Consider the following 139,064-nt stretch of genomic DNA (forward strand, 5'->3'; position numbering starts at 1 on the left):
TTTATAGTCAGCAATGACCAATCACCTCATGCCAATTGTGAATAATTATTGACTGCCAACTACATTTTTACACCAGTGACCTAGATACATATTCAAGTGACCTAGATACATTATTCATCTGGCTGCCCTCAGTGGGTTCAAAAGGTCAACCTTGTGATTGGCACTTGCAATACTTATTATTGCAGACAACAAGCTTCTAAGTGTGGAGAACAACTTTTAACAAACTCCAATTGTAATACTACCTTCAGTAAAGAAATAAATGCCACTAATACTGAGGGATCTTTATGGTCTGCAACTCTACCAGATTATAATGGTCTTTTGGTTTGCACTCTAACTTGACAGATGAAATTCAGACATGACACAAGTTAAACCAAAAAATGACACTATTATACTGGTGTAAGAGTGTGAAGACGACAATTCATGTGGCTATAACAACCAAAGGTTTAAATGCACATCGTAGCTTCCATTGGTATGACTGTCCTAGGTAGATTTGACCTGAGTTCTCCCCCACTCATAAAGGAAAAGGGACAGGAAAGTGATTGTCACATTTATCCATTTTGTATGTGCTATGTATGATAAGGCTGAGCCTGCTTAAAAAAGGGGACTTGAACATGTGATACTTATTAACACTGGGAAAATACTGCAAACAAATTTTAGGAATTATTTTCTGAAAGTTTTAAATCAAATCTTTTTGCCCATTTTTTTTTGCTCCTTATCTATGTGCTGAAATGAACAACTAAGTTTTCCTGAATGAAAGTTCAGAAAATGTTAAGTTCACAGTGCACCCAGACATGACTTCCTGAATATTTTTTTCTTGCCCACTAAAGATGTGATTTTGAAAGTAGAATAAAGTATAACTTTTTGTGTTTATTTTTTTCTTGTTAAACAATTATGGCACAAAAGTAGATTTATTATTAGAGAGAAAGATTTAGTTAGCTGAATACATTAAATATTTTTCCTGGGCCTACCTAATAAGTGAATCCCTTTACATTTTTTATGAATGCTAGAGCTGGATACATCTAATTGAATGCTCTTGTTAATTTTACTAGTAAAATTCTGTTATTTGAGATTATTCCTAAGAGCTCTGAAACACTAGAGGGCAGCAGACTCAACAGACTAGCTCAAATACAATTCAAACTTTGAGACTACTGCTTCAAGTTTTTCTTTTTTGTCTTTCACCTTGATATTATGTACTATTTCTGCTGTTTGTAGTTTGTATAAAAAATACTTCAAATCTTTTAGTCATAGAAGCAGTCCAGTAAGTTTTCAGTGTCCGAAGACATTTAACTCGCCTTGCCAGTTAAAGAATAGTAATGACTTACACTGCCATTTCAGATCTGGAGCCGCATTTCAGCATTGTGTTATTCCAGTTTCATGCTGTGGAATTAGATCTTAATGAATCGGGTTCCTGGACTGTCTGCTTAGAAAACTCTAAAGTCTTACCCATTAGTGCTGGCTATATTGCTTTCCCTGTCTGATGTCTCCTCTGGTTCCTGTGATGATGTTATCTTTTTAAATTTAATTTCCTTTCCCTTGTTCACATATTGATACATTTTTTGAGGTGATCGTGCTATTACCTTAATCTTATTGGACTTGATTAGGTATGATTTTGATCTAACTAGAACTGCTGTGGTTCAGGAGATACTCCATTGAATTATGGTGGGTAAAATCAATAAGTAGAAGGAGAATCAACCTAATTTCTGGTGTATATCTATAGTTTCTGAGTCCCCACTTTAAAGGATGCATGCTAATTATTTAAAAATCACCAGCATGTGTACAAAAGCAGCTGCAGACTTCATACTTTAGATTGTGTACCTAGAAAATATTTTCAAGCATTGCAGCTAAGCAGGAGCTGTTATTTTTTTTTAAGTCTGTTATATGACAAAGTAAAATGAAAACTTTTTAACGCAAAGCCCTGTGGGGTATGTCTGTTTGTAATCACAGTAATTTCCAAGACTTTTTTTAAATCTCTAAATGCTGGTATTGCTTTCCAGCAGAGACTGTGACTTATGCTTATCATAGTGACTATGTTATACAGTGCACTCCATTTAAGCGCTTAGCTTTTGCACTGAAAAAATGCCCATACACTTACCCAGATTCAATGGAAGTAATGCTTGTTAACTGTAGGAATGGCCTGTGTGAAGGTTTTTCCTACCTTATTATGGGTCTTACTTTATTCTGGAGAGCTTTTTGCCTCTAATGTCAGCCTTAAAATTGATGGGACCTAGTCAGTTCAGGATTACTTGAGAAGTCTTGAAACAAATGACTTCTAATTGAGTTAAATAGAGTACTGTTGGACTCCAAAGTAGGCAGTGAAGCTGAAAGGTGCTGTGCACTTAAGCAATTTAAGCACCTAACTGTGTATGCAGATAATTGATGTTTGTTACTATGTAAACACCAGGTAACAAGTATGAAGCAGCTAGACAGAAGTGGGAGAAAGCATGACTAGGGAACTACACCAGCAAGGCCAGCCATACCTTGTCATGCATCCAAAGATGCATCTCAAGCTGGTCCAGAGAGGTGATGCTCCCCCTCTATGTGACATTGGTCAGGCTGCAATTGGAGTACTGCATCCAGTACTGGGCGTCACACTTTAAAAAGGATTATAGCCAGCCTGGAGAGGGTTCAGAGGAGGGCCACCTGCTTGGTGAGAGGGCAGCAGGACAGGCCCTATGAGGAGAGACTGAGGGACCTGAACCTGTTCAGCCTCAGCAAGAGGAGGCTGAGCGGGGTCCTGAGGACCTGGTGGCTGCCTACACACTCATTAGGGGAGATCAACAGCAAATAGGAAGAGCCCTTTTCTCCCCAGCACCACCTGGGGTGACGAGGAACAATGGTAATAAGATGATGGAGAATAGGTTTAGGTTAGAGATCAGAAGGTAATTTTTTACAGTTAGGGTGGCCAAAATCTGGAACCAGTTTCCCAGGGAAGTGGTCCTTACCCCTACCTTGGGTAAATTCAAGAGGAGGTTGGATGAGCACCTGTCTGGGGTCTTGTGAACCCAGCATTCATTCCTGCCTGTGGCAGGGGGTCAAGCTGGATGATCTGTTCAGGTCCCTCCTGGCCCTAGCTACTACTACTATGAAACTTAATTTGAGATTTTGTAGTTTTTGTAGAAATTGCAAAATCAGGCATTATCTGCAAATTCTACACAAAAAATTATTAAAAATAAAATTCTGGCTCCCTAGTGGGAGTCAGCAGTCCTCATGGGCACTGCAGCCCAGTCTTGTAGCCCATGTGGGGGGAAGGGGGAGAGACATGGGCTCCAGGGGGAGCAGCCAAGATGGCAGTCACTCCCTCCCCATCCCACATTGCTAATTGGCTAAGAGGGGTGCTGCTGCATGGTCCTGCCCCTGTCCAATCAGTGGCAGGGGTGGGGCCACATGGTAAACAGCCCTCCTGGCTAATCAGAGGTGAGGGACAGGGTCATGTGATGGACAGCTTTCAGCCAATCAGCAGTGAGGGGTGGATTCAGCATGAAAAAGCCACAAAATCAGCTCTATGCACTTAGAGTGGCCCATGAAAATCCCTTTTGCTTGCTGTGGCTTAGCTAGAGCTCTACATAAAATGAAATTGCAACACAATGATATGAAGTCACTCACGGGGCAGTTTTGAAAGCTTTAAGCTTTCCACTCATCAGGAAGACTTGAGCTTGAACTTCTACTCATTCTGGTTGTTGGCTAGTGAAAAAAGAGAAAGTGAGTGTGTGCCCACATCTTGAATACTGTATACACATTTGGTTTCCTCAGGTCCCTCAGAAGATGTACAATTAGTCAAGGTACAGAATAGGGCAGCCACGATGTTGAGAGGTACTGAGCAGGAGAGGGCCTTGTACACATTAATTTTAGGTGGCTCATGGAGCTCTTAACCCCTGGATTATCCGCAAATTAACACCTCAAAGTAAGCTGCCTAAAGTGTGCTTAAAACTAAAGTTATGTCACTCTGGGGCAGGTTTATCAATGATTTATGTTGCCCAACTCATGTTCCATGTATTTGTGGCCACTCCCCACAGACAAACTGTGCAAGTTCCAGTCCTCCAGAATCCCAGGATGCAGTGTCCTGTCCCTCCTCACCCTCTTGTTCTGTGTGGACAAACTTTCCATCCCCTGAACTCCTGCCCAGGGGGGAGTTCTGGCACCAAGCCAACTCCCCCTCTTTCCCCTGGGGGTGTGACCTTCCCACCCTGAGGGATGCAACCCCATGCAAACAGCCTGCAGATCACATACCAGCTAGCCAAGTTGCAGGGCATGGATTGGGTTCCCATGAGCTGGGGCTTCCTTCCTTCCTGGGACAGGAAGTGCCCTCCCTCACTGCTCCAACCTCCTAGCCACTCCTGGAAGCAAAACCAGCACCCTCCCAATCCCAAATTCCAATTTATTAAAACATAAAACCTTATTTAATTTACTTCCTCTTTATTTCTTTTTAAATTAAAAAAATCTTTTCATTTTATCCATCAGTGGCTGACTTCTTTTATTTCACCATGCTTCCTCCCACCCCCACTTGCCTCCCACCTCCCATTTCATTACCCAACCCCATCCCATTAACCCTCTGCCTCCCAGCTTCATGTTCCTCTCCCCCTCCCACCCCAATCCATCTCTCATACATCCCCACCAAGGCCAGGGATAGAAGCCTGTCCTGGCTCACCAGCCCTGTAGTGGCAGCTCACAGCTGTAGCTCCTAGTTAGGCCCCTGCTCACCAGTCCTCTAGTTGCAAGTCATAAGGAGTGACTGCTCCAAACTCATGGTAGCACTAACACTGATTAACATTTGAGTAGCTCAAAGTGCAATGTATATACAAGGCCCTGAGACTCAAAAGTTTGGAAAAGAGAAAGCTAAAGCAGGGGGGAGGGGGGTGTATGATAGAAGTCTGTAAAAGTCATGAAAGGAGTGGTTAAAATGAATAGGCAACTGTTTTTCACCAAGTCTCAGAATACTAGAAGTACAGGATACCCACTGAAGCTAGGAAGAGACATGTTTAAATCTAACAAGATCATAGGTGGATCCAGGATTTTAAAAGGGAGATGCAGGGACTGGTGCTGCAGGGTGGCTGTATTCCATTACCAGCTTATACCCCCACCCCACAGGGGCAGGCAGACCATGCCATAGGGAGTTTTTTTAAGTTCTCAAATCAGGTAAGAAGCTTCCCCTTGCCCTGCTCACCCCCTCCCTCTCCCTCCATACTCAGCAGCACCTCCCCTTCTCTCCCATTCCTTCCCTCCTCCCCTTTTCTACTTATGCCTCTGGGCTCTGAAAGGGGAGACCCACTTGCCAGTGTCCTAGCTTCTCCTGCCCGACTGCAGCTGGGACTTCAGGGAGCAGCTATGTAGGTAGCCAGGCTTGGCTGAGGACAATGGCAGTAGTGGGCACTGCCCACCTTGTCTTTGCCAGCTCCTGGGCTGGCGGGGAACACATAGGGAACCAGTAAGGGAGACAGGACCTGTCTGTCACTGCTGCTCCCTGTGCAGCCCAGCTAGAACAGGGCAAGAGCATCTCTGGAGTGTCCTCTGCCCTGGAGGCTGTCAGAGGCAGCAGCAGCAGTGGGTGTCAGGGTGGGAAATGGGGGGTGTGGAGAGGTGCCACTGAGCATGGAGGGGAAGGTAAGGAATGCTGTGGTGCTGCTCCTACACCATAGTCCAAAAGAGTGGTATAACTGTGCCACTGCACCCTGTCTGGATCTGCCCCTGAACAAGAGAGAGTCCTTTTTTATGCAGTGCATAGTTAGCTTATGGAACTCATTGCCACAGGAGGTTGTAGAGGCAGATAGCATAGCCAGGTTCAAAAAGAGACTAGACAAATTCACAGATGATAAATCTATTAATAGCTATTAAATGGAACAGTCAGAAATGTATCTGCTGGCATCTCTAAACCATTATTTGTGGATGCCAGTGACAGTAATGAACAGGGGATAGATCACTCGAGATCAGTGATTCTCAGGTTCCCGGATGAGAACCACTGCTATAGATATACCTTGGTCATATGCCTTCCCTCTAAAGCAGGGGTAGGAAAGGTTTTTGGCCTGAGTGCTGAAAAAAACACAATGTTTACTTCCTAAGGTGCTGGAGTGCTAGCATGCCACAAAAACAAAACTGGGGCAGGGGGTACATGGCAAAATGCACTTCATATTAATACAGTTATTAATCATAAATGTTGCTTTTTATGGCACATACCAGGTTTTCTAAAAATTCTAAACATGGTGACAATAAATAGAACTTCATATACTACCTTTGTTCTTGGGTATCTCTTTTTTGTTAACTATGTTATGATGAGAGAGAAAAAAGAGAGAGAGAGCAGAGAAAGAGAGAGAAGAGAGAGAGAGAAAAAGGAGAGAAGAGAGAAAAAAGAGAGAAAGAGGCAAAGAAGAAAGAAAAGAGGAGAAAAAATAGAGAAAAAGAAGAGAAAGAAAAGAGAAAAAACAAAGAAATAGAAAAGAGAAGAGTGAGAAAGAGAAAAAGAGAAGGCAAACAAGAGGGGAGAGAAAAAAATAGGAGAGAGAGAAAGAAGAAAAGGGAGGGAGGCAGTTACACCCCAGCAGCAGCCACCAGGGCTGGGATGCTCAGGCCTCCCCAGTGATCCTGGAGCAGGGGAAGCCCAGGCCCAGGGCTGGGAGGGAGGGCCTGGCCAGGGCTCAGGCAAACAGATGCCCCATCCCTCCTGCACGGGGGCAGAACCAGGACACTGAGGACCAGGGCCAGGCGCTCAGGGTAATCTGGGCCAGCTTGCCGCAGGGCCTCTCCCTGCACTTGTTTCTCCCTGTGCTGCCTGGACCCTACCCCATGTGTCCAGGCCCCAGCGCTCAGTGCCCCATTTCTGCCCAGGTGGGACGGGGTGTCTATGTGCGTAAGCCCCGGGTTCACCCACCTGCTGGAAGCCTCCAGCACAGCAGCTTTGCACAGCACCTGCCCAGACCCCAGCTCAGCCCACTCGCAACTCCCCTCCAGGGGCCGGGCTGGGCTGGGGGGCGCAGCCTGGGGACAGGAGCTGGGGTCAGCAGAATGCAGACGGCGTCCCTGCCCCTGTTCTCCTGATTCCACCCCTGGTGCCTACCTACCATGGCGCTAGGACCTGTGCCTACTCTGGGGAGCCTGGAGCAGCAACTTAATTTTTTTTTTTTTTGCTTTAAACAATTTCCTCAGATGCCTCCTCTTGTGTCATGGAAAATATCTCTGCATACAATTAACTGGCACGCGTGCCGGGGGTTGCCTATCCCTGCTCTAAAGCATCTACTCCTGTCACTCAGAGACAGGATATTGGGCTCAGATGGACCATTGGGGCAGTATATCATTTTTTCTGTTTGTGGGAGGTGCTCATGCTTATACGTTACTTGGTCTCATTGCTCCATCCATTGTGCTGCATTGACACTGGGTGCATCATCAAACAATTGACTTGATGAAACAAGGAGGACTTAAAAAGGTAGCTGAGAAACTCCCCTTCATACTGTTTTGGGTTTCCTTCTGCTATACATACAAACATTAAATGAATTTCTGATTCATAAGACTGTTTGCATTTGTATTCCTAGTAGATGTCAACTGATATGTCATATGTATGAGTGTTGGAGCTTTTGATTAAATTGATCTTCTGAAAACAGTCATGGGGGTAAAATGCATTTGTATTTTTAGGGGCCAGACATTATTTTCCTCAAACACCCTCAGATTCAAGATATTCTCAGAGATACTGTCAGGAATTAAAAATATGGAGTTAAAATTGCATATACATATTTTTAACAAACAAGCATGGAAAATCTGCTTATGTATATTTTACTTCAGTCACATTTATCGGCTTCTCTAGTGGGAATGATAAAGAGAAATATTAGAGACCATAGGAATACCTTTGACATGATTGCTCAAAGGCACAGGTGGTTGTTAATAAAAGTATAACCCCCCGCAGAAGTAAGTGTCAAAATGATTAAAATGTACTCGCTCTGTAATTACCATGTAGGAATTATTTAAGACAAAACCAGTTGGATGATTGTTAAATGTAAAGTTGTGACACAGCTGACTTGAAAGTCCGTACTACCAGAACTGTCGCTTTTGACACAGGCAACCAGACTTACCTGGTTCTCTGATAAGGCATCTGATCATGCTGGGAGATGTAAAGAACTATGAGAAAAGAATGGGTGTTAGGTTGAAAAAATTATGAAGGCAAATAAGATATATTAATTTTTGGACTCCATTATAGTTCATTGGTACTGTATTCCTGGATCTTCAAGTTCATGAAAGATAGAAGTGAGCTACTAGAAACATGCATATTTCTCATATTGTTAATTTTTACAAATGGCTTTTAAAATCTGCACTGAGCATAGTGTAAATCATCCATACTTTTTTAATCATCAGAAAGCCTTTGGATACTTATAATGTCCTTTTTCCTCTAGGTTTATATTTCTTTGCTCATTTCTTGTTAACATGCCTGCAACTTGCTCAATGTAATTTTGTGTTGATTAGTTCAAATTCTCTTTGAATTTGGATAGTTGAGTGAAGTCACTGTAGATTAATTGAACTCATACAGATTTATCTTCCTTTGTGATCCATACAGTGCTTATGAGATAAGCAGCAGATAGATATAGATGGTTTCTCTTTAAGTTTTCAGGAGTTTTGTATTCCTGCTTTGTGTTCAGGGTGCTCTACAGAAGCATGAGATCAAGATTCTGGTTTTTCTTTTTAGTTCTGATTTAGTTCTTTTTAGTTCTGTTCTTGCTTCAAAAATGGTCTGTTAACTCGGAGCGCATGTGCATGTGTGCCTGTGTGCTGTGTCTAGGGTTTATTGTTCTGGATTCTAAGAAAATAAAGTACTATTCTTTTGCTGGTGCTTCAGAAAAAACACTTAAAAAAACTCTCTGTCTTCATGTCTACACAAGACACTACTGTGCAGTAGCGTTGGTGGGCATTAACCATGATGTGACACTACTGTGCAGTAGTATCAAGCTACTGTGCAGTAGCTCATTGCTACTCTACAGTAGCAACTAAAAAAAAACTGTGCAGCAATGGTTTACAATGACAAGCACATAGAAAAAATTGGAAATGAATTTAGAATTTAGGTTGTTAAGAGGGAAGTGAGCAAAGTTAAAGTGGCTACATGAGTTGATATGGGTAATTTCTAACTTAATGAAAAAAAGATTTTGCAACATATCCTCAGAAACTGGAACAGTGTTTTAATTCAAATGCTATAGAACATATGCCAGCATGGCCCATTTTCCTAATGTTGGTGGGGAAAACCATATTTACAGTGCTTAATTTTTCCCCACTAGACCTTCATGAAACAGAACATAAAGACATAATAGAACTTCTCAAAAATCATTTCCGTATCTACCATGGTTTTTGTAATTGAATAAACATAGGTTGCCTCTCAGAACCAACTACTGAATTTTTTGCAAGTCTGAAAAAATTATTTTTGCTACTTGTTTTTGTTATTGTTTTTGAAAGAGGCTTTTGGGGATCTATTTATTTTTAGACTAGAACTCCTTGAAATAAGACAGTCTGTTAAAAGTTGCATACAAGGAACTGTTGCTGGAGATGCCAGCTCTGTTATTTGAAACAAAAAAGAAAAAATGTAACAATATTTGAAAATGAGCTGGCTTTATCATGCCAGATATGGGAAGTCCTTAGTGTGCTGTGTAGGAGATGATGACGGCACAATCCCAAAACATCTTGCATGATCCAACAGAATGAATGGAGCTATGTTTCTGTTGGAAAGGCAGGGGGAGCATTGTTTCTGGAAGATACAATCCAGCTTAAGCAGTAAGAGGTTACACGACGTCCAAAGTTGCCAGAATGCATCACAACACACAAAAGGATATACTGAAGGGAAGTCTTTAGTGGCTGGCAGTATGAGCCATTGCACTTATGTGATTGTGGAGAACCTGAGCTTGGGAATAGAGTGTTCCTGGAAGAACAGATGCGAAATTTGTGGTGCTTCATAGAAGTGTGTGGTGAAAAATGAACAGATCTATCATGGTGCTTATTATGGTTACGTAAATATAAATGAAGTGATACTGAAAATGGTTTATGCTACAGGAACAGTGATGTCCATGATTTCGGAGAGGGCATGGCGTTCACCACATTAGTCTCATCCCAAGCCTACCAGCACGTGTCACTGGAGCTAGAGTCAAAATAATTTCTAACCGTGAATATGCAGAAGGGGCTATTTAGATATGAAAGGTGACCCATTCTGGGGTGTCAGGGAAGAGGGAGCACTGCATCTGCTGTTTCAAAGAATAATTGTTCAGGTACTGCAGGAGGTCAGTAGTGTTGTCTAATATTTGGATGGTATATGAATAACAGAGAAGAATTCAGAGGAGCATTTACAAAGGCCAGAGCAGGTTCTAACCACGTTTTAAAGATGACAAAGACAAGACGACTGCAGAGCCCATGTGACACTTTCACTTGAGAAAGGCTTTTTAAAACTCATATTTTATACAGCATCAATAACATTATGTAATCTTTTTTTTAGTTGAAAGCCCTATATTTGGGGCCTAATGTAAGGCCTCACTTAGTCTTATATGCTTTTATTATGTCCATAGGTAAAAATCAGGTTTAAAGCTCCTCAGCATTAAGATCGCTAGGTGTAATAGTAATTAGTTCATGGAAAACATCCCTGATAGGAAACTGAGGTCAAATGTAAAGAATTTGTACATTTAGTTCCAGAGCATGGCAGACCATTTCCAAGTTAAAATAATTTTTAAGGTTAAAATAACTGAGAAAATAAATTTAAGTGAAAACATAGGATACATATATCTTTATGCCTTCCAGCTACTCTTGACATTGCTGCCTAACTGAAGGTTATCATGTCTCCCAGCTTAGTGTTGAACACTAGGGCAAAAGTAATAGCTATAAGGTCACAATAACTATTGACACAAGAACAAATGGTTATAAACTGGGCATAAATAACTTTAGGCTGGAAATTAGGTGATTTTTAATCATCAGAGGAGTGAGGCTCTGGAACAGCCTTTCAATACAAGTAAAAATCCAAACTAGTTCTAGTCAGATCTTGATAAGTCTGGGAATGGGAACACATGATGTAGTTCCCCAAGCAGGAGCCTGAACTCAGGGACTCAGGTCCTTTACTGTCTTATGCTCGTCCTGTGAGACCCTGATACAACACAGCACTTTCATACGCATGGAGTCTAAATGGCTTAGAAAGTACTTCAGGGAGCCTTGCTAAAAGGCAAATTACTGATGACTCATTTCCCTATAGGACTCAGAATTGTATGATGCAGAAATTCCAGTAGCTGCTCTATGAATTTCAGAAAGGGATGTAAGTGTGTTGCATAGGTTGTTTACTTTTCATTAAATGATGTGTATTGTATATACATGAAAAGAATTGACTGTATGAATTACGCTGTACCTAATAATATACTTTAAAGGAGGTGTGTCTACATGTGCATATTAATGTGACACAGTAAACTCTGGTGCTCGTCACGATCAAGTTTATTGCTCCCAGTTGCCATGTTTACATATGAGTCTGGGATCACAGCACACTAAGCCAGGTTGAAGCAGCTCGGGGCTGCTTGCCAGACCCTGGACAGTCCTTGGCTGGGTGTTGCAGCCACCAGCCAAGCACCTTCTCTCTTTGTCCGACCTCCTGGCTTCCCCTGCCTGGGAGCCTTTTCACTTCCTGGGGCTGCTAATTATCTCCCTCAGCTGGCTCAGTCCCCCTGAGCAGCCTGTACATATTGTTACTAACTGTAGCTGGGCTGTAGTTTGTGGCTCCAGCAGCCTGCTACAGGAAACAAATTCATTCCATGCTCTTTTCCCATATCATTAACATATTTAATAACTTTTATGCTACCCTGGATGTGTGTTCTGCATTCTTCAGACACCCAGAATTTGTGTGGGAAGCTGTATGAGTGTATGGTGTAATGAAATTGCAGGTGCAATATCTGGTTTCATGCATCTAGTCAAAAATATCTTTAAAAAATATTTGAAGCACAGTTTAACATTATCTCCTCTGACCTATCCCCCACACTCTCCCTACTGTCATTTGTCTCTGTGCCATTGAACAAATGGGTATTGATTCAGCTGGTGAAAACATTTTGCAGAAAGCAGCATTGAGCTCTACTCAGCACCTTTTCCCCTCTTCTGGGCACAAACATTGCTCATGAGGCATGTTCATGAGAGCCAACTGGGGAAAAATGTTTCTCTTGCTTTTTCCTGAAAGTGGCAAAAAAATCAAAATTTAAGCTTTTTTTTCTCTTGCATGCTCTTCATACCTGGGTCCTCAAAACTGGAGCAATTCTTCTGAACTAGACAATAGCTGAGCAGAAAAACTTCAAAGAAAAAAATCCACTCAAAACTTAATGCAGCCTGGGATTATTTTAACCTTTCCACACCTTCTTCCATAATAGGGAACTTGAACTCTGGGAAGAGAAAAGGGGGGTTGGGAAACTTCACTAGTGGAGGATGTCTGGGAAAGCAGGTGAACAGTGGTGAACGGAAATGAGTAACCTTCAGAATATATTGCTCTGCACCTCTTGATGCATCCCAAGTTTCTCAGTTATTCTTTTGCTCTACAAATAACATTAGAAACTGGGACATGATTTAATGTTGACAAAAGGTACACAAGTGTGTGTGATTTCTGTTTCCCACTTTGATCCTCATTACAGAAAAATGGGTCACCAGTGTGTCAATAGTAGTTTAGGTCTGGTGTCATTTAGGCAGCTAAAGGAAATAAAAAGGACCATCGATTGTTTTAGTGCTAGCCTGGGGCATCCGCATATTAATTATTTGATTTCTATGTCCTAAATTCATGTCTAGTGAAATATCACTGACTTGATGAAACTACAGTGTGGAGGAATCCAGCCACATGGATTTTGCCCTCTGTATTATGAATGGATCTTTCAGTGTTAGTGGGTGCATCTGCACAAGACATTTTAAGGCACATTAGCTTACATATAAGGTGCATTAGGGTGTGTGTCTACATATGTGCACCTTTAATACACTTTAAAAATGTTGAATTTAGGCTATTTGTGCCTAAATCTGATACCTGAAAATGCAGGTATTGAATTTAGGTGCAAATAGTTAAAGCACATTAATGCTGTGTGTGGACTGACTTGGGGCTAATTTTAATGTGCTTTAATGCCTGCACATGTAGACACCTGCCTAAACCCACTTAATGCACATTAAGCTAATACATATTAAATTTAGGCATGCTTAAATGCATGCTTAGTGCACTTAAATGCACACGCTCACTAAGAAATAATCTTGCTCCCATAAGTGAGTGAAGAAGTCAGCAGGCTGAACCTAATCCAGTTTGATGGTAAAAAAGGCCACTGCAGCAAAAGGAACCATTTTGAAATGCAGAAAAGGCCAAGTAATCAAAACCCATTGAAGTTAAAAGATGGTATCATTGACAGAATTTTTCTAATTTTTACAAGCATATTCACCCTATGGTATATGAGTGCCTTCCACAGAAATTAAACACCAAAACAGCTCTCTGTCCCTGATGGCAGGAATAAGCTTCAAGCAAGTGCTAGAATGTAATGTTCCAGTACAGATTACCTCTGTCCAATATGTTTCCTGTTGTGTTTTATTCTGTAATCATAGGGTAAATTGGTTGTTGCTTTGGGATGATATTATGCTTGAATTTCTAACTGACAATTTAAGAGACATTTGTCCAGAGATATTGTTTATATTTGTCCTCTATGCAGGTATTAGAATTTGGGTGGACTGGGGTCAGGAATCAGGTATGTCCAACAGGAGCCAGGTGGTGGGTATGGATTTGGAGGGCACTGCTACATCAAAGTCTGGAGTTGTAGGTCCAGTTGGATTAGCTAAACTCCATTTAGGCAATGACATCTGAGGTCATGAGGCCAAGTATGATCTGTCTCTAACCTGCCCCTCTCCCCTGTACACACACACTTCTAAGTATTTGTGAAGCTTTTCTGCAAGGAAGTGCTAAGCACTTTGTGTCTAAGTGTAAGAGTTTGTGTTGGCACCTTGTACGGGAGAGAAACCTGGAGTTATTCCAGAGCTTTCTGGCTGGATCACAAAGAGGTGGGGCTGGGGGTGGGAAGATCACTTTTGGGCTGAGCAGTTCCTCCTGCATTCACAGCTTCATCCTACTGGGTGTATGAGCCAGCAGTAGTTCCCAACCACTCAGGCACAGAGGAGCAGCAGCAGCAGCAACCGCCAGGAGCTGGGCAGCAGCCAGCAACTAACTTTCTCAGGCAGACGGCTGCAGGCAAATGGAGAGGCAGAACCTGGAAGCAGGTTGGCTGCTGGGATCCTTTTGGTCCTTACTCCTTGGTGCTCTTGTGGTCAGCACATTCAAGGGCCCCCAGCAGCTACTGGCTTTGGATATGGGCTCTGAGAATGCCAGCTGGGAACCTGAGGAAGTCCCTGGTACTGAATCTTCAGAGCACACCTTCTTCTCCCTGGATTATCAGCACGTCCAGGTCCCCTTTGAAATAACGCTCTGGATCATGCTAGCTTCTCTGGCCAAAATAGGTAAGGAGTCAACTTTCCTGCGGGCAGCAGCAGCAGGAAGAGGGGAGAGGCAAGAGTCAGGCTTTGGAGGGGGCTTAGCACACTTCCTTGCCGGTACTTCCGAGTACTTGTTGTCCACAGTCCCAGATGGGGTGGTGAAAGTTTCCCTCCAGCTCAAGCCCTTTATCCTGTTAATTCCTAAAATTCAGAGGCTCCCAGATTGTCCCATCTTGCTCAGTGCCTGAATGAGAAGCAGCTCTGTTGGGAATCCCAGTGACAGACAAGCTCAATTGCAGACTGTCCTCTCAGACAGTGAGAGGAGGGGATTCTTAATTATAGATTTTAAATATTGGAGTAGACAGAAAAGAACAGTTTCTTTCCTGCTCCAACTGCCTGCCTTTACCTCATTATAACCTCAGGTTCCAGCCACTTGTAGACAAAAAACCAGGCTAGCTGTCTCCGAGGTTTCTCTGCACATATAAGACATCAAAAACATGTTTGCATATAAGAAAGGCCCCTCCCAATTGTTTGTTACCTTGCAGTACTGCAGCTGCAAATGACAGAGTATGTTTTTAAGCTCTGTGTACATTTAACATTATCAGGATTTGCAAATGTAATAGGGGAGAGGGGAGACTCCATGATAGGTAATGGAATTGCAAATTGACGTATTTATCCTGAATTATTTGCAGCTGCTCTAGAGATAGGACTCCTGAGATGTCAGTGGGCATTTAGAATGAAGAGCAAATTCTGGAACTGGCCAATTATGATGAATTATTTAGGTCTTAATCCTACAAAAATTTACACATTTACTTGTGAATGATCTCAGTGCCTGCAGAAGCAGATTTTCATTTGGTCTAAATTTCCACAGACCTACTGTTCTTATGTTCTTATCAAGTCAAGTGCAGTGTGTGAAGCACATTCATGCATCTTTGTGCAGCTGGCAGCAGAAAGGGAATATGTTCAGGTTATGTATTGCATTCACTTTCTTGCCATTTGTGCTGCAGACATTTTTTAAGCCTGAATTTATTTCTTTAAAAATATGAAATATCTGAGTTCCTGGTAGGCCTGTGCGAAGCAGCTAGTATTTGTTTCGGATTTGGCCGATTCAGGGGACAGTGATTTGATTTGGTGATTTGAATCACTGCCCCAATTCGATTCATCTGAATCTGATTTGGAGATTTGGCTGCTGTAAAAGTACCAGGAGCTGGGGCGGGTGGGGCATCCATGGGGGGGCTGGGGCAGTGGGCGGGCATGGGAGGGCCTGGGGGAGTGGGGACCCGGTGGGCCTTGTCCACCCATGGTCCTCTCCCTCCTCCCACAGCCCCCCTGCCCCCACCCGCTACTTACCATCTTGGAGTCCAGCTGCAGCTCCCTGCTGCAGCCACCAGGGACTGCCCAAATCATGGAAGCTCTCCAAATCTTTTCTGAAGATTCGAGAGCTTTAAATCAATTTGGACCTTTAAATTGGTTCCCTGCTTCGATTCGGATATGGAGATTCGGCCACTGAATCAGGCTGAATCTCCTCCAAATTGAATCACCACCTGAAGCTTTGCACAGACCTAGTTCTTGGTGCAGAGAGAGGATTTTAAAGCCTATGCAGGTTCTAGTACAATGAGGCCCTGATAGCTGGTAATATAACTGGACAAATAAGAACAATCACACAAGATATGTCTTATTCTTTCTCTTTTCAGTTTGGTTTATTTCAATTTACTTCCTTTAATAACTTGAAAATTTGTAAGAGGTACACAAAGTAGCTGGACACTGGCTCATTTGCCTGAATGTACTGGAATGTCACAGTACCGTTGTGAATGTATTTCACAATATTGTTTTCTAATTGTTTGGAGTACTGCTGAATAGTGCATATTAAAATGGAAATGTATTAATATATCATTATGCTATGATAATACTATTAATAGTAAGTAGGCTTTCTCTTGTTGGAAATGTGTAGCGGATTTTTTTTTAGTTAGTGTTGCTATCCACTTCTGTAGTGCTGAAGACAGTATACTAATTGACTAAATCATGTTACCTGATTTATCACCAAAGATCCTGTTTTTTCCTGTTTAAAAGTCACAAATTCTCTGATAAAAAATTGCAACTTCTCTGGTTAAAAAAACCCCAAACCTGCAATTAAAATGAAACACAACTATATAGATATAGGTATCAATTGAACATGATGTTTTATTGATATATTTACAATTTGAAAGCAATTTGGGAGTCTACCTCATTGCTCACCCACAGCCTGTCCTGGTGGGAGGTGGCAGCTGCTGTGGCAGAGTGGAGTGCAGAGCCCAGCTCCCTCTTCCCCATGGGCAGCACGTTCGGAGCAGACCCCATGGGGGGAGGGGGTGGGTGCAAGCTGCCTGCTGCAGCCTTGGGCTCCTCGCCCTGCTCCCCTTCCCCTGGGGCTTCCATGGCCCAGCAAGCAGGACCCAGTGAAGCAGGGCAGAGCGGGGCCAGGTGAGGAAGCTCGCTGCCACTGCTGCAAGCCCCATGCCACCATGGTGAGGCGATCTTTGCCCACCCAGCAACAGCAAGGGGCACAACTTCTTGCTACCTCCCCCACTGCTGCCGGGTGGGCAGGGGGCACCTCACCATGGCAGTGCAGGGCTTACAGCGGCAAGAAGCTTCCCTGCCTGGCCCTACTCTGCCCTGCTTCACTGGGTCCCACCCACTGGGCCATGGAGGCCTCGGGGCGGGGGCAGCAGGATGGGGAGTCTGAGCCTGCAGTGAGCAGCCCATCCCCACCCCACACACAAATCTGGGGGCTATATGCCCCCCATGCCCCCCTAGGAGTGTGCATAGTGGGGAGGGAGCCAGCCCCACCTCCCCTCACCCTCCAGATGAGTTGCTCATGGCTCCATCTCACTCCCCACTGGGGCCCTGTGGCTGTGCCCCAGGCCCCAAGCCCCATGCACCGCCCTAGCTGGGCAGCAGCTGCAGCCCCAGCCCCAGCCCTGCCCAGCTCCCTCCTTCCCTACAGGCATTATCTTCCTGGGTGAAAGGCTCAATATAAATGATTGAAATTTATTTATTAACATTTTATTTTTATCAATATTTAAAGCAATTTTTAAATTCAGTGCATGTTTGCCTGAAGAGTCCAACTGGTATTGTTTTTAAATCTGGTCATTTAGAAGATTAGTTATGATAAACATCATTCATTCTTACCTCCGAATACTGTCCTCTAAAACCTACAATGTGTGATGTTTTCTTTCTCAATTTATAAATAAATATATGCTGAGATGATGTGGATGTGTTATGCTGATTCTGCTTGGTGATATAGAAATGATGCTATTTCTTTACCTCTCACCAGGATTTCATCTATATAACAAGCTGCCTTCAGTTGTGCCTGAGAGCTGTTTATTGATATTTGTGGGACTCATCATGGGAGGAATCATCTATGGTTTAAATGATAAATCCCCACCAGTCATGGACAGTGATGTCTTTTTCCTTTATTTACTGCCACCGATTGTTCTTGATGCAGGATATTTCATGCCCAGCCGTCCCTTTTTTGAGAACATTGGGACTATCCTTTTGTATGCTGTAGTGGGAACAATAGTGAATGTGTTTGGAATTGGTTTCTCGCTGTATGGGATATGCCAAGTGAAAGCCTTTCGCTTGCAGGATATATCCTTGCTCCATAATCTTTTGTTTGGCAGTCTAATTGCCGCAGTGGACCCTGTAGCAGTATTGTCTGTATTTGAAGAGATACATGTCAATGAAAAGCTTCACATTTTGGTTTTTGGAGAATCTCTCCTAAATGATGCTGTTACAGTTGTAAGTATTATCTTTTATTTTGGGCAGAGAGTATGAGGAGGTCCGATGGATTGCATGCGAGTCTGGAATGTGGGAGGCTTAAGTCAATTCCCTTTTCTGTTAAGGATTTCCTGGGTAATTTTGGGCAAGTCAATTTGGCTCAGCTTCCCAAAAGTGTTTAGACATCCAACTCCCATTAATTTCAATAGCATGTGATGATCTGAGCCTTACGACTGGATTCACAAGAACTAAGGTGTTTCAGTGCCTACCTTTTAGGTGTCTGGCCCTAGAGGGGACTCAGGAACCCTGACCTTAGCACCTAGACTTCCTATACAGTGCACAGGGAGAGTGAGGCATCTGGGAACAGGGTCGAAAACAAGTAGCTCACTCGTCATGGAGTTCCATTAAAACACTAAAGACTTCAACCTGAAGTCTCGGTGAGGGGGTTGTGTCTTCAAGTGCCACTGTCTCCAGGGCTTTTTACTCAGACCTCCAGCGAGGTGCCTTCTCTTGTTCTGGATCCACAGCTCAGAACCCTCTCCAGAAAATGTAGGTGCCTACAAGCTTTCCATACAGACTGGAGCAGGGCGTACTCTTTCAAAGCACAACCGGAGAAGGTGTGCTACTACCTTTTGATGCAATGGCTTAGCACTTAGATCTGTTGCTGAGGCTTCGGGAGACATAAGGTCATTTCCCTGTTCTGCTGAGGGGATAACCCCTCAGAAAAATATCTGAATAATCACTCCATAAGCTAGCCTGGGTGGGGACATTCTCTGCTGTTTTTGTTGAGGCATTTTCTACTGCAGTGTTTCTCAACCTTTTAAGTAGCAAGTACCCCCTAACTTCTGAAAATGTTAATAAGTACCCCAACACTCAATTTTCCAGGAGATTTTATATTTACAGACTAACGTGTGCCATATGTTGGAAGAAGGGCTGTGTATATGAGGCTGTGATATGACAGACGTCTGATCTGGTGTGGGTAGGCTTGCCACCTTTTACACCAGGGGTGCACAACTCAAGTATGTACCTCGGCTAGAGGTGATGTTGGCCAAAGCTAGGAGGGCTGAACCAAATTATTACTGGGGAATTTAAAGCACTGTGCAATGCATGGTGCACCAAATTTTTTTCCATAGTTTTGAGAGAAAAAGAGGGTGAGAGAAAGAAAAAGAGGGCAAGAGAGAGAGAGTGTTGGGGTACTCGTGTATCACCTGCCTGTGTCTCACGTACCCCCAGGGGTATGCATACCACAGGTTGAGAAACTATGTTCAACTACACAGAAAATAGTTTAAGGCCCACTGGGCCAGAAAGTGGTGTGATTCTGTAGCCTAGTGGCTGGAATAATCAGCCAGGAGAGAAGTACCCAGGGCTCTAATCACAACTCTGGGGATTGTATGACTTTGAGAAATAATACAAAGTTAACTACTTTGTTTAGAAATATGCAGTAGAAATATATTTATCACTCATGAAGCAGCAGTACAGACTGAACGCATGACTTGGCCACTTCCTTCACATCAGAGATATTTGCCTTCATTGTGTGTTTGGAATCAATTAAATACAGGCATTACACAGTACCGGCAAATTCTTACTGCCTGTTTTCTTTCATCTTCTAAGAAGTTTCTGGGGAGATAGAAAATCTCTAAGGAGATCCCTTTAAGAGCATCCCATTGCATCATTCCATGAAGAATGTGGGGTTTATGTCATGGCCCTAGACCCTAGAAAAACCTTGTGGATCCTGAAGATTTTGCTGGGGGGAAGAGCAACCCATAACCAAAACTGTGTCTTTCCAGCTCCTCGGACACCTACCTGGTAGGGCCTCCCACATCCACTGGAGCTGTGGAATTAGGGATGTCCCTTGGAGTTGAGGATTGGGGGCAGGCAGGGAGTATTTGGTGTTCATCTTTTATTGGAAATCTCTGCAGAGCCAGAGGGGAAATGATGCATCTATGAGGCAAAACCCACTGGTAAAATGAACACTGTTTTGGTATAGCATTCTGGTAGATCAGCAGAAGTATCAAAAAATCTGATGTGACTGCAGCACTTGATTATGCACAGTTAATGCATTTTTTTCTCTTTCCATTTATTTTCTTCTAGGTGCTGTACAAGCTGCTTAGATCCTTCTGTGAAATGTCAACAATCAAAACTGTTGATGTTTTTGCGGGAATTGGGAAATTTTTTGTGGTTGCCATAGGAGGGGTATTGGTAGGCCTTATATTTGGGATGACTGCTGCTTTTACCACACGCTTTACCAAGAACATCCGTGTCATTGAGCCCCTCTTTGTCTTCCTGTACAGTTACCTATCTTATCTCACCGCAGAAATGTTTCATCTCTCTGGTATTGTGGCGTAAGTATGACTTTCAGTCATGCAGTTAATCCTCCTGGTTACATATGCAGAAAAGACTCAGTTATGATAAGAAGGGTTTCTATCAAGTATGCTTAGCCTGAGCTGTATGATGAGCATCTGTGTACTAAGGGAAACAAAAAATATAAAAGCCTTTGAAATAGTTCAGGGCTATAATCACATTCCATGCATTATACAATTGCACATCAATGGTGATATGTGTTCTTCAAATATGCTGAGATTGTGTCAGGATTTAAAAGACTGACAAGAGGTCTTAGCAGTGTACCATAGAACAGATGGCATCTGACTTTGACTTATTTGAAATCCTAAAGGATTTAAGTTGAAACAATGCGTTCCAGGGTGGAAAGAATGGGGTTAGCTTGTACGTTTTATAACTGGAAATCATACACAGTCCTGATTACTAGTGCTGGGCAGACTTCAAATGGCTCAATCAGGCGTCCAAATACTTGGGTGGTTATTTGAGCCTGGCTCCATGTCCTTAGTTTGGAAACCTCGTGAGATCAAACTTTCTGAGATTTCCAGTGCTTTGGAACATTGGCAGAACCAGAGCAGCCTTTCTAGCGCTGTTTTGTTACTTCCACTTCCACTCTGAGTCCCAGTCAAAACAGGGAGATGAAGAGGTACGCAAAATAGTTCATCTGCTTTGAACCCTAGAAAAGTTTGGGTGTGCTTTGAGATGAGGGCAAGATGTTCATCTGGGTTGATTTTATTCACAACGTTTTGCCCATCCTCACCAGTTTCTTTACTTAGGGCTATACTCTGCTGTTACTCTAGAAGGTTGGTGTAGGCAGACAGGGGAGAGAGATGAGCATGCAGTGAGCTGCATGTTGCTTCCTCTTTTCAAAAGACTAAACTTTCCTATTTTCTGTGTGCACTCCAGCATACGTGGTATGTGGCTGAGACCCAGCTCCCTCCCTGGCTAACAGCCCACTGAGGCTGTGTAGCACTTGACTACACAGTAAGCAGTCTCAGAGTACCCAGAGCACAGGGTATTAGGTATCCTGCTTAACTGCTGCTTAGATGATGTGGGTAAGGAAGCTCCCTATTTTGTCCTTCCTTAGCATGTTCTGACCAAGATTTGGCTGCTTAGTGTTTTAGCGTATGTTATCTTGATCATAGAGATCAATTCATCTATTTATATTTGCGAACAGTAATTGTCCTAAAAACAGCATTCCCCAACAGTCATCCCACAAATGGCTCTGAGATTAACCATTTCCCCTCTACACTTAAATTAAGAGTTAACCATAACTCATCAGTGTGACGATGACTCTTTAATAGCTTTGACTCTAGGTAGACAGACGGGCACGTGCACACGCATGGATCTTGATTCTTTTTTGCATCATCAGGACAGATGCTTCTCATTCATACTGATGCCTCTGCCACTGAGCTTAGAGGAATGACTGTAACTGTTACTCTATTGTTTGCTACTGTATGTGCTTCCTGTTGGACCATACATTGCTGCAATGGTGAAAGAGGGAAGGAAGGGAAAGCAAGGGCAATATTGGTAAATGATTTAGCAGTATGAGATGGTGAACCATTCATTTCCCCAAGGGTTCATTTCTTGTTTGTTCTGCCTTTCCCATGCCAGTAGGCAATGAACTACATCCATCTAGCTTTGCTGCCTTTGTTTTTCAGAGGCACTTTCTTTTCTTTTGGTGTGCTTTGCCTGTATAAATTATGTGCCTTAACTTCAGACTATGCATGAACTATTGGTGCTTTTGTTGCTTTTCCTTGATTCCCATTTGGTGTCGAATTCCTGAGCGCCTAATGGCCATCAATGAGCTCCTAATGGATAGCCTTGCTATGCATATGTGAGGAGGTATTGAAGTCAGTGGGCATGACTACATGAGACATTTACTGTGCTGTTGACTAATTAGCTGTACAGTAAATTTCTTGGCATATATGTATTTACAAGTACGACCCTGCTGCAGGGTTTTTTTGTGCATGGCAGCACATGTTTAGGCACTGACCTTGCTGGCTGGGACATGAGGGTGCTTCAGTGTGGGGGCTGCCTGCTGGCTAGCACCCCTTTGTGCCCCAGCCAGCCTCTTTGCAACACATTGAGCCCAGTTGAGCAGCTCTGGGCTGTCAGGCTGACCCCCCGGGCCCGCTGCCAGCTGGAGCTGTTCCAACCTGGCTCAGTGTGCTGCGGTCTGGGTGCACATGTAAATACTGTACCTGGGAGGTTGCTGGGATCAATAAACTGTGGAGCAATAAACTGATTTTTATTTCCTAGAATGGCTGATACATAGCACTATTTCAGCATTATTGAAAACAACAATAAACTCCACAGTTTTTATTGCTGTGCACTAATGGCATATGTAGATACTCAGTGAGACTCCATGCACCTGTGATCAGTATGTGTAGTGCTCATTGTAGGATTAGGGCCCATGTTTGGAGGTCCCAGAAATCAGAACTGTGACTGACACTTGTGAATTTATCACAAGTTTCCTAATATATAAATCCTAGCTATCTGCTGCCTCTGCTTCTCTTAAGGAAATGGAGTCAGTTAACCCTGAGGAACACAGACATAAAGATAGTAAATATTTCCCTAATGACTATAAATTGATCCTAAATTACAGTGATTTCATAACTAACTGCAGTAATGATAATACTAGTGATCAGAAGAAAATTAAAAATTAAATACCCACATTACAGCTTAATACAGCAGTATCAAAATAGTTGATTTATTGTTAAACTAAGGCTATTCCATTGTATATGAATAGGCAACTCCTATACCCTGCTGATTTTTATTTCCTAGAATGGCAATATTTCAGCATTATTGAAAACAGCTATAGTCATGAGAATAGGTAAATTAAAACTCTATTTATAGTAGCATGAGGCTGAACAGTGAAATAAATACGCTGCATAAATCATTATGGAAGTTGAAGGCATTCAGTCTTAATGCTTCATCCTTCTAACAGTACCCATTATGGAATCCATTTCCTTTTCTTTTTAATAATGGATTGCTTCAGAAACAATACAGTTGCTTAGGCAGCTAATCCCTGGATCAGCAGTCCTGTACTGAATCAATCTGTTTTATTTATAAACAGTAGATACCATAAGAACCAGAGCCAGGCAATCTTTTTCTCTTTTTTAACTAATTTATTCACTGCAAAGCCCATTTTAGGTTGTTCCAACCTTATGTGGAATTCAATTTGAGTTGAATTCACCAAGCAGTACCGATTACAAACAATGTTTTGGGTTTGTGCTCATGTTGATTTCCTGGTGGTGCCCTTTTATCTAATAGTCCAGCAAACAGAACGTTTACTCACGATGCAGGGGAGACAGGTTGGACTCCTTCCTCTACTCGAAGGGATGTGAACACACGTCTTGCTTTCCAGAAGAGTGTCCTAGCCACCAGATGACAGTGCTATCTAGTTCCTCTCAGTCTCTCTTGTTAGAAGTGTAACATTTTATGTAAAATATTTAACTATTCTTAGAAGCAAGCAGTGCAACACAGGTGAGTGCTTTAGCAACCAAACTATGGAGTAATTTTCACCTCTCTCTCTCTGCCTCAGTAAATATTTAAGTATTTTTTATAAAGTGGAACATCAGCAGGAGAGAGAGAAGAAAACCAGCTTCAAATAGTAGAAGTGGTTAGGCCTGTGATTCTCAACGACGGTGCTATAGCTGGAGTGCTGTGACAGCAGGAGAAGGAGAAAAGTGAGATAAGCACAGGCTCCAGTAAGGAGGTAAGTGCAGGCTCTTCCCTTCTAGCTGCTCTTCTTCTCCCAACTCAGAAGCACAGGCTTTTTTTTCCCTGCTTCCCTGCCAGTTGCCCCTCCTCCTTCCTGGCTTCTCTTCATGCAGGTAAGCACTATAATAAATCAATTAGTTTTCGAAATGGTGTGCTGTTCAACTTTCAGAAGTTATGGAGGAGTGCCTCAAATCTAAAAAACCCCTGAAAACACCGGGTTAGTCTTTTGGCAGGTGAAATAAGTTTTTTATCTGAGTCTTCTTTATATTGACTGAGTGCTTTGACCACTGGGATGTTGAGTGAGAGGGAGAGACTATCACATCCCACATCATGGATTAGATTTTGGTGATTCTAACCTATTTTTCCTTTTGTAGCAAGCAACAGAAACTAAAACATTTCAAGGGGCAGTGACATATGTTTAGGCCCCCATTCTAACTCATGCCACTTTGCATAAAGCATCATGACTTAGGGCGCCCCCATCCTTCCCCTCCCCGCCAACCCAACAGCCATCTACCTGTTGGGTCGGGGTGGGGAATAAACCTGCCTTCAGGCATACAGTAAGATGAGAAGCCACCTCTGTCCCCAGCCCTGACTCCCCGACCCGCTCTCCCCCACTCAGCTCCAGGGCTGTCAGCAGGGAGGGAGGAGGAGGAAGGAGGGGGAAGCCAGCAGCAGCAAGCTACTGGCTGGGGTACTGGGGGGAGCTGGGCTCAGCCCATGTGGTGAGGGGAGTCCGATCCACCCACCCCTTCAGCTCTGGCTGGGCAAAGCGGAAAGTGGAAAAGGAGCACAGCAGCATGAATTGGTGGCTTGCTTGGCCTGAGTTGGAGGGGGTGGGGGTGGATTGGAGCCCCCCTGTCTCATGGGTGTCAACCCAGCTCTGAACTCATGAAAAATTAGCCCTAGAGAACACAAGTTCCTTAAGGCGCTCTAAAGCAGAGCATCTTCATCTGATACCTCATTTGAGGAGGGTTAATTTTTTGTGCCATGAGCCACTTTAAAAGCACTCTGCAGCTGTGCGTGTTTGTCACAGCATGGTTGTAGAGCATGTTCAGGGGCCCAATAATGTGAAAAATGTAACTTTTTCTGTGCTTCTTGTGTGTAACTAGAGATTTATTTTGAGTCTTGGAATCTTTTTTCATATTTTTCTTTGTAAAGAAAAGAAAAAAAAACAAGAAAACTTTCAGGATGAAAGAAATAGAAATAAAATGTGTTCCTTTTTTATTTTTTTCAGTTTAGATAGCAAATAATCAGTTCTCACATTCATAAGAAAAATGTGAGACTTCAGAGTTAAATATACAATTTGCCAAGACTGCTTACAGTTCACTTGGGTTTTCTAAACCTTTTAAAACTTAATTTCAAAGTGATCATGTTTTCTGTCATTCTGTTATTTGTGATACTTCATTTCCTGATTTTTTTTTCTCAATACTAATAATATTTTACCTAATTTCAGCTGTATCCAAAGCATCTATATGGCTATTTTGTTTAACTTCATTGTTTTGCATAGTTCTGGCAATAAGGATTTGTGAATTAGTCCCTGCTGAGCCAGGACAGGAGGAAGAGATCAGCAGAAACTGGGACTTATTCTGTTCTCACTAGTAGTAAGGCAAAAAGAGTAAATGCACTGAAGTCAGTAGGTTTCTTTTTTTTCCTGAGATAAGACAGGAGGCTGGTGAGAAGGGAATTGGGTTCATTGGTTTTATAGGGGTTACATAAAAATGGTCAGATTAGAACTCTTAGTAGCAAACCTTGACTATTTCTGCTAGTGGAGGTTTTCATTTTGGTTATTAGAATCCTCTATTTGCTGTCTTTTCAGAGAGTGCTGTTTTGTTATGCATAGCATACATAGATCTTTGCATATAATCCCTATACTGGTAAATAGAAAAACCGACATTTTCCAAAAGAAGGGAAAGCCCATCTATTCCACGAACTTCTTTGCTCCCACTGAGCACTCAAAATTTGTGTCTTCAGAGACTTGTCCCTTGTCTACATGCAGAGTAGGCTAGGATATGAATTAACAGCATACCAGCTACCTGTGCATACTAAGTGCAAGGGAATTACTCCAGTTGCAGTATTGAGTAGACTATCTTATAGCATAACTAAGGTGGGGCAACTGGAGCAGTAGCCCCAGGTGCTGACTTGGAGGAAGATAAGAAATAGCAGCGGCCCCCACAGGTGTGCTATTGTACTGGCAGCATATTAGTAGCTAGAAGTTGCCACTGCCTCTGTGCCACTGCCTCGCAGCTGTCCCACGTGCCCAGCTGAGTTGTGGTGCTTCTGACATTACTTCTCACATACTGTGCACTGAGTGCCTCACCTACTTTCAGACCTAGCTTTCTTTGTCCATGCTGAGAAGTTGATGCAAACCCTTAGTCATCTTCTGCCTTTCTACTTTAATCCCATTTTAACACCAATGCCCTCAGATGACTTAAGCTTGATTTACACTGATGTAATCTAGAAGAAAATTGGGTCTTCTGCTTAAGAAGGTGGTACCAAAGTAGCAGTGGAGACCAGAACTTGGAAACTTATGTTTGTCTTGCTTTCAGTAATTCAGCCTCTAATATAAAATGTTTCTGTTTAAGTAACATAAAAAATGCAGAGCTTTGACTCCTGGATTCTTGAATTGCTTTGACCTTCTGAGATTGCTAGGCTCAAATTATACTGATTTGAAAAACTGATGAATTAGGCTAACCACATGTATCCTGTAGCTTAAAGAACCAATTATCCATGAACAATTAAAGGGCAAAAGTTTTAATTGGAGCATCACACTTCTAAAGTGACCTTGAATATGCGATAGACGAGGAAGTAAAATGTTACAGCTGTAGTGACTCTCTAATTTCCTCCAAAGTGCAGCAGCACTGTTGAAGGCCATTTCTGCATTAGTTGTATAGCCTTATGCACGCTCATTAACATTTATTTGATTTCAGTTGATCTTTTTAAAGCCTTTCAGTTTATTTCAGGGGCTGGATTATTAGTGGAGCCCAGAAAATCCAGCTCAGGATGGGGATAGTATTGTAAAATGTGGTATATTTAATCACACATGTGTTTCCCCACTCTTGGGCTGGCTTTGCACTTGGTCAGTCTCTGACAGTTGGAAGGTGGTTTTACTGCTGGGTACCAGTGTTGCCTGAAGCCTGAGATAGTGGCCAGGGATCAATTAGATTTAAAGGAGCCCTACTGCTGTCTGATGGCATGATGAGTGTAAGATGGGAATGGTGTAGGAGCTGCTGCTTCAGCCGTATGCCTTCTGAGGATTCTTGCACACTGCGGTGGCCTCCTTGTGGCCACATATGATGGCATTAGTACCAGGAGGCAGAACATGGACTTCCCAGAGCATTATAGCATGGTGCAAATCTGCCCACATCTTCTCCTGAGTTTTCCTCCTGACAAGCTGTTTCTCAGCCCAAGTCCTGCTCTGAATGAGTGAAAACAGTTGAAGGGAAGTAAAAAGACATCATAGAATGACAAACATTTGAAATATTAAAAACAACCAAGAAAAAGAAAATAAAGATGCCAAGTTCAATGCAAAAAGTTGCGTTAAAAGAATGTTACCAAGATGTGAAGCCAAGCACTCAAAGGGTAGTAATGGCTGCATGTGCATATGGTGCTAGATTTTTCTCAATTACATAGCTGTAAGAATTTTGTAACATGGAAAAACAGCAGATATTTTCCTTACCTCATTCTGAGCAGCTGTTGAAACCTTTTTTTCTGACATTCACTAAACAATTTCAGCTGGAGGTAGATATGCACAACAGAAACTTTCAGTCAAATAGTTTAAATTTGGCAGTTTTGAAGAACCTGTTTTCATTTCTTTAAATTAAAAGTGTTGGTCAACCTTAATTACAGATATTACTACTGGTGGAATAAGCACCCTCCAGAGGTGGTGCAATCACCTACCCTGGAAATCTTCAAGAGGAGACTGGACAGTCACCTTGCTGCGGTCACCTGACCCAAGTTATCTTTCCTGCTTGGTGCAGGGGACTGGACCCAATGACCTTCCGAGTTCCCTTCTGGCCTTACAATTTATTAATCTACTTGGCTATAATAATGGATTATCCTGTCATGTGTTTATTTATTGAGGTCTAGATTCAGATATTCAGAACAGCACTTTACTGTAGAAATAATCATAAACATGATTTTAATGGTGTAACTTGGAATAATTGATTTCTTCATGAAACTAAATCTATCAGATATAACCCTAAAAGAATCCCTTAATTTTGCCTAGTCATCATATTTCTTGAAACAACCTGTGTACTTTAGATAGAAAACAGCCACATCTTCTTGCATACAACATGCACCTGACTCTTCCCTCCTGCCCCCTTCCCCCACAAAAAAAAATCAATCAGCTGCTGGAACTGGAGCATGCATTATATACAAGGGTTGTTGGTTGTAGCCATGTTGGTCTCAGGACATAGGCAGATAAGGTTCTTTAGGTAGCTGTGATACTTTTTATTAGACCAATTAAATAGTTGGAAAAGCTGGTCTTTGCAAGCTTTCGGGTAAAAAACACCCTTCTTCAGGCACAGGGAGGGTTTGTTGTTTCTTTGTGTTCTCTCCTGGGTAGAATGGAAGTCAGTATGCAAAATGTTGTTCTTTGAAAAAGCAAAGGCCTTATGAGACAGTAAGTGAGGGGTGAGGGGTGGGGAAAGCGGGGAATGTGGCTGTTAAAATGCAGACAGGTTACCTGGGGTTATCAGATTGCCATATAGCCAATGTCTATATTTAGTCTATGATTTTTTGTATCCAAAAAAATAAAGTGAAGTTGTAGGGTCGTCTATGAAAGGTGTTTTGTAACTTCCCTTTTAGGATTAGAGCTGAGAGCTTGGAGAGAGAGTGGTTGTCTTGTGAGAAGTATGCACCCACAGGTAATTGGCTCTGGAGAAACCAAACAATAACTGCATACCAGAATGAACACACACTGAAAATCTATCAAAGATGAAAATACCCAATTACCTGTAGTACACACTTCTCACAAGACAACTACTCTCTCTCCAATCTCTCAGTTCTAATCCTCAAAGGGAATTTACAAAACACCTTTCGTAGATGATCCTATGAACTTCACATCATAAATCTATTTAATACAAAAAATCAGGGATTAAATATAGACATTGGCTTTATGGCACATTATAACCTGCCTGTCATCTGATAACCCCAGGTAACCTGTCTGCATTTTACCAGCTACATTTCTCCAGCTTCCCCACCCCCTACCTTTCTCTCGTCTGTTGTTTCATAGGGCCTCTGATCCCCCCGCCATGTATTTGCATTTTCACAGACCAGCATTTTGCATATTGACTTCCATTCTATCTAGGACAGGACACAAAGAAACAACAAACTCTCCCTGTGCCTAAAGAAGGGTGTTTGTATCCCAAAGCCACATTATATACAAGGAAATACAATAGGACCATTTCTGCTACTTATGAAACAAAAGGAAAATTAAAGTCTGTACAGGATCTATAGGGACCAGAACAAGGACTGAACTCAACTCCCTAAATCACTGGTTATCGCTTTTTTGGACTTAGGATACCTCTCATTAGACTCAAGGCACCCCTCAGAAAATGGCAGATCTTAGTTTTCACTCTTTTTTTTTAATAGAGAAAAATGAGAGAACAATTTTTCTGTTGCAAAGAACTCAGAAAGACCACAGATCAGACTGTTTTTAACATTATGAATTCTTATTTGAAATCTCTGGGCTTATCTTGTAAATCATGTTTGCCCACCTAACAGTGCTAACATGGAGTGGCAGCCTGTGGCACTCTTGAAAGGATCTTAAGGTACCCTAGTTGAGAATCACTGTTTGCGAATAGTAGATACTGCTACTCAGGTACTTACTACAAGGAAAGTTCTTTTTTTCTTTATTCTGCCTTTCAAAAACAAGGTGTGTGTGTTATTCCAGGGCATATTGTATGCAAGAAAATATGGTTATTTGTTCCATTTTGTTTTCTCAGAATTATTGCCTGTGCCATGGGCATGAAACGTTATGTGGAAGCCAACATCTCTCTGAAGTCTCACACTACAGTCAAATACTTCATGAAGATGTGGAGCAGTGTTAGTGATACCCTTATCTTCATCTTTCTTGGGGTCTCTACCATTGGAGACAACCATGAGTGGAACTGGACATATATTTGCTTCACTGTTGTTTTCTGCCTGCTTTGGCGAGCACTAGGTATGGTGAAAAAACAGGTTTTTAGTTTTTTTTGAAAGTTAACTTTATGACCCCAGACTTTATTATGTATCTCATCTAAGGGCAGGCTTGGAAGTGACACCAACATTGAAATACCAATTGTCTGACATTCAGAACTTAACCTTTATTTCTAACTGCTGGTTATTTTAACAATTCCCTCTGCATTCCTATCTTATTTCCAGCTTGCCTTATTACTTTCTTGTGTTTCTGGTACTTGATCTTAAGCTTATGTTTTTTGGGGGACTGAGCATCTTGAGTTTGAATTCTATTAACTTTTCTTAATGTTTTTGCATGTTTCTAAGTATAGATTGTTATAGATAAGTGCTTTATGAGTGGCTTGCATTTCTGAGCATCCAAATACTCTACAGCCATAGTTTTCAACCTTTTTTTCATTTTCAGGCCCCTAAAAATTTCAAATGGAGGTTCAGACCTCTTTGGAAATTTTGAATGGAGGTGTGAACTCCTTTGAATTGTAAGTGTGGGTATTCACATAATTTTGATTGATCATAGTCAACTTTTGCAGACCCCTTAGGCATAGTCTGTGGATCCCCTGGGGTCTGTAGACCACAGGTTGAAAACTGCTGCTGTAGAATACATTCAGTACCAAATTCTGTCCTAACTGAAGCAAATAAGAAGGTTAGTTGCACATGTATTGTTGCCCTCAACTAGGAAGTTGTGGACTAAATATTTTGTATAAATGATTCCTTCTGCTTGTTTGAGCTAGTGGAGCTGGAAAAGTAGAGGCTTTTTATGTTGTAGTGGAATTCCTCATGTTCAGTCGCGCAATCAGCCCAGTGCCTCTATATACAGCAGTTGATGTGAGATTGAAGTATTTGATTACAGCAATATAGATGCCTTCTGCTCTGCATGGGTGCAACAGGAAGAGATGGAATAAGAAGCTACCACTAGGTAAAGGGAGATGGGGTTCCAGTAGCACAGGGACTGTTCCCTTCAGACTCTCATGAAGTCTCCAAAGATGGTTGGAAGATGTGGCATAGGGTTCCATCCATCTCTACACCTTCCAGCAGAGTTGGTCTGATGTCCTGCAGGAGTAAGTGCACCTCATAAAAAGGTGTCAGAATTATTGGGTAGGATTTGCCTGCCATTCTGCTTCCCTGACATGGGCAAGTACTACTGAGCTGTGTCTGCAGGTGAGCTCAAAGGTAGGAAATCAATCTGATGTGCTTTCCTGACCTGATCTGAATGTCTACATAGAATATTAGTGAGTAAATAGGTGCTGGCTAGCAGCATTGATATAAAAATGGCCAGACATCAGTGCAAAAGCAAGGGGCCTGCCAATGGATACCCTGAATTAATCATCTCTTTGCCTCTTTGGAAAGAAACACCCCCCACATGGAAAAGTTAGAATGATCTTGTGAGCTGGTGTCTGTGGTGGTGTTTTTGTGCTGGGTACACTGGTACCCAAAAGCAGAGGCACGAGGAAAAATTGTGAGAAGCCAGTCACATCATAATGCTTTTGGTTATCATGTTGAAGAGCATAAGTAACTAATTTTGAGCTACTGTTACATCAACACTCTTTTCAGAGGATCTTTTGAAAGAACTAATATACACAGCCTGCAGCTTAGGGGGACAAAGTCCTGGATCAAGACCTCAGCAACTGTAAACTCTCCTGTAGGCACAGCTGTGAAATGTTAATGGGAAAGTGATATCCTAAAAACAAAGCAGAACTGGAAATGTGACTCACTTGGGAGCTGGGGATCAAAATGGTCAAGTTGGTGACCACTGAATAACTACCAGCTGCTGAATGAGTCTCGTGATGCTGATCTGGAAGCCCAACAAATGTTCCCCTCCCCATATCTTATATTTTTAAAGTAGTGGGCTAGAACTCTCCTTTTCTCAACAACAATTGAATAATCCCGCCCATACTTTCTAAAGCTTTCTTCCCTGCCATAAAGGTATGCCACCTTTACTGCAGCCCCAGAGGGCTTGTCCCCATGAGTGGGAACATGCATTTCACCAGGGACCAACAGCAGCAGCTCTATATGGGCTGCTGCTACTTGTTCCTGGTGAATGCCTGTGCATGCGTGCCAGCACCTGGGCAGTCTTGCATGAGATCCTGGGGGCCTCCAAGAGCTGTAGCCATGGTGATCCAGCAGCAGGGAGCCTGGCCAGTACCTGGAACATGGCTCCAGCTGGCCAGGCTCTGGTTTTGGGCAGTGCATGCTGCTGCCATTTGTGCTGCCCTGCTTTTTTTAGGTGTGAGCTTTTTTTTTAACAGCGGGATCTCCTAGTGTCAAACCCCTCCCAGTGCTGCAAATTAGCAATGTGGGGAATGCCTACATGTGTGGCATGTGCAGTATGCGGCACCTCATACTGCATGTACGTGCTTGCCTGGACACACCCAGGGATTGGAAATAGCCTTAAATGTGTTGTGGAATTATATCAATTGAAACAAACCATCCTTGTGCTCTGCCTTAGAGTTCCATTGGACAGAATGCTTTTTATTGCAGAGATTTTTGCTTCCTGATGTGGCCATATTGGTTAATACTGATCTGATTGCAGATATGTGGCCGGGCAGCTTGGAGAGGAGCATCTCACTGGTAAATCTGTTATGAGGGAAGGAGCAGGGGGAGGGAAAGGGTGTGGGGAGGGCAGATCGAGGCCCCTGCAGTGATGGAGGAATTGAGTTGGCACTGAGGCAGGGGTAGGTGCTGCCCCGCTGGTGTTGGGCACAGGCCACAGCTGTGAGTAGCTCCTCTGGGGGCCATGGGGAGTGGGGGGCAGTTCCTGCTGCTACGTGCACCCTGGGAAGGTATGGGGTTGTGTGCCCCCTGGATTTGCACATGGGGTGAGGGCAGGCTGCCACTGTGGGCTGGGGCTGGAGCTGCACTGGGCTTTTCCCAGTGTGGGGATGAACCTGGCTGTGCTTGGGGTAGGTGGCGGCAGCACTGAGAGGGAGACATGGGGGGGGCCGCAGCCACCCCAGAATTTGCTGTAGCCCAACTCCCAGCATCACCATTGCCTGCCCTGTGGTCAGCCTGGCCCAACCTCTCCACCCCCCACCAGGAAGAGCCAGCCCACAGCTGCAGCCTGCCCTTGCCCCATGTGCAGATCCAGGGGCACATGGCCCCCATGCCTCCTGGGGTGTGCATAGCAGTGTGATACACCCCCTCCTCCCTGCATCCCCTGAACAAGCTGCTCGTGGCTCCATCCCACACCCTGCCCTGCCTCAGCTGTGCAGCACCTGCCTGTGCCCCAGCCTTAGCCTCAGTCATATTCACTCCCTCACTGCAGGGGCCTCAATCTGCCCCCCTTCCCAACAGACTTACCAAATGGATGCTGCTCTCTACACTGCCAGGCTGCGCTCCTGGCTGCCTGCATGCTGTGCTGTGGCTGTGTGCATGCACATGGCATTTACTGGCAACATTATTGGCCACATCAACCAAAAAAAGCCGATTGCTGATACTGTCAATTTTCCTTATATAGGTTCTGATCCAATGTGGGACCGATGTATTGACACATCTCTACAAGATACATGCACAGTATAACCATCTACAGTAACTCTGGGTTGCTGTAACTGAGCATAGTTCTTTAAGATGCTTCACTTTTACTGGGACCCCTGGTACTTACTCATTTACTGGTGTGATGGGATTTGGTCCCTGATTCCAACAACTGCACCTCCTGCCATGCCACGTGTATGGCAGGATGCACAATTTTGGGATTGGGGATCAGATCCCAGTCATGCCATTGCTACTTGCCAGTGCTACTGACAAGCTGAAGGCTGGGTGCCTGCATTCTGGTATGAATTGGTGTGGTCCCAGGGCTGAAAGTGTTAATCAGCTGGGTCCACACTGGAGCCAATCTGAAACTCAGGAAAACATGATCAGAGCAGGAAAGTAACGTTTTACATCCATACTGCACACTTACATTGCACAGATTGACAATGACCATTGGTCTCAGCCTAGGAACTAAACCAGATCTGGTGCAGTCCTAGGGCTGGGGCCTGTAATCAGCTGATTGTGGGTCCCAGCAGTGAGGCCAGTCCCAGAGTCCTGTGTGCCAAGAAAACAGAAAACTTCATGTGCAGCTGAGCTGCATGCATGGTTTTTTAATATCTGGTGTGCTGAGGCCCTAGGATATCTGGGAGATATTCCCTGATACCGGGGTGTGCTGCTGGGAGCTGTGGGGCAAGACAGTGTGGGGTTGCAGGGAGTCCCACAGTTCCCCATGACCTGGTACAGCTGATGAGCTCCCCTTGATTGGGCACCCTGAAAGCAGCAGTGTGGAGCTCTAGGCAGGGCTGTCCCATATGGCTGTCATCCTGCTGGCATATGGCATCCTAAGCGACATTAGGTTGAACAGTGGGGACCCTGCCACACATCCAATTTAAGGCGCGATGGAGACTAGCCACAAAAATATTATACATTTGTGGAATAATTTTGTGGCTCATTTTCTATTTTTTCATGCCATTAATTGCCTGAATATGTGGATGGGCTACTATTTAAAACATGAGTAACAGGTTTAATTGTGTGTTAAGTGTAGTGCCTGCCAGTGTTATTAAGCAGTCTCCCCAGCCTGAAGCTCCAAAAGTGGAAAGGTAAATTTAAAGCCATTGTATGGAAGCTTACACTGTTGCTCCTTATATGTTGCTTTTTTTCTAGATTCTGAGAGGACTTTTGCTTCTGTGTTTGTCAGTCAGGCATTTTTCACAACTACTTCTTGTTGTGCAAAGAGCCCACCCAGACAGCAGCAGTAGTGGCTGATGATCAGACAGGTTAATCTTTCCTGCCTGTTCCCTGGGACAGACAGCACAGGGTGCCACAAGTAAGGGTCGGGGGGTGGAGCAGTGAATGAGATCTGGGTGTTGGGGAGGGTGGGGGTGCAGTGGACCTGATCTGAGCTATGGGGGGAGGGAAGGAGGCGAGGGAGTGGAGGGGTGGATGGAGTGTTTAAGCTAGTGTAACATGAGCCAGGTAACACAGATAAGAGATGTGCCTGTCCTGGAGTATGGTGTAACTTTGAACTATCTAATGAGTGCTTAAAACCAGTTTCCAATGTTAATGTGTGAACAATCCAGGGGTTAAGAGCTCCAGAAGCCACCCAAAATTACCGTGTAACAAAGCCCTTAGAGAAACAATCCAGCCTTTCCATATAGATATGTGACAGCTACAAATCAGCTGTGTTAGGGCAAGGTTAGCTATTTTAACAAGCAGAATCCCAGTATGGCAGAATCATTTGGGGGGGGAGGGCATGAAGCCCCTGGTAGCTGTGTGATTCCTGCCTGCCTTAGCCTGTATTACAGCCCTCCCTTCATTGCTTGTTCTTACTTGAGGTTGAATAAGGGAGGCTGCCCACAGGGCTTAGAGTGAGCCTTCGTCCACTTCCAGTACCACTGGGCCTCTCCTGGATTCCCAAATGCTTTGATTTGACCCTTAAGCTCAATTGACTTTCTCAGCTGTCCTGTGCCCCTGCAGGGTCCCTGTAGCTTTGAGGGCTACATACGTATCTGTGCCCGTCCAGGGCACCTTCAGGGCTCAATGTGCAGCTCCATTTCCTCTCCTACACCACGTCCCGAGCCTTGGGGGTGTTCTCTCTCTTTGATGTTAACTATTTGTACACTTGGCCTCTTTGGGCCCTCAGATCCCCTGGTCTCTCATGCAGTCTCCCTCTGGGCTCTCAGAGCCCTGGTCCCACATGCAGCCCCTCCTCCGGGCTCTTGGACCCTCTCGTCTGGTTTAGCCAGACTGTGGACCCTCTGGCTTAGCTCAGCCCTTCCCTGGGCACATATGGACTCGCTGGTCCAGGTCTCAGCCTTTTCCTGGGGCCCAGTCCCAGTCTTGAGGGCTCCTGGGTTACTAGTTCTCTAAACAGGTCTTGAGCCTGTCATTGCAGGGCTCAAGGTTAAATTACCCAGATAACTTAAATAAACATGAAGCATCTCAGGCCTCCAGCAGGCACCTCAAACCCTCTAGGTGCATTTTTATATATGTAAGTGCTGCAGGCTGGGCGCTTTGAAAAGTGCTCAGTGCTGCAGTTGTATAAGTAGTGAGATGTGTGTCAGCGTGCAGAAAATAGTGGTGGTCCGCTTTTGATCTAAAACACTTAGAAGGTGTTTTAGTTCAAAAGCGTGCAGCTACCATTTTCTCTGTGCTGATGTGCATTTCGCCACTTACACAGCTGCAAGCGATGCAAGCTCTGCTACACAAGGACTAGATTGCCTTTCCCCTTGCTAGTCAAATTTGAGGAGACCAGCATCAAGATCTTAAAGAGAATGGACAGATATGCATGGAGACCCTTTACCAAAATACTTGGGGTTGAAAATAGTCATTAGTCCTGAAAAAAATCTCTGCCTTAGACCTTGGCTGGCTTTTACACATCACAAGGCAAAAAACAGACATCAAGAAAGAAGGTTCAACTGCCAAGTAAGTCTCAGCCATATTTTTGGTGTCATAAATATTTGGGAAAATGAGTAACTTGCACCAATTCGCTATTCACAGAGCCTAAGTTCTCTACTGATATGCATAGTTGTCTAGTCATTGGCAGGCTGTGCAAAGTGAGTGCAGGGTGGGTGTAAAATGTTACTTTCCTGGTCTGATCTTGTTTTACATGAGTGCACAAGTGCAAAAGACTCCACAAGGTACATGGCGGTGGTGAACTGCACCCTGGGACACCTGCAAATAACATTATAATCCACCGGTGTCAGAATAGTGTATTTTCTTTTGTAGGGATTTTTAAAAATAAATAATTCTTAAATGAATACTGACAAACAGTGCATTTTTTACCAAGAAATTTGATACCTAGTATTTGGCAAAGTTACTTCATAACATTTCTGTTTACAAATGAATATGTCAGTCAGTTTGACTCAGCTCAGCTTTGAGAAGCACTTCAAGGAAATTGTTTAAATAGTTTGTACCAGGATGAACAAGACATAGTACTATGTGCTTTATTGGCTATTAGCACTGTCTAGATTTGCTTTTAATGACTGAGTTCCATAAATGCACTGGGAAGCACACTTATTGGTCAACGATCTATACCCTCAAGTGTTTTATTATGATTACACTGGTTTCCTTCATCTAAAATATATAAGTGAAGTGAAGAAAAGGGTTTTCAATTATTTTTGACTGCTAGTTTGAAAGTAGCTCAGTGCAGAGGAGGAAGAGGCAGGCAATGGGAGGAAAAATTATAAAAATACCTAACAAAATCCTTTGAAGCTCTAGAAACAGACATTAATGTTCAGATTCTCTTTTTATATATCATGCACTATAAAGGGCTTATTATTATCGATAAAAGAGCAAGGAAGAAATGACATCAAAATCAGTCTTGTCAGAAGAATGTGAAATTCTCATTGCCTTTAATAGGAGCTCTGCCCCCATCCAGCCAGGGCTGAAATCATTCAACATTTTTTTGGTTCCCAATGAGACCTCACTTGTCTCCAGTACTAATTATATTAAGTAAGTAATCTTTGATGCAGACATTATGGAGTGATGTAGGAGTTGTCAGTGATTTGTACAGCTGAAGCTTAAGGGATATTACCCCTGGCTCTTAAGCACCTCTTGGGAGCAAATATAGATGAGCAGGAAGGCTGAACTCTTATATCTGTTCCAATTATGATGGGGACATATCTAGAAATAATATTTGCAGATGCCTTTTCTGCTCTGCTACTGTGGCATTTTGCTCTGAGGCATAACTGAGCAGTTCTGGGTTGGGGGCAGTGGCTGCACTAGGACAGCAGCTGCTGCCAGGCTATGAGGAGTGGCAGTGGCTGGGTGACCAGTACAGTAGATGCTATTTCCGTGGAAAAATAAGTGCCTGGATCTAGTGCTTTTGTTGCCCCCCACCCTCCCTGCCCCCGGTCTCCCTCTAAAGGCATGCTGATTTTTGCTTTTATATTTGAAGGGCCTGTGACGAGCACAGGCCCCACTTTAGCACCAGCAGACCAGTGTAGCCTACCTACAGGTAAAGTCATAACTGAAGCAGGGCTGGTGACTGAGAGTCCATTGAAGAGCCCAGAGTTACTTTAGGGAATTCTGTGCAGCAAATTAGAGACAGAGGGTTAGATTCAATAAATGGCTTGAGTGCCTAAAAGATGCCTCATCTATGGCTTGGAATCCAGAATGTAGATTCCTGCATTCACCATCAGAGGACTTTAATGCACAGTAACCTATTTTATTGAGCATTAAAGCATGTACTTACAGTAATGAGAAGTAAAATAGGCTACTGCACATTAAGCATCACTTTAAGAGTGTGTGCTTTTGGTACCGTGCATTAGAGTAGCCTAATGAGCATTTATTTAGTACCTCACATCGGAGGTACTAAATTTAATGTGCATTAGGAAAAGCACATTAATGTACATGTAGACCTGCCTGTAGAATCATAGAAAATCATAGAAAGTAGGGCTGTGCAAAGCTTCAGGTGCTGATTCAACTCGGAGATTTGGCCCGATTTGGTAGCCAAATCTCCAAATCCGAATTGAATCGGGACCAATAAAAAGGTCTGAATTGATTTGAAGCTCTCCTCAAAAGTCATGTGCCCTAGCCTTCTTACCATTTTTGTTGGCCTCTGCTGCACTCTCTCCAACTTGTCCACATCCTTTCTGTAGTTGGGGGCCCAAACCTGGACATAGTACTCCAGATATGGCCTCACCAGTGCAGAATAGAGGGGAATAATTACTAGGACTGTGCGAAATTTCTCCAGGTGTTTTGTTTTGAAGTTGTTTCAATGTGTTTTGAGCTCAAAACAATGAAATAGATATGAAACAAAAGGCTTCGAAACGGTTTCAAAGCAAAACAAGGACACTTGAAACGTTTTGAAAATTTCAAAACGTTTTGAGTTTCAAAGCAGGGCTTACTTGTCTTCAGCACTGGTTCCAGGTGGAAGAGGCAGGCTCCTCTCATCTGACACACAGATCTGGGGGTTCACTCCCCCGGGAGGAATCTGGCACAGCCCAGCAGCCCTCCTGGGGGTGCGAGCCCCCGGATCTGCAACCCAGATGAGAGGAGGCTGCCTCTGCTACCTGGGACAGATGGCAGCAGCAATCTTCTCCAGTGCTGGGCTCAGCCTGCACCCAGGACTGGTCCCAAGTGGCAGACATCCTCCTTTCATCCAGGGTGCAGATCTGGGGGTTCGCACCCCCAGGAGAGCTGCCAGGCTGTGCTGGACTCCTCCTGGGGGTGCAAGCCCCAGATTTGTGCACTGGATGAGAGGAGGCTGCCGCTGTCACCTGGGATAGCAGCAATTTTCTCCGGTGTTGGGTGTGGGCTGCACCCAGTATTGGTTCCAGGCAGCAGTGGCAGCCTCCTGTTATCCAGCACACAGTTCTGGGGACCCCCATCCCCAGGAGGAGTCCATCACAGCCCCGCAGCCCTCCTGGGGGTGCGGTCTCCTGGATCTGTGCGACGGATGAAAGGAGGCTGCCACTGTCAGCAAGTGGCAGGAGTTATGTTTTGAACAGTTTGAGGTGCAGTTTCTGAGAAACCTCTGCATCTATCTCCTTGAAACTTGACAGGCTTCATGCCATCTCTGCAATTTTCACTGAAATCAGGCAAGAAATTATAAAGTTTTAGGCATTTTCACGATTCCACATTATAGCCTATGGGTGAAACATCAAAATGTGTTGAAACAGAGAAATAATTTTGATGAAACAAAGTGGGACAATGCATCAAAATGAAATGAAACAAAACACTGTCCCTTCAAAATGGGGAAATGGATGTTGAAATGAAAGGACGGTGTTTCACACAGCCCTAATAATTACTTCCCTTGATCTGTTGGCAGTGCTCCTATTAATGCAGCCCAGTATGCTGTCAGCCTTCTTGGCAAAAGGGCAGACTGTTGGCTCATATCTAACTTATTGTCCACTGTAACCCCCAGGTCCTTTTCTGCAGAGCTACTGCTTAACCAGTTGATCCCAAACCTCTAGTGGTGCATAGGATTCTTCCATCCTAAGTGAATGACTTTGCACTTGTCCTTGTTGAACCTCATGAGATTTCGTTTTGACCAGTACTCCAATTTGTTTAGGTCACTCTGAATCCTAACCCTACCCTCCAGCCTACTTGGTTAATGATCTGGAAGATGGAATGGGCTGCACCCTCAGCAAGTTCACAGATGACACCAAGATATTGGACAAATCCAGCCTCAGGACCAAACACTGGGGAACTCCATTTGATATTGGCTACCAACTAGACACTGACCCATTGATTACTGCTCTTTGAGCCCCATGATCCAGCCAGTTTTCTGTCTGTCTTACAGTCCATTGCTCCAACCAATACTTCCTCAACTTGTTTGCAAGAATGCTGTGGTAGACCGTATGAAAAGCCTTGCTAAAATCAAGGTATACCACATCCTCTGGTCTTCCTGCATCCACAGAGCCAGTCATCTCATCATAGTGAGCAATCAGGTTGGTCAGGCTTGACTTACCTTTGGTGACTCTATGCTGCCAGTTCCTGATCACTTTCTTCTCTTTCAATGGATTCCTTGAGGACCTGCTCCCTGATTTTTTCTGAGGGCTGAGATGAGGCTGACTGGTCTGTAGTTTCCTGGATTGCTCTTCTTCCCTTTCTTAAAGAAGGGCACTACTTTTTTCCTCTCCCAATGTCCAGGATGTCCCCTCATCTCCATGAGCTTTCAAAGATGATGGCCAGTGGCTCTGCAATCATATCAACCAACTCCCTCAGCACCCTTGGATGCATTGCATTCAGCCCCATGATTTGTAGCTATCTAGGTTTTCTAAATAGTGTCTAACCTGTTCTTTCATCACCGAGGGCTACTCACCTTCTCTCAAAACTGTGCTGCCTGGTGCAGTATTCTAGGACCTGGCCTTGCCTGTGAAGACTAAAGTAAAACAGGCATTGAGTACTTCAGTTTTTTCCTCATCATCTGTCACTAAGTTGCCTCCCCCATTCAGTAATGGACCCACATTTTCCCTGACCTTCCTTTTGCTGCTAACATACTTGTAGAAACCCTTCTTGTTACCCTTCACATCTCTTGATAGCTGCAACGCCAATATCATTTTGGCCTTCCTGATTTCATCCCTGCATGCCCAAACGATATTCTTATACTCCTCCCTAGTCACGTGTCCAAGCTTCCACTTCTTGTAAGCTTCCTTTTGTGTTTAAGCTCACTGAATAGTTCTCTGCTAAGCCAAACTGGTCACCTACCATATTTGCTAGTCTTCCTGTGCATCAGGATGGTTTGTTCCTGAGCCCTCATTAAGGTTTCTTTAAAATACACCCAGCTCTTCTGGACTCCTTTCCCCCTTAGACTGGCTTCCCAGGGGATCCTGCCCAACAGTTCCCTGAAGGAGTCAAAATCTGCTTTTCTGAAGTCCGGGGTCCATACTTTGCTGCTCTCCTTTCTTCATTTTTTTAGGATCCTGAACTACATCATCTGATGGTCACTGCTGCCCAAGTTACCATCCGCTTCTGCATCCCCCGCCAATTCTTCCCTGTTTGTGAGCAGCAGGTCAAGATCATGGCCCCTAGTTGGTCTCTCCAACATTTGCACTAGGAAGTTGTCTTTAACTCTCTCCAAAAACTTCTTGTGTTGCCTGCGCACCGTGGTATTGCTGTCTCAGCAGATGTCAGGGTGATTGAAGATCCCCCATGAGAACCAGGGACTATTTTCTGGAAACTTCCACTAGTTGTCTGAAGAAAGCCTTATCTACTGCATCTTCCTAGTTTGGTGGTCTACAGCAAACTCCCACTGCAGCATCACCCTTGTTGCTCTCCTCTCTGACCCTAATCTGTGGTTATGATCTTTCTAAATTCTTTGTGACAAAAAATTGGTCTCTTTTTTTTCTGTAGTAAAAAAACAAATGAAAACTTAGAGTGAGAAACAACTCACTGTAGGAAAAGAACCCGAACAAGTCAAAACAAGTGAAAGCTATTTTTTTCCGTAGTGAAAACTCAGAGCTGACTTTTTCTAAGGGATGCCTCAAGTCTAACACAGTGGAGAACTACTTTAATAGATCTGTGTGAGAGCACTTCTGAGAATGGGCCCCAGAGGGAGCTTAGACAAAGGAACACCTGGTCTCTGGATCCCAAGCAGCGCTCAGATTGGGTCGGTGCTGGGCCTGTGCAGAGGCAGGACTCTAGGTACCAAAGGAACTTTGAAGTGAAAAAGTTAGTTGTCCACAGACTTTAAGTGTCTTCAGGTGTAGGTGGCAGCTGAGTGCCGAGGGAAGGCGTTAGGACTGCATGCACTGGTGATGAGTAGGGGGTGCACACGGGTGCATGTGCACCCCCTGAGCCTGATGGTGCACCCCCTATGAAAAACCGCTGGTTGGCACTCCCCTACCCTGACAGCGCCGGAGATGTCTGTGGGAACTCCCCACTTACCACCGCTGTGCTGCTGTCGTTCTGCTGCTGCCAGTGTTGCTGTGCCCCCCCCCCCCCCCAGCTGCTGGGGGCATGCATCTTCATGATTGCATGTCTGGAGTGAGGTGCTTAAATTCTACCTAAATCTCACTTTTCCTATATCCCTTATTAAAAGATGAAGGGCTTGGGTATCTTGTAGCCTGCACTGACCCCTTTCACTTATAGTTTCAGAACAGGTACTGGTGTTTTTTATTGCAGCTCAAAGGCCCTAAACTGAGACTAAAGCTTTATGATGGAAAAATGTTTACTGTTATTGGAACAGGTGGTCTTCCTGCATCAGGTGCCAGGACATAGCAATACATCCTGAATCTATCCTTGCTTACACTGGGTTAAATCAGAACCAAACCCTTTGAAGCCAGCAGCGTGAGAGAAACATCAGTCCCAGGAGGTCTATAGAGCAGTGTCACACCACCAGGATTCAAGCATCATCTAAAGAATAAAGAACCTCTGTCTTCTTTTTGCCACAGTGCGTCTCCCAGAGAAAAAATATTTTGGCCAAAATGATTGATCATGTCACTGCTACAAACCAACACATCTTGAGGTAGCTTAAAAAACATAAAGGAGTTGAGTGAGGATGGAAGGAGTAAAGGAACACAAAGCTGAGATGTGCAGCTTTTATAAACATAATTCCTTTAAAATTAATAAAGCTGCACCCATTAAACCAAATACAGATCTGGTGCAAGGTCTACAGTTTGCATGACCTAAGAAATAGATCTGTTACCAACCACTCCTACTTAATGGTAGCACTTGAAGTTAATTTGATTGTAAATGACTAGCTTTATTTGGCTTATCTCTATCTGTGAAATGCGGCATTAGTTTGAACTAAAAATGTTATTGTCACCTAGATGGAACACTCCATTTGGAAACTGGAGTTCTCATCATCACCTGCTTTTCTTGGCATTAATACCCTAGTGCTCCTAGAGCTGGGAATGCACCACTGCCAGAGTGTTAAGTTAATTGAGTTCACTATTCCTGAAGACCCCAAGATTTCTTTTTTAAGCTGTTTTTCTATGTGATGGGAATTCATTATTCTTAGTTGTAAAAAGGGTGTAGGTGTCTGGATAGGTATTGCATATGCATAGTTTCTAAAGCTTATTATATAACAAATAAGTTGGTTTAGGGGTTTAAAACACCATTTAAAAAAGCATTAAAAAGTAATAATATTGGTCTAGTTAAATTACCAGCAGAAGTCAATGACATTCTTATGTCATCAGTTCTCAAAGAAGCCATTAATCTTTGAGAAAGGAAATGCCTATGTTCTGAATTGTTATTAATTAATTAGAGTCACCATTTCAAACTTTAAGAGCCTGTTTTTGATCCCGTTTATAGAAGTTTGGTTGGCTTCACTTGAGTAATGCCTGACTTAATGATATCAGGCATTTCAAACCTTAGAAATTAAGATACACATACACATTTCTTGCACAGTATTTGTGAAGGGGATATTGTAATATTAATGGCTCCATGATTTGATCTACTTCACTTTTTAGCTTGTTTCTTTGCAAATAATTATAAATAGCATTGATTTCTGTGACATCTTCCACAGCCTAAAGTTCATACTATATAAATCTTTATGAATTAAGGACTTTAGAATATACAACAAAGTTAACGCAGTTAGAAAACATATGGAACATTTAGAGTGCCTTAACTATAGCTTAAAGCTAAAGCAATTCAGGGGAACTTGTAATGAACATAAACCACATAGTCAGCTTGCCTTTGTAGTTTAACTTTGTTCTACAAAACCCCAGTTTCTAGAATAGGTCAGAACAATATACAAGATTTAGAGTGGCCAACAGAGAAATTACTATAGTGTTATCTTATTGTTATGTCATGCCCATTAAATGGTGGCCAATTGCTTCTACTTCCTGTCTCTTCCAAATTGGGAGTAATTGAGTCCAGCTTTTTAGTTATACTGGGACCCATACAAGACACAATGAATATCAGTTCAGTGACTCGGAGCAGTGAAGGAATCCCTTTGCAGTGATGGATGGGGTATATATAATATTTTGATGAATTCTTCTCTGCACAGTTTGGACTGATTTATAAGTTGTTCCCATTGGAATAACTATTTGTCCAAAAATACTTCCTACCATGATGATTGTGGTTGTTTCTTTCTGTTTACTAATTTCCCTTTTTGTTTCCTGCTTTTTAGGGGTTCTTGTGTTGACTTCTTTTGTGAACAGATTACATGTGAACACCATTACTAGCAAGGACCAATTTATTATAGCGTACGGAGGTCTCAGAGGTGCAATATGTTTCTCTCTGGTTTTCTTGCTCCCTGACTTTCCTAGAAAAAAGCTCTTCATTGCAGCAACAACTGTCATCATTCTCTTCACTGTGTTTGTACAGGTAAAACTACTATCAATATGTTAGAATACCTATGTCAGTGTAATTATTACCTGGTTCGTGACAGTGTTTTATTTCAGATAAATAACTGACAGTTTTTAGATTGGGTGTGAAGTTGAATGGGAACAAGAATTTAATATAGGAATAAAGGACCAGAAAGGGCTTCACAGGTGATCAAGTCCAGTCCCCTGCATTTACTGCAGCCAGCAAAGCGAACAAAACTCTGGCTTGCATCTACTGATGCATCTCAAGCAAGACCCAGGATGTCATCCTCCCACTGTACATGGCCTTGGTGAGGCCGCAGTTGGAGTACTACATCCAATCCTGGGCTCCACAATTCAGAAAGGACGTGGAGAAGCTTGAAAGAGTCCAGAGGAGATCCATGCGCATGATCTGAGAGCAAAAGAGCAAAATCTTATGACGAGAGGCTGCAAGCCATGAGACTCTTTAGCCTGCAGAAGTGCAGGCTCAGGGGTGACTTGGTGGCAGCCTATAAGTACATAAGGGGTGTACATCAGGATGTAGGGGAATGCCTGTTCACCAGAGTGCCCCAAGGGATGACAAAGTCCAACAGCCACAAACTCCTGGAAGACTATTTTAGGCTAGACATAAGGAAAAATTTCTTTACTGTCTGAGCCCTCAAGTCCTGGAATATATTCAAGAATAAAACTAGGGAGCCTACACTTGTGTCTCCCTGCTAATGTGCCCCATCTTGCATTAGTGCAGTTCTGTTTATAGGAGCAGTGGCTAAAATGTGATGGGTGAGCAGGTAGAGTAGCTTCCCCTTTTAAAGTGAGGCCTCTACATATTTTACATAAAACAGAATAAAAACCAAAGCAAAAAAACAGATCTTGACTTTGCTATCAGACCAAGAAGTTTGAAGACATCTGGAGTGCCTGTAGACATGCTGGAAGGCTTCTCTGATGCACTGTAATTACTCAATCAGTTGAATCTGCTGGAGTATGCTAATTAGCATGCTCCAGTCAGCCTCTGCGTCTCATGTAGTAGTGTCTCCATGCTTCAAAATGGTGGTGGAAGTGCTTTAAATAAAGCTTGTTTGAATAGCTTTAGTTAAAGCACCTCTGTTGCCATTTTGAAATGCAGGGATACTGTTACATGAGATACTGCAGGCACTTTAATTAGAGCAGCTCTGAGAGACACTCTAATTAAAGTGCTCCCCTCCCACCCTTGGACCACGTGTAAAAACACGCACTGAAAATGCCCCTGGTGTCCTACTGTGTGCATATTTACAGTGTAAAATAGAACTCAAGTTAAACCCTCCTCCAAAATGAATCCATTCAGTATTTCAGAGGGGATAAAAGAGTAATTGACATTCCTAAGTCCCTTTCTGATACGTTCCCTCTTCATTTTAGTTCAGGCTGAGATTTCCAAAACCTATTTTGCTTGTGGAAAGTACATGCCCCAAAAAGAATGTGCAGGAAGAGCATGGCTTGGCATTACGGTGCCATCTAGTGGATAATATTCCTTGAAGCTTCTAGGTTGCTAAAAGATTTTGGACCTGATTCTCTCAGCCTTCTGCTAGCACTATGCTGCACCTATAGCAAGTTAATAATTGCAACTGGATTACTGTTTAAATCTGTTTTCAGCCTTCTCTGAAATGTGTACACTTATTTAGCTTCTCTTGAAACTAGGTATGTCAGATCACAGCCTGAAGTAGAGTTAGTGGTACAAATTAGGGGTTGTCTGCTTAAGGAATTACCAAGACTTAAGCCTCCTAAACCTGACCTGTTTTTATAAAGGTTTTTATAAAGGTTCGGGGTTAGGGGCAGGCCTTTTCTATATAGACAAATGCTTGTGTGAAATAAAGGCTGATATTCTTGTTTACTATAAGAATATAGAATTGTCCAAATGTGCCTGACTTCTCCCAGGTCTATGAGCAGAGATGTCTGAGCCAATTAACTTCGTAGATGTGGTCCACTTCTATAATGTGGATGTAGACTGGGCAAGATTCAAAGCCTGTATAAAGGATGGCTCTAATTAGAGCAGCTTCCAGAGATTTTTTTGCATCCAAATGCATGAGATCCATTCAGTGATCCAGTATCTGTCCTTCTCCCCTTCACCACCTCCCATTTGTGTGTGCTACAGCTGCTGGGGCCTGTGAAGTTTTGAGGCTACAGCCACAGGGCCTCATGCCTGGTCCACATTCTGGGGGAGAGAATTGCTTTCACTTCACTTATTTCCTACAGGACTCTGCAGCCCACTGCCTTCAAATTAGTCTGTGCACAGGCATAATGATTCACACTCACATGCTTTATTTTTACAATTAGCCCCACACAAAAGAACTTCTTTACTTCCTCATGTTATGAACTACAAGCTGAGCAAATACAGTTATGAGTAGGATATGCCATTGGGCCTGGCCCTAGGAATGAGTCTTACAGGCAGTTGGATTTGTACTTCTGCTGAAAAGCATCATTTTCAGTTCTCTGTGGCAGGCTGATTGGCATGAGCATAGCTAGTGGTGGGGAAAGGGTAGTTACATGCAGGTTGACAAGTTTTAAGATGCAAATGTGGGTCAGAAATTGAAAAGATCCGGTCACTCGGCAGGTCCGCTCATGCAGAGCCCTCTGAGTCTCAGACAAAGGTTGTTCTAAGGCAGCGCTTCCATTGCATGGGTGCTCCGTAAAATAATTCTCAGGACTGCGAAAGGGCTTTTGTGTAACCTCGGGGCTCAAACAGTGATGTCATCTCCATGCGAAAGGGTAAGAGTTAAACAGAATTCCTTGTGGATGTGTGTCAGAAGAATGACCCTGTGACCTTGAGTTATTCAGTGGAAACTTAATGTTTTTAAAGACTAGCTTGATTCACATTCTGGATACCTATTGCATCATGTAGCCAGGGCAGCCTCCAGAGCCAGAAATATTTAAACTTGCTTAAAAAGAATTGCATGACATGCTTTGACACAGAAAAGGCATATCAAAATAATAGATACAAATATTGAAGGAAGGCTTTAAAAATCAGCCATTGGAAAGCCAAAGGGAATATTTCTAATTACTTCAGTATCCACGCATTTTTCATGGTACATTTTTACCTATGAAGTAAATGAGAAGAAACAAAGGATTTGCCCCATATTAGTGTCCAGCTCTTATTGTTGCTGCTTTTTTATATGTTGTGTGGAACAATGATTTTTTGCTAAGAATAGAACAGATTTTGACCTGAGGAGAGCTTGTCTGAGTGAAAACAAGCTAACTGTAGGGCAGACTGTCCTTGACCCTTATGCAGGTACTTAGGGGTGTAGGAATATGCAAACAGCTGCAAGAGCACAGACCTACTTTGTTCTCTTGGAAGTCCCAGCATCTATCTGGCAGTGCTTGTACTGGGCACAAAAATGACCAAGTATGTAAGCAATTAGGCTTATCCCTACATGTTTATATCTATGCATTATATAACCCAGTTTATTTTGGTCATTGTTGACGTATTACATAAGTATTCTCACCAGTCCTACATGACAGAGCTAGATCAATCAATAGTTTTGTGAAAGTTTATTAAGCAATTGACACATTCTAACAGCATCCAGACTGGCCTGGATGTATGGCATTTCACCCATAAGTCCTCAAAAGACTTTGGTTTGTCTTGAATGCCTCCAAAGAGTTTCATTGTTCTCTTTTTCAATGTAATTTAAAAACTAAATGCCATGTTCTCCATTTATAGTTCAATCTCTTTGCCTATTCAGACCGTGACCTCCCCGGTGAAACTGCTAACAAAGATAACAATTGTAAAGGTTTTTTTGTGTGGGTGTTTGTGTGTGTGAACTGTAGATACTTGTTCACTAGCTACTGGATCAACACCAGTAATGCATTATACACATGGGTCAAATTACAGCCTCAATTAAAGCGTCAAGCTGGAAAGTTGTGGCCAGAGGGTGCAGGAGTTTTTCCACCCCTGTATAAATCCAAAGGAACCCCTTACCTAAAACAAGGCTCAGGATGAAAGCCAATGAAATCTCTCTCTCTCTCTCTCTCTCTTCCTCTGTGTGTGTGTGTGTGTGTGTATGTGTGTGCACATGCGCGTGCGTGCGAAGTTAAGAGTCCTGGTCACAAAACTCCAGACTGTCACTTTAAAATGAAAACAAGCCCATCTGATTATCTAGGGAAGGACAAGAGTCCAAATTACATAGGCGCCACCTAATTTGCAACATGTGTCATTTCTAAATTTGTAAAATTGATATTATTTACATTGAATGTTGATGAATTCTGTACTGATATTAGTAATTAAAATGAAACATTAATTGTCTCACAATTAAAAAGATTGTTCAGTTGTCCTCTGTGCCAACTCCTGTGACACTTAAGAGCCATGAACACCAGCTATTGTAGCATTTCTGCTGTGAACTTCTCTTAGAAAAGTCATTTAATAAAGTGTCAGGTTTAAAAAAATAGAATATATTACCATCAGAGCATCACCTTCAAACTTATCTTAGTCAGGAGGCAGACAAAAAACTTTTCCCACCTTTTACCAGTTGGTTACATTGATTAATCAGCTTACTGTACTGGCAGAAAAATCAGACTCTCTGGGTAATGAGCTCTAATGTATGGTATTCTAAACTAGAAATTAAGAAACAGAGGATCTGCTTCACTTTAGGAAAATCTTGAACTGTACTCAGCAGGGTACCAAGTACCTTCTGCAGGGTGCTGCATATCATCATCAATTAATATCTTTAAATATAAGCTCCTTCTATAAAACAAAAGTTATAGGCTTAATGCAGAAACTGTCAGTTGAGTATCTGTCACCTCTGCTATGCAGGTGGTCAGGCTGAGTGATTATAATGGTCCCTTTGGGCTTAAGATCCACAAATATTTGACCTCCCATTTGACTCAGTTATTAACATGACTTGTCTGTTACCAAATAGAGAATGTGGATGATAAGTGGGAAACAGAGTTGTTAAATTGTCATTGTCTTTTCATAGCTTCCTTTTCTGATGAAAGAATGCTTAGCAGAGACTGGCTGAAAGAGGGACTTCTCGCCCTGGAAACAAGTCCATACTCAGTGCAGCAAAAACTGGGTCGTTCCACTCTTTCAGCATTGACACCCATGATTCTGCGCGGAGAAAGATGTAGAACTACAAAACCTACTGATTTGACATGAAGAGATTCTGATTTCTCTGTTGTGTGTTATTATGCTGCAGGGAATGACCATCCGTCCCCTTGTGGAATTATTAGATGTCAAGAGGAAAAGAGAAAGTGCCCCCACTGTTGGAGAACAGATTCACATGCGGGTAAGTAGCTCAACTCTGGAAACATAGCCCAAGCATCCTGATTCTCTGTGCCAGGAGGCCTGCTCATCTAGCAATGCAATTTGACTACGCTTATCCATGGCCAAGACACAAAGTACATTGAAGTCAATGAAAAATCTCCCACTTTATGCAAGCTCCACAAGTAAAAACAATCAAACCTAGTCCTGGGGATAAGGATAAACTGACACAAAGAAGGCCTGCTCTGCAGTGGTCTTCTATGTCCTGCCCCTGTGTTAAGTGGGGCTGAGGCCACAAACATATGCATCTGGAGGAAGACAGGTCTATAAATACTTAGTTAAAGTTAATTGGATGTTAATTTTTGTTGTGTTGAATTGCAAGGATTATCAGACATGAAAAGCAAGGTTTGGTTTCCCTAACACACTGGTGCAGGGCTCTAAACTAAATTAATGTAGTTACTTTGGCTCACTTCCTCTCCAAGTCAAAATATCATTCATTTCTATGGTGACCTATATAGCCTTGATGTAATTGGAAAACTTTTTAGTGTCTATCAGCTTTAGCAGATCAGATGTGATGTCAAATGCAGTAGCTGAAAGCCTTAGAACTACAGATAGAAATCACTTTTAAACAGTCACTTGAACAGGACAGGAAGGCAAAGTGATTTGCTCAAGGTCATGGAGTAGGTCAATGCCAAATTCAGTAATAGAACTCCTGACTTCACGTTTGCAGGACTGTGACTTCATGTGCTGCACCACACTGCCTGCGGGACATGCTGGGTTAGATCCTCAGTTGGACCACTTTTCGACTGAATACAGCTGTGGGTAACTGTGGGAGGTTAAGGTGGTGTTTACATGGACACAGCCTTTAGACTGCTCTCATTTCCCAAGGCTTATAACCACCTCCAGTTTGCTATTATGACAGGTAGAGATAAGTGGAATTCAGGGTGGCATGGGGAAACTCCTTTGCACCTCTGATATGCTGTTATGCCCTGAGTACCAGGCAGAAGGGACAGAGCTGGTTACCTTCACTGTGCCAAGTGGGGATACCAGCTTGCCAAGGGTAAGCTTCAAGACAGATTTATACCAGTGCAGTGCAGAGGGACCAGTGCTTGGGTCACTGTCTAGCCTACTGCACTTTACATATCAAGACAAATAGGACTTCAAAACATTTAATTGGACATTGATAGTAATGCTAGTTTCTGATTCCCATTGCCAATTTTTAGGGCTTACAAGCACACATTAAACAAAAGGGAAACTGATTGTGCAGAGGAAACAGCTAAGGTGATTGTACAGTACGCTCAAGGGCCACCAAACACAAGAAGGAAGCAAACTGGAAAGGTTTAGTTTTGTCTTTCATCACTTCCGGTTCTTGTAGCAATAGTTGGTATTGTGGCAGTGCAGTTTTAAAACAGATGGAGTCCTTTGAAACATTTTGTTAAGGGTAAAATATGGGTTATAAATAGAATGTTTTTAATGGTAAAACATTTTTCAACTAAGTGCTAATTTCTAGGGAATATTTCTGTTCTCTTTTTAACTAACAAAAATAAAGGTGTTAGGTCTGAGAGCGCTGGTAGGATGAGCAAATGCTTGACGTCCTCACAATTAGTATGTATTACGGGGCTTTGTCTAAGGTTAATGAAATAGTTGAATAGGCTGAAGAGGTTTTTTCCTATAGCAAACAGGAAATACTTTTCTTCTTTTGTTAGTGTGTGAATAGTAAATCATTACTGAAGATGTGTTTATTGGGTAATGTTAGCTGAAAACTGCTGTGGACCAATTAAGTTAAGCAGACAAGGTAACAATGCAGGTAGTTAGAGAGCAAACACTCAGGAATCCAGAGGCAGTTTTCTTCCTTTAATTTATTTCTTTAGTGGGGATAATTGTAATGTGCAGTCTGAGATCCCTTGTTCCCATTCTAACTGAAAAATATGGCCTAGGATTTTTAAACTAAATATTTGCATTCATAGTATCACAAATAATGGGCTAATTTTGCAGCGCTCACGTAACCAGAACTTTAGAATGGAATGGAAGGATAGAATGGAAATGCGCCCACTGTAGATACCCATCAACATAAGTAGCTATGCGAGTCTGCTACTGTGATGGACTGGTGATCTCTGTGCACTGAACATTTTTTAAATACCCTTAGAAGCGCTAGCACAGTGTTTCCCAACCTTTTCCATCCCAAGGCTCGCGTACATTAGTAAACATTTTCCGTGGCATACCTGTTAACAGATTCCCCATCCCCATAGTTATGAGCTCATTGTAACTCATTGCTGCAACAAAATTCTGTGGCACAGCTGTTCAAAGGCTCATGAACTGCTCATCCCCCGCAGCCAACACATGCGCAGTAGATGAACTTTCTTCTGCTCGTTGGGTTCTCTCTCTCCTCTACAGCCAACACATGTGCAAGTCTTCTGTGAATATCACATCAGCGTGGCTTATTCATTAGTGCTAGATGGCTGGAGAACTTTCTTCTCATTATTCCAAAATTCTTGGGCCATAGGGAGCTCTTCACAGCTCACTGGTGTGCCATGGCACACTGGTTGAAAAGCACTGACCAGCCACACTCCCGCATTTAGCTGTAGCTAGTGTCCAAGGCTTTTGGAGGACAATGAAAAAAAACTTAATCCCAGAATAATGCATTACTTTCTCCCCCCTACAGGCAATGAGATATAGTTGCCTTTTTTAGCCTAATCCTGGAGATACCAGACACTTGAATTCACATATAATTTGTGCTGATTATCAGGATAGTATAACTAGGGGTGAGTGAGAGGGACATTAGCCAACTGGGAGAGCATCAAAATTGTCCCCCATCCCTGTGGAGTCTGTGCACCTTCAGCAAGAACAACTCTACAGTAGGGGTGTGCGAAATGGGTCCTATTCAATTCAGATTCGGCCTGAATCAGGGACAGTGATTTGATTTGTTGATTTGGATCACTGTCCCTGATTTGATTTGGCTGAATCCAAATCTGAGGATTTGATGCTAATTTGGAGAATCAGTGATTCAGACACACACATAGCTTTAAATGTTTTTTCTACATACCTCAAGGTACCAGCGTGGCTTGAGAGCACTGCGATGCTGGGGCGCATAGAGCATCCCACAGGAGTGCAAGGGGCCCTCTATGTGCTTGGTGGCAAACCTGGAAGTGGACCGGAAGTACTTCCAGTCCACTTCTGGGTTTGCCAGGGAGCACGCGGGGTGATGCCCACATCCCCTTGGCTCAGTGATCAGCCACAGGGGGACCCTGGGTGCTCCCTGAACCCAGGAGGTACTGGTCGCTGAGATAGGTGGATGCGTGGCGGCCCCCCAGCATGCTCCCTGGGGGGGCCAGAAGTGGACTGAAAGTACTTCTGGTCCCCAGTGCACTGGGGAGCCCCCCATGCTCCTGTGGGACACTCCATGCACCCCAATATTGCAGCATTCACAAGCCCTTGTTACCTCAAGATCTGTAGAAAAAACATTTAAACCTGTGTCTATGTCCGAATCTCCAAATCTTTCCAAATCTCTCTGATTCTCTCTGAGGGTTCTGATTTGGAGAGATTAAAGGGTTCTCTGATTCGATTTGGATTCAGAGATTCAGGCAATGAATCAGGTCGAATCTCCACTGAATCGAATCAGGGACTGCAGCTTCACACAGCCCTACTCTACAGCATTTCTCTTGAAGCAACAGCTGGTGCACAGACATTACAGTGCTACTGCTTTAAGAGCAAGAACCAGAGTGGGCAGAGCACGCAGTGATAGCAGAGGCCAGGGACTGTTTTAGGTAAGATTTTTGCATGACACTTCCTCCCCAAGCCAAGCTCTTCAAACCCACGTTCACCTCCCTCCCTGGCTCTTAGACCCATTCTGCCCCACTGCCCTGACTCCCCACTCTCCTGCATGGTATGCCCAGGGCGCAAACCCTGTTTGTTATGCCACTGCTGATTACTAGTTTAAGAACAACTCTATTTGACCATGTAATCCCCTTCATAAACTTGTCAGGCTCCACCTTGAAGCAATTCATGTTCCTTGCTGCCAATGCAAGCACCATTCCAAGCTTCACTCCTCTTTTAATTTCCAGTATGCTTTTGTTTGTGATATGTTTGAATCGGTTTGATCTTGTGCCAATATTGTTAATATAAATAACTCTTCCTCCTCCCTGATATTTACCCTACGAACGTGTTTACAAAGAGGAATTAATCATATTTCCTCTCACCCTTCATATTGCTAAGCTCTTTTAATTGACACTCATAAAATAGATTGTCCATTCCTGAGACATTAGCATGGCGTTCTCTCTGGATTAGCAGTGTAGACATTTCCTGGGCCTATCATAAACACACTGCTGGTACAGTACAAATATAACAATAAGAAAGAGTGTCGTGTCAATGATTTGTGGTTCTGATCCATCCTGATTTAAATATATAAGATGTAAAGATGGGCCAGAAATGGACATCTGCTGAGACTCAATGGGTAAATAATTCACCTATTTCATTTATTCCTACATGGCAGGGCAGGTGTCTGTCAAACATTTATTACTCAAACAAACTTCTGCCTAAAAGACTAAGTACAATTAATCTTCTTAGCATTTCCTACTGCTGAAAAGATGGAAAACAGAATCTTAGGAGAGAGACGAGAAAGCAAATTTCTGTAGCATTACATTTCGTGAACATCCCTCTTTCAAGCCGCCTCTGGAGGACCTGTTTTGACGGGCAAAAAGAGTGTGTTTTTTCTTCAGTCACATTAGCTCAAAGGAGTTAATTTGACAGAAAAGCCCCACCAAGTCTTAGGATAGCATTTCTAAAATCATGGTAGCTGAATGGGTGGTGGTATTCAGGAGAGTCAAAATATGAGGAAAGCTGGATTTAGAGAGTATGCTCACATTCTCAACTCCATACACATTGGAAACTTAGAATATCTGTAATTGCAAAAGTAGATTTCTCTTCTGAGAGCTTAGGTCCAGGTGACTGATGAAGTAATGCACAGTAGCATAGCAGAATCAGCTAGGGAGGCAATCTGGAAAGTTCCAAAGACTTTGAATGTGTGTTAAGCTTTGTAAATAAACCTGTTCAGGATCTTTCACACAGAAATGTGGACTGGCTCTGGGACAGGGGAGAATTTATTATTCAAGAGAAACCCCAGCTACCAGCTGTGAATTAAAGGCATCTTTCTCCTGAAATAAGTTGCCTTCAAACCATGGTGGTAGGAGCTTTCAGTGTTTATCAAGCCCCAATATGCAGAACATAGAAGCCATTGGCCATCCTGCATGTATCATAAGGAACAGATCCATGTCCCTCAGTGATTATTCTTTGTTTTCACAGAACTGAAAGAAAGAAGCAAATCACTCATTGTACTCTAGAACCAAAGAATATGCATGTATAATTGAATGGGGAATTACACAGATGGCTCCTGTCCTTGTTCACTGGATCTGTTACCTAGCTAAAAATGTCTCACATTTTGTCTGCTGGTTTTTGATGTAATCTAACAGAGTTCATCATGTATGCAATAATACACCAGTGTATAGCAAAATCCTCTCTTCTGTTTAGTTCTTGGATCATTTGCTGGCTGGCATAGAAGATATATGTGGACACTGGGGACAGTATTACTGGAAAGACAAGTAAGGATTTGCCAAAAATACAACTGTGTACATGTGTAGAAAAAAATGAGCCTGGTTTCTGTTTCCATAAGTTTCCACTGGGGATTGCTGAGCTTCATCCATCCATGTGTCATAAAGCAGATGACAGTTGCAAACAAAGACAGGGCAGCTTCCCCTTTCTTTTTTCAAGCAGGGAAGATGTAACCAGCTTGTCTGGGCACCAAGTCAGAACAGACCATCCCCCTTCCTCCATGACGATTCTCTCCTCCCTCCTCTGAATGTCACACATGCTACAGCACTGGAGAGGATTCCTTTGTTCTCTTCCCAAAACCCTTATCCCAAAACCCTTAGCTCCCCCTCCCCATCAAAGCAGACTCTGAAATGCTTTAAATGAAAGGCTTACAAGAGTTGTCATGCCAGCACCATGCACAGCACTTGTTGCTTCAGTGATCATTTCAGCAGCTTGTTCCTTTGTGGTGCTGATTGTGGCCCTAGCTCTGCAAATGTGTACATGCTTACCTGGACAGATTTAAGTTAAAGTTGCTCCTACATATAACAGGAAGCACATTAGTACAGCTTGAAAGAGGTGAACCTCACATTTTCCAGACACCATGTTTTTTCCAGGGTGTGCTGATTCTCTTACTGCTGGTTAGGTATAGCAGGAACACTAGAAAAGTGCTAGTACCATCTGGGCCTTTGATATCCTGCTGGGGCAAAATTGGAGTGATGCACCAAAATAGCAGAGTGAATTCATTCTGATTTTAAATAGCAAAAGTGTCAAAGAGGAACTTGTGCGCACCCCAATTTAAAGACGAAGATGCCAACATGACTTCTTCTCATACAGACATGGCTAAGCTTGGAAATGTTGGGATCATTCTGGCATTATCTCTTTCAGTTTGGTTATTTCCATTAGTCTTTCATTTTTATAAAATTGAATGTGCCCCAGTCCTTTACATGCTATTTTGTGGATTTTTGGGAGTTTGGGGGACTACCAGTAATTTGTTTCTCATTCCTTTATAAGTCTCCCTCTCTCTTTTTTGATGCTGTTCTAATTGGTTTGTAGAGGAGCATGAAGCCGTTTGACAATGACAGCTGAAGGTAAAGGCAGAAGATATGGGATGTCCAGCCCAGCATTCAGAAATAAGCAAACTCAACTCTAAAAAAAGGGACAAGGGCAGACAAGGACATTTTCATTACTTAAACAATGCTAGTGATACAACAATTAATGTATCTGTACCGTAAGGAAAAACCTGTCTCCTTTAAAGAGCAGGAACAGGAACAGTACATAATCTATTTTTTGTTACCTTTTATCATTTATTTTTCTTCATGTTACAGGTATTTGCTGTTATATTATTGAATATACATATATTCTTTACTTTTCTGGTTTAATTCAGTTTACTCCTCCTTCCCTTTCATTGTCCACCTCTCTTCTTCCCTGTCAATGCTACTGCTGTTAGTCATTCTTGTGTTTAGATCAGTGAAGAAGCATGAATCTGAAAACAGTGCTTTTCCATGTCCATCTTGTAAATAGCAGGGAAAGGTAAGTTGTTTGGAACAGCCTTTGGAAACTGCTGTCAATGGACAAATCACAAACTGGTAGATGTGTGCACATTTGGGAAGTTGGATTTTATACAGGAAAACAAAGACCCTGATGTGCACGGCTAACAATCTACCAAATTTAATTATTTAATTGTACAAACACTGATATACCTTCCTTTCTGGTAAGGATTCTGGGTAACAGTCTGATACTTTTTTTTTTCCTGTGGAGATTTACTGTATTTGGAATAGCCACTAGAGGGTATTGAAAGTGTTGCCTACTTACAAATTCAGGATTGGATCCTCCTGAGTGTAGCGCATGTTCCTGTTGGCTAGAAAGATGTACATGGGGCCAAACAATAGCCAAGCCTAAGTGCCAGTAACTGATGTGAACTAGATGTGCTCCAACTACTGTGATGAGAGCTGTCTAAGCAGACAAAAGAGGGAGCTGAGTTGAGAGAGGCTTCTGGAAGCTGTTTAGGCTGCTGGCTTGATCTCTTTCAAGTCTGTTTGATCTGATGAATCAGATGGACTTTAAGAGAGATTTGGCTCTTTGAAGGCATTTTATGACATGACAAATTGCATTCAGAGGAGCAAAATTACTTAATCTAGGGGTGGCCCTGAATGCTACGTCAGGTGCTCAGGGCAGCACAGGACCTGATCCTGGCATGCAGGGCAGGGTGGGGAAGTCCAGGCCCCACAGACTGATTTCTGTATGGGGGTCTGACCTGGACATGCAGGGCTTGGCTGAGGCAATACAGGTAAGATCCTGGCTTGTGGGTCCAGTCTGACCTGCAGCTTGCCTTGTGCCACTCAGAGTTGATCACCACTGACTTAATCTATGTGCTACACTATTGAATTAATATGGTGTCCAGTGTTATACTTGTGATGTGCCTCAGGAGAAAACTGGGCAGGACAGGCATCCTGAACCATTAGTTCAGGCTTTTGAATGCTGGAAAACAGGTAGCTGAAGGAGTACAAGTTCATCTGTTAAAACCAGGTCTGAGTCTTGGAGTAAAGATATAAGGGAATTTCTGTAACTCTGTTCAAACCAAAGAGCATGATGGTGTAAGCACAACAGTGTTTTCTCTTGGGCTCATGGAAGCTTATGATGTATATCTTTGATTTAGTCTATAATGTGTGAATCAACCCTATGCTTTGTCTTATTTGTTCTTGGACAGATTTGAGTACTTCAACAGCAAGTATTTGCAGAAGTTCCTACTCCGAGAGTACAGCCAGCCCAAATCAAGTATTGTGCTTCTCTATGAAAAGCTGGAGAAGAAACATGCCATTGAGCTTGTGGAAGCAGGCCAGTTAATTCATACCCCATCTCATGCATCTTTGCTGTAAGTATGTTCCTAACCCTCTCTAATGACACACATAGTAATTCAGAAAAGCTAATGTGAGGTGGATTCCCTGCTGGGGAATTCTGTGGGGCTCATTTCCTGGTAACACAAATGTGCCCTCAGGGAACATGGAAATGACAATAACTTTTCTCAAATGGAAAATGTGGTTAAAAAAACTCCTGACAAAACTCATTCCCTACATGTTTGGATTGTCCACACTACATGAATGGGCTCTCAAAAGATGAAAGTGCTAGCCAGTTCCCTGACACAAAATGGTTATACAATCAACTTTATAATAAAACCCTTTCCCCAATTAAAATTCAGTTTGTCATTTGATTCCAAGTAGCTGAGGCACCAGCCTGGCTTTGCCATCTGCCTGGGCTGCTGCCTACTAGGGATGGTGAAGGAATAAAGTTCGCTGTAGCATGGAGAGGGGAAGGGACCCAAATGTAACCTCACATACATGAAATCTGAAAGCACTGCTGCCTGCATCTGGGGTGACCAAGAAGCTTAGTTGTGCTCAGCGACAAAGGCTGTGACAGACATGGAGCCCCCCCAGCAGTTAACTGGAAGAGGAAACATGTCACTTTGACCCAGTTCCCCAGCTTCTGTATAGATCAGGTGCTTCAGTGGGGCTTTTTGGTGATTCAATCAGCTATTAGATAACATTGCTGAAAAGCCCTGCTGAAGCATATGATCTATACAGACATTTGGCAAGCCAGGTCAAACCAATGCGATGTCTCTTCTGGGCATGCACTGTGCTTAGCATGGGGGCATGCTGAGCTGAAAGTAAAGCACTTTTTTTCTTCTTCATGTCTGTAAGCAGCCAAAGGGACCAGATACCAGTATAGACTGACCAATATCCACTGGGAAAAAAACATACTAGTGGTTCTTCTGGGTCCATAGACTTGGAAGTCTGCATCCCAAAGCCCATCTCACTTCAGGGAAGAGTTAAATGGAGACCTTGCAAAGTTTCCTCTCCTCTGCTTCTTGCTTCCTGTCTCCGCAGGAAGGGTTGATGTCACCCAGAAAGATAATAAATGAAAATGCAGTTGGTGCCCAGTATCACTTAGTTGCCCAGCAATAGACCTCCTGTCAGTGCTGTGTGGGTGCATATCACTGCCTAAGATTGTACCTGAACAATGAACATTTACCCTGTTTGTGTGGTACAGGCTGGTTTTGCACCTGTACAATTACTTAGTCATTATGGAGAAAACAATGGCAAGTCTGGATAGTTAGGTAAAACATTAAAATGACAGGCTTTCATCCCATCTCCCCCAGACATTTTTGTTCTTCCACTGGTTCTTGCTGTTCTCTTATCCAAAGTCCCCATATTGTTCTTTGTCCTTGGCAAACAAGCTGCTGATGGTAACCTCCACTTTATTAAGGGACTTTGCAGCTTATCTCCTGTGATAAGCATTAATGAAGAACCTATGTGTTTTCTTTGCAGTGACAGCCAAAAGTCTGCTGGAATGGTCAAAATAGTGGATGGCCTGAATTCAGATGTACTGGAAAATATACAGAAAATATTGGCAAGGAACCTGTACAAAATCAGAAGAACGGTAAGGTTTTGTTCACTCAAGATATATGGTATTCAGACAGTACAATACAATTACTGCCTTTCTCAGCAGCATGTGCAGATGTTAGTATTATTTAGATATGCTATTAATGAGCTGTCTATAAGGAGAACTGGCTGTGAAAAATGAAATGTAACACTCAACTCAATGGCACTTCTCTGCTGCTCTGTTTACAACATGGCTTTTGAATGCTGCATCCAAACAGTTCCATAATTTCAGGAAATGTTCTAGCATCAATATATGGCACAGAAAGGGGGAAACTGGGAATATATGGGCATCCAGGCATCTGTTTACCACAGCCAGCAGCTTCAAGCATCTCTCCAATTGCCTGTAGGTACAAGAACTGCTTAGGAGTTGCAATTAGCACATTCTGTCATAAATTCTCGCATCCTAGCTCTGCTCATGATCCTGATTCAACTGAAAGTGTTGGCAACCTGAAAGATGCAGAGGAAAAAAATATAAAAATGGGGGTGTGGGGAAGAAGAGGGATGAATGAGGGATGAAGGGAATGATAGCACACACAACCCCAGCTTGGAGGTCATTGGGGGAGACCATGTTTGGGGATGTAGAGTGAAAGAAGAATGGAAGAACATTGGGGAAAATGGGAAACAAAGGTGGCACAGAGGGCCCTTGGCATAGGGGAGAATGGAGGACCCTGGTATATAGAGAATGGACAATTGGGGCCACAGAGAACCCTTGGTATCCCAGGAGGTGTGTAGAGTTTACAAGCAGTCTCTTTGGTGTGCAATGTTCTTGGCCTACAGAAAGCTGTGACCCACTAGTAGGAATTAATTGAAAAATGTTTTAAAGCCGCTCAGCAGTTTTGCTATGAAGCTTATACACTTGGGATGTATAAAACATGCCTGCTGCTTGCAGAATAACTCATGAATAATCTCTGGCTTTCTGTCTTAGGTTTTTTTACAGCGTGCATGACTGTGCTATATTAGCTGCTCATATGGTGAGATGTGGAGACTTATCCTTAAAGTCTAACTAAGCCTTTGTATTTTGGATTAGGCATGAAATGCCAGATCACTGGGGATGTGGGTTATGTGGGTATCTCAGCACAGAGGGATCAAATACCACCTTTAGTCTTTCTGTTGAGCTGAGAGGCAACAGGATAAGACTTTTGGGGAATGGGAAAAGCACATGGGGAAAAATCAAGGTCTGGTTTCTGTTTTTACTAACTCCAGTCTAAATCCAAACTAGACAGTGAAAAGACTCCACATTTACACTGGGACTAGTGAGAGCAGAATTTGGCCATAAAAACTGATACTTGTACTACATATGGTGCTGAACCCAACCCCATTAAAGCTGATAGAAAGATTCTCATTGACTCCAGTTAGAGCTGGAACAAGCCTTTTCTCATTTAATGGATATGGAAGATGCTTTTTTAATTCCTCATGGAGATTTCTTTGAGTCATCTTATGTTGAATATAGCAGACGTTTTATACATTCAGTTTAACATCTATGTTTTGGTGGAATGTGAGCAGGTGCCAGCATACAACAGGCACACGCTTCCTGGAGAGACTGGGACAGAGGAACAGGCAAAAGAGATCCTAATCCTCAGACACAGGAGTCTTCGGTTGCAAAAGAACAAAAGTGACTTGGCTCACTCTGGAAAGGAGGTAATGAAGGGTTAGAAAACCTTTTAATTGTAGTGTGGTGCACATTTCATGTTCGTTCTCTTGCATATTCACTGATGAGGAGTCTCTTATCAAGTACCGATGATATAAAAGTTAGCACTGAGCTCTAGAAACAAAATGGTTTAAAGAAAAAAGTCATAGCCTAATGCCTATACAAAAGCGTCCTTCGACCTTGATTTGAATGTTAGTGACTAGGAGACTTTCTGAGTTATCCGAAAAATTCAGACCACTAACTTGTAAGTGAACTGTAGTTCCCTGTACAGCACAATTCAGCTTCCAGTTATCATATAATCTATCAGTGTGAGGACAGTTATTTATTTAATAATCTGTTATTACCTGAGACCTGGTTCCTACAGTATGTGGTCTATTTTTCATGTTTTCTTTTCAGGGAGGATTTCATAAAAGGCTGAACCTTTGGTATACAAGTTGTTACAAACACAGATGGATTGTAAACATCCCCCACCCTTCAGTTCCTTCAAAAGGACAGAACCATTTTTGTGAACTTGTTATTTCTGTCAGAATTTTGTTATTTCTTAAGCTAGCTATAGTTTTGGAAAGCCTTGAAGAATTGAAAAGATAAGAAATGTCACATATCTAATTTGTAAGATGTCCACTTAAGGGCCAAATCTACCACTGGCATAAACCCAAGACCCTTCATGTTGTGTATCAGAAAAGAAATAGTCAAAATATTTTACTGTAACTATTCATTACTGAGCATGAAAGGTAACTACAATTCAAGATTAAATGCAAGCACATATTTACAAAGAGTGGAGCACAGTCCATTACGTCCATGGAAGCCAATTAAATGATTTAGACAAATAGCTATCTGAGATGGTCCAGGTATATTTAATCCTATCTTGATACAGGGAATGAACTACTAGATGATCTCTTGAGGTTTCTTTTAGCCTACATTTAAATGATTCTAATGGCAGTAGGTATGACCCATCTTATTTAGCTTCCAAAACCTATTTATGGTAGTTCACAAAAACTGAGTGAGGCAATTAAGCATGTTTTTAAACCTCATTGACTTCAGTAGGAATTAAGCACATGCTTAAATATTTTGCTGAGTTGCAGCAAAGACTCCAAGGGCAAATCATAGCCTTTAATGCACGTAATAAAAGCAGGAGGAACATAGCGTAACATTTTAAAATAAATGATTAATGTTTCTTTATTTAGATAGAGATTTTTCCCTGCTAGGAAAAGAACCTCTAGACAGCCAGAGGCTTTTATTTCACTCTGACTTCTTTTCTGAAATTCCAGTCATTGATGAGCCTACCGAGATCTGAAGTAATATACCAAATGCTTCTACTTCTAGTCCTTCATTCGCAGGAAGGTGTTTTAGCAAACAACTGCAATGATATAATTTGATCATTTACATGCTGATTGATACTTATAATTCAAAATAGATAGAAGAGAACCTGGCATGTTCTTGTAGAACATTTGGTATAATTAAATTTTAAAAGAAATACATTGAGCTAATGCTAATTTTGTGAGCAAGATTATATACAATAAATAAGGGCATTCAACTGTTAATCCTTCACTTCATCATTGACATCCTCTGTTTTTTTCTGTTAGGTATTGCAGGGCATATGGTATAAACTTCAAATGTTTAGGCTCAGACTTTTTTTCCTGATTAATGGTAATGGACTTTTAAGGTGACTGGATACTGCCAGGGTATTTAGTGGGAGAAGCAAAAGCCAGAACAGTTGTATAGTATTTACCATGGCTTGTAAAAAAAATGATGTGTACTACTTGCATTCATCTTTCAGACTTGTGACACAAGTAGTCACCCGCAGACACAATCACATGATCCTGATTCTGCCACAGGATCTTTGCAAATGGATCTCCAATCAGTAGCGCACATCATTATAGCCCATGCACTGCAGAATGGATCTTTGTATTGTGTTGTTGGCATTACAAAGCTGAACACAATGTTAATTTTATGCTTACAGTGACTGTCATGTTACCATGTGTTGGTACTAATTGCTTTTTTTTTACTCTAGCTGGAGCAAATGGAAGTATTTAGATCCTGATCCTGGAAACATTGGGCATGTCTACATGTGTATTAAGGCACTTTTTCTAATGCACATTAAATTTAATATCTCTAATGTGAGGTACTAAAGAAATGCACATTAGACTGTCTTAATGCACAGTAATGAATGTGCATAGTATTTAAGTAACGCTTAATGCGCAGGAGCCCATTTTACTGTGCATTAGCATAACTGCACAATTTTTTACATAACACTTTAATGCGCAGTAAAATAGGCTACTGCAGATTAAAGCACACATGTAGATATGCCCATTGAATCACAGAAATGTACATATGAGTAATGTAATACATGCAAGAAATCTTTTTGCAGCCAATAGAAGCACTTACCTGTGGGCAACTCTTGCTTTATTTATGTCATATTTTACTACAGATAGGAAAACCATTGCTTTTTATGTGTTCTAACAAAGTCTCAATGCAATTACTTGAAAGTACAAAATTAAGGCTTAGAAGGTTGTTGTCTGATAATAGGAACCAACAAATTAGAACATTTGAAATAGTAAAGATGATTTTGTTGTTTCAATGAAAGAGAAAAACACCCTTAAAACTAGTGAGCTAGTTTTACATTTTATATCCAACATTTTAAAATATGCCATTTAGACTTAGTTTTATGCCAACTTGGTACCCATGTTCCATAATCATACAAAAAAGGCTTTAGAATTTAAAAAAATTCAAGAACTCTAGCTAGAAACTGTTGAGAGCTAAATGCAGCCAAAGTTCACATATGCCACTTTAAATGTCCCCAAGGGAAAAATGTGACTCTAAAGGATTTAGCTGAGGCATATCACAGATCATGAAACTAGAGAAATGTCCTTGCAGTATTCTATTCTGCATTTCACCACAAGATGGAACCATTACAATTATATTCACAAACCAAAACTGAAATAAAAGAACCATGAAACAAACTTTTGTGTTTCATAAACTCTGTAACTGTTAAGAAGAATCTTAAGAATTAAGAAGGAGATAGGGGTTAGATGTAAGAGGATACTGTTAACACAGTGGTTCTCAACTGTTTTAGACCCAAGGCACCCTTTGTTAGACCCAAAGCACCCCTTGATAGGCTCAAGATCCCCCTCACAGAATGCCTGTTCTTAGCTTTATTCATTTCTTGACTATGGAAAAATAGCAGGGCAATTTTTCTGTAGCAAAGTACTCAGAAAGATCACAACACACCAGAATGTTTTGATGCTATGGAATCCTATTTGAAATCTTTGGCCGTATCCCAATGATCATGGCCATGCTGTTCTCCACACTGCAAGGGAGCAATGCAGGGTTTTTTCTGATCCCTGGATATCTAAGGGTGAAGAAAAACCATGCAAAAAAAAAAGAAAAAGGGAGAGGAGTGCACGCTGGGGCAGCACATGTGGCTCAGAACTAGAGTCTGGCTGTCTAGAGCCACACTACAGCTGCTGGCCAAGACGGCTGCTGCTGTAGCCCCAGGAGGACCCCATGAGCCCAGCTAAGGCTGCTGGGGCCAGCCTAGTTCTCCCCTACCTCACCTGGGGTAACCTGCTGTGCTTCAGAGGGCATGTAGCACAGGCATTCCCCGGGGACAACTAGCAGTGGCACATGGTGTCCTGCTGCTAGTTGTCCTTGGAGAAACAAACGTCCACACCCGTGAGGATGCAGCCTTTGGGTTTTTCTTTGAAGTCACATGCAGGTGTTTGCACATATAGTATTGCAAGTCACCCCTACAAGGATCCTGCTGTGGCACCTGGTTGAGAATCACTGCTCTAACACTTTCAACACCAGTGAAATGTGGATGTCATCTTCCATTTTCAGTTTGCTAGAGAAAAGCTATTCCAGTACCCTCAATAAGTTTTATGTTTAGAGTTAAATGAATAATTCAAAAAGAAAAATATATTTGATCCATTCAGTTCACATCTTTTTCTGCTCGTGGATTGTAAGTGTGTATAGCATTTTTCTTGCATTTTTCATTTATTCTAAGTTACGTGATGTTTCTTTGGGGATTTGGATGATTCTGTACTATCTGAATTTCATGCTGTGCTGCTTAGATCAGGTCAGTTGCAGAGTCCCATGGTGGTGTTGCTTCTCCATAGTATCAGGTGAGAAGCAGGGATAAAGTTTGGGACTCTTGGGGTATGTGGATCCGCCAGCTATTGCCTGCTAGGGCCCAAGTGTTGAGCGTCCTGCTACAGCCATGAAACAGAAGTGCTATTGTTTATTAGTATAAAATCCTTTTTCGTAATATGGTTTGTTTAAGGTAAGAGGTCAAAACAGGCTGTCATTATTGTTCTAGAGCCATGACCCTGAGACCATCTGTTTTCTCTAAAGAGTTCAGTTTGGGGTCTTGTTTTTCTCCACCATGGAGTGAGAAATGTATTGACAATTCAGAGATTTAGGTTTCTACTTTTGATTACTGTTGATAGGTATCACGATGCCTAGTACTGGGCATATGCTGGGTGTCCTTGCCGTGTAAGCTGACTATCCAGCCTAACACACAAACTTAGACCTGGTCCTGTCAGAGCTTCAGTGCAAGAAACAATTACTATTCAGCACCCAGAAATTCTTGCCCATGCAGCCAAGGAACGTAGCACTCAGCCTTCTGCTCCTGCCAACACACATGCATGCCCCTCCCCATCTTAAGTGGCTCCTTTGGAGCTGTCTGTAAGCCATGGGGATAAATGACATGCTGCCTGTAGTAATTATGTCAGAGTACTCCATGGAGCATGCTCTGAGAGTCGCTGAATGCTTTGGGGATGCCTTTCCAGGGAGCTAGGCCATTGCTGTTCAACCCGGAAACCATTGTTATTAAAATTGTCAATTGCACGGCAAGCAGTGGATTGAGGGCATCGGGTCCCTGGTTAAGGGGAAAAAAGGAACAAAACAAAACAGAAAACTGGGCTGGGAGGTGTCCAAAGTGATTTGGCAGCCTCGGCTTCTGGGCCTAGATGCCAAATCGCAGCTACATAAGGGACTTATTCCCTGTTTAAAAAAATACCAAACAATTCAGGCTGCATTGTGCTACCAGAAATGCATGAAGAATGAAGATTAGTTGTAAAGCAAAAAGGACCAAACACTCATTAGCATGAGCTCTCTCCCTTACAAGCCTTCCACTGGCTATCTGGCATAAAGCCAGGGAATAAATGTACCTGGCCTGTCACTGTTTCTGTTCAGTCATAGCTGAGTCCTTCTCATTCCTGTCCTGAATCCCTTCTTGATAGTTTATTCCTTATGAAACAATTGTCAATAAATATTCACCAAAAACTACCCTTGCTTTTATGAAACTTTAGAAGCATTTCATTTTGTTTTTCTTGTATATTCCCAGCAAAATTAAAACAAATGGGTACCGAGTCCATAGGGACTGTAAGTGGTTTGTTTGTAAAGCACAAATGCCCCAATGAACGTACAATATTAAAGGAAAATATTAAAATACTTTATTTCTTAATCACAGAAGGACGACTCATATTCAGGACATGACGACTCTAGCTCAAAATATAAACTGTGCCGGTCCTTAACTGGTAAGTTGAAAATCTCATGAGTGAGGCTGATTTCCACCCCTCCCCCCAACCCCCATGATTTAGTAAGGAAGATAACAGGGGAAATCTCCCTTCTTACAATTAGCTGAATCGCTTGGATTCACTAGACCACTCTTTGCTGGATGAATACCTGCTTTACACACACAACTATTTGCACATGAAACAGGCTGTCAGTCAGTCAGCTTTCCTTGTTTATGTGCCAGTACAGGTTTTGCACATGTACATTGGGACCATGTTCACAGCCTGTAGCATGTACAAACAGAAGTGGAGGCTATAAATATAGCCCTAACGTATCATAGATTGGAAAAGAAAATATGCAGTCTCAACAAAGTACTGCTAGCTAAAACAGACACCAGCTGTCTAATTTCCAACTGTCTGTATGTTATAAAGGAGGTGATTGATGACAGAGGTGTTTCTTCTCCGTCTTGGATGTCCGTAGTCAAGGCAAGGATTTAAGGTTCAGTGCCACTTACTCATACTTTGTGGTCAGGTAGTTCACACTGCTGTTTGCCTTATCCCCTCCATTGTAGGGCATGCTGCATTGATAGAAGATGTGTTGATAAACAGAGGCGTGTTCTGATGATTTATATGAGAATAACATAGAGACTTTGGGAAGTTGCTGTGATCAAAGTTGTAAATGGCGGCACCAAAATAAGGCATCCAGTTCTTGGATTCTCAGGCACTTAAATGTCAGTTAATGAACATGCTAAGGAAGAAGCCATGGCTTTTTTAACCCTGTGACATTTAACCAATTTATGTGAGCAAAGCTATAGTCACCCTCTATTCTTTTTTCATCCAGTGTTGTCCTTGGCCTTCCCTGACACTGTACAATGAATATCTTTTTTATAACCTGGTCTACCTAGTGGAACCCCAGGTCTGGGACTGCCAGGTGGAGTGCGCCAGGGATGGGAATCCTGGGACGCTAGCGAACCCTGGGTCTAATCAGGGCTTGGCTCCTTTGACACTTCTTGTATAGAGGCCAGGACTTAAAGCCGGGGAGCCTGGAAGGTTTGGACTTGTGGACTGGGTTTCCAGGGTCTGTGGTTCTGGACCAATCTGTATGACAGGACTGCCCAGGAGCCATAGATTGTGGGAAGCCCCTGAAGTTGGTCAGTGAAACTGGTATTTTTGCCAAGGTCACCGATGTCATCAGGCATGAAGCTGACAAAAGTATCAATTCCACTGAGCAGCTGGGGCAACCTCCAGTTGGTGGAAAACTTTGGAATTTCTAGTTGTGAGTTCAGTTTGGATGGAAACCAAATTTCAAACACATGAAATTTCCTCTGAACCACAACCTGTGTAGCAACCCTGGGCTAGCAGGCTGACTTCCTGGGCCCTCTGCCAGCTGGTCTTGGGTGCAAGTGAAGACGCGACACCTGGGAGCAGTAAACTCTGGAGCGATGTGTAGATGTGCCCATCCTGATGTAATTTACATTAATGTTAATGAGTCATATGCACACATCTCTCCTTAAGAGTAATCATAATGTCTATCCCTTGTTTTAGCAATGGAAACAGTTATCTTTCTGTTATGGCCATCTTAGTAAGTATCTCTGTTTGGGCCAATGCCTTCCATCCATTGGTTTGTTTTTCATGCTGTGTTCTAGTACTTTCATTATACCTGCGTATCACTCTGACTGGCTCCTTTATCATTCATAGCTAGCTAGTAAGGTAGCAAGACAGGTGCCTCTTCATCGGTTGGGATATATCATCATCCAGTCCTGTAGTTCTCATAACTTTCTGGATGAACTCCTTTAAAACTCTGCTCTCTGTTGTTCACATCCTTTCCTCTATTCACTGTGTTTATTGAATCACATGTCTTCATTACAGTTCCACTTCCTTGTTGTCAGCAGTGGCTCTTATGCGAGGCTTAGCTGCTTGCTCAAGCCTTTGACACGCACTGCATTTAAGACATGATTAACAGGTTAATTATGCCTAAATAGTAACCGAGCCACATGTTAAAGTTATTTAAGGCATGATACTACAGTAAATGAACCACAATGTTATTCCATATATAATATGTAACAACTTTCTGGCACTTTTCTGTCATGTCTTAAACTGAATATGTGGCCTGTTGATGGCGGCTCATCATAACCCATGGCCAACTCAGCTCAGTGTCATGGTTTAGCATGATGTAGCTCCAGGGTCCAGGGCACAGCTGTCCTCGCAGCCCAATCCCAGGTTCCCCATGCTCCTGGACTTTTAAAACCCCATGTGTGCCACCCAGCTGGATGGTATACGGGGGGCAGGGTTTAACTCTGCCCTAGGTTCAGGGACCCCATGATCAGGCTGCAGCAGTCTGATCCCTGGGTCCCTGTGTGCTGGGACTTGTAAAAAAGCCATCCAGAGTTTTGACAGTCAGCTGATTGTTTGCTGGGAATGGGACCTGACTGGAGCCAGTTTGAGATCCCCTTTCAGTCCACAGCCCCAAGTGACAATCAGCTGATTTCGTCAGTATCTGGTTTCGACTTACTAGTGCAGGGGGATCCTGGGATCATGATCCTGCACTGACAAGAAAGGCATGATAGGCATCTAATCCCCAATCCCAAAACTGCATGTCCTGCTATGCACATGTGGTGTGGCAGGAGGCACAATTGTTGGGACTGCAGCTTAGATCCCATTGGGCCTTAAACTGAATGGCTGTCAGAGGCCTCATTTCCTACACATAGCTTTCAAAGCATCGTCATCACATCCATCAACATAATACAGTCACCTCCTCACCTGTAGAATGTTAACAACACATTTACACTGAATGTAGAAATGGCTGTGCTCCAGGTTAGATGTATTTAGTGTCACTCAAGTTAACTGATCAGTAACAATGGGCGCATTTACCTGTGCACACTTACAGTGCAGTAACCTAAATTACTGCACAGTAACTACGGCAACTTAAGCCGACATGGGAGTGAATTTGATACATGCATCATGCAGGTATCAAATTTACATCCGATTAATTACTGTTTGATAACATGTGTAACATGGGAGCTTCTTGGCTGGGTTGGCTTAGCCAGTAGGGGGTCAGCTGGAACCCAGCCCCAGGAATCCTGCCTGGCCCCTTCTTCTGCTGCTGGGTTCATGCCATGATACACACACTCCAGGGAGCCGGCAGGAACTGCTTGCAGCTGCAGCACTCCAGCAGGCCCCATGTGCCCTGGACAGCCTGCAGCCTGTGTTTGCTGGGTTTGTCCTGCTTGAGAGCTGCTGCCTGGCCATAGGTAAGTGCTGCAAAGGGCTGCAATTTGCTGCACCCTTTCCCCAGCCCTGTGATTCCCCCAGGGCTGCTGGCCCTGCTGACTGTGCCACCAGGGCCAGCACCTGCTCCCCACTGCTGCTCACCCCCTGCCTCTCTCTTTGCAGGACCATGGTGAAATGCCTCATGCACATGGCTGTGACTCCCTGGCTGTGCCTCTGTCAGGGTTGCTGCTTCCACCCCTCCAGGGCTAGTTTCACAGGGTCAGCTACACAGGGCCGCTTCAGCTGATGCAGGGCATGCCATCCTCCTCCTCCCTCTCGTCCAGCCCTGGCCCCATCTGTGTGTGCCTACCTGTCTGGAGCCCCAGGGGTGCCAACTGGACCCAGGAGGAGGTGTGCATCCTTGTGGCGCTATGGGGCGAGGAGGATGTCCTGAGGCAGTTCACCCAGGATGGGCGCTTGAATGCCCACATTTATGAGGCCTTGGCTGTTGGGATGCATATGCCGGGCCACTCCCAGTCGGTGGCTGTGAGTGGGCGCAGTCATCGGTCTGGTGGGGGCCCCAGGACCATTCCCTTCATGTGGGAGCTGACCTGCATTCTGGTGCCCTGGGAGCCCACACCCAGGCCCCACCCTGACACCTCTGCTTTTAAGATGGCTGCCAAGTGCTGGCAACTGCCTCTGGCCTCAACATGGCTGCCAAGTGCTGGTGGCCCTTGGTGGCCACAGGGGCACATGATGGGTTACTCTGACTTTGGATTAAATTTAGTTCCAGGTCGCCTGCATGTGTAGATGCCAGCCTTATTCCTGCTTACTCCGCAGTAACTTCAGTGTGATGTAGATGTATGTGCAGACCCTCCCAATGGTAAACAACATGGTAACTACATGTCAGTAGGAACAATTGTAGTCACACACAAAAACGTGAGTTAAAATCCCCAGCAACTATGGAGCTGACTATATCAGCCCTGCAGCTTTCTTCCTGTACAAATTATTTAAAAAAAAAAAAATTAATACTTATCCTCCTGATTCAGGAAACCAGTCCTGTTCAGGGAAGCATTTACCTGTGTGCTTTGCTTAAAACTTATGCTTACATCCATTGAAGGCAATGGGGCTTACATATAGACAGTTAAACCCATTTTTAAGTGCTTTTCTGAATTAGGGCCTATTTTGTTTATTGTTTGCTGAGTGTCAAAAATGCTTTCTTAAGCCACCTATAACAAAACAGTGAACATGGAAGGATCCAAGGCTCAAAACTTCATGTGTTCTCTGAAGCACATCATCAGTTATAAGGTAGCTAAAAGCTTACTTTTCACATTTAAAATGTTCAATATTAATGAAGAATCAAGCAAATCTACATTCTATATAAAGAAACTCAGGCTTGTTGTATCTGGAGAAGGTGTAAAAGAAATCCCTCAACCTGCAGAGAAGCAGTATTGTTTGATGCTTTGAACCAGAACTCAAGGTGCAGTCTGTAAGTCTGAGCCTACTAGAGACACCCTGTGTAAGATATGGAGCACTGTGAGGTTTCGCAGTACTTAGCACAAAATTATTTAGCAGGATTCTTTGTGCAAATATGTTACAGTGGGAAAATTCAGCATTTGTTAACCCTTAAGCTGTTACTTTTTCTGGAGTGATGTGTGTGTTCAGTAGAGGGGATAGCTTTTGTTTTTAAATACAGAGTGTTTCTGCACCAAGTGTGCATTGTACCAAATATATGAAGGAATATTAGTGAAATAAGGATATTTCTCTTACTTTTTTGCTTCTTTATTTCCCCTGTGATTCTTCTTTATTTAAACTTTTGAAGCAAATACCATTTATTAAAACAAGTTCAGGACTTAGGAGTCACCTATTGGTAGCCAGGTGCATTGCTACCATGTTCTAGGATGTTGCAAGAGTAGGTAGAAGAAATGCAGCTGTAGGAGTCTATAACAACATGATAAAGAGCTTTTAAGATACTCTGTAGGCATTTCAATCTTTTAATTTAATTATTTAAGCCACATTGCTCCCCAGCAAAGCATGGACATGACGTAGCGGTCAAAGCAGAGAGAGAGGAATTGGATCCCTGGCTTCTGTTACAGTCTTTGCCATTGAGTCAGTGCGACCTGAGGCAAGTGTGCGCATGACAGATTGAGGACATACAATGGAGCATGGAATCCATCCAAGCCATTAGCTGTTTGTTCTCTGACGTGCCCACTTAGATGAACTGGAGGACATGTACATCTAACTGCTTGTTTTGGGAGCATCCCAAAATGAAATGTTCTTCTGCCATGAGACCAGTACAGTACAGCTGTTTCTTTAACAAGTTATAAAAAAAAATGTTCATTGGCATGAATTATTTGCCTTATAATGTTCTGACTACGCATGCAATGGTTACCAGTGGGGACTGACAAAAGAATTACTGTATTTGATCCCTGACTCAATAACATATTTCAAAATTTAAGGCAGGGTTCCGATTATATTATTTTTCCTTCTATCAAAACAGTGTTGCTTGACTGCTAATTGTTTTTGTAACTAAAAGGTGATCTTTTTAACTGAGTTCAGCCCAGAGAACAAGTAATAATTTAAACATAGCTTTAAATATTTCTGTGTTGATTGACAACTGGAAAAAAAAATTCATTGGAGTCTGTGTTTTCCTTCTCTCTCAGTGAGGGATCCAGAAAAAGAACCGTGTGTGAAATACAACCGATCAAAGTCTGCCTGCATCATCTTACCTTTACAGGCTGTCTGTGCCGAGAGGGTTAAGAAAGAAGCAACAGAAAAAAACACACCTTCAGAAATGTAAGAATGCAGCTCTTCTTCTGGTCTCCTACTCATGGATCTGACTGTGTTTCTCAGTGGTGTAGAAGAAACTTTGCTCATCTTACTTTATAAAGGAGTCAGCCATGTGATCATGTGCAATCATGTAAATAAGACTATATGTATTCTGAGCGGTATTAACAGGGATATCACAGACGGGGCAAGCAACCCATTCTGTGCTGGCAGGGTCTCTACTGAAACATCGCTTTCATTGCCAGGGACCACACTTTAAAAGGGGCATAAAGAAACTGGAAGGAATTCCAAGAAGAACACCAGCAATGAAAAATGAACATTTGACAATAATTAAAATTAGTTTCAGATTAATAAACCTGGTTTGTTTGGAAAAAGACTCAGGGATCAGTCTAAAAATACAAAACAAACAAACAGAAAAAAACAAAAAAAAAAGGGTGTTCTCTAAAAAGAACAGGTATTGGCTCCTCTATATTTTTCTTCCTTCTATTTATAATATTTTCTGAAGAACAAGCTGCTTTTTACTTCTGGAATTGACCCAAGTGTTCGTCCCTCCCACGAAGCAAAACCAGACATGTTATATGATTCTTCCTCTGAAGTAAGTTTCCCTCCTCTTCCCTTTTTTGGTACTTGTCTGTGTTGTTGCTGCAGGCCGTGGCTCCCCAGCAATGACTCCTAGCACCTGGAAAGCTTCAAATCCTACATGAGAGCTCCTGACAGCACAGACTCTTCAGTACAAATGGCTCTGCTAGTATCGTTGCTGTTGGCAGGTAGAATACAAAGTCTTCTCTAGAAAACTTTTGCTTCTGCTGCTGCTACTAAATGTTTGGGGTATAAAGCAGGTCTGAGAAGGAACTTTTCGGAAGACTTGTATAACAGAGTGAGCTCTACTAAATGATGCTGCTGTTGGAGAAGGAAAGGTAGATTCTGCTACCAACTCAGATAAAAATTAAGGGGAGAGAATAGTAAGGAGGACATGAGGATGAAGAAAGTGGGAGACATCAGCATTTTGGGTTATTGCTCTTAGAAACTACAAATAAGCATTCAGTCCTTTGAGTTTTGCATCTCCAAATCAAATCAAATTCCCAAGCAGGTCAACCATGACTAACATTGGCCCTTTCCTTTCCCTGCCCATTCATCTTTTTAAAGAACAGAAAGAAAGTTTAATCAAAACCAGGAAACAAAGAGATCCTTTTGCAAATAAAAATTATAAATGAACTATGGCAATCCTCATTCTTCTCCCCTGAGGTAGTGCTGGCTTTTCACAGCCTGTCTTTTCTGCATATGGTAACACAGCAATAGCAATTTCAGTATAATTCTGTTATTGTTTTAAACTCCAGCATGAGTATGTTGGTAACTTAATTCAATCTAGATTTCCTTCACTGCCATACATGCTTGGCTTGAAAAACTGCTAATCTTATGTTGTAATATAAAATACCAACCATGTATATATGTTAATTAAATATATGTTATTGGAATGTCTCAGAGTTCTTACACACCTGCTTATTTAAGTTCAGATGTGCTTGAAATCAGAAACAGAAGTCCAATATGCTCCAAGGGTGCAGTATGAACCACTATACTCTCACGATCCTCTATCTAAATAAAACATAAAATGGCATATCCAAGAGATCCATTTTGTGTAGAAAAGAGCTCAGTTTTGCCACAGTAAAGTATCAAAACTAAGCCAGTAAGAAAAAATGTAGTAAGTAGGTCTTTTCCTTGACATTAGTAAGGAAGCATAAGAGAGAGGAAAAGAATATGAAAACTAAATTTTGAAGGAGGGTCTATTTTTGATCATTCATGATGAAAATCGCAATAAAATAACTGCACCCTGACCTTGTTTACCTACAGTTTAACTTATGTACACTGTATAGCAGTATGTTTTAATAGAGCATTTATGAAAATGATCAGTTTCCTAGTCTTTATCTAGATAGCAAACCACAGAGAATTCAGTATTCTAGCCATTTTGAACCCAAAGATAGAAACTTTACAACCCCTTAAGTAAGCTGTTTGGTTCCCTTGGGGTTTTGGTGCTAGCATACTCCCTTTCCTGGGCAGTTTTTCTGTAGCTGTGATGTATCATCTTTATGTTCTGCTATGTATCCCACAGTGTCTGAGGTACTAATTAAAATAAATAATGATTTTCCTTTTCTATAACAAATTTCATGCCTTGTTACAAACCCCCTTCTCTTTGGTATTACTATCAAGCAAGAGACTTGCCAAGGATGTCAGTTTTATTACTTTCCAGTTTTCTTTGCAGAGCTGCAGTTAGCAGAGTCAGTTAGTAATTTTTTTTTAGAAAATCTTTCTTTCTTTTTTTTTTTTTCCAGAAAATACCATTCTTGCAAATCAAATTAAAAAATTCTATCTTGCTGAAAATTTTTGATTTTCTTGAAGGAAAATATAAAATATTCTTTGATTGAGGTCAGTTCAACTGAAAGTCAGTCTTTTCCTTGACGTAAGTAAGGAAGCATAAGAGAGAGGAAAAGAATATGAAAACAGAATTTTGAAGGAGGGTCTATTTTGATCATTCATGATGAAAATTGCAATAAAATAACTGAAACCTGACTTGTTGTTTACTTACAGTTTAACTTATGTACACTTTATTTTCTTTTATTCAGCTGACCCCAAATATGTAATTTTGTATGAACTTTCATTTTCCAAACACATTACCTATGGGGCTTGTAGTCTGGGTATCCATACTCCACTAGGGGCTTTGCATCTTAGAACAGTACAACCTCCACAAAGTTGAGTTTGTATTGAAATGTGGGAAGTGTAGTCCTCCAGAGAGCTTGCTCTGTAGTAGACAATGACTGATGACCCAACATTCAGCTTCCATAAAACAGTAGAAAAATGCTGGTAAATGTTGCATTCTTTCAAAACATACCCATTTGGGTCACTTCAGTGCAAACAGTTCAAGAAAAAAAATTGAGATAAAATTTGTCACAATTTTGAACAGACAGCTTTTAGGCTATTGGTTCTGAGACACATGTTTGAAATTCAAACTTTGGTCTCTTTTTTGTGGGGGAGAGAGGGGGAAACAAATGCTGACATGTTGCAGCTTTCCTTGGGCCACACATTCCAAATTTTATTAACTTATAATGCTGAGTATCACACTGGCACACGTGAGTGCAAGTGCATGCCATTGTACGTACACGCACACACGTGCGAACACACACACGCACATGTGCGTGCATGCGCACCCCCCCCACCCACTCGCCCAGAGGTACTTGTGCCCCAATCCTGCATATTAGTTACTGGCCCAGACCCGTAAGCCTATTAAAATACTTTTTTGCAGTACTTGAGTGGTAAAATGTATCACTTGTATTAACATTTTGCTTGATCTTCAGAGAGGACAATTTTCTATGCCATACATACTTTCCCAGTGATTCATTCTGCCCCAAATTTAACCTTCTAGAAAGTATGGACTTTTAAAAAAGTTTCTTTGCAAAGTGTAATAGCTCAGCCAAAGATTTCATGAAGTATTTTCCAGTTGCTATGTGGCCTTAGCCTCCTGATGAAAATAAATTCCAGCCGAGAATACATTTGATAATCTTTGCCAGTGTCCTGGGTTGGTGGTCTTGAAATTCTACAATTGAGTGGAAAACTGTTAAATGCTTGGGCTTTAGTGCATGTCTAATTCATTTTTTGCAGGGTTTTAGTCCTTTAAAAGTGTTTAAAACATGGTTTCACTGTATCATTTAATATTGCATGGTTTTGTGGAAATAAATTGTAGCAGTTTGATTCCCCAAGCAGTTATTTCTCAGAGAGTTATTTCTCTTCTGCTTACGCAGAAAGTATACAGGAGTCTCCTGAAAGTTGAAGTCAAAATAATAGAAAATGGCCACTGGTGTAGGGTGTCTCTGTCGTTAGATGTCCGAGGAAGAACTTTAAGTGAAAAGCTGAGGCCCACACGGTCAGTGACTACCTTTGAAAGTATGGTTAGAAATCTTCTTCATGTTTCTGTTAGGAGGAATCTGGTTAAAGAGTACGTAAGCACGGAATTAGGATTTTATCACAATCATGCCTATATTTGTTTGATTTCTTTAAGTACCAAAGTGGATCTAATTCTGAAAGAAAATAAGGACTCTTATTCCATGTGTGGCAAATTGAGCTATTCTTTATCTTGATGTTGGTGTTAAGCATGGGTAGATCTAGGATTTTGAAAAGTGTGGGGAGGAAGGGGGAAAGAGAGAGATGATGTGGTCATCATGTTTCTTCAGTTAAAGAGAAACAACAAGCTTTGCTAATATGTTAGGGGCCTAGTGCTATATAATTCAGTTTAAGATCAAAGAAAAACAAACTTTATTGGAATGTGCTCTTATTTTCTAGATTATATATTAAGTTTAAAAAACACAACCAACTAGGAAAAACACACAAAAGATATTCAGCATTTATACACACACATTTTTTCCAGCGAAGTCCAAGAGATCTGCTGATTAATCGATTCCGTTAATTGACTCTGCTCCACAAGCGAGCTGAGGCAAACTGCACTGTGTCGCGTGCGGTTGTATTAGCAGTGAAGTGTGTGCCAGTGCGCAGAAAATGGCAGTGGCGCACTTTTGATCTTAAGAACCTCTGAAATGTTTTAGTTCAAAAGTGTGCCACTGCCATTTTCTCCATGCTGACGTGCATTTTGCTGCTTATACAACTGCATGTGTCGCAGTGCTGGGCATTTTTCAAAACACCTAATGCTGTAACACATACATGTGTAAAAATGCCCATTATTTCAATAGTTCTATAGTTATCACAGTACGTGTGGTTAAATGTACATCTCTTTTTCAGATTAGTAAAACAATAGCCTTTCTGAGCATCCTGATGGTGCATCCAGTACTTCACTTACAGTCATTTCTACACCTGAGTTAAGGTTTACTTGGGTTAATATTGCCACGTGAGTTAAGCTAGAGCTAAAAACAGTATGCATGGCTGTGAATTAGAAGGGAAGCTTTACCAGGAATGACTAACAGGCAGCAAAATTACAAAAAAAAGAATAGCTTGAATAGGGGGAAATCAAGACCATTAAAAAGGACAGAGGGTCATTAATACCTGTGGAGTGAAGAGAAATGTAGAGGAATCAGGTGGATTATAAAGAACCATGAAATCTGTTGACTCCTTCAGTGCTGCCTGAATAGAAATGCTGTTGTCCTTCCCAGACATTTGGTTTTAAAGTTTGGGTAGGACAGGAATTAAAGGAGGGATGCAGGTACTAGTCTGGGTACTAGTAAATCTCCATGGAGGCTAATGACCAAATCCTGGTTTTCCCTGATAAAAAAATTGCAAATTCTCTAATAAATAACCCCCCCAAAATCTGTTATTAAAATTAAAGGTCCTCCTCCACACCCTCCTGGCCCTGCTTGTGCCTCTCATTTCCCCTCCACAGCCCCCACAGCCTTGCTGGTGCCCCTCACCCCCCAACCCACAGCCCCTGCTCTCCCAGTCGGCCCCGAGCTGCCAGGGCTATGAACCTGGGTCTGCAGCCCCTTGCCCCCACTCCCCCACTGCCTACTGTGGGCTTGGGTGGTGGGGGGAAGCTCCCCACCACCGTGCGCAATTCCAGGGGACAGGAGGGGACCCGGGACCCCCAGATCTGTACACAGGGAAGGTGCAGGCTGTGGATTTGGGCTCCTGCTCTGCTTCCCTGCCCTAGGGCCTCTGTACCCCAGTGGGCATGACCTAGTGCAGCAGGGAGCAGCAGAGCTGCACGGAGAAGCTGCTTGCTGCTCACTGCTGCGAGCTCTGTGCTGCCCTGGCTATGCACCTCTTGCACTGTGCCATTGCTTTGAGGGGTGCAACCCTGCACCGCTGCTCTCACTGCAGCCGCACGCCAGGGCAGTGCGGAGCTTGGAGTGGTGAGCAGCTTCTCTGCATGGGTCTGCTGTCCCTTCCCACCCCTGGGGCCTCTGCAGCTACGCGGCCATGACCTGGCACGGCATGGAACAGTGGAGGCACGTGGAGAAGCTGCTCGCCACTGTGAGCTCTGTGCTGCCCTGGTGACATGCCTCCTGTGCGTGGGGCTGCAGTGATGGCAGTGGTGTGGGGTTGCACTGCTCAAAGGAGCAGCATACACAGGAGGCATGTTGTCAGGGCTGTGGAGGCCCTGGGGGAGAGAAGCAGGGCAGGAGCCCAAGCCCACAGCCTGTGCCTGCCCTGAGAACAGATCTGGGGGTCATGGGTCCCCCCTGCTCCTTGGAAATGCGCATGCCAGTGGGGAGCCAGCCCTTCCCCTTCCCCTTCCCCTTGGCCTCCCCTCCCCTTCTTCCAAATAAGCCACCTATGGCTTGTCCTGCTCCCTGCTGCGGCCCTGCAGCCGCGCGCGCATTGTGGCCTCAGGCCCCAAGCTCCAAGCACCGCTCAGCTGGACAGCAGCCCCAGTCCTGCCCAGCTTTCTCTCTCCCTCCCTACAGGGGCCTCAATCTCCCTCTTCTTGTCCCCTCCCCTTACCTGTTGGAGCTCTCTGTAGGCTGCCTGGGGCCATATGAAGGTACATGCACATGGCACTCGGTCTCACCGCCTTCCTCCCGCTCCCTCCCAGCTCCATGCAGGCTGGAACTCTGCCAGCCTGCAGGAATTTCGTTACAAAATTGCAAAATCCGTGGGTTTTTCTGGTAAAATGAGAAATCCACATTTGCCTCCAGTAAAAGGTAAAATCTGCAGTTTACTCCATTTTTCCATGGGTAACAGAAAACCCAGGTTCCTGGTGATGAGGCTGAGAGATCAAACCTGCACCATAAGGAAAGTTTTAATAGCAAGGAGTTTGGAGTGGATAGCTTCAACCTGTATCTAGGCGAGTAACAATCACATGTAAATCAGTAAGATTTTGTTGATACTGGTGTTTACTGATGTGACGGGCTAGCTGGCAGTGACCTAGCCCAGGGGTTTTGAAAAGGCAAAAGATGATTGGAGGACTTGGGATTCCCTTTCCGCACCAATCGGGCCCCAGAGACTCACCCCCTTGTGCCCCGATTGGCCTCTTGGGTCACCTGGAGAGGGATAAAAGGGGCAGCGTGGGCTGACTCAGGAGAGACCAGTGAGGGACAACAAGGAAGTAGCCTCACAGAGCTGAGCCAGTGGGGCAGGAGCAGTGCCCTGGAGGAGCCTGAAAGAGCAGGACCTGCAGGCAGCAGTGGGACCCTCAGCAGCGCTGCGTGCGGCCGGCAGGAGAAGCTTCCTCCTGGGCTCCAGGATCCCCTGGGAGAGGCTGCAGCCAGCAGGAGGCTCCCCCCGCTCCAGGAAGGATCTGAGCAGCGACCTGAGAGGCTCCGAGCTCCTCTAATCAGAGGCCAGGCAGCTCCATGTGAGACCAGGGCTCTGGGAGGGTTAAGACCCCTAGCAGGCTGGAGCAGTGCCACCAGTGGTGGCTGTGTGGCAGCATGCTTATCTACTGTATAGGAGGTCTGGGTTCAAGTGCCCAGCTGAGGTGACTTGGGATGAGTAAGCTAACAAGAAGTGAATCTTCTTACAGTGGAGAGGGGCTATTGTGTTTTCTCCCCCTCCAGGTACCAAAGCCCTATGTTTCCTTGTCATTTGACATTTTGCATTTTGCGCCTTTTTATATTTCACCAAACTGTATTGTTTGTTCTGCTGTTCGTGTTTTTATATTTTGTTAACCCTGTTTTCTGTCAATGATTGTAAGTGTCTAACCTTTTTTGAATCCTGCCCACTTGGGGCACTGTAGTGTCCACTATACCCTCTGATTTATGCCTGTTTATGTTCCCAGTATTAAAAGGTATATGGTTAAGTGCCCATTTTACCAGGTCTGGCTCTGCTCTATAGGGGGAGGAGAGTCCCTACACCTCCCACAGCGCTTGTGCACCTGCTTTGGAGAGGGGGTACCTCTTGGAGTACCGCCCAGGTTACACTAAGCTATATTGAACCTTGACCATACTTCACCAATGCACTTCTGCTGTTACTGATAAATCTCAATCTTTTGCTGTTTATGGGTGAAAGAGAAACCAGAATAACTGGAGATATTGTGGCCTTATTTCTCTAAGCCTTGCTACCCAACTTCAACATTGCCTTCCTAAGAAGGAATATTTGCAGGCAGCTGTTTTTAGTATAAAGTCTGGGTCAGGTTTGACCGTGACATCTAATCTAGATTCTTGAGTCTTGAAGCTTAAAAGCCTGTTTTGGCCTGTTTTGACCTTGTATTCTGATATTAAAGGACCCAAGTATGAGAGAGAGAGAGAGAGAGAAAGATGTCACTCATTCTCTGCTCTATAATTGGGAAGTAAAAGTCTCTGACAATGACATTATCTCTGGTAGTATTTACTTGGGGTGAAAGCTGCGGGACAGCCTCTGCACTTGAAGATGATCATTCTGAAGCTGTTGTTGCTCTGAGAGTTATTCTTGTGGGTCTTGTTCCCAGCTCGCCTATGGCACTGTTTTCAGCAGCTGCCTGCATGAAATAGATAATATATATTGGTGCTATTGTGTGAATCTGGTGAAATCTTATCCACTTTGCTTCTTCTAGAAAGTCTGGTATGGCATTTCCTTTCTGGTCATGTTCACACAGGGTAACAGGTAAGTCATTATCAGCAGTAGGGTGGAGAATCGTCCTCTTGGCCACATGATTCCTTCAGTTCCTGGCTTCACTTGAGTAGAGACAGTGAGGAGTAGTGATTATCCAGTATTTCCTCCCACTCCACTGTGGCCCCATGACCCTCCCCACCCCCTTCTGTTACCCCATCTCACTCTGTTCTGCTTCCAAGGCCCTCCATTACCATCCCATATTGCTCCTCCACTTTCTATGACCTGGATGCATCCACCCCACAGGGTATAAATTCCATAGACCTGACTGTTTGTGACTGCCATGGATAGCAACAGCAGGGCTGTTTCTGAGTTTCCTTTCTAGCCAGTTGCCTGTTACCTGCCATGGGCAGATCTAGAGTTTTGAAAAAGGGAGTGCACATGGTGAGGTGCATCACATACAAAACAACACGCAATTTTCTCCAGTTAAAATGAACTAAAATTTACCAGTATTCTAGAGGGGTAGGACTGTATTATTTAGTTTAAGATTGAAGAAAAACACCTATAACAATGGCAGCTGGGAATGAGTGAAAAACAGTCTGCTGGGCTGTGAAATAGGAGCTTCCTTACCAGAAGCAGCTAAGGGACAGCAGAAGTGCACAACAAAGGATAGCTGAGAGGGGAAACAGCAAAACAATTAAAAAGAACAGAGGGTCGTAAAACTTGTGGGATGAAGAGTTTAGAAGGGATCAGGTAGATTATAATTAGCCATGAAGTCAACTCACTCCCTCAGCACTGCCTGACTAGAAATGCTTTGCCACTGCCAAGCAGTTGGTTTGAAACTCTGGGTGGAACAGGAATCAAAATGGGGTGCCCTCGTCTGGGCCCCCGCTGGACAAGGAATAAGGAAGTCTGGGAGGAGAAACTGAGCACTTCCAAAGAACTGATACCACAAGGCCAGTATTTACAAAGAGGAGGGCACGTGATCACAGGGAGACACATGCCGCTAAAGCCCCAGATAAAGTACAAATATTTACCCACACTCCTGAGCAGCATCCTCCCCTCTGCTCCTCCCACCGTGAGCTCTCCAAACACAGCTCCTCCAATCAGCCTTCACTTTGTCAGCTCTGAGCCCTGTCATCTGGATCTGCAAAACACCCTGCCCCCTGCTCCTGCCACCTTTCAGCTACAATAAGATGACAGGGTAGAGGAAGGTGAGAGTAGCTCTGCCTCCAAAGGTAATGCCCATCTGTCCTGCCCTGCTCAGATGGGCACCCTTTTCTCCCAGCTCCGGTTCCCTGATATTCTCACCTGTGCCCTGGGACCAGCCAGTCCTCTGATGCCTTGCAACCACTCTTCCTGGAGACAACAGTATGTGAAGCATATTCCCAACCCTCATTGAGCTGTCCATTTTGGGATCACACAAAGCAGTAGATAAGGTACCTGAATCATCCAATCCCCTTGACCTGGGGCTAGCTCCTTTCTAACTGCCCACAGAAGGAAAGGGTCTGACTCCTGGAAACAGCCAGTGCTTCTGTCCTAGGACCACATTAGAGCCCATGTCCCCTACAAGAGAGAGTTTCTCCCCCACACCCTGAGCCAACAGTCTCTTGCCATGAGGCTGTAGCAGAGCCAGCAAGCACTAGAGAAAAAAGGTTCCACATTTCCAACCCACCCAGTCACTTGTGATGGGGGCGCTAAAGGGGAATCCCATTCTCGGTCCCCCCAGAGTCAGCTGATACCCATGTCCATACAGCCATATTGATTTTGTACCCCCCTCTTCCCTGCCTCCAGCCCCAAGGCAGAAAGAACACCTAACTCACTTTCCAAATCTTCTCAATATTGGTGTCTTTCTGTTCTTTTTCACAATTCGTTGTTAGGCGCCTAAAGGCCTTTCAGGACAGAAAGAATCCTGCTAAATAATTTTGTGCTAAGTATTGTGAAAACTCACCGTGCTCAATATCTTACACAGGGTGTCTCTAGTAGGCTCAGACTTGGAGACTGCACCTTGAATTCTGGTTCAAAGCATAAAACAATACTGCTTCTCTGCATGTTGAGGGATTTCTTTTACACCTTCTCCAGATACAACAAGCCTGAGGTTCTTTATATAGAATGTAGATTTGCAAATAGAGAGAGAGATAGGAATAGGAACCCCAGGCTAAAGGCCTGAAAGGCCTTTAGGCACCTAACAATGAATGCACTCAGAGCACCGGGGCCCAGGGTGTCCTGCTGGGTCCATGTTGCTGAGATTTGGGCTCCCAGAACTCTTGTATTAAGGTGGCTGCTTTAAGTTGTCCTGAGAAACCAAAGTCCAACTCAGTCTCCTGTGGGGTTAAGAGTGGTTTTAAATTCAGGAAGTTAAAGACAGAAAGATGGAGCTAGTGCAAAGGAAACACCGCTGATACCACCCTGGGATTATGTGGAGACCCCCCGTGGGGAGGTGAGTCTACAGTGTAAAATTTTGTGGCAGCACCAGGCTGGCTTAGCAGTAGTAGGACGAGATCACACTCTGAGAGGTGGAGAGGGGTCAAAGGCTGAGGAGGGCCACAGCCAAAGACTGACAGTGTCAGAGACTCGTAGCCCAGAAGAGGATGGAGACAGGGCTAGGGCAGTGTTGCCAGGTCTTAAATATGAAATCATCATATTGGACGCTTGTACACTGAAGAAATATGCAAATAAAACTTTTTCGTATTTACTTTATCTTGCTCACTGTAACGAGCCAGTGAGTGAGTGAGAACTGGGTTGTCAAAGTTGAAGCATTTTTTAATTTTTTTTATTTTGAGACAAGTAGTTCTTTGGTTTTTTAAAGGGCCGTTATAGCTAAGGGCAATTAAAACTTGGGGGCATCCGAACCCCAAGCCTCTGGGCCTGGGCCTGCAAGTAGGATGCCTGCTAAAGGTTTTGGAAACATCTGAAGTCCCAGGTGCAGGTGGAGGATATTTGCCTGTAGTAGGGCCACTTATGGTTTTGGACTCTTGGATTTGGAATTAGTTTTGGCTTTTTTGGCCTTGGATACAAATTAAATAAATAAGCAAACAAACAAGCTCCCAAATATCAGTTGACCTGGATTTTGCAATTAGTTGCCTTAAAAATTATTGTGCATTTTGAATACTTTTCCTGTTATTGATCATACATTGTACAAGGGTTGAAATTATCACATAAATATGATAATTATTGTATGCTGAGAGGTGGAAACTGGATCTAGGATCCAGGGCCACACCTGGGAGCAGTGCCATAGCAAGCGGGGGTGAGCAGGGTGACTGCCCTGGGTGCCAAAGCGAAGGGGTGCCAACAGGCACTGCCCAGCCGGGGCAGGGTGCAGATAGCACTGCAAGTGACTGGTTTGGGGGGGGCCATGGGGATGGGGGAAAGGCAGCTTCTGCTGCTGCATGCACTCCCAGGCAAGCATGGGGGCCATGTCTGGATCTGTGCATGGGGTGAGGGTGGGCTGCTGCTGTGAGCTTTGCCCCATGTGACAGAGAGCGCCAAACGTAACTGATACAGCACTGCCTGGGAGTACCTATGATGGGTGAAGTTCCTGGGTGTGGGCAGGAGGCAAATGCCTAAGCTTAAGAGAAGTGATAGTTAGAGCCCAGGAGGGATGGAAAATGAAGGCCTGAGCCAGGGAGTGATTGGTAACATCCACAAGGCTTGGGTGTGGCTAAAGTGGGAGATGAGAAGGCCATGTACATAGCCCTTCAGGTGATGAGTAGGGACACCTGTACTCATGAACATGAGATCTGGCGTAAGCCCTGTGGCAGGGGTGACAAGGACTGAAAGGAGGCTCCAGGGGCATCATGGCTACCCCAGGTCCTGGACCTTGTTACACCCTACAATGATAGTAAGGACTAGGAAAGACGGGAAACCTGCAGAAAACAAAACAGCACTCATTCAAGGTGAGACAAAAAAAACTGAACTCCCACACCTACACAGCACCTATGTGCACACATACATACACACTCAAAACCATGTATTCACATGCAGGTGAGTGTGTGTGTGCACACACACTGAACTACACTAAGGCACACACTCACACATACATACATGCAAAAACACACAGACAGAATTGAACATGGACCCACAGATCAACACCTGGAAACACAAGTCTTTCACATTGTACATAGTAAGGCACACATACTTACTGTGCATTACATGTTCTCTGAAACCTATATTCACACTCACATAGGCATTTCACAAACAGCAAAACATACAAAAATCCCACATCTTCCACATCCAGTGAAAAGCTTGCAGTGCAAACCCTCAACTGACAGACTCTCTCACTTTCATACCTGCACACCCAGACACTCTGAGCTAAAATACACACATTTAGATTTATAGGCATGTCCAGTTTTACGCAGTAATATGATATTTCTTCAAAGGGCAGGAAATAAATACCAGTGTGGTTCTAAAGTGCTGATTTATAACGTTCCCTCTGCCACCCCTCCTGGGGTCATCATATTTGTCCTTTGCAAATAGCATGAAGGCCACTGCCAATCAGTGACATGGAAGAAGATCCTTGGTGCTTCTCAGTGTCTTAAGGTGGCATTTTTTTTATCATTCCCTGTTCACAATTTTTGATTCTCCGATTAGTTCATAGATCTTCCAAATGAAGTCTTGCAGACTTGGCGTGCTGCTCATTTGTCAAAGTTTTAGCATTCATTTGTCCTTCCAAGCTGCCAAGCTGCGTGTGTGTGTGTGTGTGTGTGTGTGTGTGTGTGAGAGAGCGAGAGAGCGAGAGAGAGAGCCTTCTGTGGTATATTTCAGATTTCCAAGGGGATGTGGAAGTGGAAAAGGCCTTCTGGGCAATGGAGTCCTGAATCCAGGGTTTGCAGGCAATTGTCTACCTAAGGGAACATCCACGCCTCCCACAAAGGGACACAGCTCTGCTGCAGCCACAGGCCCAGGGGGTTAGCATCAAGGGTGCAGATGGCTGACCACTTATTTCTTGTGCACCGAGGTGGATATGTAGTCATGGCCTCGCTGCAGTGGGCTCAGGGACAGATTCTGATCTCTGCTCCCTTGGGGTAAATCCAGAGTCTCTCACTGACTCACAGGGTCCCTCACTGATTTCATCCCTCACAGGGGATGAAAAGAAATGCAGGGGATGAAGAGAAGTACCAATCACTAATGCAGAGGCAGTAACTGGTCACCTACTTGGCTCATGCCACTGATTGAGACATCCAGATTTTCCAGGATCTCCACACAGGTGGCTTGGATGCTCTGTTCCTCCTCAGCATCCTGATGGGAACGGTTTTTGGACTTCTGCCACAGGAGACAGACAGAAAGCTCACGAGTTAGTCAAGAGGCACTGACTGGACACTCAGTCTCCATCTCCTTTGCAACCAGCTTGAATGCTGCACAGTTACCATTGATTTTATGTCCTGCTCAGAGCCCACTGGAGCTGAGATAACAGAAAAGCCAAGCTGGTGGGCAGGTTCCCAATTTACAAACACCTCAAACACAGTAGAATGACTTGCTGGACACAAAGCATTTCTGGGGCCTGGGAGTGAAAACTGGCAAGTATTCACTTCCCTCGTCCTTACAAGATAACCTTTCAGATTCAGCCCAGTGGACACAAATGTGCAGGCATCACACACCCACTCTGCTCCGTCTGCTCCAGGGGCTCAGCCAGCTCAATCCTCTGTGTCTTGTCAATCCGACTCTATCAATGGGCCAAGCTATGTCCTGGGCACCAAGATGCATCCTTGGGAGTCTATTTTTACAAGAGAACATATCTGTTCTCACAGAAGTTTCCCTGACAGACTGTGTGGTCAGGGTTTTCTCTCATTCCTTGGTGCCTGAAGGGGTAAATCTCAGCCTCATCAGAAGATGTACATAGTTCAGGTCAGTCTGGTCTCCCTGAGACCCTGGAAAAAATCCAGAGTAGCTCCACTCCCTTAGAGCTCCCTAGATCTGTACCAGGGGAACTGATCTGACCCTGGTTCTAATGACTCAGCCTGGCTGCCCTGGGGCACTCTACGCTCCTGTTCAAGCCAATGGCAGGCTTCAGTCTGCTAGGACAGCAGCACCAAGTCCCTCAATTTCTCCTACCATTTCTCTTACCATTTGGCTGCCAGACAAGCTGGACTGCTTGAAAATATAGGCCACTAAGTCCTAGGCCCAGTCATCCAGGCCTTGCACATTGAGTAGCATCCTGCTGAAATGGAGAATGGCCTTCTTCACCTGGAGGGCAGGAGAGGGCAGACAGGAGTCAAGACTGCTCTTGTGCCCAAATGGTGGAGGGGACTGACCATGGCACAACCCCCCCTTAGACCTTGGACAGGGTGGCAGGGAGGGAGGAGGGTCCCCAGGCCTCCAGATTTACTTCTAGGGGTTATAAAGAGGGCCCCATTCACACAGGCAAGAGAACAATGTGTCCTTGCTACTCAGTAGTCCCATATTGGCTTCTGAGGGAAAGCAGATCCCCCTCCCCACTGGCAATCTGATAACACTTCCCTAGATCCCGACTCCCCCAGCTATGGAACCAGAGGGGCAGACTCTCTGCACTGCCTTCCCTGAAGATGGTGATAGGGAGGAAAGATTTTCTCTACAAGAGAACCAAGAATCTCAGGTGTGAATTTTGTGTCAGGTCCATGTGCCATCCCTAGCACAGCCACTATTCACAAATCACATCACCTCAGTACTCTGAGAACCAAGTGAGCACTGTGTGGCCTTGACTATTTCATATTTTTTGCATCTCTGGCACTGGAAGGAGAAGGAGGGTACAATATGATTTGTTCTGGGAGATCACCCTCCATAGCAAGATGCACCCAGATTTCAAAAGACTTGCTTGTGGCAACCTGCACAAACTCCTGTCTCTCCTTTGGAACCTGGGAAAGTCTCTTGGCCCATAACAAAGGTCTTGTTAAACCTCTTGACTTCAGAGTGCTGCCAGGAAAGGTGTTTGACCAGAATTTGGCCCCAGCATACCTGTGTCATCCAGCAAGATTCAGGGTGCTACTGGCCCTCTGTGATGAAGCAGCAGAGGACATAGGTCTTGCTCTAGCTCTATGCATCCAGGGCTCTTGAGTGCAGCTATAGCACGGCAGGTTATTAGTCCTGGACAGACCTAACTCAGTTCCTGAAGGTTCAGCCAAGATGGCAGTCAACACATTTGCTCTGGTCATACTTATAGTCAGCAGCAATGATGCCACTAAAGACTGACAGGGATGCCACATGACTTGCCTCCTTGTCCGTCTTGAGCTGGGAGCCCGCAAGGGAAATAAATTGGTCTGGGGAGAGACAGGCTGCAGGAGAGAAGAGCACTACCTCAGTGACCTTAGCAGTCCTTGTTCTTATTCCCCTTTCCAAGGTTTGGCACAGTGCGTGGAGGTTCAAAGGAAATCCCCGTGTCACTTGGAGTCTATTGTCCTTACCAAGCAGACTGAGACAGTAGAACACCTTGACGTGGTTCTCTGGTCTCGGCAGCTGTGTGTTATCACACACCTGTGGGAAGAAGGGAAGGGATTCTCCACAGTCCCATCTGGATGGTGGTGAAAGTGTGCAATGGATCCTAAATTCCCACTTTCTATGAGTTGAACCAGAGTCTTCCTGAGCCCCAGGAGACATCATTGCAATCACAGCAAGAGCCAAGAACTCAAAGGTCCAGACCACAAACAAGGGGGGATTCTGATTTCCAACTTTCTTTAGCAGCATGGCTGCTCTTGGCTGGACTTAGACAGCAGGGTTGATTGTTCTGGTTCTGACTTGCTATGACAAAGGGATTTGCATGGACCTGCCCCATCAGTGGAACATGACTGAGGGTAGACAAGGAGGCCACCATCTGTTTTCTTTTTCTTGGGCAAGGTTGCCAGCAGAGTGGAGCTTTGCACTGCCATCAGCTGGATCTGTCTGGCTAAAGGGACTTGGGCTTTATGGGCCTCAGGATGAGCAGTACAGGAACGACCTCCCCTTATCTGGGTGTGCAGGGCAAAGCAGATGGTCTTGAGCTTCTTGTTGGGGAGAAGAACCTAAAAATCATAGGCTACCTCAAAGAGCTGGCTCAGACTCTGCAACAGAAGGTGACAGTCAGAGGGGAGGGTTAGAGAGAACCATGGAGTGAGCAAGAGCAGAAAATTAGTGAGTGAGAAAAAATACCTCATTGCCTCATGCTTAGTGCTTTACTGCTTTGGTGCTGGAATTTTCCACATCTGTAGTTCTGACCACAACACATATTGTGCTGTTTGAGCTCCTGTTCAGTACCCTGAATACACACCCATCTGGATTACCACTCTCTGGAGATTCAGATTCCTTTGAAAGGAGGCCAGGAAGAGAGCGGGTCCCTCAGCCCATGGGTGTCATAGGCTCCAAAATAGTGACAAGGCATAGGGGGTTCACGGGGGTGCATATGCACCCCTTGAGTGCACTGGTGCACCTCTGACAGGTAGCACTCCCTGATTAGGTGATGGACAGGGGGGCAGGTGGGAGCACTGGTGCCCCCCTGCAAGTGCCAGCTGTGGAGTGGGGGGCACCAGATGAAGCACTGCTGGTACTTCCGGGAGTGCTGCAGCCGTTTCCCAGTTGGCACGATCCACCAAAGGGGACCCCACCTCCCCCTGGTCGACAAGATTGGCCTTGGGGGCACCCCTTCCCTGGTCATTGACTGGCTGCTGGGGGTCATGTGCTGCCCCCTGACTCAGGTGGCACACATTGCCTATGCCCTGGAAGTGACCAGCATCTGCCCACACAGGCCTAGGGACACAGGAATAGGGAGCACAGAGCTGAAGTGGGATTTTCCCTTCTGGGGGCTGCACAGGTGCAAATAAAGACAGAGTGCAGCCTGTTTCACCCAGGAGAGACATGCTTCACAGGCAGTGGGGTGGTAGCCATCCACTTCTATAACCCATCATAAGGAGCCCCAAATCTCCATGTTTTAAACTGTCAGGCCCTGACTATAATCCCTGTACTCCATAAGAGACAATCTCCAATCCTCCCTACTCCGTGGAGCTTTAGAGGCCAAGCCCAGAGGAAACAGAGTGAAATTCAGCTGGAAGGAGTGGTCCAATAGTTAATTTTGTCTCCCCTTATCAGACTTCCCAGAAAATGGAAGTGGCATTCCCAACACGGCCATGATCTACAGGTCAGGCTGCTGTGAATTTAGGCCCCCAAGGATAGGCAAGGCTGATCCATTAAGGAGTCTTGAACTGCTCCAGGAAAGCCCTAAAGAGCTATGAAGTTCCTAGGGCAATTCATACAGGCACACACGCGTGCGCATGCCAGTGTGCACATCCACACATACAGACAGAGACCAATGCTGGTTTTCCAGGTGGCATCTCATCACAGCGACATGAAGACTGTCGACCCCTCCCTCATACTGCAGCAGGAGACAGGGGAGATTCTCAAAAACAGTATCGTGATGTCCTTTGTGATGGAGAAGAGGCCCATCACAGGTCCCATCACCTTGACCACAGCCTGCTGCAGCTACAGAGAGGGAAGGCAGGACTGAGTCCCTCAGACAGACTTTCTGGGAGGTTGCTCTGGACCACCAGAGGCATAGGGGGCCGCTGACCAATTAGGGGCTGTGTATCATGTAAGCTTTTACATGGCTGCATAAATCTCCATATATAAGTATCCCCATAGGAAGCTAAATTTGTTTTGATGTAGAATATCCCAGTCCCTCAGATCACCTTGGACTTTTTCTGTCTTCTCAAGGAGTGCGGTATATTCCAACATGGATTTAGTATTTAAATCTGCCATTTCAATTTCTTCATCAGCGATTTGGTTTAGTACTAAATCTGCCATTTAGTATTTAAATGGTTGAATCTGTAAGAAATAAAAACATGTAGGAACCAGGAGAGGCTTCCTTTTTTTTTTTAAACCTTGTCATTCAAAAGGGCTTGTTGAAGCCCTCATATGTTTCAGGACTGGGTTGCAACCATCTTGTCCAGACTGAGGTTTGGCAAGGTTTATGTTGAATTTACATTTACACTTCATGGCCAAGGCCCACAATGCATATGAATGATTAAGAGTCTTTCTTTAGCATGACTGGTTACACGTTGATTCCAGGTGATAAAGGCAGCTGTCAAATAATCTGTAAGAACAATGCTTGGTTTTAGCTTTGCTTCACTTGGGATCCTGCCCACCAGTCCTCTAAGGCTCCTCAAGTCTGATTTTCTAAAAACCAGTATTTCTATTTTGCTGTGCTTGGTTCTTGCCTTCCTTTGGCTCATCAATCATCTTTTCAGGGTCTATGTTTTCAGGTATCAGGATCATCCTGACACAGAAAGCAGGGTAATGGGAGGCTGCCAAAAGGAGACATTTAAGAATTTCTGAGAAATTTCCTGCTGCAAGGCATTTTCCAGACATGAACTAGTGAATACCTTAAGTTGGAGGAAAGGTGACTAAGGGGGCACATGACAGCAGCCTTCAAGTAAGACTGCCATAAAAAGAACATTTTTTCCCTTGCTGCAGCAGGTAGGATGAGAAGCAATGCCTTTATATTGCAGCAAAAGAGATTTAGAATAGAATCATAGAATCACAGAAGTCAGGTCAGAAGGGACCTTGTAGATCTTCAAGCCTGACCCCCCACCTGGGCGGGAGAAAAAAACTGGACTCAAATGAGTCTCGAGCAGGTCCAAGGAGGTGATCCTCCCCCTCTATGCGGCACTGGTCAGGCTGCAGCTGGAGTATTGCGTCCAATTCTGGGCGCCGCACTTCAAGAGGGATGTCGGCAGCATGGAGAGGGTCCAGAGGAGGCCACTCGCATGATCAGGGGACAACAGGGCAGGCCCTACAAGGAGAGGCTGCGGGACCTGAACCTGTTCAGCCTCCAAAAGAGAAGGCTGAGGGGGGATCTTGTGGCCTGTTATAAACTAGTCAGGGGGGACCAGCAGGCATTGGGGAAGTCACTGTTTCCCTGAGCACCGCCAGGAGTGACCAGGAATAACGGTCACAAGCTGGCAGAGGGTAGATTTAGGTTAGATATCAGGAGGCGCTACTTCACAGTCAGGGCAGCTAGGGTCTGGAACTGGCTTCCAAGAGAAGTGGTGCTGGCTCCTAGATGAACATCTTGCTGGGGTCATTTGACCCCAGTATTCTTTCCTGCCATGGCAGGGGGTCAGACTAGATGATCTGCTCAGGTCCCTTCCGACCCTACAAACTATGAAACTATGAAACTATGAGTCCAGCCAGGTAGTCATCAAGCCTCTTCTTAAAGAGGCTCCCTAGGAAGTTGGTTCCAGCTCCTAGCTACCCTAACGGTGAAGTAGTTCTTGCGGATGTCTAATTTAAATCTACTCTCTAATAATTTGTGTCCATTGTTCCTTGTCATGCCAGGGGGCACTAGGGGAAACAGTGTCTCCCCTAAACCCTTCTGGTCCCCCCTAGTGAGTTTATAGACAGTCACCAGGTCCCCCCTCAGCCTTCTCTTATGAAGGCTGAACAGGTTTGGGTCCTGCAGTCTCTCATTGTAGGGTCTGCCCTGTTGTCCCTGGATCATGCGTGTGGCCCCCCTCTGGACCCTTTCAATGTTGTCCACATCCCTCCTGAAATGGGGCACACAGAACTGGACACAGTACTCTAGCTGTGGCCTGACCAGTGTCGCATAGAGGGGGAGGATCACCTCCCTGGCTCTACCTCAGATGCAACTGCAGATGCACGACAAGGTGCGGTTAGCCCTACCGACCATGACCTCGCATTGTCGGCCCATGTTCATCTTGGAGTCAATAATGACTCCAAGATCCCTTTCTGCCTCCATGCTCTCAAGAAGGAAGTTTCCCATTCTGTAAGTGTGCTGCTGGTTTCTACTGCCTAAGTGCAGCACCCTGCACTTGTCAGTATTGAAATGCATCCTGTTTATGTCAGCCCACTCCTGTAACCTATCCAGGTCTTGTTGCAGTCTTTCCCTCCCTACTAGTGTGCTCACCTCACCCCAAATTTTGGTATCATCAGCGAATTTAAACAGGTTGCATTTCATCCCGTCGTCCAAATCGCTGATGAAGAAATTGAACAGTGCAGGCCCCAGGACCGAGCCCTGTGGGACTCCGCTGTCCACTTCCCCCCAGGTCGAATATGACCCATCCACCACCACCCTCTGAGTACGACCCTTGAGCCAATCTGCAATCCATCTGACTGTGTAGGCATCAGTGCCACAGTCGCCTAGTTTTTTAATGAGGGTGGGATGGGAGACGGTGTCAAAGGCCTTGCTGAAGTCTAGAAAGACTACGTCCACAGCAGCACCTGCATCCATTGCCTTTGTGACTTGATCATAAAAGGCAATCAGGTTAGTCTGACAAGACCTGCCCCAATGAAACCGTGCTGGTTGCCCTTGAGCATCATCCCTGAAGCCGGCCCATCACAGATGTGCTCCTTGAGGATCTTCTCAAAGAGTTTCCCAAGGGTAGAGGTAAGACTGACAGGCCTATAGTTGCCCAGGTCCTCCCTCTTCCCTTTTTGAAGATGGGGACCACATTAGCTATCTTCCAGTCATCTGGCACCTGGCCCGAGCACCACGAGCGCTCATAAAGCCATGCCAAGGGCCCTGCAATAACCCCAGCTAGCTCCCTCAACACCCTGGGGTGGAAAGCATCTGGACGCGCTGACTTGAACACGTCCAGCCCCTCCAGAAGCTCTCTAACCCGGTCTTCCCCAACCTGAGGTCTGGAGGCGTTCCCCTCGAGTCCATCTGGCATCCCAGCGGGGAAGTCCCAGAAAAAACACTTTCACTGTTAGAATGATAAGGTAGTGGGATACATTGCCCAGAAAGTTGTGGAATCTCCTGCTTTGGAGGTTTTCAAGAAGAGGTTGGAGAAATATTGGCCAGGGATGATTCAGGCGTAGCATTCCTACATTTGAGTGGGGGGTTGGACCCAATGACCCTTGATGACCCTTGCACACAGGGAACAGATTGTGGCTCTGCTTTGGGCCCCAGCCCCAACCTGTCACTGACCCGTGATCCCAATCCCAGCTCTACCACCAGCCCCAGCCCCACCTACCTATCTGCCCCAACACTGCTCCCCACCTGCCCACAGCCCTATTCCATCCACCTTGCCAAATGTGTCCTGCCTACATGGGTCCTGGGCCTGTCTTCACGGAGGCCCCACCCACCCACCCACTCCATCCAGAGCCCCCGTGGTGCACCCAGGGTGGAAGGGTTGGAGTGCCCATGGGTCTGGCTTTGGCAGCCCAGACTGACAGTGGGAGCTAGAAGGAGCTGCTGCTGTGGGGGCTGACAGCAAACAAGTCTCCCTTGGGACTATACACATTGGAGCCTTTGGCAGCCCTTGGTTCTCACACCAGGCTTCAGCTCTTGTTCTTTCCCCTGGGGTGTTTGCACTTGGTCAGTGAATAAAAGCCACCCCCAACTTTGATACATTTTTTAGAACTACCTGGAGGAGAGAGGACATCTTGACCTGGGGTGAGTTGTGTGTGGAAGCACAGCAACACAGTTCAGTGGATTTCACAGAGGTGTGGGGAGGCTTTGTTTTTAACCTTTTATGGGTGCAACAGCTTAACCGGAATGTGCATCTAAAAGAATTAAATGTTAGAATTGAAAATCATCTCTCTCCCCTTCCCAGGTCACACCCTGTCTCCATGCTTCTGTTTCCCAGATCTAACAAGTAGGTACTGCTGTTTGGCATCCATGATCACTCTGGACACCTGGGTCCCCCCTGTCCACCCTGCTAGCTGCAGATGAAGGGGAAGCCCACCTCAATACTTCACAAAAATAAACTTCACACTTAGGATTCTTTGCCATGGGGGCCAGTGAATAGCACAGAGCAGGAAATCTCTATGTAGTAAGAGGGACTATAAGGTCTCCTGGCCATGGTCTGGAGCAAGGTGTTTATGGAGCTGGGTGGAGATGTGGAATGGAGCCTGCTGAGCAGGGTTGACTCAAGAACCATCAAGGGCAGCAGGGCCCTTGTGTCTGCAGGGAAGGGGAAACCCCCAGTGTGAGAAATGCCCCATTTTCCATCTCTTGGGAAGAGAAAATGAATTATTGTATAGTAAGCCCCCTGACCTTCTCCTTCCCCCCTCTCCCCTCCCTTCCCCCTCACAGATAGAGAAAGCATCCAGGCCAGTAAGCACTTGCAGCTTTTTATTGCAAAAGCAGTGGGAAGGGTGTGTGTAGATGAAACAGGGACCCTAAATTGAAGCAGTGGGTTTTAAAAAACACCGTTTCAATTTAGGGATGATTAAACCCCCATGTTGCGCACACACCCTGCTGACTTACCTTCCTCTCCAGTGGGGAGGGGAGGGTGAGCTGCTGGCGGGTGAAGCAATCACTGGGCTGGGTTGGAGGGGATGGCTGGTGATTCCCTCCGCAGCAGTGGCGGCTCCCCCCAGGTGGCACCCACCCGTGGACACCTGACTCTGGTGGTCCTGTGGGGCACTGCAGCTGTAGAGGGCAGCACTGGGCCCCCGTGCATCTCAGGCAGGCAGGCAGGCTCCAGGAGGGGGAAAAAAAAAAAAAGATTAGGCCTGCTGCTTTTCTTGGGTGGAGCCTGCTTTCCTGGGGTGCTGCCAGGCTTCCTGTAGAGCCGTGGAGCTGCACAGATTCTGGTGCTTTGCTTTGCAGCCGTAGGAATGCTTGTTGCATACCAAGTCATTTAAGGTGCATTACGCCGCCAAATTTCCTACAGCGGCTGGAATTGATGTGCAACACGCTGCCAACGCATGCAGAAACCAGCACCATTAAAGCAGTACAAAAGCATTTAGGCCACTTGAAAGTGTCGTGCACACATGCCTCTTGTTTCCTCTATGCATGGCCTCAGTAACAAGCTCGAGGACTCAGGATGCCGGGGATTAGGTGCACATTCCTGTTGCCTCTGGATATGGGATGGGAGGGGAGATACTGTTCTGCATAATGGGCACTAGGGGCCAGAAGAGGAGGATGGATGGGTGGGGAGTGCCTGTTCTGTATACTAGATATGAAGTAACCAGTAGCATGGCTAAGGAAGGGAGATGGGCAGCAGCCCCATGTGCTACCTTTGGACAGCAGCTGCCAAAGCCTTGCAACCACGTCAAGCGTTGTGGCAGTCAGAAGTCACTGCTTCCCCAGTGTGTTATGGCTGTCCTGTGAGCCCAGCTGCTTTGTGGCACCTCTGAATGTAACTAGTAAATGACTCAGACCTGATGAGCACACTGAGGCAGTGGGCTGGAGCAGCAGAGCATGTGGCAGGCATAGAGACGGTCTGGCCAGGTGGTAGAGCATCTCTTCGGAGGACCCAGCCTCTGGTTGCTTCAGGGCATGCTGCAGGAGTTTGCCCTGCACCAGCTTTTTCCCGTGTGGTTTTTTTTTTTGATACCAGGATGTCCTGGTATCAAACTTAGAGTCTGCACAGCAAATATGCTGCGTGGGGAACATGTTTTCGTTCCTAGCATGCCTCCCATAGTATCTCAAACTGCTCTGAGATGCCGCCACAGGCACATGCTCATCTGGAAACAGCCTCACTGTCTATCCTGGATCAAATCTGTGAGAGAAGGATGAATTTACAGGAGAGCTGGCAATGGGAAGAGAGCTTGAAAAATAGTTAGAAAATTAAATCCAATGCTGTATGCATGAAACCAAGAGAATAAAAGCATAGAAAAACTGCTGAACTGAACTGAAAAACTGAAACTCTAAAGAATCTGGATCTTCATTGTCACTTGGAACGTACTTATTGAATCTTTAAATAGCCGAAGGTGAAACCGTAAGCCTGGGAAAAGCAGCAAGGGTCCGATTTTGAACCTTTAACTTACCTGCTGCGGAGGGAATCACCAGCCCTCCCCTCCAACCCAGCCCAGCAGCCCAACTCCTCACCAATGTGAATAAGGGCAATTCAACCACCTGCTAAAAGTTTAAACAAAAACTAATCACAATCACTAAGGAAACACTTCACTAATTTGCTAGGGGGGCTGATTCCCTTGCCTTAAGTCGCACTATATTATTAAAACATCAGAGGAATTTACACATATCTGCTCTGTTATTGGCTTGGAAGACTTTCGTGGATCAGCCCGGTTCACTGCTTTTCTTCTCAGACATCTATCGCAAAGGATCAGTGTAAAACAATTTCTTCATAGTCAGAAAAAGATGAATGGGTTAAGACAACATCACTTTTTAGCAATACTAATTGTAGTGGCCACCTACATAGGCCACTGTGATGCTAAATTATGACTACTACTAAGCTTGTACACAGCACTTTTCATCCATAGATCATAAAGTGATCTCCAAATGAATGCAGGAATTCCTGCTATATAGAGGCACTGAGAGATGATACAACTTGCCCAAGATCACATAGCAGGGCTAATGGTTGGACAAAAGCAGAATGCAGGGTCCCTTTTGCCTACCTTGGTTTATCTACTGGACTACATTGTCTGCTTTCATAGAAAAATGCTGATCTTCTGCCTGTTGCTATGGTATTCTGAGCTTGTTGTATCAAATGTACAGTTAGAAATGAGAGAAGGTGAAAGGTTAGTTTGGGGTTATCAGTTTGGACCTTTCTCCCAAAGGCTCTCCGCACCTCTTCAGTCTGAAAAACCAGACAGAAATAAGTCTAACCAGTTGGGTTCCACTGCTTTGAGATGCTATGGGTCTGGATCTGACTCTCAGTGGAACTCAAGTCTGCAAAGATGCGGAAAAGACAGATCTTAACCAAACACTTCAGAATGGTTCCTCTGGGCTTGATTCTGCATCGCCTTTGTGATTCAGAGGCAGGGAACACTTATTTCTTTTTCCAAATCAATTAACCCATTGCTTGTAACTAGTATCATGCTCTGCAAGTGACAGTTCTATTTGCAGATGGAAAGAAGCTTAATCACAATTAGGCGAAGGAAATGATAATTTGCATTGTACAGACATTGAAGAGTAGAGAATGGAGGACTATCTCCTATGTCTCAGTAGATGGCATGCCTGTGTTTACACTATGGTTTGAGAATTCGTGTCATCAATAACATTAATTGATGTTTGCAAGTGTTTTGTGATGATGGTTTAGTAGTACTCACTTACAAAACATGAATGCTGGGGAACTAAATTAACTGAGGTTTGTGAAGTGTGCTGTGATCTAGAGATGACAGATACTAGATAATGCCCTGATCCTGCATGTGTTTACCTTTACTGCTGAAATGAGCCAATTGACTTCAGTGCAACAAAGGACAGTAGTAAAGTGCCAGTCATCTGGAAATCAAGTGGAGTAAGTCAACTGAAACTTTAAAAAATAATTTCAAAACAATTTGTTGGAATTTAGACCCCTCACAATTTGTTTAAAATAGGCATTAATTTAAATTTCAAATTGAGAAGTAATTTCTACTCTAAAAATGAAAGTTTGAGATTTAGACACTAATTAAATGAAATGCTTAAATTATTACTTAACCTTTCCCCCCAACTTTTGTTTTCTAAAAGGAAATCCATCCTAGCCAATTTTTTTCTGCAAATAGTTTTGGTTTTGGCATTTTCTGGTGTAACATCATTTCCTCAAAAACTCCTCAATAGCTGCATTAGTGCAGGGCAGGAATGACTTTTAGACCATTTGTTACTTCTTTCTTTCTCTTCTTAGGACGTCTGCTGCACTGTTAAATCTATCTGAATAAAGAGCTTTTTTAAATAGAGGACACTTAAAAGCTATTTACCCTTCAAAAACAGAACAGGAATATATTTCATAATTAAAAACCATGTCTCTCTGAAGGGCAAAATTCACTGAGGAAACTTCTTTTTTATTAGCCTCCTGTTCTTTGGAGATTACATTATTGTTAGGAGAATATTGCAAGTTTATCTTCATTTATCAGCTCACCCAAGCACTTACCAAGAAGGGAACAATCTCTTTACAAATTTTTTTTGGTTAATTGTGAGCAAATATCAGTTAGAAGTACTTTGCAAGTCCCAGATCCTGGTGCCTAGTTAAATTCTCAGTCTTGCACCCAGGCTTCACTTACTAAGTTTGGGGACACACTGGGTATCTAAAGAAACCTCAGAAGCCAGCTAAGAAGGGAACTGCATACATTATTGAGGGATGAAAAGCATAGGGAAGGGACAGGGTTTAGTTACCCAGGATGCAGACTCGGCCAAAACAGTTGTCTATCTGGCCAAATTGGTATCTGTTTCATTTTGGGATGCTAGGTGAACCTTCTCCTGTTTGCCCAAGCATATACTGAGACCTCAATATAACTTTGAGATTCTCCACATCCTAGGCACTTGCCTGGGATATAGAGGACCCTAGACGGCAGGTGAGGCAGCTTTAAATATTTAGGTGGTTAAAGGGATAGATAGGTATCTAAGTAGTTCTGAGGATCAAGGTGTGAGTTAGGAACACAAATGAATCACAAATCCCACTGAAAGTCAGTGGGATCTTTGCTCTTAATTTAGTCCACTCCCCACAGCTGTGGATTCTGGAGGTGTCCTTGTTCTAATTATTTTATACATAATTTTAGCAAACCAAGTAGATCCCAAAGCATGAATGGAAAGGGCCATGCTGAAAACACCACACTCTTTTCCATTACATTTCTTTCAAGGCTCTGATTTCCAATGCACAATTTTGTTGTCTATCATGTTCAGGCATTTTCAGATCCTAATGGTGAAGAACACATGTATGGGGCAAGCTGAGAAGAAAGGAAGGTAATTAAACGGAATGACATTTTGACTTTGTAAATGTAATTCCTATTTTCCATATGAAGAATTTGGAAAGTATTTGCCTGTACACATATTAGTCTGTCAGAAACCAGGCCTGGGCACTGGCCTGGTTCTTTACCTCAGACACACAGGTTTTTTTTCCAGTGGGACTGAAATTCAATGGGGAAACTTTCCAAGTAGCAGAAAGAGCAAAATTACAAATACATATTAGCATAAATATAACAGACTCAGAGCCAAATCCAACTGACTAGAAGGTATGTAAATAAGAGTGAAAAAATCATTAATACCTATTCTTTAAGGCACAGTTGCCCATATTATGGTTTCATTTAAGGATCTCTGATAATTATTAACTAGGACATAATGAAAGAGCGAACCCAAGGTTTCTAGCTCAACTGTCTTCAGCTTTAAGATACAGTTCACAAGTATAGAAGATAACTGATTTTCCTTGTCACTCAAGACAGGCGTTATTTCTAATGAAATAGAAATAGCTTGTTATTGAAGATTAGTTAAGTGATACATATACACCAGTTTGTATTTAGCTAACTATTCTATATTCAGTCAAACAGGTAATCCAGTTAAGGTACCCGTTGCATATAAAATAGCCAGATGATTATAAGATTAATATATACTAGTAAGGCACAAAATTATGTAAAAAGTGCATGTGTATGTAGTAAAGGAGCACTCAGGGAGTAACAGGAAGAGGGTTAACAGTGAAAGAAAGGCTGCAGCAGTGCACAAGTGCCATGGTAGCAGCTGTGCACAATTGCCATGGTAGCAGGGCTGGATCAGCTGTTCTGAATTAAGTGAGCCTTCCCAGCACTTTATAAGTAGCAGGTTAGGAAGGTGGAAAGTTGGTTCATTGGTAGTAGGAGCTGCTTTACTGTTGAAGGAACAAGGTGAAGAAAAGAGGAAAGAGGAGGATGGAGAGGCTCTCTTGCTTCTTTATTCTTCTTGCTTCTTTTTTTTTTTGAAACCAGGGTCCTATCTTGGCTGCCCAGAGCCCTTGCTGGGCTGTTCACTTTAAACCAAAGCTGCAGGAGTTTTGGTTGCTTGGCTCAGGGATTAGAAACCAAGCTGAAGGGACTGTGCTTTGAAAAGCTGACTCCAGCTCTGTGTTCAGATATATATGGATGGCTTCATGAATTGTGAGGCAGACCTTCAACCCCATGTCAAACTCTGCGGGGAGGTCATTTAGGTTCTTTAGAGCTAGTTCCAAAAAAGCTCTGGCAGGCATGTTGACAGAATTAAGAGTCCCTGGTTTACTGGCCCCTTTCCTGGTTTTGGATCATCTGATTCCTCCCCCCCCCAGTTTACCTACTACAGTTGAGAGAAATAATTTCCAGTTAGTGAACATACAGGGACTATGGGATATATACAGCTCCTTCCAGATGCACACTGGAGGGAAGACTCTGGAAAATATATAGCTTTTGGGTAATAGAGTCTTCATTCATTTTCCCCTTTGCGAAGGGGACTTGTGTATGTAAGTAGGGGGTTCATGAGTAGGTGTCACGAAGCATGATGAATGTGTGAAACAAGTGGCATCGACTGATGTTGCTGAATTACCCACCACACTGCCAGTAATGTCAGCCCAAATACCACCCCATGGTGTTCTTGCACATTTTTTCCTAGGCCTATCCCATCCTACTCCACACATAAGACATTCTGTGGATACTTATTTGATCTTTTCATATCTTTCCCAAAAAGCTTACTTTTGCAACAGTGCCTCCACAAAGCTGGATTAGTAAGGAGGGGTATGGAGAACACAGCTATTTAGGGCATAATCTTGTTCATGAAGCCTTGCTCAACTCCTCTATTATATATCCTGCAATGTTTTAGAAAGAATGTGGACTATTCTAGGGCAAAAAGAAAGAATGTTCTATGCTTCCTATAAGGTACTTTAAACACTTATGGACATAGATGAGTAATTATCATGAAAGTCCACTTGTGAACTTTTTGATGAGGAATAGATATCCAATATAATAACTGAAGGGCTACTCCATACCAGAAATATTAAGAAATAACAATAATGATAGAAAATCCTATTGTGACAATTTAAAACTTCACAGTCATAAAACAATAGAGAATAGATCTGGATAGACAGACTTACTGCTTTCCCGGAGGGCTTATCATTTGGGTAGGTGTAGTAAAAAAGAACACCCCAGAATATTTGCTTGATTTCAGATACTCATTGGATGCTTGCACAATTAATCTGAATCATTAAGCATATTCAAAAATTGATCTGCCAACACAAATAATTTGTAGTACCCAGCAGTTGATTTGTTCCATAGGGAGAGGGGAAGAGGGATTTACATGTCAGCTTACAGTGAGTATCAAGACTGAAGTCAGTAAGCTAGTTCAGTGTCTTCAAGAGCCAAAAGAGCTTGAATTCTGTCTTATACAAATGATCTGTCCCCATGACCACATTGTTGGCATGTCATGAGAACAGAGCGGTTGCCATACTAAATTACATTTTTCTTGTCTGATATCCTGTCCTTGGCAATAGCCTGCAACAAATCCTTCTGAAGAAAACAAGAGAATATTAGAAACCGAATAGCAATGAAAACTCCACTCTGTTGGAATTTCCCCCCATTTCTGATGGGACACTTCCTTAGAGATATAGTTACATGTTGGTAGGGGCAAATAAATATGCTGTGGCAGGAAAGCAGAGAAGAAAGAGCCTTTCTCAGGACCACCTAAAGAGACCACCTATATTGCTATCTTTCCATTTGCACTTAACTTAAAAACTTGATTTACATTTTGATTTAACATTGGATAACATAGTAGCATCACATGATAAAATACACTTGCTGTAGGATATAGACCTGTAGAAAAATCATCATCTCTGAAACACGGAGACATGAATCATACTGGCCAGAATCTAAATACCATGTTCTGGGCCTCTATATTTTTCATTTGAAATGAAAACTACTGCTTTCCTACTTTAAAGGAGAGGTAAAAGAAATAAGAAGTGAGAACAGAAGGAAGAGACAATGTGTGTGTTGCCACTTTTCTGAATGTGACTGCATATATTCGCTAGAAACGAATATTAAAATGACTATAGAAGCTGCTCGACACCATTAATATGACCACTCTACATTGTTTTACTAAAATGAATGCCCATGTTTGTATCTGGAAATCTTCATACTGTATCTCTATAGCTATTTGTCATGTTTCTTTAATGCCACAGCTGTTTGGTTGTACCAGGTCATCTGCTTTTATTAGTCCTTTTCCCAGTGCCCTGTGAAACTCACACCAGTCATGAAAAAGATGCTTATCTCAGTCCAAAAATAGCACCTGCTCCTCATACCCCTCCTTTCAGTGTCTCTGGGCACTTCAGTGTTTTAATTCTTTTCCAAGTTTCAAACCTGCTACTTCTACCATGAAGGTTGGGATAGCAGCTTTTATAGCAGGAATCCTTGGTGGGATTGGTGTTCTACTGTTTCTCATATCTTTTGGAACAGATTATTGGCTGCTAGCTACAGAGACATGTGGTATCTTTGAACCTGGAAATAACACTCTTCAGACTGAGGAGGTAAAAGCAAGTAGTTTTGTGATATTCTGCAAGAAAAACATGCTTTCAAAATTCCATAAAAATGTTAAATCTGCCACAGAAAATAATGTAACTGGTGGTGCTGTTAGTTTTTTAATATGTGATCGTTAACACATTCAGTGCATAAAAACTCAGTCTATGAAGCAGGAACCAGGACCTCCATATTTTATGCTACTAACAAAGACGTGATTTAAAGAATACATAAGGAGCCCCGAGGAGAAACCTTTATGAAATTGTGATAGACATGGGACACAAAGTTGAAATTTAAGATATAATAGATTTATTCTCTTACAACATTTGCTTCTAAAGGCATTTATTTCCTGATGTCATCATCATTAAAGTTTTTTTCTTTCATTTCTGCATATGACTAATATTTTATATTTAATATGTAGATCTTTCTGATCAGTTAAATCTCAAGTGTCTCTAACACAGATAGTCAAGTGAAGGGAACACAAAATACGTGGCTTAAAGTACATAAGACCTCATTCTGTCTGTTTACTTATTTATGGTGAGATGGCTAAGTGGTTTCAAAATTTGTCTTTAAGAAAAATATAGGATTTTTGATATCAGGGATCATTGTTTAATTTTTGCAGTATTGTGCAGCATTTTATTGCATTTTGAATAATTAAAATTGATAGTTTATTGGTATATTCTAATATGGTTCAGGTACAGATCTCTTTGAAACCTTGAGTTTTAGCTGAATTTACTTGTGGTGAAATATTTAATTTCTTATTAAGCTCTATGGAATAACAGTTGAATCAGCTTCATGAAACTAAATTCTTCTCAAACATTTTTCTTCCAGTCCCCATGTATGGTTTTATTAACAATTTTCAGAAATGCTGTATTCTTTTGTTATGCAGACTTTTCTTTACTTCAAAGTTCAATCCAATTATATTTGATTTTTATGTTATGTGATTCACTTGTGGAAAACTTCATGAGGTTAGCAATAAGCATCTTCCATAGCTTGAGGATTTCATAATACAGAATAGCTTGCTGGCTGTATGAGTCAGATTTCCAAATGACTGTCTATCTCAAGAAGCAAAATGATGATAGAAAGATGACTTCCCAGCAGACAAATAATCTTTGTATAAAACAGCACAATAAGACTCAGAAGATGGCAGACTGTAAAACTTTAACAGGCATAAAAGTGCAGTTCAGATTTTTTTTCACTTAGGAAATGAAATGACGTTCTCTTTCCTATAGCTTATTTAAAAAAAATATACTCTGTTGTATTTAAAGTGAAAGGATTACAAGGCAAACACTGATGTACTGCATTAAATAAAACAAATCTCTCAGACATTTCACATATGTTGTTAGGCCAACTGTTTGCACATGACACATTCAGAGGGATCCTGAAAAATGCCAGTTGGGAGTAGGAACAACTTTAACTCTTGCCCTTGAGGTTTTTGCTTTTATTCTATGCAGTGTCTTTGTAATTGAATTGTTGCTCCATGCCCTAGGCTGCAGTTTATATTTTTCCTTGCTCGTCCCTTTGTAACAGGCAGACTTTAGCCATTGAGAGTCTTGGTTATTGGCCAGCTGGTGGCCAAATGAAAGTGCAGATTTAGCAAGTAATCAGTTGCCCATTTGATGTTGTTGTGCAGCTTCTCTGTTGTCAGAGTTAGGTTCAGACCTAGTCTGAAAGCAACAGCTTTTCAAGGGGGAGAGTGTCTCTTGCCAAATTAATACAAGCTGTACTTGGTCTTTTGGTGTTTAAGTCCTGGAGGGTTTAGGACACTTGTATAACTCTGCTTAACTGAGCCCCATCACTCTTTCTCTCCGTTGAAGCCAGGTGGATTTATCCAGTGAGATATAGAACACTTCAAGTCCCTTGAATGCTTTCTAAGAGCTGCTCCACACTTCACCCAGTCAAGTTCTACAACAGTAATAGTGCTTCTTTATCAAACTGTGCATGAGAACAATTGATTTAATTACAGCTCTAATTATTTTCACAGCAGAACAGTTGGGATATTTCCACTCTTGAAATAGCCTTTGAAATGACTTTGTGCTTTGAATAACCTTTGTACACATGGCAGTGGATGAGGCAAAATGCATCAAGATGCTAATATTCCCAAAATGAGGAGACCGATATATAAAAAGAGTAACTCCTACCTGAGCTAACCTTTTTGCATTCAGCAAAGAAACAGAGAGAGAGAAGGGTTGGGTCAAACCTTTCTGGATCATCTAGTTCACTACAAACCATGTTCTGAAGAACCCTGGGGGTTCACAGTTGGTAACCAGGGATCCTCTGCAAAAAGACTGGTGAGAAAATGAATGGAAAAAGGTTAGTTCAGAGTGGAGTTACTCTTTTTATATATCGGTCTCCTCATTTTGGGAACATATACACAGGTAAGCAACAGGGGCCAGGGCAATGCTGAAAGTAGGGGGTCAGTGCACACATCCACAGGAGGCCTCAAATGCCTCTACACAAATGCTTGTAGTATGGGAAACAAGAACTTACCCTCCTGCTAGCTGACACCAACCCAGACATAGTGGGGATCACTGAAACGTGGTGGGACCCAACGCATGACTGGGTGGTGAATATCAAGGGCTATAGAGTGTACAGGGGGGATAGGACAGGCAGGAAAGGTGGGGGCGTGGTGCTCTACATTAAGGAGGAATACACATCCTTGTCAATTAGCAAAGAGTCAGAGGAGGGGCACACGGAAGTGCTCTGGGTTAGACTACAAGGCAGTCAAGGGGAAAGAGACTTAACAGTGGGGGTCTACTACAGACCTCTCAACCAAGGGGAAGAGCTAGACCAGGAATTCTTAAGTCAGCTCATGGAGGTAGTTAGGACAAAGGATGTGGTCATCATGGGGGACATGAACTTTCCAGACATCTGCTGGAAAGAGCACTCAGCCAGGTCTGACCTGCTCACATAGGTTCCTAGCCAGAATGCAGGACCTCCATCTAACGCAGGAGGTACACAGCCCCACCAGGGGAGACGCCTTGTTGGACCTGGTGCTGGCCACGGGTGACGATCTGGTGAGGGAGCTGAGGATGCTCGACCACCTGGGCGACAATGATCATCGCCTACTGGAATTCACCATCCACCACAAGGTGGCAAAGCCCTACAGAAAGGGAGCAGCCATAGATTTCAGAAGGGAGGACTTCCATGAGCTAAGGAGAATAGGCAGGGAAGCACTGAGGTCCCAGAGGGGAGGGGAGCCAGGTGTCCAAGAAGAGCGGTCGCTCCTTAAGGAGATGATCCTGCAAGCCCAAAGGGAGGTAATCCCAACACGGATCAAAGGTGGCAGAAGGGTGCAAAAGTCCCCATGGCTCACCAAAAGCATCCGGGAATGTCTCCTAGCTAAAAGGGAGGCGCACACTCAATGGAAGGGAGGGGCCATCACCAGGGAGGATTATACTGCAGTTGCTTGGGGATGCAGGGGGACAGTCAGGAAGGCCAAGGCGGAGATGGAATTGGGACTAGCTTCCTGGATCAAGGACAACAAGAAGTCCTTTTTTAAATACATAGGGGCAAAAAGAAGTTTCTGGGTAATGGACAGGACATGCTAGGAAATTTGGTCATCACACCAGATGACAAAGCCAACGTATTTAACGATTTCTTTGCCTCCATTTTCCTGAGCAGGGACCAGAACAGTCACCCCCCACACTGGGCCCCCCTCAGGCCCCAGGGGAGGCGCACCTAGGCCAAGGGTTAGTGAGGAACTAGTCAGGGAACTTCTGGAAGGACTGGATGTATTCAAATCAGCTGGTCCAGACGATCTCCACCCAGAGTACTGAGGGAATTGGATGAGGTCATTGCAGGACCCCTGGCATGGCTTTACGAGCACTTGTGGTGCTCTGGTGTGGTCCCAGAGGATTGGAAGAGGGCCAACGTGGTCCCCATCTTCAAAAAGGGGAAGAAGGAGGACCCGGGAAACTATAGGCCAGTTAGTCTTACCTCGATCCTGGGCAAGCTTTTTGAGAAAAATTATTCTGGCACATATCCACGAGGGGCCACCAGGGGAGATTATGCTTAGGGGCAACCAACACGGATTCATTCCAGACCAACCTGGTGGTCTTCTACGACCAGATCACCAAATCCTTATATGCAGGGGTAGCAGTGAACATAGTCTTCCTGGACTTTCGGAAGACCTTTGATACTGTCTCTCACCCAGGTCTCCTTAAGAAACTGGGGGGCTGTGGTGTCGACATCCACACAGTCAAATGGGTCGCCAACTGGCTGAAGGGCTGCACCCAAAGAGTGGTGGTGGATGGGTCATTTTTGACTTGGAGGGATGTGGGTGGTGGGGTCCCCCAGGGCTCGGTCCTTGGGCCTGCACTGTTCAACATCATCAGTGACTTGGACGAGGGGGTAAATAGCACCCTGTTCAAATTTGCTGATGACACTAAGATGTGGGGGGATGTGGGCACGCTAGAAGGGAGGAATAGGCTGCAATTGGACCTAGACAGGTTACAGGGGTGGGCGAATGAGAATAGGATGGGATTCAACACTGACAAGTGCAAGGTGATGCACATGGGGAGGAACAACTGGCACCATACCTACAGGCTGGGGAACTCCCTTCTCATCAGTACAGAGGCAGAAAAGGATCTTGGAGTCAAGATGCCAAGATGAACACGGGCCGGCAGTGTAGGGATGCAGTCAGGAAGGCCAACCGCACCTTGGCATGCATACATAGATGCATCTCAAGCAGGTCCAAGGAGGTGATCCTCCCCCTCTATGCGGCGCTGGTCAGGCCGCGGTTGGAGTACTGCATCCAGGTCTGGGCGCCGCACTTCAAGAGGGACGTGGACAACATGGAGAGGGTCCAGAGGAGGGCCACTCGCATGATCAGGGGGCAGCAGGGCAGGCCCTACAAGGAGAGGCTACGGGAACCTGTTCAGCCTCCACAAGAGAAGGCTGAGAGGTGATCTAGTGGCCTGCTACAAACTAGTCAGAGGGGACCAGCAGGCATTGGGGGAGTCCCTGTTCCCCCGAGTACTACCAGGAGTGACCAGGAATAACAGTCACAAGCTGGCAGAGGGTAGATTTAGGCTAGATATCAGGAGGCGCTACTTCACAGTCAGGGCGGCTAGGATCTGGAACCAACTTCCAAGAGAAGTGGTGCTGGCTCCTACTGTGGGGGTATTTAAGAGGAGGCTGGATGAACACCTTGCTGGGGTCGTTTGACCCCAGTACTCTTCCCTGCCATGGCAGGGAGTCGGACTCGATGATCTGCTCAGGTCCCTTCCGACCCTAGAAACTATGAAACTATAAAACTATAATGGTGTATTGGGCTGGGAGATGGTGAGCTGCTGTTGCTGGGCCTAGTTGCCTGGCTCTGTGGATAGGGGTAAAGATTCCATGGCAGAATTGATATGCAAGGGTTGTGTGATTTTAGGAAAGCACTGATCCACTTAAAGAGGGGGTCACTGAGAGTTATAAGGCTGGTTGTAGTTTTGGCTACACAATAGCTGCCAGATTGGGCCCACATCCTGCTTACTCAGAGATCTGTGGAAATGATTCACTTAGGAAATTCAGAAAGCAGCATGTAAAAGCTTGAAGGATACAGGACACTACAGAGTTGGGTGTCTGTGTTAAGGCAATCCATTCAAGATGCTGATTACTTACTCTTGTTTGTCATCTTAGCAGTGCAAAAGAAACAACAAATAACAAAAATTTCTCCCCACAGCTGGAAATAAACTAAGAGAGAACTTTGCTAGCCCAGTCACTGAACCAAAATCAGTCACTGAACCAAAATAAAAGTAAATTCCCTGTTGCATGCAGTGAATACAAGCTGATATTCACTACATGCCTTGTGCTTCTATTCTTTGCAGGTTGAAGTCTGGGGTGAGACCAGAAAAGAAATTCTCACATTTCATCATGAAGGTTTCTTTTGGAGATGTTGGTTCTTCGGCAAGGATTATGAGGAGACCATATGGAACTTCTGGTTCAGTGAGTGATCCTGATATGGTTTCCAGCTTGGTCTGAAAATATTTTAATGGGCTAGATCTAACATTGGCTTTAGCATGTTCTTCTCAGCATGTTGTTGTAGCTGGAGTTTGTCGGTACTGCCATTATGAACCATCAGATTATATCATTTTACTGGGTCATAATTAATCTATAAATATCCAATCTGAGTTGCAACTTGGTGAAGACATCCCTCTCTGATGAGAAGCTAGCTTTTGCTACGTTTATTTTACTTTTCAAAAGATGCATCTGTCCCTTTTTAAATTACAGGTGGTGAAAACCTAACCTGAGGAGGACCTCTCTTTCTGTGCTCCTTTTAAGTCATAAATTTGCTCTCAGATGGTCTTTTGCAATCTTGTAGGAGCCATTTTTTCTCTTAAAAAAATAGAGGTGGCTAAAAAGCATTGGTTGGGGGGTACTTGTATTGGTGTGGCCCTGATTCTGCCATACAGTTCAGTGGATAAGGATAGGATCATAGTTTACTGAGCCTCAAAAAGAATAAGATAAGCACTAAATTATCTTTTAAAAATCTCGTTTTATATCCAGATTTATAGAGGGTTCCTAGTCATACAGTTAATTATCATTCATAAACCTGCTTCATTAAAGAATATGTATTCAGGTAGGACATGTTTTATGGTAACTTGGGTCTGCCATTTTGGTGACTTTCCTCATCCAAGGGCAATCCTCAGGGAATATCACTGAGATATACCAAACAGTGCTCCCAGAATAGCAGTATAACTCTCAGGGGTGCTGCGTTAGAGTGAGGCATGCACTTTGTGTAATAACATCATAGAAAATGGAACTGGTCTGTATTAAAAAGCTACATAGAGTAAAACAACCATCACCACAACCAACCTATAGACACTAGAGTTACTCATTGCTTATAGGCAGCTAGTATTTTCCGAATTGGTAAGGTCCCTCTCTAAAACATGTTTAATGAAGTGACTGCAAAGTGTGATCTTCTCATAGGAACTTTGTCATAAGTTCACCATGTACTTCTGTCAGGATCTCAAAGTAAACCTTCAACCCAAAATGATCATTATGTCAGATGATTACTGTTCATTGTAGACTGCTATACAGGTTGGTACACTAACAAGCCTTATGCAGTTAGTAATTACAAGACCTGTTTTATATTTTTAAAATAAAGGGAATTTTGGTAAAAAATGCCCTGAGGGCCAGATCTATTGCCATATAAGATAATTAGATACTAAGTTATCTGACCTTGCCTGAAGCAAAATGTGGGTACAAACCACCAACTAAAATGCTTTTAGTAGAAAGCCATTGTTAAATAACTGGCAAATCTGTATGACTACTTTAGGTATTTATTATAATAGGATTGATCATGGCAAATTAATTTGCTGCTCTTGTGGATGTAATAATTAATTCAATAGGTATTTCACAGTCAGTTTAGCAAGAACTAATGTCCATCTAACACAAAGTGTTCATTGAGCTGGGGAACATATTTAAATAAGTGGCTAATCATTAATTAATTCATTTAACATTCATTCTATTACCATGAATCATGATAAACCTCAGTTGTATTAATATTGATGGGACACTTCTATTGTAATTGTGCTTTCTTTTCCCACAAACTGAAACTGTTGGACTGCAGGTAGATCTAATAGTCCTTTTCAGGTGGTTTAGCACGTACTGTATCTGGGAGGAAAACAAAAAGCCAATAACAAGCCCCAGTCGGGGAAGAGGTCTCAATACAAACAGTTCCAGATTTTTGTCTGGCTCTAGTTTGTTTTTGAAGGATTTGCATTTAGAACACATTTGCACTCTTTGCATTTAGAACAGATTGGAAATATACTTTATTCCACTTCCTCTGACTCCACCTGGTGTTTTTGTGGGTTTTGCAGTACTAGCTGTGTTTATCGAAATATTAGTGGTTGTATTTCCATAAAATAAAAGCAAAAAGCTGTTTGATCGTCTTTTTCAGCTAACCAACCACACCCCAAGTTCTGCATGCATGGCTACCTGTTTCCTATGCCTATTGCTCTTGGACCTGTTCCACATCCTTCCTACGATGCAACTGCAGGTTAGTCTCTAACTAGTCATATTCACATTATCTTTCCACAGAGTTAATGGTACATGGAGATGTGTGCCACTGTACTGTAATTTACTGGATGGCCTGGACTAGTTACGCTACCATGTAATGCTTTTTCTTGGCCCGGCTCAGATTAGGCTTCTTGGCCCTTGCAGGAAGAGCAGGAACTACTTGTCCAATGATCCTCCCTGTGGTCAGGTGGCCAAGAAGGAAGCAGAGAGGATAAGGAGGAGCCATGGATCTACCACACTGGCCAGAGTAGGTGGCTGAGGACATCCGGGGGGCTGTAACCTGCTCTCTGGAAAAGACTGGAGTAATTTAATTTAGGACAGCTAGCAAGCAGAGAGCACAAGGCTGATTATAGTTTAGTCCTAGGTTTAATAACTGGGCAGTATTGTTCCATGCTCATTTCAGGGTAGATCATCTCAGGAAGTCCTCAGTATTCACTCTGAGCTTTCATCATAAATGAGGCCAGCTTTCTACATCTCTAGATCTTTCTCCTATTGGTAGACACTTTGCTTTTTATGGATCTTAATAAATAAGTGTAAACTGAAAATCACTTTGCTCTTTTTCCCTGTCTCTTTTATTTATTCATTTATTTTGCACATATTCCAATACACTTCTCTTCCTAAAAGGGTATAGAACAACCCTTTGGGCTAGCTGGTGTGAACCCAGAGCCAGGGCTCCATCTGCTCATTGCATACCCTACATCTGTTTACTATCAGTGGGAAGTATCTTGAGCAGAGCATTGTCGCTCCCTAAAACTAGGGAGTTGTGGCTGCAAGAGAAAGCATGTCCTTGATTCCCCCAAGCAAGACAGTAGTGGCAAGTCTAGGGATGGGTGAGCAAAGATGTCAGAATAATTTGCTACCCCCATGAAGTCTATGCCATGGCAGCAAAAGCAGCCATATTAGTGTTGCTCTTGCAGAAGCAACTGGGTACCTGGATGCTGTGCTGCTGCTGTAAGAGTAACAGCTGGGATGGGCAGATCACACCTCCCCACACACCTGGTTCCCAGAACCTGTGTTCCTTTGGCACTTCCCCACTCCCCTGCAGGTTTTGCCCAGGATACCAACCCTGTCTGTTTTGCCTTTTGTGTAACAAGAGCCTTATTCCCCTATATCTGAATACAGCGTTTACCAGCCTAGGCCTGATGCTTTGCACAGTGCCTGCCTTAGCGCCAAGGGCGCTATCATGTTGATTTATTGTTCTTTTCTTCAAAGAAAAAGCAATATAGACATTTCTTAAAAGAACCACATTAGGAAAGGCAAATGAATCAGTCACCAAAAAAAGAGCCCAAACTCTCAGTTATACCAACAAATTTGAATAGATCCCCCCCACTGGTTTCCTTTTATTTATGTCTCCATATATTTTTGGAGGTCTGTAATGAATCAGCTGCCGTTTGGAATTTTAATTTGCTCAATTGGTGGCAGAAGACAGAATTAATTCAATGATCTTGTTTTTGAAATTAATTGATTTCTTTAAATAGTGTGTATCACTCTGCTTTGCCTCTGGGGACCCAGGGCAGGCACGGAGTACAAACAAACATCTTGACCTTTTCTTTAGCCTTTAGCAATACCTTTTTTATAATGGGGAACTAATTTAAAAAAATATATTTGTCAGAAAGAGCATTTGAGTGAGAGTAGCTGCCTTTTTTCCCCCTCTGCTATGTAAGATTTCTGCCCTAGGGAGCACACTGCAGTAAAATGGATATGATGCGTCTGTGACAGTAAATGAACAGCTCATTTCTGGCTCCAGCACAGGCTCTTTCTAACAAACACTATCCAGGCTAAGCAGCCTTTTTCTTTTTTAATTCTTACAAGAAAAAGTCTTGGGTTCTAGTTTCTGAATGATCTTGCTAATGAACAAGCTAATTTTTCTGTACTAAGTACAGGGCCCTCAAGCCATCTGTCCCTGTTTGTCAGTCCTTGCTATGAAACAAACTCCTCAGCTGCCTCTCAGGAATCTTTGCTTGGACTGAGGTCTGCAAAACTGTTACTGCTTAAAGTGCCATGGCTGAGCAAAAAAGCTGTCAGACCAAGGAATATCCTTAACTATAAACTGTGTTCTCTAGTCTCTGATCTGCAAAGAGAATTTTACTTGCCCTAGGGGATGCAAGATTGTGCCTTATGTTGGGTTGTAGATAATGCAGTGATGACTCCTGAGTAGACATGTTCTTCTCTGCATGGATTGAAAGTTATACCTGTACAGTTTTTACTCAAGTTTAGCATCCAATCCATTACTGGGCAACTGCCTATTGAGATAACCTTTACTATTTGTTCATTTGTACCCAGATTTAAAATACAGATCAGTGGCTGCATCTACACAAGACGCTTCAAGTGCAGTAGACTAATTCTACTGAGCATTAATGCAGCAGGCAAAACTCATGTTAATGTGCTAACGTGTAGTAGAATTAATTTACTGTGCATTAGTGTCACAAAACAGTGTGTGCTGGTGCTAAAGCACAGTAGTGCCGATTATGACACATTAAGTTTAGTACATAATTACAGGTACTAAATGTAATGCTGTGTAATCACAACACATTAATGAATGTGTAGATGTACCCACTGTGAGTAAGGGTGGCAGGATCAGGTCCTCAATTTAGTTTAATCCTCATCTACAAAATTGGGGTGAGTATGCTTTCCTCACTGGTGGTACTTAGGCTACATTAACTGACTCTAAAGCAGCAATTCCCAAACTGTGGGTCGCAACCCTAAATGGGGTCGCAACATCAGTGGATTGGGTTGCAAGGTTGGGGAGTGGTGGCTTGGGAGTGAGGGGCCATGATGAGGAAATGGGGTCATGCTGAGGAAATGGGGCCATAAATGGGGTCATGCTGAGGAAAAGTTAGGGAAGCACTCCTCTAACACATTTGAGACCTGCAGCAAGATGGTACTAATTCAGTACACATTATTATCATTTTATTTCAAGCAAATGTATGTTAAAATAATAGAAAGCTGGAGGATGCACAAGGAGCTACATTTGCTGTTGGCTATACCCAAATCAGTAGCTTATTAAGTAAGGGAAGTGTTTGGCTCTGTGATAGGAAGGTGATGTGCTATTAGGCATAAGGATTGTGGGTTTCTTTAAATGCTCAAGATTCTTATCTTTTACTAAGTGGATTCCATGTCAGGTTGATTTAAAAATGAGTAAAATATGTTTGCTTTGTAACATTTTTCTTTCAAATGTGAATTGTTAGAGAATTACCCATTTTTTCATGCTTGATTCAACTCTTTGTAATTGCTACTTCAGAGAAAAAACGCACAGAGTGAAAGCTGATAGCAAAAGGGGACAGGATAGCTCAGGAAAATGGATAGTGGGACACTTCGGAACTGTTCTGCTTAAAGAATACCTGCTATACGGTACTTGAACAAAAGTTGTTGGTTGCTCAGTGAAATAGGTTAGTTATCTGAATTTGATTCTGAGTAGTTGGAAAGTGCCTGTCACAGGGCACTTAGATGCCTGCTCCTCAAAGAGCAGAAACTGCCTGGGAAGAGCCCAAAGAGCCAGACAGGTGCCATGGCAACCAGCTAATGCAGAAATTAGCCTGCATCTGCACCTGGTCAGCTGGCCGGAAGGGGCAGGGTCCTGGGCCCATATAAACCCCACGATGGGGACTAGGAGGCAGTTCTCTGCTGGTGGCCAAGAAAGAAGGAGCCCTTGTGGAGTAAGTGGAGGGAGAAGGCCTAACTGGGTTCTGCTCCAGGTAAAGTAGAGGGGCTAAGCACACCTTATGTAGCTTATGTTATGTTATAGGCCAGGGCCTTACGTTTTGTTTGCCGTTTTATAAGACCGGTGGTTTGGGTGATGCTATTTGGGGAAGGAGGAGGCCTCACTTGGGGGCACAGACCCTGGTGCCAGAGAGGGCATGGCATTTTGCGGTGCACCGACCCTGGCGCTGAGGAGTGCAGAGACAGGGCTGTGGAAAGTCCAGTGTGGACAAGGGGCCAAATTATAATGAGGCCTAGGCAAAACAACACCAGTACCATCTGCAAGGCTTGGGGCATGGTAAAGGGGAGGTTGGAGCCATGCATCTAGCCCATAAGGCTAGGGTGCTCTGAAACACCCACTGTGGAATGAGACCCCCAAGGGGTCCAGGAACCCACTGGGTTCAGAGAGTCCATCAAATCGTGTCTAAGAGGACTTAAAGGCAGCCTCCCTATTTTTATATTTTCCATCAAAGACGTGGCGGGTGAGAACTGAGGGTGCCCATTGGGCCAAATTGACACAGTCAAGGGGCTTAGGAGATCATGGCTGTCCTTGAGGACCCCATCCTGTAACATGTCCCTAACATACAAATAGCCTGTCTGGTCTTTGGTAGCAGTAGAAAATCCAAGACTCAAGATGCCAAAGATGTTAAATCCCTTCCCTACTTATGATCCATCTTGGATCATCTAGGAAGCAGCAGGGGCACTGAGGAGGGGATAGCCTGCTTTATAATTTCATAAAAGACTACATTATTCAGGACTATGAATCCAACACTTTCAACAAGCATTATTTAAGGGGAAAGAAAAGAAGACACAATTATATGTTTGTCCTTATGATTAGTTTTCATTCTTTCTTTCCTACCCCAAACTCTGCTCTCTCGCAAAACTTCTACCAAGCAGTATGTGTTGTCCTCACAAGTAAAACTGTTTTATGCCATGCCTTCATGACCCACTTATCAGAGCTCTGGTATTTAGTCCAGCCCCATTTCTTATGGCATGAGGTATCATGACACAAAACCTAAACCTGCAAGTGCTGGATATACTATACTTATTCAGTGGCACTCAAGGGAGTTAGTAACATGCCAGACACATTTCTTTTGAACATGAACAACAGCTCAGTAAGTCTAAAAAATATTTTTAAAATGGTTCATAATCCTGGTATTCATTACAGCAAGGTTATTATTTTTATTGTCACTGAAATTGGAGTTACATGCTTCAGTTTCACAGACTTCTGAAAACTGATCTGATTATGTGGGTTGATTTTTCCTTTCCTATAATTCTATTCTTTTCGATTGTACAGTGTACAGAGGCTTCTGGACTGCATTTATCATGGTAGCTGTTGCTGCCAGTCTGGTGGGAGGATTCCTGTTGGTGTGTGGTGTGCCCTTTGTCAATGCTAGATTTTATAAAGTAGGAGGCGGATTCCTCATCACATCTGGTAAGCTGCCAAGTCATGGTAATTGGATATACTAGTGCCTGGAGTGCTGAGACCAAATCTTTCTTTGTGTGCGCGTGCGTGTGTGCATGAAAAGGGTAGGAACACTAATAATGAGACACTACAGCAGAAGGATACGAGCTCTGGTAAATTTATATGTGCAATAAATTTAAGGGCTGACTTTGAATAAACTGTTTTTCCCTGCAATGCAAAAGTGAACTTTTATGCTTAGTCAACCTTTGGAAAGATACTATTATTTAGCCATAAAAAGATTCTTTCTTTCAGAGATTTTTTTCCTCTTCTATTAGATTCAGATCCTGCTATGCAGTGTAGGGGCAGACCCCTAAACCTAGCTACAGTCTATGACCATAGCATCTTGTACTGTGATTAGCTGGGCCCCACTTCAGCAATTTGGTCTTCTCATTTGTACTGTTTCTTTTAGCACTGGGTAGAAATCAGTACTTGGGCTATCATATGCATTCTAAATGAAAAAAAAAACTTGGAGGCGCTCAAATAAAATGAGAAAGTGTCATCGCATCAGGAAAATAAGCTGAAATATTTGTCTATTCATCTTCCACCGTAACACTCGTAATTACTGAATTATTGATAGCACCAGGATTTATAACATTTGGGGCTTTTCTCTCTCTCTCTCTCTCTTTTTGTTTTGAGAATGATTTAGTTAGAAAAATGTATACAAGTAATTTAAATCTTTGACCCAAACTTAAAAATAATGCAGTATTTTGTTTGTTGTTCCCCAAGTCTCTTTTCTCTCAAGGATGGAGTGTTTTTGCTAAGCCCTATGCCCCATGGAGATGTAATGGCTGTGCTTATTCTCTGAAGTAAGGGTATATTTTCAGTGCTTATTCAGGCCATATCTTGTGCCTCCTTTGCCTTTTCTTTTAGTTTCTCCAGATTTTTTTGTGTCCCTTTCACAGATGCACGCACACACACACCCGTTCACAAAACAACAATTAACTACACATTTCTGTCTACAAGTGCCTTTTATTTTTGACAGTAATGTGCTTGTTTTTAGGAGTGGAAGCTGCAGTTTATCTTAAATAAAGTTTGACAGTAGCACCCAATTCATCATAACAAAAACATGTAACCATACTTTGAATATTTTACAGAGTTTGATATTAGAAGTTTGCTTCAGGTTAACTCTTTTTCTCTCGCACATTTTAATGAGGGGCTGGGAGAAGTACTGCTATAGGGTCTCTTCTGCAAACATTTAGTCAACAGTCATGCTCTATGGATATGAATAGCCCCCTTAAGTTAACCCACCTATACACTTAATTATAATACTTTTCATAAGATCAAGACAAACAGATAATTTTTGTAAACTGTACACTCTGGTTATTCTACTTATGCCCCAACTCATCAAGAAATATAAGCATGTGTATAGATTGAAGTACATGAACACTCCCATTAAAGATGATCAAAAACAGACTATGAAATCTGTCATTGTTTTCAGAGCCGAAATAAAATAAAATATTGTAGATAGAAAAAAATCACAGTAAAACTTATCCCTGGTATTTTTTTTTGACCACTCTTTTTTTAAAAAAGATCAGGAGAGAGAATTTCATGATTTTTAAAATACCTTGGTTATACATTACAGAATCCCTTGGCATTAGCCAAAGGTGCAGCAGTTGAATAGAATGTCCCATTTAAGCAGCAATCATTGTTATTAACCATAGCATTAAACTAATTCAGTACTTTGGGAGCCATTCTGATTAAGTGTCTTTCCTACAAAGTGACTTATCACAACATTTTTCAATTTTAAACAGAAAGCAGAAAGATTTGAAAACCTTGCAAAATGATCATTCTGGTCATACTTCCAGCAAAGTTTACTCCAAAGGTTCATCAGTTAATTTTTGATAAGCATCAAACTTCTGGGTTCTTACTGAAATTGAATCTCTGAACTCTTTGGAATATGTCCCTCTGTAGCTATTTCCTTTATTTTTATTAAATATAATCCTTTCTGAAAATATTTTGCAACCCTGCCATTCAGTAGGAACAACAGACCACAGATGGTTTGACTTCTTATCCATCTATTTTCCTCTGGACAAAATTCTGTCATCCAATCATACAATAGGAAACTTACCTTCTAATCATGGCCTGTAGGTCAGTTTTAATTAACCTTCTTCACAAAATGCTTTCTCTTTTAATAAGTATGAAAACATTTACACTTCATCAAGAGAGAGTGTTGTCCAGTGATTATATTTTCCAGCTAGGGCTTGGGACTCCTTAGTTCCGTCTCTGCCACTGATTCACTAGGTGTCCTATAGCAAGACATTATTAATAGACCCATGCGAAGCGGGAAGAATTCGATTCAGATTCGGCTGATTTGGAGGGACAGTGATTTGATTTGGTGATTCGAATCACTGTACCAATTCGATTCAGCTGATTCAGATCTGAAGATTCAGCACCAGTTCAGAGATTTGGCCATAGACTATAGGCAGCAGTCCTTGACCAAGCTGGACACCGGTGCCTCCAGCTGCTAAGTCTGTGGTGGGCAGAGGGGGGAGGGAAGGGGCATGAGAGGACAGATCAACACCCTCACAGTGAGGGAGGGACTGGGGCTGGAACAAACTGCCCAGCTAGGCCAGGGTAACATGCGACTTGGGGAGGGGGGCTCCTGCCACTGAGCGGTGCTGTACACCACTGGTCCAGGAGGGCATGAGAGTGGGCATGGGAGTGGGCATATGTCCCTGGATCTATGTGGGCTGGGCTGGGCTGCACTCCAGATGGGTGATGGAAGGCTCTGGGAGTGGGGGCTCCATCCTGCCACCGCTTGTCAAGCTGAGGCGGGTGGGAGAGGGGTGCGGGATGCAAGTGGAGCAGAGCTGGGAGGAGGGGCTATGTCCTGCTGCCACTTTCCCAGCCAGGGCAGAGGCAGCAGGGGTGTGATAAAGGCATGGACCACTCTAGGCGGAAGGTGCCACAAGCAGGGGCTATGCCCTCCTGCCGCTAGCCCAGCCCCAGGCATGGGACAGTGCTGCTGCGCTGCCTCAGACAAGTGGTGGGCAGCAGTGGAAGCTGGTCCAGCCTCCCCATGCCTCCTGGGCAAGCAGTGTCAGGGCATGGTGGCAGGCGCATGCACCCTGATTGGAGAGGGGATGGTGGCAGGGGCTATAGGGAATTTTAGGGTGGCTGCAGCCCCCCCCCATACTCCCTGCTCCACTGCGCTCTGTGGGGTGGGTAGAGGTAGGGCTGTACTTCAGGCTGTGGCTGGGGCTAGCCAACCTAGACTGCAGCCTTGGCTCCACCTGCCCAATTTGATTTAAAGGCTTCCAATTTGATTCAGAGCTTTTAATGGGTCTCCTGATTTGATTCGGATCTGGCTGTTGAATAGGGCCAAATCTCCTCTGAATTGAATCGGCTACTGAAGCCTCACGCAGCCCTAATTATTAAGCCCTTAACCTCCTTGTGTTTGTTTACTCTGGTCACATTTTCCTACATCAGGGAGCTGTTTTGAGGCTTAGGTAATATGTGTAAAGTTTCTTATGGAAAGGTTCTGAGTCTACCTGAAGTATAAATGTGCTGCCAACCACATTTATTGGTAGTCAGATTTTCCTAAATTTCTCTCGGAAAGTAGATCGCTTACCATGTGCGTTTATTATTGATCTATTTAGATTTATACTACAAATTGTTCCAGTCTTCATTCTTTTCTGCCTCTTACAACTAGGTAAAAATGCTTTCAGTTTAATCGCCATCAACTGTAAAACTGAAAGTAATCATTTTGCATCAGGTGTTGTCAGACCGATCTTAAAGGTCACTTGGCTGCTTTTCCTTGAGGATAGCACTGGCACTGAAGATGAGGCCCCTATCTTTAAATCATGAGATTGGTACCAGTAACCTCTGTGTTCCTCCATCACAGGGGCAGAGGAAATTGAATTCAATGCATTGGATTCTTCTAGGTTTTCTCGTCAACCACTCTCATTTACTGTACCTTCAGAGGGCAAGTCGGATAGCTTACCATCTACTATAACAAATCTAGTGCTTTGTGGGTGGTATTCCTGAGAGGTCCTTCAGTAAAACCAACTCATCTTGTTTGATTTATTCTGCAGGGTAACTTGGTAGATAGAACCGGATACTGCTTGACATTTATTGCTAGTTTCATTTGTAGATATTGTTCTCTAATTTAACGGTTGTTCTTGCCAACCTGCTTCCAAAAGTGACTGAAACCCATGAAAAGCTAACCAGAGCATCATCTTTCTTCATGCGTGGCTTGCTATAGTTCATTTTAAGGCTTCCTATTAGAAAAAAGAAATTAACTGGTGACTAATTGTCACTTGTTTCAATAGTCAGATGAAAATATAATTAATTATAATTATTGTGTCACTAGTAGAGCTGAATGAATGTTGCAAAATATTTTCAGAAAACGTTATTAGACTTTTCACATTAATTTCACCCTGCTGTGTCTGTGCCCCTTCTGTTTGTATAGTAGGGGTATTTTAGCAAGCAAGTTTAATGGTAAGAATTTTCCCTATAGGACTGATCCTAAACCATTGCAATCAATTTCATTTTATTTTGTGAAGTGAAAAAGTGACTTGGAATCTAACTGCTGTGTGGAGTAGAGGCAAAAAAACAGTTTGAGGGAACAGAAAAAGCAAAAAGGGAATTCTGAGAATGTCTTAAAGAAAAGGCCCAGGACATGCAATGGAAAGAGGTAACAGCCTGAACATGGGGGGTAATTGCCAGCTGTCTCTAAAATAGAAAACAAAAATACATAAAATCCCATACCATCTATATTCTTCTGTTGCCATTTACATAAGAATGTTATTGTACAGTATTACTAATATTATGGTAGGATTCCAGCGTGGTGCTGTTTTACACCAATGCCAACTAAAATCTGGATATTATAAGATCAGACCTTTCTGATGACCAATATGTAATAAAGAGGAATGTGTTAACGTAGTAGGATAATTTTAATGGCAACTAATGAGCAGGATGTTTCAGGGGTATACATGCTTGTATATGCTCAGATTAATCATCTCTTTAATGCTAGTTGCTTACAATATGAAAGATAAAAGCTAAGTCAATTCTATCTATGGATTTCTCTGTGTTCTCTGCTCCAGTTGATTTTTCTGAAATATGAATTCTATACTCTGCCAATCTCCAGTTACTTCCTATGTTATACAAGCTAGCATTTATGGAAAGGATGGCATTCTGTTTTCTTATTAGTAACTTTAGGAGGCTTCTAGTCCAGAAAGTGAATGAGACACTAATAGTTAAAATTCAGTTTTCCTATAATTTGCAAACTATATTAGAACTCTTTAGCTTCCAGGGAATAAGCATTAAAGATTGAGTTCATTCACCTGTTCCTACAATTAGCTGCTACAAAGGTGTCATATAAAGCAAGAGAGAGAGAGCAAAAGAAAGAGACAGAGCTAGACTTCAATTTACTCACAATTAAGGTGCTACTATCCTTTGGAGTGGGAAGATTGAGAGTCAGAGGTTAGTTGTCTTGTAGTTCGCCCCTAGATGGTGTCACTAGTGTACAGAGAAGAAGATTTAATACCACAGTTCAATTTTCTTGCAATTAGCCCCTCCCCAGAAGATGCCATTGACCTCATCAGCATTGAGACTGAGTTTCACAGTTAATTTTTTCCATACCAACCTAATGAATAGAGGCAGAGGGGGAAAGAGAGAGAAAGAAAGAGATCACTCTGCTAATTTTCCAGCCAGCAGAAACCACAGAGCTGTTAAGAGGAATGTATAGATTGTTTCATTTGACAAGCCTGTCACTAACACTTACCAGAACCCAACACACAACAGCCAAGACAACACTACTATACCCTTAAAGAGGAAGTTTCTGTCTTGTTCAGTATTCTCTTACTAGTGCATGCTGTCACCCTGTCCCTTCACTTCTAAGTATTAGCACAAAGCTGAAGCCAAACAAACTCTGTAGTACTTCCTTAGCATGACCCAGAATGACATTTTATAGCATTATAGCTGTAGAAATGTCAGAAGTCTGATCAATTTTTTCATCCCTGTTTAATTTCTGTAGTTAAAATCTTAAGAATTCAATTTCCCCGTGACCCTTCTATTTCCTCTGCCATTGCCTTGAAGGAGGCGTGTTGACTCCAACATAATTTCCTTGAAGGCTGAGCAAAAGCCTGCGTTTTCAGTTAGCAGGTTGATCCAGAAAGATTAAATTTGGGGTCAAAATGTTCCCCCCCAAACATAAGTCCTTCCTTCCCCCCAATATTTCAATGCAAACAAAACTCTTAAAATTAATTAACTTTAGAGGTAAAATTAAAGAAGAAATGATTATTTAAAAATCAAACTGCCAAAACATTTTGTTTATAGGCAAAATGAAATATTTACTTTCATGAAACTTTTTTCTTTGGGTTTTTCAGCCAAAAGAATTTGATATAAATGTGCAAATATTTTCAGTCAACTAATATATGCATACTTTAGGAAAAATTTGCCTCCCAAATTTTAGCCATCTCTAGTTTTCTGTGTGTCCATCTCTGTTTTCCTGTATTACCTATCCTCTTTATTCTGTTTTCTCATTACTGAAACTGAATTTCAAGGACTATCCTCTACCTCAGAAGATATATGGCTGTTGTTACATTTTTGTCATCCTCACAGTGTGTGAAATTTGTTCTTAATATAGATTCCCATATTGTTTTGGAGCTATCATCTCCAGTACATTTAATAATAAAACATTAGGTGTTGAGATCTGGTGACTTTCCTCCTGAAAACTAAGGCACCATTTTCCGACTCCTTAACACTCTGAGAACCTGAATGTTGGATTCCATTCCTCTCGTTGTCGGCCTTTCAAATCACCTTACCTCACCATCGAATGCCATTTATTCCTTTTTACCTTTATAGTTAAGGGATGAAGATTATCCCTAAAGAGTGGTTGTAAAAAATTTAAAGAACCAGTGGATAAAAGGCAGTTCTAAATAAGTATGTTATCATATTACTGTCCTCTGCCCATCGGGGACATTTTTTTTATTTCAGTCCATTAATACAGGTATTATATGCTAATGAAATATAAATTGATCCTAAGAAAGCCACTTATCGAGGTTCAGTTGCTATCTAATTAATTTAATTTTAAATTACATTAGCGATAAAGACTTAATTATATTCTTATCAATATATTGCATTATGTGAAGAATGTCTGACAATTTATATGCAGCAACTTTCTTATAGCAGAATAATTGGTATTTTAAGTATACAACTCTCAAATTGCATATAAAATATGTATTTGTGACACCTTTAAATGTTACCAAAAGTTCTAATGAACTTACGGCTTCAGTTTCTTGAGTGCCAGTCCCAGGGTCTTTTTTTTTTTATTAAGGTTAAATTATATACATATACATATCTCTTACTGGGATATGCAGTATGCTCACAGGGTCAACGAATTTTCCGTTGTTAAAATTAGATGACAAATTTTAGGGTACTGGAGAGATGGCTTGTTTCTTACAGTAAAACAAAACAGGCCTTTTAGCTGTCGTGTACATATACAGCATAGTTGGAATTTACTTCAGAATATTATAAAGCCTATATATTTTTGCATGGGATGCTGTTAGGCTGCAATTCAGGAAAGCACTGAGGCATAGGCTTCCAACTGAGAATACTTAAGAGTTTTCCTGAATAAGGATGTATTTAAGCATATATAGAAATGCTTCCCTGAATTAGGCCTTTGCATATGCCCTCCTGAAGCAAAAATAGTTAATGACAGCTTTAGCTGCTTCCTGAAGTTGAAGTTTTGCTTTACAGTGAAACACATGTTTTATGGGTCTGTCTCTCACAGCCTCATAATCTGGCTCCTGGTGCTGTCCCCTTTGCTGGCCCAGGCCATCTCTATATGCAGAGCACAGGACATGCTTAGGTTGTTTCAGGCTACAGTGATTGCTCAGGCCAGTCCTGGCCTATGCCACTGGCAGCGTCTGCCTAGGCTGGGGCCCTGGCTGCAGCGCCCATGGTGCTCACCTGGGGAGTCCCAGGCTATGCCATCTGTGCTGCCCACTGGAGCCAGCCCCAGACCAGTCCAGGCAGGTGCCACCTGTGCTGGATCAGGCATGTGGGTGGAGGAGGTGGGGTATTTAGGCCTGATCCAGCCTATAGACCAGCCCTGTGCTCTGGACAACTCTGCTTTAGAACCTGCAAAAAGTAAATAAGTTTAGAAGCTGTCATATTTAAAAGTTACAAGGAACTAAACTGAACAGAAGCTGTTAATAGCCAAGTAAAATTTTACAGTGACTTGTGAATTAAACCAATTCAAATGTGAAATTGTTCTATTACTTAAAAAAACTACAGCCTAGATTATTACACTTCTTTATTTAATTTTAACTAATATAGTGGTTACCATTAAAAATGCAACACCTACCTCCAGTTACCAAACTATACTTTTGGGGTTATAGAAGGTATTTAAGATTCATGATTTATCTTCCATAATCTTGAAGGATTATGATTAATGTGTTGACCTTAACAGGGATGACTGTATTAGAGGTGCAGTGGCCATGTCTCACTCATTCTATGGGTCCGGGTGTCTTACTTCAGATTCAGCAGTGTGAATTTGAAACTTGCTCCAAACCTGTCCTGAAGGCCACCATTTGTCAACCAAGTTGTAAATGGCTATCTCACCATTCAGGCAGGGTACTTAAGTCAGTGAGGCATGATGCTAGCCACATCACTCCCATGGGTACTCCTTACTACAGAAACTTGTGTGCTTTGATCACTCTGGCATTATGGACTGCTTGACCTAAGATGAACCGTTGACTTTGTCTGTACTAGAAGTAAGACAATAAGTAGTACTTTTTTTGTAGTAAGTTTTTATATGAGAAAGGAACAGGTTTCTTTTCCTCACCTCCACTGAATTAATCTATTTCATAGATGGGCCAGACCTTAGAACATGATGCATTTTGGGGGTGGAGGGTGGCAGATCCTGGAGGTGACTTTTGATTGTATTTCAGATTTGACTGAAATCTCATTGTAACAGTTGACCTGATAAATGCTGAGATCTAAACGAAATTACTAGGTTTTAAGAAATGCCTGCTATTTGGGATCAAAATATCATGAATGCACCTTGTAAGAGTTTTGTTGCATAAAACAGGAACCTAGCTTCAAAAATCTATTCTTGGCTTGATATCAAAGCTTAACTCTAGATTAATCCAGTGTCTCAAACTAACTGTGAGCTAAATCTCTCTTTTTCCACCTGGCTGTAGAGGAAGATTATCAGGGTACTCTTTGAGGATACAGTAATACATCCAAAATTGTATCATAACTAGAATTCGCAGCTTCTCATTAGAAATGATTTATTGTTGTATTATTAAAACCTGAGGTGATTATGCCATAACTTGGATGCCTTTTCTACCCTTTTAGGTTTTATTTCTCTATAAAATACTATCTTCTATACATACCACTTTAAGTTTTGATACTTTGTTACAAGGCTTAGTTTAAAAAAAGAAAACATAATCTATGACAAACACACTGCAGGAGCTGCTACAGCTTTTGTGCTTGTTCTGTCAACCCTGGGAAGTAACTGCAGTTTACAGCACTATATGCAAAGTAAATCTCACCACCAGCAGAGACAAATCTCTTGCATGTTTTTGCCCTTTTGCAATACTGATTCCAACTGGATTGTTTGATACTTTTTTTTTAAGACATGAAGATATAAAAAACTACCTGTTTTTAACTGTGTCCATATTCCTTTCTTACTCATATCAAACAAACATAGCTATGGAAGCAAAATTGAATCAAGGAATGGTTAGCCAAATTTTAGGCAAATATTGTGAAATTCATCCATATTCACAACTGAGCCCTGATTCTGGTTCCATTAAAGTTACTGGGATCCTTGCAGTTAATTCCAGTGGGTGAAAACAAAATGGGAAAACACTTATCATTCATGCAGACCACCTGCACAGATGAAGCTTTCACTGAGCATTCAACTTCACCCAATGAGAGAGAACTCAGACCAGGTAGCTGTTATTCCAAGAACAATTTTCTAATTAATGATGACCACCAATAACCTGTTATTAGGAACCCTGCAAGCATGGTCTGAATCATCAAAATTCTGTTTTTTGTCAATGTTCCTTTTGAATCAATTTTAAATCATTTATTGTAATTTATGTTTGTTGTAAATGTACTATATAAATATAAAAGCAGCTCAGTTAAAGTTTTACTCTGTAGCAAATGAAAGAAACACTTTACAAACCTTGCTGTATCTTTTCAAAGGTGCAGGGGCCAATTTTTCTTACTCAAGCAGTGTATTTGATTAAATGACAAGCAAACTTCTAAAAATTAAATACTTTCATATGGTCAGTACAGATCCATAAACAATATTTTAATTTGAAATTTTATCTGCTAGTCACACTCTGAAAATAATTGATATTTGTCTTTTTTCCTAGGAGGTTTGTTTTTCCTGCTCGTATTTCTGTTTGTGATATGGAAGGAGCTTGCAGCTGATCTGCAGAAATACATACTTCTAGAAAGAAGTGAAAAATGCATGGAGGACACCCTTGTGAATGTGTATTATGGATGGTCATTTATGTTTGCTGCAGCGGGGGTTCCCTTGGTTTTAATTTCAGGACTTCTCTTTTACCTTGTTGGCCAAAGCATTCTGAAAGCACTGGAGTAAAAATAATCTGTAGAGTTAAGATGTGTTCTGATAAAATCTTTTAATGCTGTCTGGAAATTTGGTCACATCAATTTTGGAGATTAGACAATTTTTGTAGTCATATTTTGTCAGGTTATGTGCTTGATCAAGAGTCACTGTTGAATAAAGTCAAGGAAAGAACACTGCAAAAATACAAAACCAGTCATTTAAAAAAAGATGGTCCTGAATCTAAACCCACACCCCAAATATTTATACTGTGTAAAAGTTCATATGGACTTCCTTGATCTGCCTCTAATTGGAAAGACCAATGCCTGGATACCAAGTTGAATCCATTTTTGTTTGAATTCAGACCCAGATTTTGCAGGCCTGGTCCATTTTACTTCAATCAATGAGATATTATTTTTAATAGGCTGTGCATATCTACAACCTGCCTGTTGGTCTCAATATTTATAAATATTCAGAGATTGGGATGTGAAGTTATTCCTAGCACCCTTGTTTCTTGATTAAAGGTAATCAAATCTGGCTGTGATGATACACATTCTAAGCTCTATTTGTGAAAACCAATTAAGCACGATTTTTTCTAAGTTAACTTTAATTGACATTTAAAGGACAGCTATTACACAATGCCAGGAGATGCACTTTTTTCCCTTCTCATTTAAGGTCTCAGTCCTGCAAACACAAAGGTGCATCTACCCAAGTTTAAATAAGGGAATAGAGCTGTTATTTCACAGGAAATAAATCACTTGATTATTGTATATACAATAGTTTCCACTGTGTGCTACATGTTTTCCAAATCCTCAAGATGGTCCTTGCCCTGAGAATTTAACAATCTAAGGACAGACAAATTGACAGGGCTAGGTGAAGGGAATGGGAACAACAATATTATAATAATCTGTTTGATGTGATGGTGCCTATGGGCCTACCAAAATGGGACCCTATTGTGCTAGGTACAAATGCAGAATAACAGGCAATCCCAGATACATTACATACAGTATAAGTGTAAATAAGTGCTTGAGTACTCAAGTGTGAATATGTGTACAGAGGCTTTCATTACAGTAGCGCATGCTAATTGTAGTACACTGCAGGCAAGACTGTCTCAATCCTAAGGGCAAAGTAGTTTCTATTTGTACTGTACAAGAAGATTTGTAAAAAATACATGAGAAACTATAAGATTTGGTCCTGTCACTATGTGTTTTCTTTTAGTGAGCTCAGTGCTTTAAGTAGCTTGTGGCAGGCTCTTGCCTGCTTAGTTGATTTGCATAATATTTGAATCAAACTTTTCACAATTTCTGCTTTATTTGTGACTGCCATGGTTTGAATTAAACATATCTTTGAGTTATATGCCAGGCCATTGACTAGATGTAGTTAGTTAATAATGTGATGTAAATCTGTTGTAGAATGCAGTGAAATTTGTTGGAGGTATAAAAATGTTTATTACTCTTTCTCAGATATTTCTCAAGTATGGCATTTCTTGTCCTTTGATGGCAACCAACGGAGCAAGTTCTGATTACTTTTTTACAAGATCCATGGCACGCATAGAATGAGCATTTGTAATTCCAACATGTAAAGATTTCTCTTTTCATATGAATAACAGGCTCAGTCTGTAGTTCTCACTTAATAAAATTCACACTGATTCCCATTAATGGAAATTTTGTTTCAATAGGATGGCTATAAACAGTATAGTTTGTATTTTTTAAGTGAAAAGATGTTTCATGCCATTTGGAAATACACAAATATTTAAATGGTTTATTTGTCAATGTTAAAGTGTTTTTTAATGATATCTGTTAGGGTTATGCTTGTGTCCCATCAGTTCTTCAAGTGATTATTTCTCACTATAAATTGTCTCACTGGATATTTTTTGTCACTTAATTATCCATTCAGTGTTGAGCCGAACACTTATGGCCACAAAGAAAAAAGTATATAATCTAGGAGCAGAAGAGGTCAAGATTTACAGTCACTTGCCTTTCACTGATCCCATAAAACAATTCAAGCATGCAGAAATGATGATCCCATAAGAGACGCCAGGGCAGAAGTACAAGAATGCAGAAAGAAATCCATCAGACTTATTGATATCTCTGAAGCTAAGGATCCCTGAAGTTGTGAATATAGAAGTGAATTTTATATTATAGAATGAAATATTTATTAACTTTCTCCATCTGTTCTTTAAAAAATTTAGTTTAATGTCATCAAGGCATTTATGGAATACATTTAGCTTAATCATGCATTCATGCCCTGGGGAGTAACCATCCCTTAGAGACTTACTAGCTCAGGATCCGCTCTAGAACAAGCAATAGTTTAAAACTCAATCATTCTTTTAGAAAAAACAAGATTTACAATCATTTTGGAATTAGTAGATTTTAAACCTATTTGTGCTCGATGCACCATGATGACATTATGGTAAATACAGTACAGTGACACAATAAAATAATTAAAACCTATGTCAAAATGCATCATTAATAGCCATCTTAAGCGCTCAGCAAACATATTCTGTGGAGATACAGAAGAAATTACTTTGTAGCTTGTGTACTTCCTAGGCTTAAGATAACCCAGACAAAATTGTCCTCAGGAACCTGGGTTGGTTGTGGGTTTTTTGGTGGGGATTTTTGGTGATAACCTACTGCATTCAGTGATGTGGTCTTGAAATTCAGGCTGCCACAGTTTTTTTCATCTGTTGGATTTGAAAAAGCTTGACAAAAGGATAGAACACTACAGTGCCAAGGCTATGGGCGTGACTCTGTTCTGACTTGCATCAGCATAAATCAGGAACAATTCCAGTGAATTAAATGCACTCGCCTCAGTAACACCTGCTATAACGCAGATCAGAATAAGGCTTAATAAACACATTTTCAAAAACGTATAATTAAAAGGGGTGATTCCATATCACACTAATGAATTTTAGCCAAGGTTCTCTTCAAGGATGCTTTTCTCACATTAGCATTTGACGTTAGTAAGCAATGAATAATTCCATTTTTTCTTTCAAACATCTGGGAGACTTCCTACTTTACTTGCTACTCATTTGACAGTCTGCAGGAAATATTAATGAGTGCTGGGTGTTAAAATACAGGCCCTATTGATCATAGTCAGAAAGCAAGGTTACATATGAGAGGCTGCATGTTTTGGGATTAGGAAGCTTGGTTTTAATGAGATGAAAGTTCAGTTGGTTTAAGGAAAAGACTAGTGTCAGTGAATTGAAACAGGGAGGGGAGTATCAAAGAGTCACTAGAACATTTCCAAATCAAGCCACCACAGGATTTCTACCTAAAGGTCATTTTGATACCTACCAGAATATTGTGTCTCAGCACAGAATGCATGTGCTATTGCAGTCCACTCCTTTAGGCTATTGCATGTGATGATGTCACCAATGGTTGCTGTTTAGTGAGCTGATACCAAAGAATTGAACCATTGATAGCTCAGTCATTTCTTTCACATCTGTGTCTTGAAACTGAAGCAAGAATAATAGCTAAAATTTGTTTATTATGGAGACAACTTTTAACTGGAAACATAGAGTGCACCCCAGCAGTTCCAGCCTAGGGCTGGATAAGATCAGCACTTAATGGAATACAGGATGGAAACTCCCAACCTCTGCCCAATGCTGCTCAACCTTTGGAGGAGATAGCATTACCTGTCCCAGATAATGTTCATAGATTGAAGTGCCACATTCAGCCAGGACCACGAGCCAGTGGGACCACACTGTTCTGGAAACTGGAATGAGTAGTTCTGGTTGAAAAAGCTCAGGATGAGAAAAGAAACTTTACTTCTCTGGAGAGCTGACTCTGAGGCAGCAGTACCAGGCTGTGAAGATGAACAGGGTACTGTGTGTGAAAATATTGTCTTATAGTGACAATAACTGGGACAATTAAACACTTGAAAGTCACTGGTTTGAGGCTCGAAAGTCCTTGGAGTTTGCTGTTCATAAGATATGAGGTTGTGCTGGCAAATGTGCAAGAGATCATTGATGGGTTTGAATAACTGGGCTTCTCAGACTGGGCAGGGTCTACTGATGGAACTGATATACCCCTTTCTATGTTCTCCTACCAAGCTCTGCTGCACAATAATAGAAAACATTTCCATTCCCAGATCATGGAAATTTAGTGGCCATTGTTCCTCCACATTCATGAACAAAGTCTATACTGCCAGAATTTCTAAAACCTCTGGGTTTTTCCATAATAGAAAGGGTGGGGCTCTCTTCTAGGGCTGTGTGAAATTTCACCGGTTGTTTCGATTCAACACTGTTTTGACTAATTTTGAGCTTGAAACAGTGAGATTGAATCAAAATGAAGGACTTTGAAACAGCCTTGAAACAAAATGAGGCTAGTCGAAATGTTCCAAAAGTTTTGAAATATTTCAAGTTTTGAAGCCAGCAGCACAAGACAGGGGAGAACCAGGGCTGCACTCCCAGCACCAGCCAGGAGTGTGCCTTGGCTCTTCCATCTCCTGTTGACAGAAACTGATAACAGCATAGGGGAAGGGAACTGAGCCTGGGCTCAGTTCCCCACCCCAGTGCTGCAATCCAGCGGGGGGTGCTTTGATCTGGTAGGGGGACTAGAGAGTCAGCCCAGCTGGGCTGACTCTCCATTCCCCACACTGCAATTGGGTGTGGGGGTGGAGAGTCAGCCCAACTGGGCTCACTCTGCCCCCCCCCACACTGTGATAGGGTGTGGGGGAAGAGAGTCAGCCTGTAACCTCCTGTGCCTCTCCCCTGTATGTTGTGGGTAGGGATGCATCTTGAACCTTGCCGTGGCTTCTCAGGATGGATGTTCTGGTCACCAAGCAACTTCAGGGCAGTTCCCCAGGGGCCTTTCCTGCCACATCTTTGATGATTAATTGGTTTGAATTGGGAGGACAACGTTTGGTCCTGCCCCCCCGAAACCTTCCCTTGGTTGCTTCTTCCACTCCCTTTTATGTGGGTCTCCACCTCCCCTACACTATGCTTACCGCCAACCATGATGTTACCGCTCGTGTCGTCAAGGGTAGTGTCCCAGATGGTCTTCAACACTCAAGTTCGTAGGGTCTGATGGTCGCAGTCAATCGGTGGTGTTCTTCCCCCAAGCATCTTCTGTAGCCCCCTTTTTCCTGTTTAGGCATCATCTGTCCTTGGCACCATCTTATTTCCCATAGTGTCATCCCTTTCTTGGACAGGGCCCTTACTGCCCATCAGTGGCATCTGTTTTAAGGTGCTGCTAGGTCTCACCAGATCCCAGTCTTATAGTTTCATAGTTTCATAGTAGCTAGAGTTGGAAGGGACCTAGGTAGATCATCTAGTCCGACCCCCTGCCTTGGCAGGAAAGAGCACCGGGGTCAGATGACCCCGGCAAGGTGCTCATCTAACTTCCTTTTAAAAATCCCCAGGCTAGGAGCCTGCACCACTTCCCCTGGAAGCCGGTTCCAGGCCCTAGCCGCCCTGACTGTGAAGTAGCGCCTCCTAATATCTAATCTAAACCTACCCTCCGCCAGCTTGTGACCATTATTCCTGGTCACTCCTGGCAGCACACGGGGGAACAGGGACTCCCCCAATACCTGCTGATCCCCCCTGACCAGTTTGTAGCAGGCCACAAGGTCCCCCCTTAACCTTCTCTTGTGGAGGCTAAACAGGTTCAGGTCCCGTAGCCTCTCCTCATAAGGCCTGCCCTGCTGACCCCTGATCATACGAGTGGCCCTCCTCTGAACTCTTTCCATATTGTCCACGTCCCTTTTGAAGTGTGGCGCCCAGAACTGGACGCAGTACTCCAGCTGCGGCCTGACCAGTGCCGCATAGAGGGGGAGGATCACCTCCCTGGACCTGCTCGAGATGCATCTGTGGATGCATGACAGGGTACGGTTGGCCTTCTTGACTGCCTCCCCACACTGCCGGCCCATGTTCATCGTGGAGTCAATGACGACTCCAAGATCCTTTTCCGTCTCCGTGCTGGCAAGAGGGGAGTTCCCCAACCTGTAAGTGTGGTGCCGGTTCTTCCTCCCCATGTGCAACACCTTGCACTTATCAGTGTTAAACCCCATCCTATTCTCATCCGCCCACCGTTGCAACCTGTCAAGGTCAGCTTGTAGCCTATTGCACCCTTCTAGTGCACCCACATCCCCCCACATCTTAGTGTCATCAGCAAACTTGAACAGGGTGCTTTCTACCCCGTCATCCAAGTCACTGATGAAGATGTTGAACAGTGCGGGCCCGAGGACCGAGCCCTGTGGAACCCCACTGCCCATGTCCTTCCAGGTCGAGAAGAACCCATCCACTACCACCCTCTGGGTGCAGCCCTCCAACCAGTTGGCGACCCATTTGACCGTGTGGGCATCGACACCACAGTCTCCCAGCTTTTTGATGAGGACAGGGTGAGAGACAGTGTCGAAAGCCTTCCGGAAGTCCAGAAAGACTACATCCACAGCAACCCCTGCGTCTAATGATTTGGTGACCTGATCGTAAAAGGCCACCAGGTTGGTCTGACAAGACCTGCCACTGATGAACCCGTGTTGGTTGCCCCTGAGCATGCATTCCCCCGCAAGGCCCTCCTGGATGTGTGCCAGGATAATTTTTTCAAAGAGCTTACCCGGGATTGAGGTAAGACTAACTGGCCTGTAATTTCCCGGGTCCTCTTTTTTTCCCTTTTTGAAGATAGAGACCACATTGGCCCTCTTCCAGTCCTCCGGCACCTCGCCAGAGCACCACGAGTGCTCATAGAGCCGCGCCAGGGGTCCCGCAATGACCTCGGCCAGTTCCTGTAGAACCCTAGGGTGAAGATCGTCCGGACCAGCGGACTTGAACACGTCCAGCCTCTCCAGAAGGTCTTCAGTGGTGCCGGTCAGTGTCCACTCTGGCTCCGTGGGCAGCTCCCCTGGCTCATGCTGGCCGTGGATCCCCTAGGCTTTTCCCTCCTGGGGTGCCCACCAGGTCCCCTTCCTGGGACTGTGGGTGTGTTCCTGTCCCTCCAGACTGGCTGGGGGTTTCTCTTCTGGTCCCACCTGCTGCTCTTCTGCTGGGCCTTTTATTTTGGTCTTTCCTGGGTGTGTGGCCGGCCAATTGTCCCTGTCAGGCACGTAAAAAATGTGCCTATGCTGATGCGGGAGCCGTCCCTGGCTCCTTCCGGCTTGTCCAGTTTTTTTCTTTTTGAACTTCTGCCACAGCGGCTCCACCCACCACAGTTTTACTTTTCCCGTGCTTGTCTCTTGGATGTCCCACCACCTCCCAGCTTCAGCGGGTAAGTCTTTTCCACACAGCCCAACTGGGCTCACTCACCTCCCCCCCGCCTGCTGTGATCAGACAAGGTATGGCTGGCCTTGCTGGCTGCAGTCTGGCATTGGAGACTCATGTTCATCTTGGAGTCAATAATGACTCCTAGATCCCTTTCCACCTCAGTGCTTTCAAGAGAGGAACTCCCCAGCCTGTATGTATGCTGTGGATTCCTTTTCCCAAGGTACAGCACCTTACATTTGTCTACGTTGAACCCCATCCTATTCTCATCTGCCCACTTTTGTAGTCTGTCTAAATCTATTTGCAGCCTCTCTCTCCCTTTAAGTGTGTCTACCTTGCCCCACATCTTAGTGTCATCAGCAAACTTGGACAGCGTGCTTTCCACCCCCTTGTCCAAGTCACTGATGAAGATGTTAAATAGTGTGGGCCTGAGGACCGAGCCCTGGGATACCCCACTGCTCACATCTCGCCAGTTTGAGTACAACCCATCCACCACTACTCTCAGGATGCACCCCATCAGCCAATTTTTTACCCATCCAACTGTGCAGGCACCAATGCCACAGTTGCTTAATTTATTGATGAGGATGGGGTGAGAGATAGTGTCAAAAGCCTTCTTAAAGTCTAGAATGACTATGTCCACGGTGGCACCATCGTCCAAGAATTTAGTTACTTGGTCATAAAAGGCAATCAGGTTGGTCAGGCAGGACCTGCCTTTGATGAACCCATGCTGATTGCCCCTGAGCATGATCTCCCCTGCAGGCCCCCCACAGATGTGCTCCTTTATGATTCTCTCCAAGATCTTCCTGAGCAGGGAGGTGAGGCTTACAGGCCTATAGTTACTTGGGTACTCCTTCCTCCCTTTCTTGAAAATTGGGACCACATTAGCCAGTTTCCAATCCCCCGACACCTGGCCAGATGACCATGAATGCTCATACAGCCGGGCCAAGGGCTCTGCAATGACCCCTGCCAGTTCCCTCAACACTCTTGGTGGAGAGCATCTGGACCTGCAGATTTAAAAATGTCCAGCCCTTCCAGAAGATCCCTAACTACATCTGCACTGACTGAACGCCTGACAGAGCTGTCCCCAAGATTGTCCCTACCTCTGGTAGGTGGGATATACTGGTCCCTGTTCAAGAAAACAGAGGCAAAGAACCTGTTAAAAATATCAGCTTTCTTGTCTGGTGTAGCCACAAGATTACTGTTTGCATCTTGCAGGGGCCCTACATTGCCTGGTGCCCTCTTCTTGCTCCCAATGTACTTGAAAAAGGACTTTTTGTTGTCCTTAATCCTGGATCCTAACCTGAGTTCCATCTCTGCCTTGGCCTTCCTAATAGCCCTCCTACACTCATGGGCTGAGGAGGAGTACTCCTCCTTGGTGATTGCTCCTCCCTTCCACTGGTTCTACGCCCCCCTTTTAGTCCTCAAGCATTCCTGAATGCCCTTGATGAGCCAAGGGGGTTTCTGAGCACTCTTACCCACCTTGCTTCTCTCAGGGACTGTTATCCTTTGGGCCTGGAGGATAGCCCCCTTAAGGTACAACCATACCTCATGGACTCCCATCTCCTCTACCTTCTGGGCCCTTAGTGCCACCCCTACTAGTCTCCTAAGCTCATTAAAGTTAGCCCTTCTGAAGTCAAGGGCTTTAGCCTTGGTGTGAGCCCTTGATGCCCTGTGTTGGATACTGAAATCCAGCAGGTGATGATTGCTATTGCCCAGGTGGTCAAGGACTTGTATTTCCTTCACCCGGGCATCCCCTATGGCTTAAAACAATGGAGTCTGCTATGGGTATGAGTTCCAAATCAGGAGTCCTTGCGCATACATTTCATAATGAAAGAGTAGGTGCAAGAGACTGGGGATAGGTTAATCAAAATGAATCTCAGACTCCCATATTTAAGATTTTTGTGCATCTAACATTGGCAGAAATTAAGGAAATATGGTCCATAGCAATTAAGGGTGCTCATCCTTATGGACAACATTCTCATTACTTTGACTACCCACACCTTTGTCATCTTCCTAGCAGATCATATACATGGTCATATACTTCCTCAGGACTAATCAATATATACATAGGTCTTAGTCCATCTGTTTGTGTGTCTGTCTGTGTATCTGTGTGTCTGTAACACTCTTTAAGGGCACCAGGAGCCTGGCATGGCAGGGAAGGCAGAGAGAGGGGCCAGCTGAGGAAAAGTGGGAGCTGGACTCCCAGCTATTGTGAGGCTACTGTGAGAAGACAATGGGATGCACAATGCCATCAAGAAAGTAGCCTCACAGTAGCGCCAGCTTTTCCTCAGCTGGCCCCTCTGTTTGCCCTCCCTGCTGTGCCAGGCTCTTGGAACCCTTTGTTGCACCACATAACCGGCGTACCCTTTGACCTGCAAGCCTAGGTCGGCACAACTGGCTTGGCACAGAAGGGATTCATAACTGGACAGGTGGGGATTAGCGGGGAGGAGGAGTCAGGTCACTTAAGCGTATTGGTTATAACAAAGGTTTATTGTACTCACGCTACAGATGGTCATAGCATAGGCAGGATAGCTGGCTTCGTTCATTTACAGTGCATGAATATAAAACAAACTAGAGGGGTCTGTTGGTTCACGGGGTTCTTGAGCCGAGCCCTTGCTTCTTTCTACCCTGGTGCCGAAGCCCAGGATAAGTGCGGCTACGCAACTCAATAGTCCCAGAACTGGTCAACAGCTCATATAAGGGAATGCACTTCGATCAACCTTCCGAGAGCTCTTTGACGAAACGATCAGACGAACTGGTGAACGAGATACGCCAAATGAAGAATGGCTGGCAGGGAGATGTCTGCAGGTGGCCAATCTGCTGACTGTGTCTCCTTGGTGTGCTCGGAGTTCTCTGCTTAATAGCGGAATCTGCTCTCATTTATAGTCAGCAATGACCAATCACCTGGTGTCTAAAGTGGGATGATTTTTTAACTGCCAATTACAATTTTCACCTGTGACCTAGATACATATTCAGTTGACCTAGATACATCGTTTGACCCAGATACATTATTCATTTGACCCAGATACATTATTCATTTGGCCCAGATACATCATTTGACCCAGATACATCATTTGACCCAGATACATTATTCATTTGGCTGCCCTCAGTGGGTTCAAAAGGTCAACCTTGTGACTAGCACCTGCAATATTTATGACTGCAGATCACAAGCTTCTAAGTGTGAAGAACAACTTTTAACCAACTCCAATTGTAATGCTACCTTCAGCAAAGAAAGAAAGGCCACTAATACTGGGGGGGCTTTATGGTTTGGAGTCCTACCAGATCTTTTGGTTTGCTGGCATCGGCACTCTAACTTGATGAATAAAATTCAAACATGACACCCTTAAAGAGTGTTACGGACATACTGACATACAGACAGACACACAGATGGATGGACTAAGCTCTGAGGACCAAGCTACATGAAGAAGGTGATTGGACTTGAGATGACATTAAGAGAGCCGTGCAAAGTTCCAAGAGGAAGCTACCAGGAGAAGACAATTAGATGCACAACGCCATCAAGAAAGTCACTATTCATCCATCATTCTTGATGGGCAATTCACTAGTTATTTCATACCTTAGTATATGACCAAGTATATGATCAGATAGAAAGGTGTAGGTAGCCAACATGATGAGGTCATTGTTCACAATGATGAACACTCTGAACTGTTATGGACCATATTTCCCTAATTGCTGCCAATGCTAGATGCAAGGAAACTTTGGATGTAGGAGTTTGCCAAAAAGTGTGGGAAAACAATGAAGACAGGAGAGGACAGACCAGCTATATATGTGGTACAGACCATGTTATCACAGAAAGCTGCAACCTGTCTCCTTAGTAACATGGTCTACCACAGAGATACCTGGGCTGTCCTCTACTCTTTTCATTTTTTTCTCATAAAATTATGAGTCAAGTGCAAGATGCTGATTTTTACCTTTAAAGACCTCAGTGGCCTGGGCCCAAAATGCTAAGAGCCACTGATGAGGACAATTGTCAACAACTTCATTCCTCGGGCACACCGAAGCTTTTTATCAAAAGTGAGCATGTCAACATGAGATGCTATGTCACCATAGTGATGAACTATGGTGAGGTAGCTTGTCGCTACAGCGATGTAGCTTCAGTGGGTATGAATTGTGATACTGCTGCTACTCCACAGTAGGGTCAGAAATTACCCTTGT

General features: G+C 43.4%; 2 protein-coding genes across 3 annotated transcripts; both read left to right on the forward strand.

Annotated features, from left to right (window-relative positions):
* Positions 1–14,291: 14,291 nt before the first annotated feature.
* LOC149858233 (sodium/hydrogen exchanger 2-like) lies at positions 14,292–73,600 on the forward strand. The gene is made up of 12 exons (XM_090060387.1): positions 14,292–14,439; positions 17,729–18,192; positions 20,263–20,513; positions 30,177–30,394; positions 44,894–45,090; positions 50,228–50,317; positions 55,816–55,886; positions 58,583–58,747; positions 60,198–60,309; positions 61,815–61,949; positions 67,430–67,496; positions 73,346–73,600. The coding sequence occupies exons 1-12, from the start codon at positions 14,292–14,294 to the stop codon at positions 73,480–73,482; spliced, it is 2,055 nt and encodes a 684-aa protein (XP_089916513.1). The 3' UTR covers positions 73,483–73,600.
* A 30,195-nt stretch (positions 73,601–103,795) lies between these two features.
* On the forward strand, positions 103,796–129,351 carry LOC149858234 (transmembrane protein 182-like). Of its 2 annotated transcripts, XM_090061229.1 has the most exons (5): positions 103,796–104,005; positions 109,811–109,928; positions 111,886–111,984; positions 117,001–117,138; positions 127,500–129,351. In XM_090061229.1, exons 1-5 carry the CDS (start codon positions 103,853–103,855, stop codon positions 127,727–127,729), a joined length of 738 nt encoding a protein of 245 aa, XP_089917355.1. In that variant the 5' UTR covers positions 103,796–103,852; the 3' UTR covers positions 127,730–129,351. The 2 variants fall into 2 exon arrangements, with proteins under 2 accessions (XP_089917355.1, XP_089917356.1); XM_090061230.1 differs by lacking the exon at positions 111,886–111,984.
* The last annotated feature ends 9,713 nt before the right edge of the window (positions 129,352–139,064 follow it).

The sequence above is a fragment of the Crocodylus siamensis genome, chromosome 8 (assembly GCF_052110815.1).
Source record: "Crocodylus siamensis isolate JL-2025a chromosome 8, ASM5211081v1, whole genome shotgun sequence".
Classification (NCBI taxonomy): domain Eukaryota; kingdom Metazoa; phylum Chordata; order Crocodylia; family Crocodylidae; genus Crocodylus; species Crocodylus siamensis.

Bases quoted from the DNA above. Each gene is read 5' to 3' on its own strand.
- LOC149858233 (XM_090060387.1), top strand. From the start codon at position 14,292: ATGGGCTCTGAGAATGCCAGCTGGGAACCTGAGGAAGTCCCTGGTACT. The intron at 60,310-61,814 runs GTAAGGTTTTGT...GAATGTGAGCAG, and splicing joins TGTACAAAATCAGAAGAACG to GTGCCAGCATACAACAGGCA. The intron at 61,950-67,429 runs GTAATGAAGGGT...TCTTAATCACAG, and splicing joins TGGCTCACTCTGGAAAGGAG to AAGGACGACTCATATTCAGG.
- LOC149858234 (XM_090061229.1), top strand. From the start codon at position 103,853: ATGAAGGTTGGGATAGCAGCTTTTATAGCAGGAATCCTTGGTGGGATT. The intron at 104,006-109,810 runs GTAAAAGCAAGT...TATTCTTTGCAG, and splicing joins ACACTCTTCAGACTGAGGAG to GTTGAAGTCTGGGGTGAGAC. The intron at 117,139-127,499 runs GTAAGCTGCCAA...CTTTTTTCCTAG, and splicing joins CGGATTCCTCATCACATCTG to GAGGTTTGTTTTTCCTGCTC.